This window comes from Lepidochelys kempii, chromosome 1, assembly GCF_965140285.1.
Source record: "Lepidochelys kempii isolate rLepKem1 chromosome 1, rLepKem1.hap1, whole genome shotgun sequence".
Lineage (NCBI taxonomy): Eukaryota > Metazoa > Chordata > Testudines > Cheloniidae > Lepidochelys > Lepidochelys kempii.
Window position 1 is genome coordinate 57,909,453 of NC_136380.1, and position 144,179 is coordinate 58,053,631.

A 144,179-nucleotide genomic window follows, 5' to 3' on the forward strand; every position below is an offset into this window, starting at 1 on the left:
GGGTGGGTTTGGAGGGTACTGGCTCCAGGTCCAGGGTGAGAAACAGTTCCTGGCTGTCAGGAAAACCGGTTTCTCCGCTTGCTTGCTGTGAGCTATCTACAACTTCATCATCATCATCTTCCTCGTCCCCAAAACCTGCATCCGTGTTGCCTCCATCTCCATTGAAGGAATCAAACAACATGGCTGGGGTAGTGGTTGCTGAACCCCCTAAAATGTCATGCAGCTCATCATAGAAGCAGTGTGTTTTGGTCTCGGACCCGGAGCAGCCGTTTGCCTCTCTGGTTTTCTGCCTCAGCTCCTTAAATTTCAGGTGGCACTGCTTCGGGTCCCTGTTATGGCCTCTGTCCTTCATGCCCTGGGAGATTTTGACAAAGGTTTTGGCATTTCGAAAACTGGAACAGTGTTCTGATAGCACAGAACCCTATGCAACAATCAGATCCTGTACCTCCTGTTCAGTCCATGCTGGAGCTCTTTTGCGATTCTGGGACTTCATCATGGTCACCTCTGCTGATGAGCTCTGCATGGTCACCTGCAGCTTGCCACGCTGGCCAAACAGGAAATTGAAATTCAAAAGTTCGCGGGTCTTTTCCTGTCTACCTGGCCAGTGCATCTGAGTTGAGAGTACTGTCCAGAGCGGTCACAATGGAGCACTCTGGAATAGCTCCCAGAGGCCGATACCATCTAATTGCATCCACAGTACCCCAAATTTGACCCGGCAAGGCTGATTTCAGCACTAATCCCCTTGTCGGGGGTGGAGTAAGGAAATCGATTTTAAGAGCCCTTTAAATCGAAAAAAAGCTTTGTCGTGTGGACGGGTGCAGGGTTAAATCGATTTAACGCTGCTAAATTCAACCTCAACTCCTAGTGTAGACCAGGGCTAAGGGATGTCTACACAGCAAAGAAAAACCCGCGGCTGGCCCGTGCCAGTCAACTGGGACTCAGGCTGCAGGGCTGTTTCATTGGTGAGTAGATTTGGGGCTCAGGCTGGAGCCTGGGCTCTGTGGGGTGGGAGGTTCCAAGAGCTTGGGCTCCAACCCAAGCCCAGAAATCTACAGAGCAATGAAACAGCCCCACAGCCTGAGCTTGAGTCAGCTGGCTTGGGCCAGCCGTGGGTTTTTCTTTGCTGTTCAGACAGACACCAAGTCATTTTTGAAAACGGAACTTTTAGTCCTTTTGTATCTCAGTTTCCCATTTTAGAGATGGGGATAAGAACACTTCCCTACCTCACAGAGGTGTTGAGGATAAATGTATTGAAGATTGTGAGGTGCTCAGATAACTACAGTGACGGGGGGCCATGCAAGTACCTTAGTCTGTTTTGTCTCTGACTTCTTTGGGAGGAGGATTGGGCCCCTGTTAAGCTGTTTCCCTATTTCAGATCTAGTTTAACTTAGACAAATTTTTCTGGCTACTTGTAAAGTTATACTTCACCATCATGTATTAAAGCAAGGAATGTGCCTATAATTTTGTGAGTGTGGATTGTTTACTCCAAATTTACTGGCTCACTTAGTCATTTGCAGTAGTGGTGCTGTCATTGGTTCTGGGATATGAGAGAGACAAGATAGGTGAGGTAATATCTTTTTTATTGGAGCAACTTCTATTGATGAGAAGACCAAGCTTTTGAACTCCACAGAGCTCTTCTTCAAGTCTGTAAAAGGTAATCAGTGTCACAGTAAATCCAGGGTGGAACAGATTGTTCAGCATAAGGAGTTAACACATGTTGCAAGAAACCATTCAAAATCTCTTGCAAGTGCATTTGGTATCTGCAGAGCAACATTCTATAGATGCAGTTGTAAGTCTAATAGCCCTTACAAGGCTTCCTCTGTGATATTATGGATATCCTCCAATTCACTTTTGAATCCATATTTGGGGCACTGCATTATGATGTGTTTTGATGGTTTGGATGTTCTCACCACAGTCGCATGAAGTGGAGTTTTTTGATTTTCCACTTGGGCATCATCAAGTAGCTGCATCTTCCATGGCTTGTTCTGATGTGGTTCAGAGTGGTCCGAAGTCTGCATGGCAGGTGGAAACCGAGAGGGCAGCTTGTTGAGTTAGTAATAATGTGCTTGTTTGGAATGGTAGACGAGATCCAGACACTTTGCCATTCCCTGACCAGATCCACAGACATGAGGTGGTCACGTGGTCCATAGTGATTTTTGCAATTTCAGACATTGTTGGGGTATATTATTCATAACCTGCCGGATGGGAAGTTCTGGGTAGTCTTCGGCATGTGTAAGTTCTCGTGCTATGTCTCAATGGATAGCTGGAGGTTTGACGTTTGCAGATGCAGAAAGCCACAGTAGAGTTGTTGATTTTAAAGTTCTCATAATGATTTGCATAGTCTGATTCAGCTGCCTATCCAGAAATGGGGCATGGCAGCTTCTAGTCCACATGGTGCACAGTACTCTGCAACTGAGTACACCAGGACCAACGCCAGTGTTTGTAGCACTGGGACACCTGGATCCCCAGTTTGTTCATGCTAACTTTTGAATAATGTTAACACGAGTCTTTGTTTTAGTTGCTACTTTCTTTACCATTTAACTTTACTGTACCATTCGTAATGAAACGGGTAATTAACATCTCTGCAGTCATAGGATAAAGGAGAGTTCGTGTAATGACAGTGTTGTAATGAGATATAAAACCTGTGTGTCTCACTGAATCTGTGATTTTTGGTGTTTAGCAGAGTTATGAATTTAAGCTCCCAGGCTTGTCTTGAAGGCATTGTGCAGGTTTCTTTTGAGGATGAGGACTGATAGGGCGGATATGGAGTGATTGTTTTGTGGAACATGTTTGACCATGGGTATTAGGGGTTGTCTTTATCATTTTTCTGTGAGAGATCATTTGAGAGCATAGTGATTGTCTCATTTCATGCATGTAGTTGTTATTGGGTCATTTGAAGCACTGGGTAAGGTACACCACATATTGTGATAGGCATGTGTAGGACCCATGGATCTTGAAAAGTGTGTTGTTTGGGGTTTTGGTCATTGTGGCAGTGGAGATATGGCTACAGGTTTTGCATCTGTTGTTCTGGCAGGGTCTGGTGCTGCTTTGATTTGCTACATCTTGGCCTGGGAGGAGCTTGCGTCTGATGGCAAGGTTGTGGTGTGTTTATTTGAAGGCCAGAAAAGGGGTTTCAGGAAATATTTCTTTCAGGATGTAGTCCCCATCAAGCATGGATAGTAATTGTTTGATGATACCCCATATGGGTTCCAGTATAGGGTGGTATGTGACAACAAGGGTGTTCAGTAGTGTTTTGTTTTTCTAACATATTTTGCAGCAGGTTCTCTCAGGGAATTAGGGTGGCCCGTTTCATGATGTGATCTGCTTCTCTGGTGAAGTGTCTTATAAAGTGTGTTAAGGTGTGTACCTCAGACTTTCTCCTTCGAGCATATTCTGTGGTATCCGAGTGCCTGGCTCTAAATAACAGATTTCTTGGTGTATCTGGGGTGGTTGCTGGATCTGTGAAAGTAGCTGTGGTGATCTGTGGGTTTCTTGTATATAATTGTCTGTAGGGTTCCATTGCTGATGCTGGCATGGGAGTATTCTGGAAAGAGTTTGGTGGGTGGGTGGGTGTATGGTAATGGTGGTGGTTGAAATTGTGGTGGAAATCCAAGGGTGTTTAAGTCATCTGATCAAGGGACGAAAATATCATTTCAGGTCTATCATCAGTTTTGTGTTGCATTTTTCCAGAAATTCTTCCTCAAGGTGGCCCAGCAAGAGGTTGGCATATTGGGGAGACACCTTAGTACCCACGGCTGTTCCCATTGTTTGGACAAAGTGGTTGATTGTTATAAACTGCTGCTGTAAGTATTATATGTAATCAGGAGAGTTGGTAAACCAATAGTCTGACGCAGATTTCCTGTGTGACATCTGGCAAGTCACTTAAGCTCTCTGTGCCTCTTTCTCTTGGGTACAAAATGGAGAGAGCTCTCCCATCGGCATAAAAAAACCACCTCTGCCAGCAGCATAAGCTATGTGGGTGGGAGAAGCTCTCCCACCCACATAGCACTGTGGCCACTAGCACTTTTGCCGGCCGAACATATGTCACTCTGAGGGATGGAATAGTCACACCATGAGCGACATAAATGGTAGTGTAGACATAGCTTAAGGCACCTAAATTTGGGGGTTTCTGAGCTTAAGCACCTTCGTGGACCTGGCTCTTTGTTCTGTACAAGGAAAGGTTTTGTTACTTCAAATCGTTGTGTGGCAAACTTTCAAAAGTGGTCTCTGTTGTTGGGTGCCAACTTTAGACAGCTAGAGACTGATTCTGAGAAGTGCTGAGTATGTGTAGCTCTGATTGACTTCAGCTGTACTTGTGAGTGTTCAACACCACCTCTGAAAATGAGGCTGAAGGCTGTCTCAAGGTAGGGTCTCAAGTTACCCAGAGTTAGAGGCCACTTTTTAAAATTGGTCCTGTATATCATTTGAAGATTTGAGTCATAGGATTGGGCCTACCATAATCAGGAATGGATCAGCATCCTATCCAAGGAGGGGCATTTGAATTACTTGACTGTCCTTTCCAAGGGAAGAAAGTGGCACACCAAAGAAGTTCCCACAATGTTTTATAGTTTCACTCTTCTTATTTGGTACCAAAGATGGTCATGAAGTAGTTTTGACCGTTTGGACTCACATGGCTAGTTTTGGCTGCATTACCTTTACCAAAATACTGTAGTATTACACAGTACCAACCCTAACCCTTCAGTAACACTGTAGGCAGAGGCCCTGTCTACACGGGAACTGTGTTAACATTTCTAGCAAACCATGCTTGAATACACTTAAATGCAGGCTCCGTGCTGGGCTTTAACTTGACCTTTTTAGCACATTAAAGGCAGCAGCCCAGAGCATCAAAGATATTTAGGTTCCTAAGTCCTATTGAAATCAACAGAAGTTTGGGGCCTGAATACTTTTGAGGAACTGGGCCTGCATGTCTTGTCTACACTAGACTTTTGAACATGTTTTAACACCTTAGGGCTTGTCTGTGCTAGAAAGGGTATAGCTATACCTGCCACTCCTCCTAGTGTGGACCGAGCTTATACTGGCAAGAGTTGTTTCGCTGGTATAATTTATACCAGCTCCCCAACCAAAATAAACTATAGAGGCAAAAAGACTTTTTTTTCCTAGTATAACTGTGTCTACACGAGGGCTTTTGCCAGCATGATTGTCAGTTAGGCTTGTGATTTTTCCCATACACACCCCTAACCAACACAGCTATGCCAGCAGAACTTTTAAGTGTAGACCAGGCCTCAGTCTCGATAAAACCATCTGGTCTACTCACAGTGTTTGTGCTAGTTTAACTATTGAGGTAGTGGGTGCAATTTTTTACCCAAATAGGACTATACCAAGTATATAAAGCCTACGATGTCTTGAATTGGTATAGCCTATTCCCCTTCCCTTATGGAAATAAGCTATAGTGGTAAAAGTACTCTTATACTGGTATACCTGTCCACTTGAGGGGTTTGTACCACTAAATACTGGTATAGTTAAAGTGGTACAACTTGTGTGTAGACAAGACCTAAGGGTGTTTATCAATAGGAACAGTACAATCCACTAGGGCCTGGTTTACACTTAAAACTTAGGTCAACATAGCTACAGTGCTCAGGGTTATGAAAAATCCACACCCCTAAGTGCCATCGCTACACTGACCTAACCCCCAGTGTAGACACAGTGAGGTTGATGGAAGGATGCATCTCTTAAACCCTTAAACTCAGGGTTTGAGTAATACATATTGCTTAGCACGGCCCTCTGTGCAAAGGTGAATTTCACCCTGAAATGGCTCTAGTAATATCACTGATAATGCATACAGATCCGGGATTCTATATGAGTATTTTTTATTTAAATATAGGGACGATTTTCATACAGTGGCCTACATGCAAAGAGGAAGCTACCTTTTTCCCTTCACAACTGCAGCATGTAAACAGCAGTCCTGTTGGCTTTCTGTGCTCGACTGTTTGCATCTGCATTTGCAAACAGCATTACTGTTCTCATCTACATCTACATTTTAACAAATATTTCTAATCACAATGACCAAACTAGGATAGTTATAGAAAAATATCCCTTCATAAACATTACATAATGCTAGAGGAGAATCTTCTTAATTGGCACTCTGATGGAAAGTGAAATATTCGAATTAAGAGACGAGCCTGATAATCAGGGGTTTGTGGGAATACATTGTCTTGGGAGAGATCACTTTTTTTATTTCCTGAGTCACTTTTAAAAAAAGCTTTGTAGAAAACATTTAAGAACTATATTAAGGTACAATCAACTCATTTAGTAGTCCATAATAGAGCACTGACACAGCCTGAAGTGAACAAGGGCCCCACTGTAGGAAATGAATCCCAGCAGATGCTAATTCACACCTGTAAAGTGCTGTGAATAGAGTAGTGATTGTAGAATTCTCCCTTCCTTCTCCCTCTGATTGACCATTAAGGGGTTGAACAAATTTGTAGTGATAGCAGCTTAATGACCTATTGAGGAAAACTTTAAGTGGGAATTGACGCAGGAATGGAGAATGAACAAGCGAAATATGATGCTTCAATTCCTGAAGCAGCAATCAAGAAGCAGTGTGGCTGCAGGGGCCAGGGAAAGTGCTAGTGGCTTTGATTTTTGGCCCTAGCTACGCTATTAATACATCTGTGTTATACAGCCCAGTTTTGCTTCTACAGCGTAATAGATGTAACCATACTTAAGGAATCTCACTAAGGCTTTGACATAAGAACTGTGTTTGTTCCAATTGTACTAACTCTCTCCTAGCTGTGTGTCCAGCCTATACATGCACACTGGGGGTGTGTAAAGGCCCTTCACTGGGCCTCAATCCTCAGAAAGCCTCAGGGGTGCTTAAATCAAAGAGAGGCTCAAGGCATCATTTTGATCTGAATACGAAATCTCCCAAAGCTCTGGGTGTCCAGATGCAGGGGCAGAGTTGGGCAAACATTTTCAGACAAAACCTCTTTTTGCTGAAAAATGCAGATTTGAGTTGACAAACACATTTTGTGAATTCATGTTCAATTTGCCAAATTGCTTCTGTCAAAACACCCCTAGAATGTCAAAAAAGAATTAAAATGTTTTGTTTCACAATTTTCAAAAACAAAATATTTTGATTATTTGATTCAAAATTAGTTTGTTTCAAATTTTACTTCAATTTTATTTTAAACAGTTAAAAAATCAAAACCAAAATATTTTATTTGCTCCTCAATGAAATTTGTGACTTTTCAGTTTGCTGAAAAAATTTAAACATTTTCATTTTGAGTTGACCCAAAACAAATTCTCCAGCTCCTCCAGTTCAGCCAGCAACCCGAAAAATCAGTTATTCTCTCAGCTCTATTACAGGGGTTCTTATCTCCAGTTTTTAGATTGACTAATGAACACCCACTCTGTCAGATGTTATAGCTTATGCTTGTACATCAACCTAGACAATTCCACTATTTTAAAAAATCCCAAGTAACTAGCTAGCAATTTTCGTATAACACATACTCCAATTAGCAAACCATCTCTTTGATCTAAATGTAGTTAAAGTATAAAGTGGGTGGGTGTACAACTTGTTGAAAAAACATTACTCAGAGTAGTTATCAGTGGGTCACTGTCAGATTATGGGGCTGTATCTAGTGGGGTCTCACAAGGGTCTGTCCTGGGTTCAGTACTATTCAATATTTTCATTAATGACTTGGATAATCTAGTGGAGAATATGCTTATAAAACATACAGATAATACCAAGCTGGGGCGGGTTGCGAGCACTTTTGAATTCTAATCCCATTTCCAAAGGATTGTGACAAATTGGAGAATTGGTCTGAAATCTACAAGATTAAATTCAATAAAGGCAAGTGCCTGGTCCTGCATTTAGGAACAAAAAAATCAAATGCACAGCTACAAAATGGGGAATAACTGGCAAAGTTGTAGTACTACAGAAAAGAATCTGAGCATTATGGTGGATCTGGGGGTTATAAATTGAATCTGAGTCAACAATGTGGTGCAGTTGCAAAAAGAGTTGATATTCTGGGGTATATTAACATGAGTGTCATATATTAAGGGCTGTTATAAAGAAGACAGTGATCAGTTGTTCTCCAAGTCCATTGAAGGGAGGACAAGAAGTAATGGGTTTAATCTGCAGCAGGGGAGATTTAGGTTAGATATTAGGAAAAACTTTCTAACTATAAGAGTTTCTAAGATCTGGAATAGGTTACTAAGTGAGGTTGTGGAATCCCCATCACTGGATGTTTTTAAGAATAGGTTAGACAAACACCTGTCATGGATGGTCTAAGAATACTTAGTCCTACCTCAGTGTGGGGAAGGAGGGCTGGGGCAGGACTAGATAACCTCTCATGAACCTTTCCAGCTCCTCATTTCTATGATTCTACACCTTCAGGAACAAGGACAGAGTAAGTAAATGCAAAAATACTGCTAAACAAATAGGAACTGTCTCTTTACATTGTGGCAGTTTACAAGCCCAAAAGGAATGAATCAATACCTGTTGACAATATAAAGCTTACTATTTATAAATGGACTGTGCCATGCAGCCACTGATTATCATTAGACTAATTGAAATAGGACTAAATAAAGCTTCTACTCTGTGTCTGCCTATGTGCTGTTTATCAATAAAGAACTAGCGTTCGGTAATTTCTTTAGTACTATATGCTTCTTTATCACGAAGTCTGCCTTATTTATTGGTCTCTCTCTAGTGACTAAACCAAACTGCATCAACAATGCATGAATTTACTTTCCTGTTTTTCTTAAATTTGTTAAAAGAGCAAACTCTTTTCCATTAATTGCAGCATATTCCTTCAGCTTTGGAATTTCAAAATGGAAAGGTTGCTTAGGGGACGGCATAGGGATATGTATAAATCTGAAAACACATTGAACTCAGAGAGTGAAATAAATAAATGCTCTCTCTGCAAGAGAGCAGTTAGTTTCCAGTAGGAGAACCTGAATCTCACACAAGCTGCATCAGTGTTCGCCCTGTACCACAGATCCTAACATATGCAAAGTAACAAAAACATACCAGCAAACTGCAATGTCTCTGGTACTTCTAATTGCCATCTTCTCCTGTTGCCCTCTCTAGTGTTCTCAAATATGTATAACACCTACTTCTGCTCAGTAGCAGAGATGGTCAAGAATTCTTTGATTAAACATTTTTCTGTCAGGAAATGCCAGTTTGTGACAACTGAAACATTTTGCGTCAAAGGGTCTGTTTCAACAAAACTTTCATCCGGAAAGATTTCTCAGGTCCAGGATAGAAGTTCTACTCAAATCCAGAGCGAGCGGGTGAAAGCACCTGCCAGCAGTTAAGGCGCACAACTGGGATGTGGAAGACCCAGGTTCAGGTCCCTGCTCCAAACCAGGTAGAGCAGAGACTTGGAGCTCTGTCTCCCACATCCCAGATGAGTGCCCTAACCACTGGGCTATTTGTTCTTCTCCGGTCTCTCTCTCATATTTTTCATTAAAAAAAATCTCTTTCATTCCAGTGTGAAAAAGGAAAAAATTCAAAAATTTTCCAGGGACAGGAAAACAGTTTTCCACCCAGCTCTGCTCATCATTTGGCATTAGGAATGATAGCTGCTGATCCACCTCCCTGGTACCATCAGCTCCCCACCCCCGCTGCACACATAGGCTTAGCAAAGCCTCATGTGTGAGGTCCATGCTAGAGGGAGCAGTGGCCAAGCCAAGGCCCTGTGGAATTTAGCTTGTTTTGTCAGCAGCCCCCCTAGAGTCTCAGGGATCTGCACAGTCTGGTGGGAGTCCCTAGTAGTTCAGCTCCAAAGTAGAAGCACTGACAGGGCACCTTGGGGGTGCTCCTGGTGGCCAGAACCAGTGCGGGGCACAGGGCCTTGGTGCAGCAGGCCCTGAACCCTTTTCCATGGGAGAGAATTGGGCAGGACAACAGGAGGGAAATATTGCAGCGGTTTCTTTCCAAAAAGCTCTGTCCTGTGGTTTTTTTATGTGGTGGGGGGAGATCTGGCCCCTTGTCTTATTAGAACAGCTGGTACACCGTGGCATTCCTACTCCTCTCTTCTGTAAGTTATCATTACTTCTGGAGCACCACCGGCGTTCATGGCATCCTCTAAGCCAGGGGTTCTCAAACTTCATTGTACCGCAACTCCCTTCTGACAACAAAAATTACTACATGACCCCAGGAGGGGGGACCAAAGCCAAAGCCCAAGGGCTTCGTCCCCAGGTTGGAAGCCTGTAACCTGAGCCCCACCACCCAGGGCTGAAGCCATCAGGCTTTGACTTCAGTTCTGGGCCGGGGGGCTTTGAGCCTGGGTGGTGCAGCTCAGTCTTCAGCTTCAGCTTCATCCCCAGCAAGTCTAATGCCAGCCCTGGTGACCCCATTAAAATGGGGTCCTGACCCAGAGTTTGAGAACAGCTGCTCTAATCGGTGAGGGGTGGCAAATACAAAGCAGGTCCCTGCCCCAGGAGCTGACGTACTAAAGACACCAATAATATCTCTCCCTCACTTTTATTTTTTAAGTGAACCACTTTGTGCCTCAGAGTAAAAGAACGTACATTGCATGGAGCCATCCAACCAGTCACGCATACCCAAACCTGTCAAGTCTCAGGTTCATTTCGTGACTTGTTTCATTGTACTGTTAGAAAATGTGGCTATACCTTCTACTTCTCCTGCTGTGTTAGTCCCATCCTCACCCCTATATTCCTCTGCATCTTTTGCTGCTGAAACTTCCACATAGGGAAAGCCAACATAGGGAAAAAAACAGGTTAAAGAATATTTAGATAAGTTAGATGTATTCAAGTTGGCAGGGCCTGATGAAATTCATTCTAGGGTACTTAAGGAACTAGCTGAAGCAGTCTCATAATTGTTAGCAATTATCTTTGAGGACTCATGGAAGATGGGTAAGATCCCAGAGGACTGGAGAAGGGAAAACATAGTACCTATCTTTAAAAAGGAGAACAAAGAGGACCTGGGGAATTATAGATTAATCAGCCTAACTTCAATACCGGGAAAGATACTGGAACAAATTTTGAGAGATCAGTTTGTAAGCACCTAGAGAATAATAGGGTTATAAGGAATAGCTGGCATGTCTCAAGAACAAATCCATGCCAAACCAACCTAATTTCCATCTTTGATAAGGTTACTGGCCTCGTGGATGGAGGAGGGGAGCTGTACAAGTGAAATATCTTGATTTTAGGAAGGCTTCGGGGACAGACCCAGATGACATTCTCATAAGCAAACGAGGAAAATGAAATTACTATACGGTGAATGCAAGACTGGTTGAAAGACTACTCAAAGAATAGTTATCGATGGTTCACTGTCAAACAGAGGATGTATCTAGTGGGGTTTCACAGGGGTCTGTCCTAGGCCCAGTACTATGCAATATTTTCATTTATGACTTGGATAATGGAATGGAGAGTATTTATATAAAGCTGGGAGGGGTTGCAAGTACTTTGGGGGAAAAGATTCATATTCAAAAAGACCTTTATAAACTGGAAGATTGGGCTAAATTCAACAAGATGAAATTCGGTAAAGACAAGTGCAAAGTACCACACTTAGGAAAGAAAAACAATCATATACTCAAATACAAAATGAAGAATAACTGGCTAGGCAGTAATACTACTGAAAAGGATCTGGGATTATAGAGGACCACAGATTGAATATGAGTCAACAACGCGGTGCAGTTGCAAAAGAGACTAATATCATTTGGGGAATATTAATAGTGTCTTATGTATGACATGGCAGGTAATTGTTCTGCTCTACTCAATACTGGTGAGGCCTCAGCTGGAGTAATATCCAATTCTGGGTGTCACTCTTTAAGAAAGATATAGACACACTGAGGAGAGTCCACAGGAGAGCAACAAAAGTGGTATGTTTTAGAAAACCTGACCTATTAAGAAACGTTAAAAAACTGGGCATGTTTAATCTTGAGAAAAGAAGACTGAAAGGTGGACCTGATAACCGTCTTCAAATATGTTAAGGGCTGTTTTAAAGAGGACAGTGATCAATTGTTCTTCATGTCCACTGAAAGTAGGACAAGAAGTAATGGGTTTAATCTGCAGCAAGGGAGATTTAGGTTAGATATTAGGAAAAACTTTCTCACTGTTAAGGTCTGGAATAGGCTTTCAAGGGAGGTTGTGGAATCCCTCTCTCCGGAGGTTTTTAAGAACATGTTGGACAAATGCCTGTCAGGGATGGTCTAGGTATACTTGCTCCTGTCTCAGTGCAAGGGACTGGACAAGGTAACATCTGCCGGCTGGAGCTGAGCCCTTGCCAGCTTCGGGACACAGGGGGAGTGAGGGCAGGGTTTTGGGGGCGGAGTGTGGGCCGGGCCATGGCCTGGGATAGGGGATGCATAGCCTCCCCTGGCTTTCGATACCCTCTGCCCATGTTAATAACATAGTAAAAGTGCCCTGATTGGTTAATAACTTAGATTTGTTATTAAATCGCATGTTTTAATATGCCTGCAAAGAGCCACAGGACACACATTAAAGAGCCACATGCATCTCAGGAGTCTCAGTCTGAGTATCACTGATCTAGTCCAATAGCCTGCCTCTGACATTAGTCAGCATCAGATGAAAGTGCAAGACACCCTGCAATAGGCAGATGTGGGATAACTTACCTCCAGGGAATTTTCCTCCTAGCCCCCAATAATTAGTGCTTATGCCCTAAGGCAGGAGAATTTATATCCTTTTCAAAACTCTTCTTCTTCTTGTTGTTGTTTTTAAACATATTACTGTTCTATCTGGGTATTCTTGTTATCCATAGAAATGTTTGATCCTTTTCTAAAGTCTGCTAAGCTCTTGGTTTTAATGGCACATCTATTTGCATGGGTCAAGGTGGGCTTTTCAGGGGGCATCAGATTCTGGTTAGAGCTGAAGTTTTATGTTGTGCTGGCAGTTTAATTTAATGTAATTTATGGCAGGGGCACTTAGATGTCCACTTACACACACACACTTTTTTTTAGGAATGGTGTCCCTAGCCTCTGTTTGCCAGAAGCTGGGATTGGGTGACAGGGCATGAATCATTTGATTATAACCTGTCTGTTCATTCCCTTTGGGGCACCTGCCACTGTCCACTGTCAGAGGACAGGATACTGGGCTTGGTTGCCCTTTAGTCTGACCCAGTGTGGCCGTTCTTATGTTCTTAAACCTAAATAAATCAATTTCCAGTGGCAATTAGTGTCACAGACTCCTTGTGTGTTGTGTGAAAGTGAATTTCTTTTAATCAGTTTTGAACTTGCCAGTTTCACTGAGTGTCCCCTTGTTATCAGTTGATGTGACAGGATGAATAGAAGATCTGTCTACCTTCTCCAAAATGCAAGTAGCCACCTGGGTCCTCCTCCATACTGGGCTCCAAGAGTTGCTACCACTTCTGCAGCTGGACCATAATTTTATGAGCAAAAAGGCTAATGTAGATATCCTCTAAGCATCAGAGCCAGGACATGGAGCCATGAACTGCTGCTTCACAACACACTCATTCCATACCTCTCTGATACCCCAGTGAGATAGACAAGCTCCAAAGGCTCACTGAGGGAAAACTGCTCACGCCAGAAGCACCTGCTTCAGTTTCTATACCAGAACAAGCCCATATTGTCCATGTAAATAATGGAGGTATATTTACAAGCCACTGGCAGTTGCACAGGATGCCAGCTGTTTCTCCCAGGGAGTTTGACAGGATCCCTGGTGAATTCTAATTCTGATCAAGGTCCTAAATCTAGTATCATGAATCCCAGGGACAGGAATACCTGAATGTGATTGGGCAGAAATTCCTTTCTCTCAGCTTCTTTGGACTGAGGGAAAGCAGCTGAACCATAATGGTGGCTCAGCAACCAAAGCCAGGTGGTTTCTTTAACCTTAAAATAAAACCAATGATGGGAATGCATAAGAGGCCTAGCGGGGTCAGAGAGGGAGTTGGTATGTCATGTTACAAACAGTAACTGCTAATGAGAAGCAAAGACTGAGTGCTAGAAAAATTAGACTTTGCTATGGACCATGGGTTTGTTTGTTAACTGCATGAGAGCAAACAGAGCTGGGGATTGTGGACTATATTTTAATTTTAAAAATGCTGCATCATGAAAAACTAAAAATAAAACCAGGAACATGAAAGGCTTTTTTAGCCTGGAACTTCTGCCAAATGAGTCTGGCCTGCTGGGCTGACCCCTGCCTTTCCTCCCAGACCTGCTAGTGTTAAGACAAACATTGGAACACCAAATAGTCAGAGGGGGAGGAAAACATAAGGAACAAAATAGCTGTCTTTTGCAGTTTCTGTTTTCTGAAGCATAAAGATATATTAACTAGAATGTCCTAAGTCTATACTCCCTCCCAAAGAGAGAAGCAATAAAGAAATACTAACAAGCGTGTCGTATCTCCACTGAACATAGATTTGCACTTTCCCAGTTTTCCCCATCTTGAACACTCATTGCGTTCTAAGTAGCTTCATATTTTCTGAAATTTCTATGCACAGTCAGCAACTATGACTTGTGTAGCAATTAACTTCCCTTTACAGCTCATCATTCATGGTGGTGAAGATTTGAATTCTCATACTGTTTCATGTGGTATAAATGCAGATAAAAGAGTTTGGAATGATAAGCTTCCACTAATGGAAAGTGCTAATACTGGCCCCACATAGAGGTAGGAGGCAACAGTAATTAATTGTCCCCTCAGGCTTGCCCTACCTTGCACCCCATTTGCCAGGGGCCCTTGCAGCAGCTGGATCGTAGGAACTCCTTGGCCATACCTTCTCCCTCCTCAGCATACCCTGAACATGCCTCTTGCACCAGGGGCTCCTGTGAAGGGAGGGAAATTTATAGCATGCAGCTCTCACTCTGTACCTGATGGAAACGGTTCTCTGTCGGGAACTGTAGAAGGAGCACTGTTGCTGCCCAACCACCCTCTTGAGTGTGGTGCAGCTGTGGCTTGCCTCAGTTTCCCCTTCAGCAAGTTAACAGTGAGATCACTTATACAGCCGAGTCAGGGAGAAGCAAGACATTCGACAGCAGTATATCTCCCTTTAGTAAAGCCTTCTGAAAAGAGAACTTATGTGGTGGTTTAAAGGCTCTTATCTTAGAGCCCAGATAAAACAAATTCTCAACAAAAGAATAAATAGATAAAACAATTCAACAACAAAAGTCTCTGGGTTTCAACTGCAGCCAGGACCGGCTCTAGGCACCAGCAAAGCAAGCTCCCCTTTATTTTATTTATTTTTTTTTTTTTGCTTGGGCAGTTGCGCTCTCGGAGCTTGGGGTGGCAAATTTTTTGCTTGGGGCGGCAAAAAACCTAGAGCTGGCCCTGACTGCAGCTTCTGCTGCTGTTAAGGCCACAAGCTTCTCCACTGCCTGGAGAGCTCTGCAGTCTTCCCCCTGCTTGCTCAGGATCATTCTCAGGTCTCCCTGCCCACAAACCTTTGCAGTCCACTCACTATCCCTGCCCTAGAGCACAGCTCCTATCTACCTAGTTCAACCTCCCTGGAGCTTCCCTCCTCTAGAATTTCCTCTTTTCTCAGGAGCTTTTCCAACTGAGCTCTCCTAAGGGCAAGTTACATTTAAAATGCTGCATCATAGAATAATAGAATCATAGAAGATTAGGGTTGGAAGAGACCTCAGGACATAGGCGCCAACTTCCTCTCGGCCCTGTGGGTGCTCAACACCTCCCACCCCAGGCCCTACTCCTGCCCCACCCTTGTCCCGCCCCAGTTCCACTCCTTCCCCCAAGTTCCCATCACTGCCCCACCTCTTTACCGCCTCCTCTCCAGAGAACGCCGCATCCCCACTGCTCCCGGAAAGTCCTAAGTGCCGCCAAACAGCTGTTAATGCAGGGGCAGGAAGTGCTGGGAGGGGGAGCACCGGGGACATGGTGCACTCAGGGAAGGAGAGGGCGGGGGGAGCTTGGCTACCGGTGGGCGCGGAGCACCCGCTAATTTTTCCCCGTGGGTCCTCCAGCCCTGCAGCACCCACGGAGTCAGAGCCTATGCCTCAGGAGGTCATCTAGTCCAACCCCCTGCTCAAAGTAGGACCAACACCAACTAAATCATCCCAGCCAGGGCTTTCTCAAGCCAGTCCTTAAAAACTTCTAAGGATGGAGATTCCACCACTTCCCTAGGTAACCCTCCTAATGAAAAAGTGTTTCCTAATATCCAGCCTAGACCTTCCCCACTGCAACTTGAGACCATTGCTCCTTATTCTGTCATCTGCCACCACTGAGAACAGCCGAGCTCTATCCTCTTTGGAACCCCCCTTCAGGTAGTTGAAGGCTGCTATCAAATCCCCCCTCACTCTTTTCTTCTGCAGACTAAACGAGGCCAGTTCCCTCAGCCTCTCCTCGTAAGTCATGTGCCCCAACACCCTGATAATTTTCGTTGCCCTCCACTGGACTCTCTCCAATTTGTCCACATCCTTTCTGTAGTGGGGGGCCCAAAACTGGACGCAATACTCCAGATGTGGCCTCATCAGTGCCGAATAGAGAGGAATAATCACTTCCCTCAATCTGCTGGCAATGTTCCTATGAATGCAGCCCAATATGCCGTTAGCCTTCTTGGCAACAAGGGCACGCTGCTGACTCATATCCAGCTTCTCATCCACTGTAATCCCCAGGTCCTTTTCTGCAGAACTGCTGGTTAGCCAGTTGGTCCCCAGCCTGTAGCAGTGCATGGGATTCTTCCGTCCTAAGTGCAGGACTCTGCACTTATCCTTGTTGAACTTCATCATATTTCTTTTGGCCCAATCCTCCAATTTGTCTAGGTCACTCTGAACTCTATCCCTACCCTCCACCATATCTACCTCTCCCCCAGTTTAGTGTCATCTGCAAACTTGCTGAGGGTGCAAACTATCCTATCATCCAGATGGGGTACTCGGCTTGATACTGAGACATTGAGCCGTTGATCACTACCTGTTGAGCCCGACAGTCTAGCCAGCTTTCTATCCACCTTATAGTCCATTCATCAATCCATACTTTTTTAACTTGGTGGCAAGAATACTGTGGGAGACCATATCAAAAGCTTTGCTAAAGTTAAGATATATCATGTCCACTGCTTTCCCCATATCCACAGAGCCAGTTATCTCATCATAGAAGGCAATCAGGTTGGTCAGGCATGACTTGCCCCTGGTGAATTGATGTTGACTGTTGCTGATCACCTTCCTCTCCTCCAAGTGCTTTAAAATGGATTCCTTGAGGACCTGCTTCATGATTTGTCCAGGGACTGAGGTGAGGCTGACCAGTCTGTAGTTCCCCAGGTTCTCCTTCTTCCCTGCAGCTGTGCCGCAGTAAGCTTAAGGGAATATGCTCCTATGCCAATGGGAGAGCTCTCCCACCAATGTAGTTAATCCACCTCCATGAGCAGTAGTTATGTCAACAGGAGAAGCCCTCCTATCAACAAAGCACTGTCTACATGCAGAATTTTTCCCACCCCCAGCAACACAATTATACCAATATAGGCCTGTAGTGTAGACCTGGCCACAGCCTTTCATCAGGCCCAGCTGCTCCTTGCTTAATTAACTGCCTTCCAGCTACTTAGGGAGTTAACTAGTAGGTCAGTGTTGGTTCATTCTCTTCAATGGAGCCTGTCTCCAGTAGACTGGGCACCTGATTCCCTGTAAAAGGCCAGCCCTGTGACAGACACAAATGAACTGGGGCCCCATTATGGGTGGCCTTCTGAACTGAGTAGGTTGCAGAAGGCTCTGGATACTGGCTATGCAGCTGGGGAATCTGTTTATGAAACACACTGTCTTGCTGCAGAAAGGTATTCTAGCAAGTTGAAGAAATGCCAGGGTGGGAGAGGGTAAAGAGAACAGCTCATAGAACAGAGCTCCCTATACCACTCACACCCCGGAACCCGTATCTTGGACCTGTTTTACCCTCCCTCCCCAGCTACATTGCCTTTAAGACTCCCACAATCCAAGGGATAAAGCAATCCGCTTGCACAGCCTTCTCTATACATTTTAACACCCCATATTTATTTTTTTTTCTTATAGCCAGAAAAGTGAGTTGAATATATTTTGGGTATCCATTAAGGTAAACCCCACATGGTTAACAGTGTGTAACATAAAGATGTATAACACTGGATTGTTTTAATTTCAGAATTTTCCCTCATTCCACCTTATTTTTACTCCCCATATTTACTTTGTTCCTGAGGATGTCAATATTTAGAGAGCCAAATAAAAGATCAACATATGAATTCATAAATGCAAAAGGACTGTTATTGCCAATAAGATGAAAAAGGGTATAAATAGCGTTCTAGAAAATTATTTAAAATCAAATCTATTTTGTGGGAAATAGGCAATTGGATTGACCATTCTAATGGCAAAGAGATTATGCTGGTTGAAATTAGTATATCCAGATTTGAATTTTCTTATCAAGTGAAATAAACACACAATTTGCTGAGCAATTTGATGTTATCCAAACAAAGTTTGGCTGGAAAAATGGTTTGACAATAATTATTTTCACACAAACAGTGCTATAAGAGACTGAATTTGAACTTTTGGAATGAGTTATGTTATACCTATTTTTAGTGATCTCTGTATTTCAAGATTCCTCTCCCAAATTGAGAGGAGTTCTAGCAAGATTTGAATGTGACTTTATTTATTCTTATGTTTTCAGATCATACAGTGAGTCTTAGGCCAGATCTACACACCAAATTACTGATGTAACCAAAAGTGTGTTTTGAACTCAGTTATATTGGTACTAAGTCCAGTGTGGATGCTCATAATTTGATTTAATCATGGCTTATATCAGTTTAGTTGAGGGGAATTCCTTACGGACATAAACTAAATAGACATAACAGATATAAACTGAATTAAGGGGGTCCTCACAAGGCTTTGCACCCGTTTAACTAAACACTCCTTTAGTTAAGCCGCTGCAATGTCTATGTGAAGACCAGGCCTCCAGCCCCAGGCCTACAAACCGTTCATGCAGGCAGGCCTCTTTGCCTGCATAGAGCAAGTATAAGATCAAGGCCTTATTGAGGTACACAAGGCTATGCAGACACTCTAATTTCAATTTAAACCAGTTTTATTTCTGTTTTGCTATGCTTACGCTACTTAGCCTATGTTGTCATAGCCCCTTAGTGTGGATGCATGGTACGCTGAGAGAAGGAGTTTTTCTGCCGGCGTAAGAGGAACATTTCGCTGAATGATGTTAGCTATGTTGACAGAAGTGCTCTTCTGTTAACATAGCTGTGTCTACACTGGGGGTTTTGTCACCATAGCTGTGTTACTGGGGGGCGGGGTCCTTTTTCATACCCACCATCACCCTGGGCGGCAGGTGAAGCTTCCCCTTGGGGAGACTAGCCCCTGCCCCGTCTCTTCTGACTGAGGCCGCACCCCCCACTCACTGCTCTCAGCTGCCCTCCCCGTAGTCCTTGAGGGGGTGGACACTGAGAGCTCGGCTCCAGCCAGGGTCAAGCTCTCAGCCCTGGGCCAGGACACCATGGCAGAGCTCTCAGCCCTAGCCAGAGCTTCAAGCACGGATCCCCTCCCCAGTTCCACACACGGCCCCGCACCCATTCTGCCACCACTCTGCCTCTTTCCCCTGAGGCCCTGCCCTCCGCTCGCTCCTTTCTGCCCCCGAACCCTCCTGCGGCCCCAACACCAGAAAAGCTCTGGGTCACAGCGGAGAGTCACAGCTCCTTCAGCCCTGGGGCCATGGGGAGATTTTTCTGGGGTCCCCAAATTCTCCGGGGCCCATGCAGTAATCTGTGTCCCCCCCGGCCCCTCCCCGGTGGCGCAAGGTTTGAGGGGGCTCAGCCTCCCCCAGCCTCCGTTATGTGCCGCCCATGCCCATCACCAACATAGCTATGCTAATATAAGTTTGAAATATGGACCAAGCCATAAGAACTGGTTTAAGCTAAACTGCAATAAGCCACTCCTAAACCAAAACTAGTGTCCACATAGGGCTTTGCTCTTATTTAAAATCATAGTTTTGGTTAAAACAGTGCAATGTTTTCATATACGCAAGCTCTTAGTGTCTTATCCAGCCCTACTATCTCCTGTCTGCTCCCACCCAGGGAACTACCCCTCAATTAGTCATAAAATTATCATAAGACTTTAGTTTATTTAGATTTATCAAAAGATAATAAAGATGCCTGTCCTAAGCTCCAGCCACATTTGACAATTAAACATAAAAATCTGCCAAGCAAACAATGATGAAACCTGCAGCAACTGACCAACCGTCACAGCAAAGGGAAAAAATGTAGGGGGAAAATATCCCACCCTCCCAAAAAATCAACTCGCAAGCAACATCTTCCCAAATGACAACAGGTGTCAGATTGCCTTGGGATCCCTTGGCGATTTTACAAGATTACTGGTCAAGGATATATACACACCACAAAACTCTGAGCTAATAATATATATAGATGGGTGGCTGCCAGATATGCAGACTCAGAGTTACAGAAAAGACAAGAGCTTCCAGATAAAACTGGGGGTGTTTCAGAAGAATTTGGGACATACTCTAAGGTCCCAATCATGCATTGAGCTCCGTGTGGACACAGAGTTCTACCCATGCTGAGCTCATTGCGGGATTGGGCCTAAATGACGGACAGATGGCTTGAGATTGGTACCTTGCACCAAGTGTGGCTACCTCATTTAGGATTTGAGAAAAGAGATCATTCAGATTCAACAGAGACCAAAAGAACATACATTTCTCTTTATTATTGGTAAAGTCCAATTCTCAGTGTATACTAAAGATAAAAGATGACTTAAATAAGTTAAGTTTCAGAGTAGCAGCCATGTTAGTCTGTATTCTCAAAAAGAAAAGGAGTACTTGTGGCACCTTAGAGACTAACAACCTTAGAGATTAACAAATTTATTTGAGCGTTCCACTGAATGCATCCGATGAAGTGAGCTGTAGCTCACGAAAGCTTATGCTCAAATAAATTTGTTAGTCTCTAAGGTTCCACAAGTACTCCTTTTAAATAAGTTAAGTGGCTGGAATGTACTTATTGGACCTGGCTTTTTTGTCTGTGATGATACTCTCTATATGGAAAAATTGAGAAGTATAATTCTTGATGATTTTGTATAACTGTGTCATTAAACAACCTAAAATAAACAAAAAAATGCTTTTAGAAAGCTTGTACCATTTCTTGTTCTTGTTACAACCATTTGTCACTTTCTGTCCAAGACCCACTGATGTTTTCTATGCACCAGAAGGGGTCATCATACTGTAACTTATTCCTTGCTAAGTTCATCTAAACACAAACACTGTCAATAGTTCCCTACATCAGCCTCTAGGGGGAACTCAGTCTCCAAAGCCAGGCAAGATTGCGAAAGGGTTTTTGTCATGTAATTTAACAACTGCTATTGCATGCCTGTTCATTTAACCTTTATATCCGATACTGCAGGAAGAGGGATGAACAAATTTAAGACATTGACATTATGTATACTACAGCAATCTTCAAAGACACCCTCATCTCTTTACAAAACTTGAATACATGATTCATGTCCAATAACACTAAACCTTATATATGCGGCTTTGTTCACTGGATCTACAACATATAAAAATTCATGGGCACTGACGTGTGTGCATATATATTAAAACATTAAAGTTAACAGGAGTACAATGAACCTATGTTCATTGCTCAAGGAGGATGATTTACAATGGTTAGGGGAAGCATACCTTTGAATTTCCTGCCTTTTCTGAGACTAAAAATCTCAGTTGTAAAGTTGCATTGTAGTCACGTACCTTGGACACCAGTCCTGAGCTTGAAGTAAAAATCTATTCAATTTTGTAGCATATCAAGAGCCTGCTGATTCTCTTGATGGCTGAAAGAAGGAGACGCTGATGATGATATCTGGAATATCTTCACACCTGTAAATATGGCTTCTACTGTTTGGTAGCAAGGAAAGGCAACACTTGAGTCAAAAGGTGGAAGAAATCAACAATCAGAAGACTCCTACTATAGAGAGCAGAGACCCTGTTACCCAAGGCCCACAGACAGCCAGGAGGAGGAAGGGAGACAAAGGCCTTGTCTACATGGGAATATGCACCAGTTTAACTTAAATCAGTTTTTAAGCCAATATAGTTAAGCCAGTGCAAAAGGCTGAGTAGACACTCTTTGAATCCCTTCACTGGCTTCCCCTTTTCTATAGCATCAAACATTCACTTTCAAGGCCCTTCACAGTCAACCCCCACCATACCTATCATCTTTTATTCTCTCTAAAGCTGTCAATACCCGCCTCCAGCTGGCCTGTGATGCCAGTCTCAGCTGCTCGCTTGTTACATTTTCTAACATCTTCATGCTTTCTCCCAGGCTGCCCTTCACAGCTGGGTAGTGTTCCTTGTAAAAATCTGCAAAGCTACCTACCTTCAAATCCCTCCTCAAAACTCCTCTGCCAGGATGCCTACCCAACACTTGATAATAGGTAGGCTGCCAGTGTGCAAAGAGCACTGGCTGTCACACTAAGCAGTGCTGTCGTATTGTTTCTTTGTAGTCATCCGTCTGTCTGTACCCATCTGCTATCTCTTGTCTTGTACTTAGATTGTAAACTCCTTGGGGCAGAGACCTTCTTTGGGATGTGTTTGTACAGCCCTGAGCACTATGGGGTCCTGGTCCATGATTATACAAATTATAAATAATAGCCATAATTTTTCAGTTTAATTTAAACCTGTTCCTGGTCAATGTAAACCAAATCACTCTTACGCTGAAATAAGTTTCCACCTATTCTGCTTTATCAATTTAAATTCACATCTTAGGTTATACCAGTGCAAATTTCCTGCTTAGATAAGGCCACAGAAAAATCACTCTTCTGACTCCCAATAAGATCTGCAGGAATGATCTTAAAAAAATTCACAACTGATCTCACTGCGAAGAATCTAACTGCAATGAAATTGACAACCTGTGCACTCCTAATATCTGGGCCAGTTATGTCTTCTAAAATCCAGTAATCCAAATATGCCTTTTAAAAACTAACTACACAGACTTTAACTGGATTCTTTGTTTAGCTATCCTTCAATCTGTTAACTCCCTGCTGTCCAGAGAGTACTTGGCAGGATCAGGGCCTAAATTAGATTTAAAACAGCAGGGTTACAATATAAAAAGGACATGATAAGACAAGGTAAACATGGAAGATCATGACATACTATTGTGTTTGAACCTATTCTGTTACTAGCACTTAAGTTTTAATTAAAAAAATTAATGCCTGGGACAGTGTCCAGAAAGAGGGCTGAGGTGGATTTAGCAATTATTTTGAAGGACAGATAAAAGACAAATGACTCATAAATGAGAAGATAGCAAAGACAGTTCAGCAGCTGACCTAGGTCTGAGGAAATCCCATTGCTGGCTCTTGGTTTTTTTAGCTTTCAGTATTAATTATTGTATCACTTCACACCAGACAGTGCTTTTCATGAGGGAACTCAGTGCATTCTTTTGCCATGTGGCGCACTGGTGTCCTGAGCAGTTATTGGTGATGTGGACTAGTTCAAACCTACCATTCTGACAATTATTCCGATTGCTATGTTGTTACATACGCCTATCATCATGGTATCTGTCACAGCTGTGAATGTCCTTTTTGAAGCTTTCTTACCATTTAATCTTCTCTTTTACACATCTACGAGAAATACAACTGTATTTAGAATCCCCTTGGATTGCAATTCAGGAATTAAGGAGAGCCTGTGCAAGGCATCTGCCATATAATTAATTGTTCCACGGCCTTCTTTTTGGGCATAAACTGAAATCCGGATACTAAACAATGTTACTACTATAAATGATTCTTTACATATTTTTAAATAATAATTAACTAATGAAATTACAAGCCCAAAGAGTGGGGGTATAGGGAGGAAATAAATTAAATCTCAGATATTGACTTTTACTTATTAAATATATCAATTAGAGTTCTATCAAATTTACAAAGAAAAAGTTTGAATTTCACCAATTCCCTCTCTCTTGGGTATTTCTAAGGCACCTATCACTGTGATTTCTAATCACCTACATGGAGATCATTATTACTTTTGACATAGATGTCAAAGGTTAGATATAAGGGGGAAATATGTCTTGAATAACACATGTCCAGCCTTTAATTTCTAATAATCTAGGAGGAGTTCACTCTGACTTCAGTACCCCTAAATTATAGTTATGGTGATCTATACCAAAGTAGCAATATTGATACCTAAGGAAACCTACTAAAGTCTAAGACTAGAAATAAAAATCTTAGCTATCAAACAAGAAACCTTTGTTGAAATTAAGCCTCAATCTTTTGAATATTTATAGTAAACAGAAGTGTTTATAATATTATTTTTTTTCTAGCAACCCATCAGGTTTATAGCCATCAGTCAACTCAGATTGTGCATACTGAGAGTAGAAAGATCTCCTGCATGACTGTCACAAATATAACCTTGCTGTTATCTTTTGAAGCCTAGATCATTGTTATCTCTTCAAATACAAGGAAGTCTTTTTCTCTTTACACTGATTGAACTGTACCAAAGATTTACCAGGTATTCTCTATACAGCTTTTAGATAAACATTTTTTTTTATCTGTAGCATCCACACTATTTAACAAACTGTTACTTATTATCAGGGACAACAGAAAGGCTAATGGAATGTTGGCAAAGCCTGTGACAACTTTGTGCCAAATATGTGGAATTTCTGTAAGTGGGGAAGCTGGATTTTCATTTTCTATTCTATTTGGCCTTACTCTTATTTTAATATTGAATTTCTGAATGCTGAAAATGTACCTGGTGCTGGACAGACCAGAAGGGAGACAGGAAGTTTAATGTTTAAAAAGGACAAACAAAATAATACTCCAGAACAGTGGAGCAGGGTGAAAGTATAATGGTACCAGAATGTTTTTCTTAAAGGTGACCTGCAAAGGACTTTTTAAAGATGGCGCTTGTACCTCTGTTTGCTTCTTCATGATATATAAAAATGGTATGAAAAAATTTTTTTTTACTGTTTTCCCTCTTCTGCTTGTTTTGTACTTTGGAAATATCAGGAATATCAAATCTGGTCTTCTGTAGCTTTGCTGGACGACATCCCTGGGAAGTCTTGGGTGCGTATTGTGATCTCTAACACCTTAGTTTATTGGAGTGAAGGTACTGAATCTTTGTGCAAAATGTTAATCACTGAAGTTAAAAAGATGTTAACAAAAACAAACTTTAAAGAATCTAAGTGCTCTTCTACACATAGTTTTGTAATAGTTTAACTACATTTGTATTTAAAAAAAACAATTTGAGTTAAATCAGTGCAATCCCCTATTGGGGACACTTCACACTGGAGGCTGGGTCACACCCAATTTAAATGAGTTGTTAATGCCAATTTTTTTTAAATCAGTAGAAAACTATGTATAGATAAGTCCTGAGGGGGGAAAAAAAACCCTCCTACCCCCAACCCCTCTCAGTTTCTCCATTCACACACTTGATTCTTGTGATGTCATAATTTCATTAGTACTACGGACATAGCTTTCCAGCCTTGACACAGTGTTACCTATTCTCATTATATTTGATGTTTTACTTAAAGCCCCAGCAGCTAGTGACAAGTCATGAAGTGAGAATCACACCTTTAATTAAAAAAAAAAAAAGTTTCTAGCCTTCATGGTTGTGGAGAAAAGCTTAAAAATACAATCTGAATGCACTCCAGAGGCTAAAAACCAGAAGGCAAATAAAAAGAATCCCAAATGTATTGTTTTTAAATCTTATACTTTTGACTCAATCACATGATTCTGAGGGGCTTGAGTGAAAATTTTTGAACATCTGGGTTTGGCAACACTGTAGGGGCCTGAATAAGCATGTAAACAAATAAAACAAAAATACCTTCTTCCAGACCTCCTCTATGCATCATATACAAAAAAAGGATACCAGCCCTTTTCCCTCCTCACCTTTCCAGAGCACCTTAGGGTAAATCTTCACTGGAGACTTAACTCAGGGGATCAACACATGGGCTAGCTTAGCCTAGGTGTGAGCAATCACACTGCAAAGCCCTACTGGAGTTCCTGCATCCAGAACTGGTGCAAGCACATTGTGGAGGCCCAAAGCAGGAATATTGTTGGGGCCCCCGCCACAAAGTACTGAAACAGGCAAGCTCTTATAATAAACAGCAAATAGGGGACCCACTTGAGCTACGCAGGGCCCTATGCAATTGCTTAGTCTGCTTATGCTTAGACTGTCTCTGACTGCATCCTCACTGGTGCTGCACTTCCCAAGGGGTGTTGCTAATGCTACTGGGGGCATTACCCACAGTTCTTTGTCCTGCAGTGTGATAAGCCACTTTTGTGGGAAGGTGCTGGAGGATAACCAGCACTCAAATGGTTTAGCCTGCTTCCTCACTGCAAAGGTTTTAGCCTGCAGCCCCAGATGAGCCAGCCAGCCTGCGTTAAAAGCACGACTAAACTTGGGTCAGACGGTTGTGTGTGTGGATGGAAGGGGTTTGGAGCAACACCCAAGTAAGACCCTGAGTTAACTCCACAGTGAAAAATCTACTCTTAGATTATGCTTTGCTAAGAAAACTAACATTTGTAGATTTCAGGGGGAAAGCGTGTGAACCTAATACCAGCTATCATTAGAGAGTTGTTCAAAAGTATTAGTGCAAGCCTACTCTAAAAAGTGACTATGTACAATGGTATCACCTTGCTCAACAGATCGGACCATGTAGAACAGACCCCTGTGTGTGTTTAAAGAATAGCTGCATACCTTAGTGACTGAAATAAAACCCTGGTATTATAAGCACTTATGTATGTGCTTAACTCCATGCAAATGAATACAGCCATTGGATTCAGTCAGAATACCTGTGTAGATAGGCGTTTGCAGATAAGGGTTTAAGATTTGACTCCTTTTGGAACTGCAAAACCAATTCGGTTCATAAATTCAGATTACAATAGGTTCAAAAATGAAGTGTCTTTTCTGCCGCTGGACCACATTTTGTGTGAATCCCACAAAACCCTGTGATTTGTGACTTCAGTATCCAACCCTTTTGTCTGTCCAACTTTTTATAAACTGAAGTTGCTGAGACTAGGAAATGTTGTCCTCTATTAACAAACAAACAAACAAACAAACAAAATCAGATGGAATATTTTATCATTTGCAAGTTTTAAATAGGCAGCATTGTTACCATGGAATGTCTTTTCAAATGAGCTGAATTTTAGGATACGACAGCTATCTCAAGCTGTGCTTGACACATGCTAGATATTTGTTACTTTAGACATAAATGGACTTGAGTTTATATCCCAATGAGATGCAAAAGGGGATGTGTGCCTTGTAACAGATTCAAACAACACTGCACCAGTCATTCTCTCACAATTTTCTATGCCACCAGAAAGGCTAGTTTTATTCTTTTTAAAGCTTATTCTGGAGTAAACATTAAAACCTATTTGTAGAATGGAAGTTATAAGAATCTATCTTTATTTTTAACACACTTTTTGTGTAATCTTGTTAGGAGCTGTGCAGCTAAATGACCTCAGGCCATGTTATAGATCTCACAAGCCAAACCGGGTCAGGTGTTCAGGTCAATATTTGCATGGGAGACCACTAGGGAAAATCCAGGATTTTTAAGAAGCTGTATTGATTTTGACCTTGTCCTTTCTACAAAAAGGTATGTTTTTACTCAAGTTAAAATCCAAATGAAGGACAGGAACTTGATCTCCTAAGTGCTAACTCATGTGAAAACTACAAACTGCTCTGTCTTTCTTCACCAGGATTATACCTCAAGTTAGTTAACTCAAGGGAACTAACTCCAGTTAAGAATACACAGTTTTTCTATAGTGAAAATAAGGCCTTCATGGGTAGCCCTCTCAATAGCTACACTAGGAAAAGAAGAAAAGGAGTACTTGTGGCACCTTAGAGACTAACAAATTTATTTGAGCATAAGCTTTGTAAGCTACAGCTCACTTCATCAGATGCATTCAGTGGAAAATACAGTGTGGAGATTTATATACATAGAGAACATGAAACAATGGGTGTTACCATACACACTGTAACCAGAGTGATCACTTAAGGTGAGCTATTACCAGCAGGAGAGCTGGGGGAGGGGGAAAGGGGAACGTTTTGTAGTGATAATCAAGGTGGGCCATTTCCAGCAGTTGACAAGAACTTCTGAGGAACGGGGGTGGGAATAAACATGGGGAAATGGTTTTACTTTGTGTAATGACCCATCCACTCCCAGTCTCTATTCAAGCCTAAGTTAGTTGTATCTAGTTTGCAAATTAATTCCAATTCAGCAGTCTCTCGTTGGAGTCTGTTTTTGTATTTTTTTTTTTTTGAAGAATTGCCACTTTTAGGTCTGTAATGGAGTGACCAGAGAGATTAAAGTGTTCTCCAGCTGGTTTTTGAATGTTATAATGCTTGATGTCTGATTTGTGTCCATTTATTCTTTTACATAGAGACTGTCCAGTTTGACCAATGTAAATGGCCCCTCTGCCATGACAGGCTGAGGTAATCAAAGCTGACACACACGGGATTGCAACCTCAGGTCTGTGAGTAGCAGCAGTGTATGATTCTAATTTGAGGTGGTGATGGCCTGAGACCCTGATTGAGTGGGTCACTTGAAACCAGGAAGTTGCCAATTAGCCAGGTAACTGACACATAGACACATAGCCTGAGTCACAAGCAGTGTTGCCAACTCCCATGGTTTTATTAAGTCTTGAACTATTTGGCATTTGTCTTAAAGCCGCAATGCCTGGACTCAGGAATACAGGGCAAGCTCAGCTTTCATTTAAAAAATGTTTCCAGCTTCCACGATTGCAGAGAAAAGCCTGAAAAACGTGCCCCAAATGCCCCCCAGCAGGAGAGAAATGCAGAGTCTAGGTTGGGGGAGCTGGGAAGGAGACATCTAGACATCCTGCCTGGATACTGAAACTAGGGGTACAGGGTGCTGCAGCACCCACTGGCTTGAAGTGGTTTCCGTTATACACAGGATTTACAGTTTGGGTCAGTGGCTCTCAGCACCCGCACTATACAAATTGTTCCAGCACTTGCATGTGCTACAAAAGCCTGGCATTGCCACGGGCAGCTGCAACTCTTCCACCTCCCTAGGAGACCGCCATGCACAGCGCGCTGTGTGCACGCCACCGGCAGAGTGGGCTGGGCGACCCACAGCACAGCACAATGCGGCTCACAGAGACTACAAGACCCAGGGTGCAACGCGGCGTATAGTCTCGAGGCTCCAAGCCGCACTGCATGCCGGGGGCTGTAGTCTCCGCCGCTCGCTACTCCGAAGGATTACGCGTTATGCAAATTAGGCGCCCCTCAAATTAGCATAAAGCCACAGCCGCGGAGCCGGGCCTGAAGCAGAGGAGGCGTGTTCGACACTGTCACATGCCTCGCGAGCCGCGCTCTCCGTCACTCAGCAACGGCGCGTGCCCCTGCTTTCCATCCCCCCTCCTCGCGCTCGTCACGGAACGTCCCTTTCCCCCGCCCTCTCCCCCCTGCTCCCCGCGAGCCGCCGCCGGAGCCGCCTCGCAGTAGCTGGGAGCCGCCGCCGGAGCAGCCATGGCCGAGAACGCCGCCGCCGCCGCCGCCGCGGGCCTGGAGAACCACCGCATCAAGAGCTTCAAGAACAAGGGCCGCGACGTGGAGGTGAGTCTGGGCCGGGCCGGCGGGTCCCGCTCCCGCCGGAGCCGAGCTCGGCCGCGCCGCCTCCTCCTCCCCCTCCTCCGCCCCGGGCGGGCTCGAGGGGAGGGGCCCGCACCCCGCTCCGAGCCGGGCGGCCGGCGGGGGCGCAAGGAAAATGCCCTCCGGGTTTTTCTTCTCCGTCATGCGGGCGCGGCCTGGGGAGGGAGTAGGGAGCCCGGCAGGGGGTGCGCGGCCGGCCGGCCGCGCCTCCCATCGCCGCCCCGCCGCGGGCCTGCAGCCGCCCATGGCGGCCGCCGTCTCCTCGCCCCACGGCCGGGCGGAGATGGGGGGGCTGGGGGCGCGGTCGCGCCGCTCCCCGCCCCGGCTTGTTCCACATGGGGCTGTGTGAGGGGCTGGGCCTGCCTGGGCAGGCGGCGGGATGCGCCCGTGTCCGTGTGGCCCCCTCCTCTCCCGGCTAACCAGCTGCCGCCTCCCCTCCCTGCCCGAGGCTCAAAGGGATCGGCGGCGCTTGCAGGGGCTGGACAATGGGGCTGGCTGCCTTTTGTGTCACCCCTTCGGGTAGTAACAACACCCCTTCCCCCAAACACCCGGCCGCAGGTCCCTCGCACGTCGGGGCTGGTGCGAAAGGCTGCTCTCTCAAAGGTTGTAGGCCTGCCTAGGCCGGGCTATAGGGGCCAGTGGCGAAATTGCAAGGGCCGCTCCCACACTCAGCTGAGCTTTTTTATCACACACATGGTGATGGTCGCTTGCTTTCACTCCCAATTCTTGCTTAAATCCCCCAGTCTTTAAAATGACACCAGAAGGTTCTTGAAATGACGGCAGTAGCTTAGCAATGTAGATCTGCTGAGAGTCTCCAGCTGCTTACATCAAGCAGCACAGAGGGATATCCTTCCTTAATCCACCTTTCAAATCTGAAATGCTGTCTCTTTTACAAAGGTAACTGAATCCCCGAGGATATTGTTTAGGTCTTTTGACTCCACTACCCTTCAATACCATAAGCACCTTTTATTGTAGCCACTGTGAAAAAGAGGAGAAATTCTGAGGGGCTGACATCTGTCCTTTTCTAGCTAAAATAATGAGGAAAATATCTCTCTGAAGTGAAAGTTAATCTAGGATGAAAAAGGGAATGGTGAGCCTAAATATACTGTTAAAGTATTTTGACTCCATTTGAGTGTGTTCCTCAATTATGTTGCTGTATTTGATGATTATAGTATTTAAATAATCCAAAATAGACTTTGAATTTACACCCTTTTAAGGTAAATTTTGAGTTGGGGCAGAATTCACACCCTTACTACTATTGTTTGGGTGGAGGCAGTGCTTTGCAGACCTGGTTTAACAGGAGCCATGTCTTTGTAAAGATGACATTCAAATTGTAAGCTAGTCTTATCTTAATTTCTGTTCAAGTTGGTGGTGGTAAATCTCCCTTGCACACAATGCTCTTTCCATGGAGAATGCGATCTTTTTACAGAAAGGCTTTCTCTCTCCATTTTTGGGAGACAATTTAACAGTGATAATTAGATTAGCCAAAAATGTCCCACCCTTACACCTAGTAATTGGCCTCTGTCTTTTGTTTTTTTTCCCTCATTTTCAATCTTGGGCTGTATTTTTTTTGTTTGCCTCTCCCTCTGTCTTTTTCTTTTTCTTTCTCTCTCCCTGTTGAGAATACTGGCTTTGCTTCAGCAGTGCTGATCTTAAGCTTCTGCCTTCCCAATCACTGGCCTGACTGGTTGAAGAGCAAAGCAGGGGCAAACAGAGCAGTTTATGCTATGTGGGGACCCTCAGTCATTTAAAATTGCCTGATATGCAGATGTGTTTGAAACTGACCACTGCTGAGAGGGGATTTGAGGGCTTGTCTGTATGGGGAAATAGGCAGGCATAGGAATAGTTATACTGGAATAGCTACAGTGGAGTAACTCCCTTATGTGGACACACTATTCTGGAATAATTACTGTGCTTTGGAAGCCTAGTTATTTCAGAATACAGTCAGTGGAGTTATACCAGAACAGGCTGTAGAGACAAGCTCTGAAGTCTTACTTTTCAAGGTGATGGGTCACACTGCTTAGCGCTTGTCAAGTCGAAGGGTGCAGCCATGGTAAGAAAAAGGGTGCTTAGCTTAAACCTGGTAAGGAAACCTGTTTCAGTTCAGCATTGATGCACATACCTCAAAAATATCCTTCTTGAAAGGAAAAGTATAGAAGTATGTAAAAGTTGCTCATTGACACAATTAATTTAAGGTTAGAAGTGTGTTTTAAATGAAACTTAGAATCTGATGGGGGTGGGGGGGCAAAAAGAATCAAAATCCTAGAACATATGGCTTGTTTTTAATGTCCATGTTCCAGTAACTTTGTCATTCTTTTTCTCGCTGTCCAGCGTATCTATCTTGAAGTAAACAATAGAGGTATCCTTTTTAATAGCTCTACCTAGCTAGCTATTAGGCTACCAGAATATCCAGGAGATTATTTTAGAAGAATAGTCCTTGTTTTGCCCCAAGACATTATGTACTTACTATCTGGTGATGCTGATGGATTGAGCTGTTTCTGAATAAAAGGTACTGTTTTTTTTACAGGGATGTTCCATTGATTTGATAAACTCTATGCTATACTGGGCAAAGCAATAGAGCTCTGTGTGGGACTAGCGTAGAGAGCCCTGCAGCAGGACTGAGATCCCACAGGACCTGCTGTTATAGTGGGAATGGGATTAAAAATAGTACCACACAGGGCTCTACAAAGCAGTTGTCTCCGATAAGATTGTCAATCTGGTAACTGATATGGTTGAGAATTATTTGGGCTTTGGCAATTGTACTACAACAGAGATGTCCTCCTTTATAGGAGATATTAAAAAAAATTAATGCTCATTGCTGTAGATAACTTTAAGTAAAGAATATCTACTAAAAGCATGATCTAAACTGTTGACCAAGATACTCCATAGCAATTTGTCATCAGTTTGATGGTTACTGACTTCTTTCTGCTAACCAGGCTTGAATGAATGTAGAGTATATTGTTTAAGTAACCCTCTTCCTTTAGCTTCTATTCAACTAATATTATTGAATACTGTAAAATCACTTTTGGTCAGGTACAAAATGTTCTGGCAAACCAATATTCTTTTGTCAAATTATAATTAACATTGATATTTTCACTGTTGGATCTGCTATGCTGTAAAACCTCTTCTTGTTATAACCTGAGTAGTCCTTACACTTTTTTTTTTTAAGGGAAGAATCCTTCTATATGCAAAAGGACTGGTTCTGTTGTACAGCAGGGCCAGGTCTTTGAGAGAGAGCACAGTGGGACTATGCAGTATCCTGTGTACCACAGAGCCAAGTTTTGCAGTCCCACCTCTGTAGGAGAAAAGAAAGGGATATGTTGGTGAGCAGTTGTGTGGCCAGTGGATTCATGAACTGTACAGTCCGCTGACTGCAAAAGGACGGACCACTGGACTGCCCTGGTTCCAGACTTGGGGAAGAATTGTCTCCCTACCCCTGTGCTGGCTGCCCGTGAACACAGCCAATCTACTCAAGCTATGCCCATGGACTCAGAATTTCAACCTATGTGTAGTACTGTTAATATCTCAAAAAAAGTGGTCCTTCCACAAAATGGATTAGTAACAGTCTAACACCAAATTGTAACCATGAAATTAACGTATGTTCTTTGTTTTATAAACAACAAAAAACCTTAATTGTTGCAAATTGCGCTGTGAAGTACTTTTTAAACATTCTTTTCAGTTTTAAAATATATAGGAAAAGACTCAGATTTTCAATTTCTCAATATATGAGCAAATGCATGGCGTTTGCTTGTGAGAGCCTGCAGTGATGCAACACTTAAGTTGTGTAAGCCTTTTTTGGAGTTTGTAACTTTGCTATTTAAACTGGGCATGTCCTGTAAAGTCTCAAAACCACTTAAAAGGTATGTCTACACTAAAAGCATTACAGATGCAGTGCTGCAGCTACTCTGCTCTAGTGTAGACAAACTCCTCCTGTTGCTGTAACGTGTTTCTCTTGCTGTAGTATATCCACCCCCTTAAGAGGCAGTGGCTAGGTTGACAGAAGAATTCTTCCTTCGACCTAGCAGTTTTTATACTGGGGCTTACTTAAGTTGACCTAAGTTTTAGGTGTAGGCCAGGCCTTGTACTAACAAAGTAATATAAAGTACAAACTGTGATATATTTTAAGTACAATCAAACCTTTTAATTTAGAAAAGCAGTTATAAAACATCAAGTGGACACTGAAATTGCAACTAAACTGACTTTTTAAAAAAATGCAATTTTGATGTTGAGGTTTCTAGTTTGCTCTCTACCTGCAACCCCTGCACCTGTTCCCTCAACCCTATCCTGTCCCAGCTGCTAACTTCCCTGACTCCTGTCAATCCTTTCTTGCCCTGCCTTAACTTCTGGCCTGGTTCTGGTCTGTTACACTCATATTTTTGTTTAGAGCCATAAATAGCACCCATGCACAGTCTCATGGTGTCCTGCCAGTTATTTAAAATTACAGATCACACCATTTCAGTTAGCTCATCCCTTCTACCAACAAGCAGTCATAAATAAAAACATACAAAAAAGAAAACCGTTAAAAGAAAGTTACGTAGGTTGCAAAGTAAAATAACAAAACAACCCTTCCTACCCCAAAGTCAGGAAATGTGTGATCTGCAAGGTTGCCCATGCACCCTTCTGTGTCCATCCTGCACATTCTATGTGAGGTGGGGAAAAAGTATGTGATCATGTAATTAAAATTGTTACAAAGCATTACATAAGAGGCGAGAATTAAGGTTGCATAGGCAACTATTTAAGGCATTTCCTAACTTTTGAGAGCTTGACTTTGCAACCTAAATTTTTGTAACTTTGGAGATTTTAAAAATGTCTCTGCCTTTCTCATATACAACTGTAACAACCCAAGTCACGAATCAGAAGCATTTGAACCCTGAACTATCTGCCCTGCAGCACAGGTTTCTACCACTTGAGCTACATGATCCACTACATTAGGTGGTAGCAGGAGATGGCTACTTTCCTGGGGAGGGGAATGAGCTGCTGGTGTTACCCCCAGAGTCTGGGGGTAGGAGTGAGTAGGAAGAGATTGGTACGGCTGCATTTGGGACTTACAGAGGAGCTCAGCTCTCTCCCCCATACCTGGAGTTCAGGGATTTCCTTTTTCATACAGTGGCTCCAAGAAGGGGCTGGATTGCAGGGGCATGGGAGTGTAGCCTAGAGTAGTTAAGCACTGTAACAGGTTACCTAGGGAGGTTGTGGAATAGCTCTCAAACCTGTTCTTAAAAACTTCCAGTGACAAACACTTGTCAGGGATGGTCTAGATCAGGGCATCTCAATCTTTCTTTCTGAGCACCCCGCATACATGCTATTAAAAACTCCATTGCCCAGCTGGTTTTCTGCATATGAAAACCAGGGCCGGCGTTGGGGAGTAGCAAGCAGGGCAATTGCCTGGGGCCTCATGCATCAGCACCGGAATGGGAGGGACAGGGGGGCAGGGGACCATGGTCCTCCCAGTTTTTCAAAGTGGATGGACCTGTCCTGTCCACTTTTCACCCCCATCCTTCCTTCCCCCGGAGGCCAGGGGGAGGGGTGTGTGTGCTGTGCTGCAGACCATCTATCTGAGAGCAGCGCCTGGCCCATGCCCAGGGCAGGTGGAGGGTCTGCATCTCCTCTCAGCTGCCTGACTGCTCAGCTCTTACAGTGGCCAGGCTGTGGTTCCGATGCCTTGTCCTCTGGCTGTAACTGAGTTGCGGGGGGAGCTGTGAACCCTCCATCTGCCCTGGGCGGGGGCCCAGGGGCTGCTTTCAGTCCCGCCCCCCTTCCCCCCCCCCCGACCCTGGGCAGGTGGAGGGTCCATGGCTCCCAGCCCACTCTGGCTTCTGGCTTGGCTGAGGGTGGGGCTTCAGGCAGAAGGGGCAGGGGTCCTGGCCCATAGCTGGCATCATGCTGCAGGTGCCCCCCTGCAAAGCTACATTGCTCAGGCTTCAGCTTCAACTGCGAGTGGTGGGGCTTAAGGCAGGGGCATCATCCCCATATGGGAGGGCCTTTGCTTTCAGCCCTGGACCCCAGCGAGTCTAATGCTGGCCCTGTTTGGTGGCCACACTGAAACCTGCTTGTGGCCTTCCAGGGGGCCTCAGATCCCTAGTTGGGAACCACTGGTCTAGATAATACTTAGTCCTTCCTCAGTGCAAGGGTGTGGACCAGTTGACCTGTCATCCCTTCCAGCCCTATGTTTCTGTGATTCTCTCTCTGCCATTGTTCTTATGACTCTGCTGGTTTCTAGGTGTTCGCAGTGTAGTGTCTGCTTCAGCTGTTGCAACTTTGGCAGCTGTATGGGCCCAACTCTTCAGAATGTTTGCTCATGTTCAGTTATTTTGGCATGCTGTCAAAATTTTCCTGCTGATCGGGGCAGTGTCAATTTTTTACACCTTATTAGTCAGCCAAATCTGAACAGAATTTCATGCAGTAAATGAAAGGTATGTCTCTAGATCAGGGTCTCTTTTTCTGCCAAATTTCAAAAGCCTTCTGCAAGCAGTGGAGATGTTAGAGCTTCTAAAAAGGGTTGTAAGAGTATTTTATAATGGAAAGTGTTAAGCAAATAAGTATTGCTACTAGTTTCCCATATAATAACACTCCCACACATGGGAGAGTGAAAAGCACTAGCCACTGATTCTGGCCTCTATTATGTTAAGGGGAACATAGCATCATTACTTCAGCTGATCGCAACTGATACAGTACATCGTCTCAGAGAGAGCCTATCTCATGTTGTTCCCAGGGCAGTCGGCGTAGATCCCAGAGCACAGGTGTCGTGTGCTCTCTAGGACAAATTGTCAAATGAATGGCTGCCCTTCTATACCCATTCCCAAATAGATTTAAAATGTAGTCCTATGTAGAGTGCATCTCCAAACATACTGTGGTCTGCTCAATCTCCCTTGACTCAAGTCTTCAGGGTGGCTTTTTGAGGAATGGATAGACAAGAATATGCTTGTATTTTGAAAACATGGGGCTAGAAGAGAGCAAGAGGTTAGTGAAGGATAGCTCTTCAGGAGCTGCTTCTCTGGAATAATTCACCCAGTTCTAGTCTACCTCACAAAACAGCTAATAGAACACAGTGGAAAATGTTTAACTTTTCTGCTAAACTAAAATGTTAAACTTCATGGAAGTCAAATCTGCTATACAGTGGAGTCGCATCTTACATGGGGGTTAGGTTCTAAAGTCAGCGCGTAAGGCGAAAATTACGTATAGTCAAAATTACTCTTGAAAAATCCCTTAAATCGCCCATAAAGTACAGTATACACTCCATCACATTAAGATTGGGATCAGCATCCATAGTGCTATGTATCTGAGAACATAAGCCTTCTGTACATGGCCTTGAAACAGCGAATCACTCCTTGGTTGGGAGGATGGAGGGGGTATTGTGGGGGAGAAAGACTACTTCAACATTGTTATGCACAAACTGGAGTGACGCAGAGTGGCCAAGAGCATTGTCTACGATCAGCAACACTTAATGCTGCCATCACCCAAGCCGCCTTATTTGGTTGCCAGAACACAGGCAGGAGATTTTTGTTCTTGCCTTTTAGGGCACAGGGATTTGCAGCTCTGTAGAGCAAGCCCAGCTTTATTAAATGCCCAGTTGCATTGCCACAAAACAGTCACATGGTCTTTAGCTGCTTTGAAGCCAGGGGCTTGTCTTTCTGATTTCAGAGTGTAAGTGTGGTTTGGGCATTTTTTCCAGAAGAGTCCAGTCTCGTCAGCATTAAAAATTTGTTCCAGAAGATGGCTCTTTTCTTCTATGATTTTCTTTAATTGTTTGGGGTAGGCTTTTGCTGCCTCTTCATTGGCAGATGCAGTTTCACCAGTAGCCTGCACGTTTTTGAGGTTGAAGCAGTTCCTAAAACTGTTAAGCCAACCTTGGCTTGCTTTGAATTCCTTCTCATTAGAAGGCTGTCCCTCTTTGGCAGGAGGTTTGAACAGCACGTAGAGGCTAAGATCCTTTTCTCGCAACATGTTGCCATCGATAGGCACATGTTTATGGTTCATGTCTTCCAGCCATAAGTTTAATGTCTTTTCAGTCTTCACAAAAGTCTTATCACGCTCCTGGCTCGTCACCTTAGTAGTTATTGGAGCACTTGATGCCATGCCTTGATGAATTTCTCTCTTGAATCTTAATTGCATAGATGCTAGATTCGTTGCGGTCATATCTACGCCTGGTGTTGGAGACCAACATACCACATCAATAAGGCTGACACAGCCAGTTTTTCCTCCAGCTTTGGAACAGATTGCTGTTTCTTCAGTTGAGCACCAGATGAAGTAGTTGGCTTGTGTTTAGGGGCCATGTTGTACAAAAAAAATACGCACAGTATCTTTAAACACTAGAATCGCACTCAGTGTGGCGAGATGCTCACACTATGAGAGGCACATGGGAACTGAGATCGACTGAGGGAACAGCAGATTCACATCTCTCATCTTACGCTCACTCACGCATATGGTCATTGGGTGGAATGGTGGGCAGAATCGCCTGCACTATTTACAGGTATCTTTTTTCTTTTTGCAGAGCGCGTATAGTTGAATTCGCATAAATTAAATACATGTATGATGTGACTCACTTGTACTTTCTTTGATTAAAAACATTTCAAAAATCTTATGTAAACATTACTTTTTTCAGTATGTTTAAATACTACTTTTCTAGATTTGCTAGAGTAAGATCTTTGTCAGTTTTTTTCTGAAGCTACAAGTGAGCATCTTCAGGTAAAGGGAAACAGCCCCTCATAATGTGCAATGGTGTGAACTGCATGGAATTAGTTGAAATATGGGATTGACTAAATCAAATTCTTCACCAGTGATTGACTAACTCTTGGTAGAGTAGTGACAGAGTCTTAAAAAAAGCATACTATATAACTGTAAAGGGTGGAAACGTCAAGTTTCTAATGACATAGCATTTGCTTCTAAATACTGGCTGGTTGTACAATATCCATCTCTAAATCTCATTCCAGTTACTCTTGCTTTTCTCTTTATTACCCACTCAGTTCTAACAACTTTAGCAGCTACTACCTCTACCATCTGGAATGCCTCTTAAGTGTAAAAATTAATCTCTAACTCCATTAGCACCCTTTTTTGGCTGGGAGACAGAGTTGTCAAAATTAGTTTGGGGAAAATGAGGTAGTAATTTCTTTCAGGACCAAAAACTGTTTGGACCATTATTATTACAGTAGTCCTAAAAGGTCCTAATCATAATTCTACAGCAACTCTCTCAAATTCTTAGGAAGATAAAGTCCCTATCCCGGAACACATAGAATCTAAAAAGACACATGTACAAAGAGCATGAGAGAATATGCAGCAGACAGGTAAAATGGTCAGGCTGATGGACATGTCATCTTCAGTTTTTTTTTCTTGCTTAATTTTGTTTGTTGGTGTTGTGAGGCCAGGAGTGGGGTGAGTATGACAGGAAGGGAAGTTGTCTGGGGCAGGAGCTGTTTTCTAGGTCAGGGGTTCTCAACCTTTCTTTGAGGCCCTCTCAGCATGCTATTAAAAACTCCACAGCCCACCTGTGCCACAACTGTTCTGCATATAAAAGCCAGGCATTAGGGGGTAGTAAGCAAGTCAGTTGCCTGGGGCCCTGCATAGCTAAACTGCTCAGGCTTTGGCTTCAGGCCTAGGTGTGCTTGGGGAGGTGGGGCTTTGGCTTTCTGCCCTGGGCCCCAATGAGACTTATGCCAGCCTGGCTTGGCGGACCCCCCCCCCGAAACCTGTTCACAGCCCACCAGGGGGCCTTGGACCCCTGGTTGAGAACTGCTGTTCTAGGTTACATGTCTGAAGTGTCTCACACTGTGGAACTCTGATACTCGACTGGGGTACCTAGGATCTACTGTAATAGTATAAGTTACAGGCTGGGGGAGAGCAATGGTCTCTGGCTGGGCTTTTCCACACCTCACTGTTAGGGGAAGTCTCTGCACTTCTTGGGGCTGCTGGCTCTGCCTCTGCAGGTGTTGGTGTGCTTCCCCCAGCTAATGTGGCTAGGGTTCTGGGATCACATGCCTACTCTTTCAGGACAAGTAAACTTCTCCAACCATTTTGAAACTTTCGATGCAAGTACAGCGTGGCTACTAAAATACAGCAAGCACAAAATACCACCTACATGTTGCACAGACATTTGTATTACATGAGTCAAATTATTTGAGCATTTCTCATTGAATCAATCACCTTCCACTGAAAATTTATTTTCCCCATATTCCATCACTTCTGTGGCTGTTTTTGATAGTGACTTCAACTGCAATTCTGTGTCCATGCTTTTTTATACTGGTGATTGTCAAACTACAGAACAAATGGTCCTCTGAGATAATTGGTGGAAGTTAACACTACTCTTAGTTATGTTTCTTTCTGCTTGCAGACTTGGTTTCTATGTGATAGACTGTCTTTGCAACAAGATCTCAAAGGTTATGCTTTTCAAGAAAATATGGAAGCTTTGCAGTATCGATGTACTCGAAAATTAATAAAAAAATTTCATTGTTGGGTTCCATACTCAGTAACGGATATATCCTACTTGTTCAATTTGTTGGGATTTGACAGAAAAAATTAATTTGAAAATCTTGTGTATCTTCACCAGTAGTAAAGTTTTCATGGTCCTGATCATGCCTTCAACACCTATGTAATCCTTTAGTCTTCAATGGGCATAATCTGAAGACCAGTGGAGATCAGATATTACTGTGATACCTTGCCTTGTGGGTAAGGTTGCGGGGTGGGATTCTGGAGACCTAGGTTTGATTCCTGCTCTGCTATAAACATCCCTTGGACAATTCACAATCTTTCTGTGCCTCAGGTACCCATCTATAAAATGTTATAATAGTACTTCATAATGCCCCTCTGAGATGTAGAAGATAAACACAGTAATAGTGGAAAATACAGTAGGTGTGTGTGTGTGTGTGTATGTATTACACACACAACATGAAAAATGGGTGTTGCCATACCAACTGTAATGAGACCAATTAATTAAGATACGCTATTATCAGCAGGAGGGAAAAAAAACTTTTGTAGTGATAATCAGGGTGGCCCACTTCAAACAGTTCACAAGAAGGTGAGAGTAATAGTGGGGGGCGGGGGGAATTAGCATGGGGAAATAGTTCTTAATTTGTGTAATGACCCACCCACTCCCAGTCTTTATTCAAGCCTAATTTAATGGTGTTCAGTTTGCAAATTAATTCCAATTCTGCAGTTTCTCGTTGGAGTCTGTTTTTGAAGCTTTTTTTGTTGGAGAATTGCGACTTTTAGGTCTGAAATTGAGTGACCAGGGAGGTTCAAGTGTTTACCGACTGGTTTTTGAATGTTATGGTTTTTGAATGTTATAATTCTTGATGTCTGATTTGTGTCCATTTATTCTTTTGCATAGAGATTGTCCTGTTTGGCCAGTTTACATGGCAGAGGAGCATTGTTGTCACATGATGGCATATATCACATTGGTAGGCTCGTTCACCTGAACATCTCTGATAGTGTGGCTGATGTGATCAGGTCCTATTGTTGGGTCATATTAAAGAAGTTCTGTATTAAAATCACAAATGAGTTTGATTCCCCATAGTTTAGGTTCCAGGGTATTACTAATTAAGAGGTCTCTTGGTTTTTAGTACTGTTTCTCTCCCTCTGTGTGAAACTTGCAAGCTGCTAATTGTGTTAGTACATTCTAAGATTGAGTCTGTTCTCAAAGCAATTCTTTGTAACAACTACTCACACAGAGAGAGACTCAAAGCAATAGTCTGTAACAACAGAAACAGCACCCAGAGACTCCCCGCCCTTTTGTTGTATTCATCTCGCTTTGTTAACGGTTAAATAGAGGATGGATGCTTGGTGTGGATAATAACTGAATGAATGAGCAGGGAATTGCCAGCCTAAGAATCCAATGTCCATCAGCTGAAGAAGGCGTCAAGTGGAAATAACCAGAGGACCCCCTGAGGGCAGACTGGAATCCACCCAACAGCCTCAAGAATGGGAGAATCAAAGAACAAGATAACATCTGGCAGCACGGAGCAGTCAGGAATGTGCCATCTGTTGATTCAGCAACAGCATGATGAAGCAATTCCCATAGACTGGCATAGGAAGAAATTCCTATAAAAATGGACTCTAGAAAGTGAGAACTTTGGGGTCTGATTCTGCAAACCAACTTCCAGGAGCATCAAATGAGCATCTGACAAGGCCCTGCTCCCTCCTCATGTCCAGGCCACCTGGCTGGCCAATGGCTTGGCATGAGCAACTCTAAGGCTAGTAACTATGATAACAACCTTGCAGAACGTGTATGTGTGTATGAATGAGTGAATAAATATGAAATTGAATGGAAGTTATAGCTATAACATAACTGCTTACTATGATTCTTTCAGTATTCACAATAAATGTGGCATTTTGACTTTTCCCCTTTAAGATCCTGCTGGTTTTTATGTTATTGGTATAACACTATGATGTCCCTTGAATAGATATGTGGACAGAGTTGGCAATGGGCTTTGTTGCCAGGATAGGTTCCTGGGTTAGTGTTTAGGTTGTGGTGTGTGGTTGCTGGTGAGTAGTTGCTTCAGGTTGGGGGACTGTCTGTCTGTAAGGGAGACATGCCAGTCCTCTCAAGATCTGTGAGAGATGGGTTGTCCTTCAGGATAGGTTGTAGATCCTTGTTGATGCTTTAGTTGGGGGCTGAAGGTGACTGCTAGTGGCGTTCTGTTACTTTCTTTGTCGGGCCTGTCCTGGAGTGGCTTTCTCAATCTTTCTTTACTTCAGCAGGTGGGTATTGTAGTTTTTAAGAACACTTGATAGAGATCTTGTAGGTGTTCCTCTCTGTCTGAGGGATTGGAGCAAATGCAGTTGTCCCTTAGAGCTTGGCTGTAGACAATGGATTGTGTGATACAGTCTGGATGAAAGCTGGAAGCATGTCGATAAGTATAGCAGTCAGTAGGTTTCCAGTATAGGATGGTTGTGAGGTGCTCAGATACTACGGTTCCGAGTGTCATAAGAACCTAGATACCTAGTGTAGGATTGCTAGGTGGCCTCTGAAGGCCTAGTCTCAATACAGTTAGGGCTTGTCTACATTACCACATGGGGTCAGTCTGAGATGTGCAACTTCAGCTACTTGAATAGTATAGCTGAAGTTGATGTATGTAGTATCTTCACTACAGTAAGTCAACAGCTGACGCAGTCCCATCAGCTCTGCTTGTGCTCCTTGGTCCCGTGGAGTACCGGAGTCAATGGGAGAGCGCTCGGCAGTCGATTTAGTGTGTCTATACTAGACTAGCTGCTGGATTGATTGCTGCCCGCCGATCCTGCGGGTAGTGTAGACAAGCCCTTACATTAGATAAAAAAATCTGTGGCCAGAATTTGGTCTAATAATCTTTATTACTGGAGACCCATGAGATGGAAAGAATACACCTTGACTGATGGAGCCTAGGATGAGTCAGTGGGGCTGGCAGTTAAAAAAACAAACAAACAAACAAAAAAACACAAAAAAAAAACATCCGTTTAGTAGCAAATTGAAGGAATTGAATCTAGAAATCCAGTGAGACAATGAATATGGAATCCTGTAATAACTCTTCTAGTCACTCTTAGAATAGACCCACCCTTTAAATTCTGCAGAGAACACTGGCCAGAAACACTTTGGAGGGCACAGAAATTCCTTACCCATGCATTTCCCACATGAGTCTGTCAGGGTATGGTACTTTCTGTTTGACACATAATTTTTACTCATTTACTCTTAGTAATTATATGAAGTAGTATATTAACACTTTTAAGAGTGAATATTAAAATATAAATGTTTATACAATAAGCATTTAGATTTGTTACCTAAAGACAAACTTCAAGACATACACCACTGACAGAAGATGGGCAGTGTGGACGTGAACATCTGCAGTAAGTACTGCAGTGGCTGTAAGTTGACCTAACATAGGTTGACTTAATTTTATAGTGCAAATATGACTTTAGACTCCTAAGTCTCTTGTACTTTTGAACATATAATTGTAAGTATCCAACCCATCCCCCTTCTGCTTCAAAATCCACAATATAACCAACCAACCCATAGCACCATATTCACTTCCCATCCTAACTTTACCAACCAAGCACCTGAATCTGGCTCCTGCTCTGCTACTGTGGCATCAGAAAAGAGATTGAGTTTTAAGCATTGCTTATTCTCTAGGTGTTCCAGTTAGTTAGTGATGGGGCAGGCTGGGCTGGCACAATGGTTACCATAGTCTCCAATTCTGTTTATATTGCTGTGATTGGGAGTCTTTCATTACAGTACATTTAAAGTGTAGAATTCTAACCTAAGACTACACCTTGGCTCTGTATAATCTTGATCCTCATTGTAAATGATTGAAAAAAATTGTAGTTAAAATGGAAACAAATTTTAGTTACTGCCAAATTAAACTTGATTTTATGGACAGAATTTAAATTTGATATTGAGCCCCCTTTCTGTGCCCAAAAAATGCAATTTTAATTTATTAAAAAAAAATCTTGAATCATTACATCTCTTCTCTCTCAGGATGACAAATGAGGTAATATCTGAAGAAACAGTTGGTGACTACTTTAGATACACTTAAAAAGCAAAATTTGTACTGTAGCCAAAGTGGAGGCAAGTGTATGTTCCAGGGGCCTAGAATTCCTATTCTGTAGTCCCTTAAGAATAATCTTGTATGATTTAGTAAAGTCCATATGTAGGATAATCTAAAATGGATTTTTAATATGAATTTTAAATATTTTGTGTACAGCAGTGGCACAAAAAACTTTCTGAATTTGATTCTACACTTAACTATGGTACACAGCACCAGGAATAGTTATCCCACACCAGTTTTAAATGGTGTTTGTAACAGGTTCAAATAGCTGTCCAAACAGTTTGGCTGGTCAGTATGGATGGGGTCAAGCTTTTTGTATACAAAGTTGTTGGTTTTTGGGGGGGGGGGGGGGAAAGGGTTGTTGAGTTCTTTATTCTGTGCCAGGACATTGTTTCTAAACTTGATTCAGTCCTATCTTGAGTGACATACATATTCTATACTACAAACTAGCATCTTCATTTTTAGATTTTTCTTGTCATAATTTCTTCTCTAAAAATCTTAATACAGAATATACCTCTTTTGCATAATGCAAGTTTAAAAAATAAATCTTGGCGTATAGGCTACCATTTCACAAATTGTAAATGTGTGTTTTTGCTGCAGAATGTCTTAAATTTAATATTTAGGTAAAGGAATAAGCATAATCTCTTCAATCTATAGAATTCAAGTTTAAAGATTCAATAAATCTTAATTCCTATCCAAAACTTCAAAGCAATTTGTTTTCTATGTAGGCCAAGTTCATGACAAATTTGCTTCTGTGGATCTAATGTTGTGAAATAGGAAATGCTGGTGTTGGCGACATGGATTTAAAACTGGTTTGACCTGAACAGGTTATTTCAGAGTAGGATTATTAGAGCTGACATTTGGTCTCAGCATTCATTCTAGGGGCATCCTTTTCCCCACAAACCTCTGGCCAGGGTTTTGCTGATAGAAAACATTTATATAGGGTTGCTTGGGCTGTTAAATCAACCTATGTTAATTGCTGATATTTTTTTAATCTCGGGATTAATTGCAATTTTTTTAAACTGTCTGCCTTAACACAAATATATTTATAGTGCAATCAGGAAGGTATAAGGGGTTCACATGGAGATCTTCACATACAGTACTGATAAATCCAGTGCGACTTTTCAGTGAAGCTTTTGTTCTATATGATGGAACTTTGTCTAAACAAAATTAGAGTGGAAATGGTAAGGAAAGACTCTTGTCATGCATGCTTCATGTCAGATTTTAAAGAATATCTAGAGATTGATTCCTGTCCTCAAATAATAATAATAAAAAAAAAAAAACCCCTAACCCATTTTAAGTGTAGGCACACCAGATTTTTGTTTATCTCCGTGTCTTCTTTCATTAAAGTTTCTTATCTTGCTGAAGAAAATGCTAAAGAAATAACTTAAGCAATGTTTATTTCAAATTTCAACCTCTACTTTTAAAACTGCCTATTTCAGAGCTTGGCACCTCCCTGTTGAAAAGTTTTCATATTAAATCTTAACATTTTTATAGGTAATTTGTCCATTATAGATACTGAATCGGAAGAGGAAATCTTATTTCTTAGTAGTGATATAAAATGTCATATGGACTTAACTGCCAATTAAGTGCCAGATCATTTAGGATGTCCTCGATGTGTTGTAACATTACTGCTAACTTAAATGAGCACTGTTGTGCCATAATAACACTCGGTGAATAGTTTTTTGCCTCGCTGTACCTCAGGTGAGCAACTGTAGTATGATGCATAAGTACACGATACCTTGTGCAGTGTGGTCAATTTAGAGACTCTGGGGGATATAACTTTGTTTGGATCACTGTTGCTATGCTGAATTTCCATCTCAGAAGGCATAGGATCTAATTACTTTGCACTTTCATACATTTTTAACTTGTCTTGGCAGTGGCTCTGATATAAAATAGAACTATAACCTACTAATGAGTAGGAGAAAATTAGTTGTAAAATAGATTGTGGCTCATTTTTCAACTCAATCAGTAATTTTTGGGAAATTTGAAAATTTCAGTATCTGTTACAGGAGTACTTGGTCCCTAAGTTTCTAGTGTGACAGTGTATGCATCCTTGAACTCCTCTGATTGGGATGAGAAAAATGTTTTGAGAAAGTTTATGGCAGATATAGAACAAGTGTGTATCATACTGCTGCCAAACTGACAGTGCCTCTGCTTCTAATTTGTAGGTGTAGTGCCAGAAGTATGGTATTCAGACCATGGTACTATCATGATTCTAGCACTGAGCAGGAAGATCATATTAGTACTTTGAAAATAGTTACTTTCTTTATTTTTATGTGCCATTTCAAATTTATCCTGAATCTAGGACTTTTTAGAAAGCTCCTATTAACCCATTGAGTATTTTCAGGTTTCAGAGTAACAGCCGTGTTAGTCTGTATTCGCAAAAAGAAAAGGAGTACTTGTGGCACCTTAGAGACTAACCAATTTATTAGAGCATAAGCTTTCGTGAGCTACAGCTCACTTCATCAGATGCATATCGTGGAAACTGCAGCAGACTTTATATATACACAGAGAATATGAAACAATACCTCCTCCCACCCCACTGTCCTGCTGGTAATAGCTTATCTAAAGTGATCATCAGGTGGGCCATTTCCAGCACAAATCCAGGTTTTCTCACCCTCCACCCCCCCCACACAAATTCACTCTCCAGCAAGCATAGATAAAAGTTTTGTACAGATGTCCCCTTAAATAGTGTCCTGGGACAAAAATAGACAAAACAGGAATTAGCCATACTGCTTTTAAAATCTGTTCAGAGGAATAAACTGCGGACTTTTTCATTGACCTGTAGTCTAATATTTATATTTAAATTATACACGGAGAGATCCAGGTTAGTTCAGTTACAAATAAGTATGCCATTGATATGCATTTGTCACATTGTGTATTTTTTTAAACTGTCAATTATTAAATTAGCTTAAATTTTTGTGACGAGCACTACATATGTTTGTACAATCAGATCTCCTGGGTACTTACCAAAGATACAACTAGTAATTCATTAAGTAAGCATGCATATATATTTAAATATTAAATCACATTCTTCATTTAATACACTAAGGCACAGTAAAGGGAAGACTTATTGAAAAAATACATTGTATAACAAATTTATATTGTATATCCAGTTGTGCAATATGAGGAAAATATTTCAAATGCCATATTTTACATTTGTTTTTATAGTAAATACTGTATGTTTAAAAGAAGCAATATATCACTGTGGTGGTGAACGGAGGACTTCCAGCTCTTTGGAAAGGTTATCACAAATGATCTACCTTAAATGTGAAGTGTGTTTTGCATTTTAACTTTTTAAACAGTGCAAGCCTCTTTCAAGGCTTTGCATAGTTTATTTCAAGAACGGTTATAACTTCTTGGAGTAGACTTCAAAATTTTGATGTAACTAGACATTTTAGAGACTGTCCAATGGCTAGACTTCTGTTTTGGTTTCTTATGACATGCCTATCACAGTTAACTTCACAGACTCCTGGTTTAGACTTTTAAGGTTTTCCTTCTTCTGTGGTCAGTACTATGTTCGCTTTATAAAAATAAATAAATAAAATGTAGTGAGTAACTAATATTTAGGTGTAAATATCTATACAAGATTCTAGGTCTCAACACACAATTAGTAGTACAACAGAATTCCTGTATCATTAAAATAATTCAGATAGGAACTCAAACAAAAAAAATCCTTTCCACACAGTCTATTTAAAAAAAAAAAATCTTACAGCGTGCTTGGAAGGTCACTAAATTCAGGCTATTTTTAATAAAAACAGTGCGTTGGGGCAGGGTGAAGAGCAAGTTCGAGTCCTGGCATTCTCCTAGAGATTGCCTTGCCAGTAGCCACCTCTTTTCATTTTAAAAAAAAAAGGGGGGGTGGATTCCAACTCTGGCCACCTCAGCCATAGCAGTATAGCACAGGGAGAAGGGCAGTACCTCAGTTAGAGAACATGCATTGTTTGTGGGAAGCGAGGTCAAAGTGCACTTCATGCTGAATCAGAAAATGTTGAGGTTCATGGTTGTTTAGTTATGGTTGGGGTGATGTCATTAGTATTGGGCAAGTCTGTTTAAAAAAAAAAAAGCCTTGTCTTTCTGTGCACATGGCCTTCATTCACTGTAGATAATTGTTATATGGATCCCAGTGGCTGAGGCCTCCAAGGATGCGGTGGAGTTTTAGATGTGGTGGGCAGACCATTTTGATCCTTGAAGATAAAGATCAAGAATTTATAGGTGATGTGGTTGCCGATAGAAAATGGAATGAGCAAAATACAGGGACTTTGTGCTCTTGGTTACCATGTGGCTGAGGAGGTACTCTGCTGTGTTCTGCACCAGTTGCTGTTTTTCAGAGTTGATGTTTTCAGATCCAAGTACATAGTATTTCTGTAAATGAATTAGAGGGTGCAAGAGGCAATATGATAATCAATGATGGGATGCAATCTCTAAGCCAGCTGGAATAGTAGAGTGTTTCTCAGAGATGTTGCTATGAGAGCCCAGTGTCAGGGAGGAGTCTAAAAGGACCCACAGATTGCAGTCTGTCTGTACATTTATGTACGTACATCCTCCACGGGCACTGTGGTAAGCTCTTCAAAGTGCTTCCTTGTACCTACACACATAACCTCAGTCTTAAGTGGGTTAAGCATCAGCCAGCTTTTCTTGTCTATGTGCTGATCTCAGGCAGATATTGGGATAACTTGGTTACAGATGCTGTAAGTTGTGAAGGACAGATAACCATACACAGGTAAAACAGCTAACATTTGAACTCTAGTCAACTTTTTTCCTGGTGGTTACATCTAAATATTTATAAGACCAAAGAGAACTGAGCCTTGTGGCACTTCACAAGGGAGTACTATATTAAACTATTCAAAAAGCTTTCTATCCTTCAGTGTACTTGTTTTCTGCATTCATAATGAAGCTTTTTACCATATTTGTGGGGTATTTTATTTTTTTCTTTAACCCTGTGGTTCCCAAGATCTGTGCTGGGAAAGATTCCAAAATTGATTACATTTTGTTTATAATTGAAGTGCTTTACACTAAGCCCTCTTCTGTTGTAGCTTTCTGTGAGTAGCTTCATTTTAAGTAGCTTAGGAGAACACTGTTTACAAATCTGTGTACACTGTTTTTCTTCATATATAATCTTGATTTTTTTTTTGCTTTGCAGACAATGCGAAGACACAGAAATGAAGTAACAATTGAACTGCGGAAGGTAATTTGATCTGCTTTTGCTTATTAGCTGGAAATTGTCATAATTTTGACATTCATCTATTACTATTGTTTCTACTACAAGCCTCTGTTCAAGGCCCCATGTCCTACAGAGAATATTAGGCTTAAATTGTCTTATGGATTCTAGAAGTATGAAGTATTTCTTCACTTCCCCACTCCCTCCTAGTTGTCTTGCCCCCATTGCCTACTTTTAGCTCAGCTCAGCTTAGCTTAGTCAACTTATAGCCATTGCTGTGTGCATTTAATGTGGCATAAAATTCAGTTTAGTATTTCTGCCACCAAATTTTCAATGTACCTTTTGTATTGCAAAGCATTAGAGAAGCTGTCAAGAAGCTGTAAGCTTGAAACTTTGGAATGGAGCAGTTCTGGCACTTCAGAAGGTGTGGGAGGTCTTGTTTTTGGCTCTCAAGCCTGATCTGCAGTACTTAATTAGGTTGACATAAGTTGCCTTGCATCAACCTATTTGTGCATGTGCCTACACTCAAATTTATCTCCAGGTGATGTAAGCACCCTGTCACACCGATACAGTCTATATACCCACCTCCCCAAATGGTGTGGAGCCATGATTGGTCTATTGAGGTCAATGCAGTGCAAGCATAGACACTGACCTGTGTCAACCCTAACTGTCCTCCACCATCAGTCCCACAATGCCCCATTCCCTGCAACAAGTGACTACTCTGGCCACAACTGTAGACTTTCTCAGGAGTCAGAAAGCCACCGTACCCCCTCCCACCCATGCCATTTAAACTCCCCCATGTGTTTTTGTTTTTTAAATGCCATTTTCTGATTGCATACTTTGGCAAGCACACCTAGCAGCTCACCCTTGTGTGCAACTGCCCAACTGACTGTGGTGGGTCCATTCACTAGATGTGGTGCTGCCTGCAGTAGACAGGAGGTATTGGATCTTCTGCCTGTGGGAAGAAGAGGTTTCAAGCACAGCTATAGATCAGTTGTAGAAACATGGACATCTATGAACAGATTGTACATGGGATGCCACCCAACGGGTATAATGGGAATCTGCAACTATGCAGCATGAAAGCAAAGAAACTTCAGTAGGGAGATCACAAGGCCAACAATAAATGAGGTGGTGCCCTTTACAACAAGCTGCATACCATTCTTGTTGGAGACAAGTCAGCCCTGGGGCCAGTATTCTAGGCAGTAAAGCCAGCATAGAGGCCTGTACGTATCAGTGAGGCTCATTCAGAGCCCAAATATCTCTAAATGTGAAGAGAAGTCTGAGGAGGAAACTAAATGTCACTCCTCAAAAGACAGCATAAGGCCTTCTCTACACTACAGAGTTTTGTCAACACACGTTAAGCAGACAATAAAAAACTGGGATAATTAATCACTTGTACATGTTCACACTAAGCTCCTTTTGTCAGCAGAGTGCGTACACTCTTGGTGCTCTAGCATTGACAGTGAGAGCAGTGCACTGTAGGTAGCTATCCCACTATGCTACTCGCCACCTTCTAAAGCTAGGAGTTGTGGGAAGGCAGAATGGATCTCAGTGCATCATGGGTTTGGGTTCAATGTCCCATGCAGTTCTTTGTCCCAACATTCCAGGGACTTCCAACTGCATTTCATGGAATTTTTCAGTGGCCCCTCTTACGTGCCTGCCATCTCAGTCTGAAAGGATGGATCCTCCACTGCTCTCTACTGTTCTGAACACGTCGCAGACGGTCATGCAGTATATCATGAGCACCCAGTCTGAACAGGAATCAGAGTTGCCTGACCTGCTATGTGCCATGGAAAGAAACACCAGATTACTTTTGTCCTTCATGAAGCAGCTGAATACTGTGGACTCTCACGTTTGGGCTCAGGAAACAAGCATTGAGTGGTGGGATCGCATCATTATGCAGGTCTGGGGTAACAAGCAGTGGTTGCAGAACTTTCGGGTGTGGAAAGCCACCTTTCTAACTGGCAGAGCAATAGATGGCACACTTATTCCAGTTTGGCCCTGGACCATCCTGCAATGGAATACATCAATAAAGGGGGTACTCTGTTTTATTGCTGGTTCTTGAGGATCAGCATGGGCGTTTCACTGACAACATGGGGTGGTCCAGGAACATGCATGACACAAGTATCTTCAGGAACACTGGCCTGTATAGAAAGCTCCAAGCAGCAACTTTCTTTCCTGACCAGAAGATTCCAGTTGGAGATGTTGAAATGTCCATAGTGATCCTGAGAGACCCAGGGTACTCCTTACTCCCATGGCTCATGAAGCCTCACATGGGAAACCTGGACAGCAGCAAGGAGCACTTCAGCCACAGGCTGAGCAGGTGCAGAATGACCATGGCATGTGCCTTTGGCAGATTAAAGGCAGCGCCAGTGTGCTTTTATGGCAGATTAGTCCTAAGTGAGAGAACATTCCCATGGTCATAGGAGCCTGCTGCACACACCATAATATTTGTGAGGCTAGGGGTGAAAAGTTTTTCCCTCAGGGTGGAGTGCGAAGGTGGATTGCCTGGCTGCTGAATTTGAGCAGCCAGATACCAGGGCTATTAGAGGGTCACAAGCGGAAGCTATTCAAATTGGGGAGGCTTTGAGGCGACATCTTGATACTGAGCCCCAGTAATGTCATGTCATACAGCACTCTTGTCATGTTTTGTTAACTTGCTGTCTTGCATGAAAATTGTGGTGATTCATGACCAGGATTTTTAGTCAACAAATGATCAAACTGCCACTGTGTATTACTAATAGCAGCAACCACCATGTGTAGGAGATTCTGAAAGATAACCAATCTTTATTAGAGTTTGTTTTTATTAAATGCCAATTAACACACACACGAGACTTGGTGGGAAGGGTGATGGCAGTGTTGTATCTCATAACTGTGTAAGTCAAGCTGTCATTTTGGAAGCTGTCCAAAGGAGTGGAGTGAATGGAGTATAGAGACATTCCAGGAAGTTGCAAGGAATGTTTGGGAGGAGTTTGGGGCAGGCATGGAAAGCAGTTCTAGATCAGCTGCAGGAGGGGGACAAGCACATGTGTTCTATGTGGGACATGATTAAGGTTTTCAACATCTGTTTGCTCCTCATCACTTTTGTCATCCACTGCTGACCCTTAATGCACTCCTCATGCTCCTTTCTGTCCTTCAGGGTCTTTTTCCACGTAGTGTTCTTTTTTTTTTTTTGGCCTCCAGGTATTGTAGCATCTCTCTGAACATGTCCTCCTTGCTCCATCTTGGTCGCTTCCTTTTATCTGGTGGATGCGCTTGGCTGGAGTGTTGGGGGTTCCCCCTGAAGGTCATATCTGCAGTAGCACAAGAAACAATACGCAGAAGCATGATTGTTAGTTCACACACAGCATTGAATCGCTATAGTGAAATACACCTCTTAACATACCAATCACTTTCTCACTGTCCTTTGGCAAGCAAACATCTCAGCGAATGCTCTGAATATGGCGAGTTCGGCCTGGGCATTCAGGAAGGGCCAAAGGGTCTAGGTGGTTTTTAAGGGGATCTGTGCAGGTGACTAAGGACAATATTATAAATTCTGCCACTGTTTTCCACAGGCGGGGGTGATTGAAGCTGATATCTTACTCCTAAGAGTATGCAAGGGTACATCTCCTTACACATGCAGTTTCAGATCTGGTTCCTATGCTGTTCACCTGTGTGCTGCTTTGGTCCCTGCACAAGTGATTGCTGAGTGGCGTGGGCAAGTTTGCTACAATGGGAGAAGGAATAAAGCGGCTCTGCCAAGGAACTTTCAGCAGAGGATTGGCAAGTACCTGGAGGAACGTTTCCTGGAGATCTCTCTGGAGGTTTCCCATGAAATCTCAGTGTGTATCAACACACTGTTCTGCCACACTGCTTAACTGCACAGGGGAATATGGCGCATGCAGAAACACAGCTAGTCTTGCACATTTCTATCCCTTCACCCATTTCTAGAACATACAGAGCAAAGAACATAGTTACCTCTTATAACCGAGCAGCATCAACACAAAAAATCATTTGCCCAGGACTCTCCTTTCTTGCATCATGCGCACCAGAGATGGACTGCTGGGACTGGCCAGACCCCTCCAGAGTGGAAAAGAGGTCCTGACTCGCCACACCACCAGACTGTGATGTGTGCACCACCTATTCATCTACGACTTCATCCTTGAAGCTGAGTCCAGTGTCCGCTGCCTGCTGCCCCATCAAAGTATCCACTGGGCTTTTGGTGGTGGAGGTGGGGTTGCTGCGAAGGATGGCATCTAGCTCCTTATAGAAGTGGCAAGTCTTTGGCGCAACACCAGAGCGACAGTTTGCCTCCCTTGCCTTCTGGTAAGCCTGCCTCAGCTCTTTTATCTTCATACCACACTGCACAGTGTCCTGTTTGTGGCCCTTATCCAAGAAGCCATGAAAAATCTGCCTGTAGGTATTGAAGTTCCTACAACTGGAGTGAAGCTGGGACTGCACAGCCTCCTCTTCCCATAGTGCCAGCAGATCCAACAACTCAGCTGTGCTCCAAGTGGGCGATTGTTTGCTGCATGGAGTCGTCATAGTCAGCTGGAAGATGTGATGTGAGCTCTCCATGCCGAGCGAACAGGAAGTGGAATTTCAAAAATTCCTGAGCCTTTAAAGGAGCAGGGGCAAATGCCTGTGTACCTGGGTGCAGGGCAGTGGAGTTCAAACTGCTGACCAGAGCAGTCAGGATGGGCATTGTGGGATACCTCCTAGAAGCCATTTATAGCGGCATAACCAACCGCAGTGTCTACGCTGACATTTTGTTAATCTGACTTTGCCACAAAAAGCTCTTGACCTCTTGTAGAGGTGGTTTTATTTTGTCACGAAAGCAGGAGAGTTGTTGGCAGAAGTAGCATTGTAGTGTATACTTCGCCACTGTTTTGTTGACAAACCATGACTTTTTGTCAACAAAACTATGTAGTGTAGGCAAGGTCTAAGTCCTTGACCAGACAGGGAATGAGAGATCCAGTGCCAGCCTTGGTACTGGTATCTGCAGCTGAAGTCAGCAAGGGCCCAAGGTACAATCTGGAGGAATTTCAATCACCTCTAGACATTCACCATGCCAAATAAATGACTGGTACCAATGCCATATTACTCCATAGCACTGCCATTCAAAGAGGAGATACACTCTGCCATCCTTTTTGCCTGCGTTGGACAGAGATCCTCTTTCTGCTTCCATAGTGACCCGAAGGATGTCACTGGGGAGCCCTTATTCAGTCATGTCCCAGAATGGGGCAGGAGTGGCACTGAGGCAGACACCCTGAACCAAGCCAGTATCTATGAGCATGTCACCTTGCTCATGTTGGCCTTACTGGAACTGTCGTCATGCATCCAGGAGCAGATCCCTTTCCTGTGTTTCCAGAAAGGGTAGGAGATCATGTTCCCAATGGCTTTATTGATTAGGCTGCCCACATCAGAACCACGTATCTGCTCCGAAGAGCAAGAAGCAATGAAGGAATTACAGCAACCCTTGTCTTATCTGTGGATGAGACAGTGACACCAGCCCTAGCAATTGTTTACTTTTAAAGCTTTTTAGGACCTCCTGTCTTGCATTGCAGATACCCTGCATATTGCAGCTGTATTTATATACATGAGAAGTCTCTCTCAATTTCTTTGGTATTTTGACAACCATAATGCGAGCCAGAGTTGCCCTCCTTGTTAATGAATGGATCCTGCAACCAGCCTAAGGACTGTAGCAAATATTCCACACACACTTCCGCCCACTTGGAAAAGAGGTAGAGAAGAGATGTCAGGTGCCCCCAAAGGGCTTTGAACACCTTTATGCCTGTCCAAAACCATGGTCCATGGTTGTTTTGGCAAGACAGGAAAAATGTGTGTCCACAAAAGGAACACTGAAGGACAAAGACCCCAGTGAGTTGTAACTTTTAGAGTGCAAGGCATATTCATCAGCCTCTCTCCAGCTTCTGTTGGCAAATTACCAGGGCTTATTTGCCAAGTACAACTTTCTCACCTGGAAGAATGCAAAATCAAACACCAGAACAGGGATGAGATAATGGAATATTAAGGAGGGCGAGATGGTTGTGGGAATGTCACTACTGGCAGCCACTGATACATCTGGTACAGCTGCATAGTCCATGGCTGTCACTATGACACAGACCTCATGGCTCTAGGAACCTGGCACGCTGCACAAGGTACAGGCCACTGTAGAAGACCTGCCTTTCAGGGGAATGGAGCTCTTCAGACAGAAAACAGACTAATTATTCTGCTCCCTTAAGGACTCAAGGTCAACAGTATGGTTCTCGGGGATTTATATTTCAGCCCCCCTATACTAAACATTGCAAGTACCATTCCCAGCAGAGGACACTGTCCTACTCTTGGGGACACTAAACAGAGTATCCTCAAAGGCAGCCCAGGTATTCCAGGGGATGGCCATCTTCCACCTCCTCTGCTAACCTGGCTCCTTCTGAGGCAGCAAATTTGACAGGAGAATTGAGTCTCCCTGGAGCCTGGACCCACCTTCAGGAACCATCTTGCACTCTCGGGGATTGGTGGCCATCATAGCTGACACAACTCCCTACCTGCCCCCTTCCCTGTTCTTTTTCAGGTACCCTTTTCACAAGAGCCTAGCACAAGCAGAAGCGACCTTATTGCTTCATCTAGGAGCCAGAGAAGAGGTACCTACTGAATACAAAGAGGCTTCTGCTCCCATTTCTTATCCTGAAGAAAAAATAAGGGACTTTCTTCTCTTCTAGAGCTGAGAAGACTGAACAAATACATATGCTGCTTCAAGCCAGATTAGGTCATCCTAGCTATGTTGCTTAGGGCATGAAAAGTCCTCACCTCTGAACCATGCAGTTAAGCTGACAACTCCCAGTGTAGACAGTCCTAGGTCAGTGGAAGAAAGCTTTCGTCAACCTAGCTACCCCCTCTTGGGCAGGTGGATTAACTACAGCAATAGGAGAATCTCTCATCACTGTGGTGAGTGTCTGCTTAAACCGCTACAACAGCACAGCTGCAACACTGAAATTGTACCACTATAGCAGTTTAAGTATATACACAGCTTCAGATTCAGGATGGCAACGCTTACCTCATTCATCACATCTCTTCAGGCTCAAGACTGGTTCATGGCTCTCAGCTTACAAGAGATGGCTTCCACATAGCAGTCTATCTAGGTTACAGGCAATACCAAAGATTCACAATGGAGCCTAAATTGTACCGGTATTAGGTACTACCATTGGGGCTTTTCACAGCACTCAGTTATCAAGTGCCTAGTGGTAGCAGGGGTCCATCCTCAGAAGGAAGGCTATTCATATTTATCCTCACCTTGATTGGTTGAGGGCACATCCCAGGAGGAGACAGCTGCAAGCCTGTAATATGCCATTTTTGTTCTTACGTGGGTCTCCTGGTCTAATATGAAAATCCTTCTCTTATCCCATCACAGACAGTAATTCAGAGGAGCCTTGACCATGTCGACAAGCACATACTTGCCTGAACATAGATTCCTGTCAATGCAGTCACTGTTAGAATAGAAACATACATGACTATGACAATGCTGATGCGTATGGAGTTCAGCTGTACGTTAGTATTGCTCGTGGGGGAATTCTGTGCCACTTTGCATGCACAGAATTTGTCCCCCGCAGAAAAATCTCTTTCTGACAGGGAAGCAAAGGGAAGCCAAAAGAGCGGTCATGCAATCCTCCCAAGCAGTATGTTTTGGGTGCCCAGGACAGCTGGCAGAGAGGTAAATCACTGTGGGGCAGGGGATGGGACTGGGGAAGACCCAGCTGGTGGCTTCTACCCTGCACCTGGCTCAGGTGCTAGTCCCACCTGGGCTGGGGAAGATGGGACTACTTCCCCCATGGCATCAGCAGCCATGTCAGACCCACTCCCAGATTTCTCCTTTGGCTCTGCAAACTCCCTTACCCCCCACGCTTCATGCACCTCTCTGCTCAGTTGCAGGGGGAGGGATCATTGTACAGGGAGCTGCTCCCCCATCCGCCCAACCCCTATGCAACCCTCATACCTAGGGCCTCGTGCCTAGCTTCACCACCCCCTGCACCCAGAACCTCTCCCCCAATGAGCTACAATCCCCCTGAACCAGGACTACCCTGATGAGGCACCTGGATCCCCACACCCTCCCCCCGAGCCCCACTACTCCAGTGTCTGAACCCCCTCACTGTTTCCCCCACAGCCAGACGCCCTGCTGAGCCCAACCATCTTCACCTTGCCCCTGCTGCAGCATCCCATTACCGCTGCACCCAGAATCCCCCACTGAGCTGCCCATAACCAGGTTGTCCCACGCACAACCCTCTCAACCCACACCTGGATCCTCCTACACTAAGTCTCTCCACACTTGGATTCTTCCTTGTTGCACCTGCCAGCCAACACCTGATGCACTTGGCATGGAGGGGCAAGGCCCTGGGGTGTGTCTGGGGCAGGCCAGTTCCTTGTGCTGTGTCAGGGTTGGGTGCAGCCTCACCGCTGAATCTGTGCCCGGGGGGCGGGGGCGGCTGCACAGAGGTGGGAAATCAGTGGCCTGTACTCCCCAATGCCATGCTGGAGCTTCCGCATTTATTTGACAAATAAAATGTGCAGAATTTTAAAATATTGTACACAGTTTTTTTGGGGGTGCAGAATGCCCTCAGGAATGTAGTACATACATGATGCTGCCTGCCAGATTTAACCTACAGTTACACCCACTCTGGCTCAGATTGATCTATTCCCCAGCAAAACACCAGACAAGTAAAAATGCCATGGTTCTGCCTCATGTCATCGCAGAGCTGAGATCACAATCCTAGCAATGTAGGTCTGAAAAGGGACCTCAAGGTCATTTAGTTCATCCACCTTCCCCTCTCCCCATCAAAGCAGAACCAAATATATAGTCTTGCAGCATAATGTAGTAAAATCTTATTCTGTGGGCAAGTTAGTGATAGAAAGGTAGGAGAGGTGTCATTTGATTTGTAAAAATCTGCAGAATCATAATTTCACTGCTGTTATCCTCTGTGGCATGGTATGGGGGCTTGCTGCCCCTCTGGCTCTCAACTCCAAGTCCTCCAATTGATGAAAATTTTGATAATTGTCATTAGAAATGGGACAAGTTGGGTATCATTCAAAAGCCCTTCCTCCCACAAATACAATGGTACCAAACATAACATCTAGAATAGTTGTATAGATATACATTTGAGAAAAAGTTTAAAAAACAACATTTTAAATGATACTTTAACACAGAGATCTATTGCTTACATAAAGAAAATATTTACCTTCAATAAGCCTAGGGAAGCTAGTCTTGACAGGTACGACTAAAAACATTTGTTAATGTAATCAGTGTCATCGCTGTCTAAGGCAGCACTGCCAAACATGTTATCACGTGGATCCTTGTCCACACATCTCCAGATGAGGCTAGCTGCTAGCCAAACACTGCAGGGAGGTGAGCATCTAGTCTTTGCACCTGAACATTTGATTAGCTGAAAGATTGATTTGGGAGCACATGATCTTTCACACACAACTGGTGTGATCAGTCTATTCTTCATGATCCATCCATGCTTGATAGGGGAGGATGGTTTTGATCTTTCCATTGCCTGAGGATTTGCCCTTTTTTATAGCAGGTATAAATGCAGCCCTTATCAGTGGGAATTTTCCTCCATTTGTCTGCTTTGTGGAAAACATCCACCAGTGTAGCTCTGCATAATGTCATAATTTTGGTCTTTAAATGGTAAACTTTGCATACAAACAGCTAATCAATTATGACCTTGTCAATAACTGTCTGTCATTCTGATCACCTTCGGCGTGTGGAGGGTGACTTTGGAGGCTAAATCAAATGTCTTCCAGTAAAATAATTTGGTCTTTCCAACAGTTATTTGTAGTGATATATTACACATATGTAGCACAGTTGTATGTGTTGGAAACCTGCCTTTCACTCAAGCCACTTGCACATGAGGCTTTGCAATAAAATGACAGCCTTGTTCTCTGTTTGAATACTGTCATATTTGCTGGTGAGTAAGTCACCATGACCACTGAAGCACTATTTAAAGTAGTAGTACAGGTCATGTGGGATTATTTTTTCGAGTTTGGCATCAGCTATGGATCCCTGCAACTCCCATGTACTGCAGGACAAAATGCTTTTTCATAAAAATTCAGCAGCTGCAAAGATCCTTCATATTACTGTTGATGTCAGCACTTTCTTTTGATAGCCCCATGTCTTTTGCAGCTTTTAAGGACATGCGTTGTGATTCATTTATGCAGCTAGGATTGCTAAAAAGTACATCTGTATCCTACAGTTCATCTTCAGTAAGTGCTTTAAGAGCCTTTCTACTAAGCATTTGTTCCTCTTCAATCCTGTTCAAAGCACATATTTCTCTTAACTTCTGCCTCAGCCATCACCACTACTTTCCCATCCATTAGAGCCTCTGTAAGGCAATTTATGAACTCCACAGTTTGCAGCAGTAAAATCCGTATTTATTTCTGTTGCTTTTACCTGTTGACATAACACATTAGATATTCTTAGTGTAGCACTCAATATATGTCATATGCTTCGAAATCTTTTGGGTCAATACATCTACCTAATTTTAATTCCATGAAACGTTCTCACTAAGAATGACTGTTTCATACAGTTTCTCATCTGTCTCTTGTTGAAATTGTGCTTAATGGATGCCTTTGGGATTCTGGCTTGCTGCAGAAGAAGCAGCTGTTCGTCTTAAAATGCACGCCATGGGACCTAGTATAAGGCAAGTCTTGCCCATGGCTGGCACTTATGCCAGCATCTTAATTTTTGTTTGTTTGTTTGTTTTTTCCTGATGCTTACTAACCTTGCCAAATTCTGTTTCTGGGACCAATTGTAGCATGTATGGTGCCACAGAGCATTGTGTTTAACCAGTCCCTCCATGGTGATATTCACCAAAGATTCAGCTACTGTTGGTACTAATCTCCCCATTGATGTGTAAAAATGATAAAGACTAAAGTAAAAACCAGGATTTTGTAATAAATTACTTTTGGAGTGTAATTATGGTACATGAAGTATGTTATGTAACTGCATAGCATTTGTAGTGGGATTCCAGTAATTTATGGCTGGATGCTGATGTCTGTCATCTTTATTATGCAAAAAAAGAGTTACAAATCAGTACTGTTGAACCCCTTCTTCTTTGTTTTGCTAATGATGGCAAATCAATTTGAAGTACTCCTTTGATTTGTAGTATACTGTAGCATTAAAAAACTTAATGAAGTATCCTTTTCTGAGCATTAACTGATAACACAGTATTCTCAGTTGAGGGCCAAAATTTAACTTCGTAAGGGCGGCATGTTTGATATGCCCGTGTTAAAGTATAATTAAAACACAACATAATTGTTCTAGATTTGTCATGTTTGCTATCATTGTATTTGTGAGATAAAGGGCTTTTGAATGATACCCAAGTCAAGCCATTTCTGACTGCATTGTATTGTCAAAATTTCCACCAACGGAAGGATCTGGAGCTGTGAGCCAGAAGGGCAGCAAGTCCCTTGAGCCACACCCTGGAGAGTAACACCATTGAAATTTTGATTCTGTGTGTGTTTTTTTTTTTTTTTACAAATCAAATGACAACTCTTTCCTTTCTGTCACTAGCTTGCTCACTGAATTACACGTGCTCCCAGACTACTCGCGATGGGTTTGTCTAACCCAGTGGTTCTCAACCTGCGGGCTGCTTGCAGACCAATCAGCACACAGCTGTGGCTCATGTGACATCCTCAGGGCCGTACAGGTAGTTTATATATTGTGTGGATACGGCCCATATAACACAGAGAAAGCTGCATATGCAGCCCACAATGGTAAAAAGGTTGAGAATCACTGGTCTAACCTGTTCTTAACTTCCAATGGCAGGGATTCCAAAATCTCTCTTGGTTAAACTATCCTAGAATTTAATGTCCTAACTATAAGGGTAGTTTTTCCTAATATTTAACCTAAATCTCCCTTGCTGAAGACTAAGCTGATTGCTGCTTGTTCTGTCTTCTTTGGATGTAGAGAACAATTGGTCACTATCCCCTTTGTAATAGACCTTAACATACTTGAAAGCTGTTATCAGGTCCCCTCTGTCTTCTCTTCTCAAGACTAAACATGCCCAGTTTTTTAATCTTTCCTCATAGGTCATGTTTTCTAAAGCTGTTATAATTTTTTGTTCTCATCTGGACTCTACCCACTTTGTCCACATCTTAAATTGTGGTGTCAAGAACTGGACACAGAATTCCACCTGAGGCCTCATCAGTCCCAAGTAGAGTGGAACATTTACTACTTCTTGGGAGTTGGTCCCTAAATGTATTCCAGTTTAATGGGACTAAAATGGGAGGCCCAGATAATCTCCACCAAAGAATATTAAAGGAACTGGCACGTGAAATTGCAAGCCTAGCAGCAGGGATTTTTAATGAATCTGTAAACTCGGGGGGTTCTACCCTGTGACTGAAGAATTGCTAATATAGTTCCTATTTTTAAGAAAGGAGAAAAAAGTATTCTGGGAAAGTACCAGCCTGATAGTTTGACCTCCATGTAGAACTTGCAAGAGTTGAGAAGGAAAAACTATAAGGGGCACCAATAGTCGAATCTTTAATTAGTTTTGCTGCCACTTATCACAGTTTGTAATACAGACCTTCCTCCTGCTGCATCCACAGCTGATGCTTGAATCAGGGTGCAGTGTGCCATAAATGTGTGGCTAGATCACCAAGTTGCAGCTTTGCAAATGTCCTGAAATGGGACACCCAATAAAGATGCTGTAGAGGCTGCTTGCATTCGCATGGAGCACACTGTAACAGCCCTGGGAGGGGTAAGTTTTGCTATTTTACTGCATTCCAATATGCATCCCAAGACCCACTTAGTAATTCCCTGTGAGGGTATAGCTTAGCCCTTTGCTCTTTCTGCTATGGATGCAAAGAGCATCAGAGACTTCCTTATGGTCTTGGTTCTTCGCAGGTAGAACTCCAGGTCACATCTGAGGTCAAGGAAGTGTAGTTTCTTGTTCTCAGGGCAGGCATGGGGTTTCAGAAAAGACACAGGTAAATGAATTGACTGGTTGATACGGAATTCAGACAACCTTTAGGAGAAATTTGGGATGTAGCAAGCACTGTTCTTCTCCTTGTAGAATACTGTCCGAGGAGAGTATGCCATCATGGCCGGTAGCTCACTGACCCTTCTGGCCAAAGCAATGGTTACTACGAATGCCACTGTCATGGCGTACATTACCAGAGGTTCAAAGGGCAGGCCTCTGAGAGTTCACAGGATGAGGTTAAGGTCCCAGCAGAGTGTGGGTTTGATAACCAAGGGGAAGGTTCTGATCAAGCCTTTCATAAGCCATACTGTGTTAGGGTACATGAAGATACAGTATCCCTCCACCGGGGAAGGACTTGCAGGCTAGCTAGACTGCTCTGAGCTCCAGCAAATGTATGTGCAGTCTGGCTTCTCATTGTGTCCATGTACCCTGGGCTGTGTGGTGGTCCAGGTGGGCACCCTATCATGTAAGGGAGGCATAAGTCACAATGGTGGCCCTCAGTAGGGGAGGAGTGAAGGGGGTTATTACCAAGACCTTTGATGCATTGGACCACCAGGCAAGAACTTTGGAAGGAAGATAACTCTGGAGTCAATGTGGTCCTGGTCGGCCTGTGGATTGAGTGGAGCCAGGCCTGGAGGCAGAGCCATGCGGCAGTAAGAGGGAACTGGAGTAGTGTTGATCCGCAGCACCCCTTATATCCTCATTCAGGAGCATGAGGGAAAACACTGCATGTGTGAGTCAACAGACACTGCTTGGAGAAAACTTCTGGACTCGAGCACATGGCACGTATAGATTCTCTCAGACTTTAAGGTCAGAATGGGGCCATTGTGATCTAGTGTGACCTCCTGTACGTTGCAGGCCACAGAACCTTACCCACCCACTACTGTAATAGACCCCTAACCTCTGAGTCACTTAGTAAAGTCCTCAAATAATGATTTAAAGACTAAGTTACAGAGAATCCACCATTTATACTAGTTGAAACCTTCAAGTGACCCAGGCCCCATGCTGCAGAGGAAAGCAAACCGAACCCAACCCTCCCTTCCCCTAGGGTCTTTGCTAATCTGACTTGGGGGAAAATTCCTTCCTCACTCCAAATATAGCCACCAGTTAGACCCTGAGCACGTGGGCAAGACCCACCCACCAGCCACCTGGAAAATAATTCTCTGTAGTAACTCAGAGCTCTACCCATCTAGTGTCCCATGCATTATATGCATTTCCTTTGTCTACAAAAAAAAAATCAGTTATCTTTTCAAAGGAGATCAGGCTGGTCTGGCATGATCTATCTTTTGTAAAACCATGTTGTATTTTATCTCAATTACAGTTTACCTCTTTGTCCTTAACTACTTTCTCTTTCAAAATTTCATACACTGACTTCCACAAGATGAGCTACCTGTCAACCAAGTCAACCATGTGTAGAATATACACTTGAAGGAGAAGAGGAGGTTATTTACTCTAACTGGAGGTTCTTAGTCATGCATGGTCCCTATATGTATTCTATTACTCACCCTCTTTTTCCGTCTGCTTTCGGCTTGATTACATTGCAGTAAGAGGAGGAACTGGAGTGGCTGCAACTCACACTACCCCTTTTACTCTTGTTTGCTAGCATGAGGGGAGACAGTGTGTGTGGGTGTGTCAAAGGACACTGCTTGGAGAAAACTTCCAGACTCAGGCACATGGTATCCATGTACACCCACAAGTGCAGATAGGGACCACATCTCTCCAAGAACCTCCTAGTTACAGTAAGTAATCTCCTCTTCCATGTCTTACATACTATGCCCCAAAATAGTAACCTGTTTTTGCAAAGGCATCACATTGTCTCATATTCAATTTGTGGTTCACTATAGCCCCCAGATCCTTTTTCTGCACTAGTACTGCCTAATCATGATAGTGACAGGATCCCAAGAATGTGTGGGGAGGGGTGCAGTTCTCACCCTCCACTGTGAAGACTTCAGTGGTTGGAGAGCCCACATGGACAATGGTCATATGCACATGACTTGGTCCTGAGAAGACTTGGGGCTCCAAGTCATGGTCCTGGAGTGCAGGACCATCAGGCTAGTCTGCATGACTTCCTTCCTGTTCAAAATTCTACAGAGTAGATCATGATGGAAAACCTCTCTGTGATGCACTACATCACCAAGCAGGGGGAGACACGCCTGTCTAACTGTCAGGAGGCCATCAACTCTGGACATGGTGCTAGTGACCTGGGATAACCAGGTAGTTCATCTTGTGGAAGTCAGCAACAAACAAATATGAAGAGATCCTCAGCACACAGTCCGTAGCCAATCACGAGTGGTCCCTATGAAATTCTATGATACAGCCTAGATTTCATCGTAGAGAGGTTCCCATGATAGACCTGTTTGCCACCCAGGACAATGCCAAGTGTCAGTTTGTTACATAGAGGGCATGAGCCTGGGATCATTGCCAGATGCCTTTTTTCTGCAGCAGAGTCCTGAATGCCTTTATGCCTTTCCATCTATATCCCCCGATACTCATGGTAACTTCCAAAATCAAGAAACAAAGCCACTAGTCTTCTCATGGCTCTGTCCTAGTTGAGGCAGTTTTGGCTGACAGACCTGCTGCAGATGTCCATTCAACTGCCGATCCTGCTCCCCGACTGTCATACACTCCTGGCACTTGACAGCCTGGATGTTTGTTGGTTGAGTGCCAGACATAGACTGCTCCAGACATGTCAAGAGATCCTGATACAGAGCAGGAAGACTACCACCAGATAACTCGTTAATCAGAACGGAAGGGCAGCTGATTGGTGCCGGTCAGCAGCACCTGAACCCTGTGCAGGCTTCAGTACTGCAGTCCTCTGACTGCTTGCTGCCTTTGTAATGTTCCAGCCTCTTCAGTCTACTGATTCATCTTGCAGTGAGCTTGGCTTGCCGTCTGCCTGTACAGTTGTTCTGGATTCTCATCTAATGGCATCAAACTTCCTCAAGGCCCTGTTAAATGCTTAGTCACCGGAGAACCTGCAGCTGCCTGGGACATCAGCATCATCCTCTTGACTTATGGGCTGCCCTTCGAGCCCACTTATTAAAGTGTTCCTAACTTATTTTTCCTCTGAAGACCCTTCCTAGCTGTGGTTGTTTTAGCCAGGAGGAAGGGCAACTGCTGAACACTTATGGCTGTGACCCTCCCTTCACGACACTTCATAGGGATAAGGTGGTGCTTAAACCTCACACCAAGTTTATCACAAGGTGGTCTCTGAATCTGATGGAATTCCATCAACTTGCCTGTTTTCTTCCTGAAATCCAGCTCTTGGTCGGGGAGAAGTAGTTACATACACACACTGGGTGTTTCAGTAGTGTGTTACATTACTACATTGACAGAACAAAGCATTCTGTCTCCCATTTTATTTCTGGCTGCTTAGAGGGCCAGGCCATCTGATCACAAATAATATTTAAGTGGATAACACAGTGTATCTTGCTGGGTTACTAGTTGACTGGTGTACCTCTTTCACTGAATATCAAAGCTCACTCCACCAGAGTTCAGGTGATATTCTTGTTCTGCTTTAGGAATATACCAATTAAGATCTGCAGAGTGGCAATGTGGAGTAACCAACTGACTTTTATCAAGCTTTAGGCCTTGGACTTAGCTACCAAAGCAGATGTCAAGTTTGGAGTGATATGACACTCTTCTAATGGAGCTGATACTCCCCATGCCACCATCCAGGAAGAGTGCTGTCCCCAACAGTGGAATCTAAACTGACAGATACTCAAAGGAAGAACAATGGTTGGTTACCCTACAGTAACTGAGGCTATTCAAACAGTTGTAATCCACTGTGGATCTCACAATCCATCTTCACTTTAGGAGTTCTCCACTCCCATGGGACTGAATTGCAAGGAAACTGAGGGATTATCCTGGGTGCTTCTCCTTTATGCCCTTGCACAGGACCATGAGGTGTCACAGGGCACTTTCATGGTCTCAATGTACACTGCTGTTCAAAATAATCTGATCTCATGTGCATGAGATTCACACTAACAACATCTAGAAGAGCCACAGTTAGTGCATGGTATGTAACCGTTGTTTTTCACATCTAAAAAACTACTTTGCTCACTACAAATAAGTGATTACCATCACCAGTCCTGTTTTTGCAGGCTAGAAAATAGATGCCTCTGCTTCCGTTAAATTTAGATAGTCCATTTTCACTAAATTCTTTAGCTGTTTCTAGTCTGATCTTCCTAGCTTATGTTTCTCTGGCAACACTTGGAGAAAATTAGATCTAATTTTCTCCAAATATATAGTTTTCTTTAAACACTTTAATGCAATCCTCATTCCCAAATTAATAAAACTAATTAGTGTAAACACCGGGGAGACTTTCAGCCCAGTTTTGAGTTGGGTCCTGAGACATGGAGAGCGATAGAAATATGGCCTTAGCCACTTTTGTATCCTCCTTTACGGCCCAGAATTTGGAGACCAGCCCAGAGTATTCAAAGCACACTCCACTGCAGCCATGTTCCGTTCTTTCCCAGGGAGCACCGCTACACTGGGGGCTGAGTGGGAGGGTGGCATAGGGCTCTGTGCCAGCCCTAAGCTGGTGGGGTAAGTCCCAAACATCATGAGATTCCCTGATGAGGAAACCTGTCACTGGAGTGGCATAAAGGAGACCGATGCAAGCCTAGCAATCCACAGCTTGAATTTTGAAGGATCTGACAGATCAAATTTGCAATAAAACAATCTGTTTACTGAAAGGGAAAATCCAGGTAACTTAATACAAATATGTTCTTAATATTGTTTTCTGAATTCTCAGATTTTAGTTTATAATTTCTTGAATCAAAGAACCTGAAAGAAATCACCATCTAAAGAAAATTCTGAAGTTGTCTCCCAATTCTTCCTTCCTTTACATTTTCCTGCATATAGGTTCTGAAACAAAATACATACTTAAGTGCCATTGAAATCAACTCAGGGCTGGTTTTGAGAACAGATGCCTACTTTTCATCCCCATCATGTGCCTTTTGCTTAAGGTCCTCCAATTCAGCAAAGCATTGTGGCTATATTGGGGGCTTAAACTGGAGGCACACAATGGGGATGAAAAGTAGGCATATGCTGCATTTAGTGCTATTTTCTTTACCATATTGCTGTATGTAAACCTTTTCCTTTTTCTTTTTCTTTTTTTAAAGTTTCAGTTGCAGAGTCTATGATAAGTGGCAGCAGAACTAATTAAAGATTCGACTATTGGTGTCCCTTATAGTTTGTCCTTCTCAACTCTTTGCATCTTCTAACAAGGACAATCACAGCAGAAGTTGGCCAGAAAATGTATGGAGTGTTGAGTCCTAGTGTAGCCTACTTCTCTGCCTTGAGGTTAAGCCTGTTACAGCTTCACTGCTTATGTTTCTTGTAGTCTAAATGCACGTGGGGACCTTCCTGCGATGGAGTTATGGTTGAGTGAACAGAAATAGGAATTCTCGTCTGTGTTCTGCCTTTTAATAAAATATAAATTAAAATTCCAATAAAAGGTATTACCTCATCTACCTTGTCTCTGTTAATATCCTAGGACCAACATGGCTACAACAACACTGCATTCTGCATTTCAGTCACGGTGGCCTTGTTTACACTGCTGGTGGTTGCTCTCTTGTAGGCTTCCATAGGTGAAGCTGTATCAGTGTTGACAATAGTAGGGAATTTTTGCAAACTTTCTCTACTGTAGATAGGGCCAGTAAAGGCTTTCCCCATGAGTCTTTATGGGTGAGGTATAGAGTAATCCATTTTATATTGCATTGGTCAGAGATTGGGGGTGGGCCTAAAATTAAATTAATGTGTTTATAATACAGCAGGATGTCACCTATGGAAGTTTTAGTTTAGTTACAGGAAATATTATGAAAGAGCTACAATTAGCACCAAAATTTAAGCTTTGCTTGGAAGGCCTTGCTTCGTGTCAGTTTTCACAGACAAGGATCACTGTCACTGGAATTGTAGTCACTGAAACAGAAAAGAATTACTGGCATGAATTGATTCTCTTTCTCTTCTCCCCCTGCCTCCCCAAATACCTGCCTCTACTTCTACTTTTTCCTATCTTTGCTTGCTGTTTTTGATTTTTGTTAAAGTCCAGCTTCCTCAGTGAGTGTATTTTGCTTTCTTGGAACGCAGAGAAGTTTTGTGTAAGAGTAGCTCATGGTGTTACCAACCAAAAGTTCAAAAATCACAAGCCAGGCCCCCTACCCCCCCATCATGGATTCTTTTTCAAAGATTATTTTGTGGGTCATTTTTTAATTCCCCTTGCTCAGCCGCAGTGTGAATGTTGCACCCCTCCCAAATTTGTAAAATAATATTATTCTGGCCCCCCTGGAAGGAACTCTTCCAGCTTCTTCCCTAAACTCAAAATTAATTCTGTGATTTGCCACACAACTGGCTCTTGCCCTTCAGTGCACATCTTGCATTGCCAGGGGATCTTGATCCCCTTCTCCCATGCCTGGGAGGGTAGTTGCAATTAGGTTCTCTTCTCTCTCTTCCTAGGTCTCGTGGGGCAACATCAGGTTATTCATCCCCTTTTCTCTCTCTTTCCAGGCCTGAGGGAGGACAGCTCCATGGGTTCTTCATCCTCTTTCGCTTTCCAATCCTGCTGTTGCACAGAGGGGGAGGGGAGGAACAGAGGGAATATTGACCCATTTTTCACAGGCAAGGGGAGGAGCAGTGCTGCACTGAGTTTTCTGTGGCTTCTTCCTTCTGCCCCTCTTGTGAGAATGGTGTTAGCTGCTCCCTCTTCCTTTAGGAGTTGAGGACTTTGGAGGTAGCATAATGGCTTGTCTGCCTCAGGCTACAGCCCTGATTGGATTGCTCTTTCCCAGGAAGTGGGGAAAGCAGCCAGTCAGAAGGTTGTTTTTTCTCTTTCACTCTCTATCGTACTCTCTCTCCCCTCCCTGCCTCCCCTCCCCCCTCCCCCCCCCCAATGCACAGGGCTGGAAACCACATGAAGATCTGAGCTGCTTGTGTCCTCATGGGACTGGCTCCAGTAGGAGCCAAAATCTCATTATTAGTTATGAAATTGTGAGAGTTAGCAACACAGCTCAAATGCAGTTCTCTAATGCTGAGGATGCAAAAGGGAGATGGCCTGGTGATCTCATGGTAGCACATCAGAGTTCAACAGCAAGCTTGAATTTTTTGGTCCCTGTGAAGACAGAAACTGAGAACACTGTGGCTCCAACTCCTAGCCATTCTAGTGCCTGTCTGAAGCAAGTTGAAGGAGCAACAAAGGACTATGGAGAGAATTCTAGAACTGTCCAACTCCATAGAGCCTGCATAAGAATAAGCTCTTTAGGATAGAGAGAAAGGGCATCTGAGAAACCTACCACATCCCCTAAACGATCTTTCCTTGCCACTGAGCAGGGGAAACAGCCTTCCCAAATCAGGTCTTTCATGCTGTTCATGATTCACACAAGCAGTAGGAAAGACAGTTACATTTACTCAACTCAAGAATTGCCAAGGCTGAAACCAAGTCCGTGTGGTATTAGTATCTGTTTAAAAGGATATAAGCAAATACTTCGTCAAAAACTAACTCAGCCAAAGAGCAGCACCATAGGCATTTGTTGCTTGCCTAGAGTAGAAACGTTTGACACAAGTCTGTATGTGGACTCAGTCCTTTAATCTGTGCTTAAAATGGCTTGTGTGCACAATGCCCATTTTTAACATTTTCACAATTAAACCTGACAAAAAATTTTAAACACTCAGAGCCTGTCTGCACTACAAGAACCGCCATGCTTTTGATTTTCTGTCATTATAGAGCCTGTTGCTGTGGCAGACAATTTTGCTAGGTGGATGGTTCTTATAATGCAGATAAAACCTGACTGGGGGTTTTAACCCTGAATTATAGCCTGGGCAGAAACTAAACCATGTTAGTATGTTTGTGAAAACTGTCCTGGGCCTCCTGATTTGTGTTTGGCATGTATACAGGTTATGCTTTCTAAAGCACAACTAGCCTGGTTCTTGAAATAGAATTGGGTTTTCTAACGGTAGTGTCACATGAACTGCAGAGGAAAATAAACTTACGCCTTTTCCAAAACACTGTGATGCATAAAGGAGGGTTTTTTCATTTTGGGGGCTTGTGTTTCGTTCCCTGGTTGGAAAAGCCTTAACATACTGTTATTCCCCCATCCCAGTTGGAGAGTGGGAAAGCTATTCTGTTCATGTACAACTTACGATGATGTTCAACTTGAGTTGTCTAAAGAGTCCTCCAACCAAAGAAAGGGAAATAATGTCATGATTTTTCTAATGTAAAAATCAAATACAGAAAACATCTAAATAAAATCAAGCCTGAACTATCTTCATGCATCATAAATAAGGGAACAGTCACCATATCCAGTAAGGTGTGTATAGCTGTGATGGGATCCCCAGGGTACAACCTCGAACTGTGGGACTACTGTTTCCCCCTTAATCTCCTAACCTAGGCTGGCTCTCACAATGCTTTGCTCTAGTGACAAGCAGCAAACACCTCCAGGCGCAGTTATCACTCAGCCACCGGCATGCAGTAGCTGACCCAGCTACATTGCATGAACGCTCTTCAAGCCTCTAATGAACTATATGCAAGGAAACACTAGCAAGTCTCCCAAGCCCCCAGCCTTGCACTCCAGAAATATACCATCATGCGCTGCTTAAGACCGTCTTTTGAACAGTGCAAACTTATTAATTAGGTCACTACTTTGTCAAAGGAAAGTGGACATGAATCAGCCTTTGTAAACAGAACAGATTTCTGAAGTACTTTTGATAAACTCACTGGTAAGGATAAAACATTAAAATAAGTTTGACTACAGAAAGATAGATTATAAGTGGTAAGCATGAAAGGTCAGAGTTAGTTACCAAAGAAAATAAAAAGTAAACATGCAATCTAAATCCTAAACCTTATTAGACTAAGCAGTATTTGCATCAAGAAGTTTTTCTCACCCCACTGGATGTTGCAGGTAGGTTACAGCCCTTAATACACAGGCTTTCCCTTTAAGCCTGGGACCAGTCTCCTCAGTTCTAGTGTCTGTCTTTCTTGTTTCCTTCAGCGTAAATGGGGGAGGAGAAGGGTAATCTCATGATGCCACTGTCTCATTTTATACCCTCAATCCATATGCCTGGAAAATACTAGCCCAGGCATGTCCTGGTGGGCCTTGCTAAATCAGGGGATGTCTACACTGGCAAGTTTCTGCACCACAAGTTGTACCACTTTTATTAAACCGCTGTTGCATCACCACACTGCTACTTGTGATAGTGGAGTGCATCCACATTAGAAGCTCTTGCAAGGGCAAAGAGAGCAGTGTATAGCTATCCCACTGTGCAACTGGCCACAGGGTGCTTTGGGAAGGATTTGCAGTACCTCATGGGGCAGGCATAGTGTCACATGACACAGGTTTCCCAATCCCATTGTTTCATGGGCATCCTACTACATTGTTAGCTGCTTTTCAACTGAAGTGTATGGGGGGCAGAGTGTGTAACAGGGAGTGTGTGTGTATGGAGGGGAGAGACTATGTTTTGGGGGACAGAGAGTGTGTCAGCATACTGTCTTCAGAGTAACAGCCGTGTTAGTCTGTATTCGCAAAAAGAAAAGGAGGACTTGTGGCACCTTAGAGACTAACCAATTTATTAGAGCATAAGCTTTCGTGAGCTACAGCTGTAGCTCACGAAAGCTTATGCTCTAATAAATTGGTTAGTCTCTAAGGTGCCACAAGTCCTCCTTTTCTTTTAGCATACTGTCTTGTAAGTTCAGACAGCTGCAGGAAGCAACTAGTTCTGAGGCAGGAGGAGGGGGGAAACCACAGCCCCCGCCTCCGTCCCCAGCTCTCTGCACAGCAATCTCTCTTTCTCTCTCACATACACATACATAGACACGCGTTCCTGCACCTGCCTCTGTGTTCAGCAGTAGGAGCATTCCACATTAACGGTTTGCTTTCTGTCCCAGAGCAGATCAGCACCCCATGCAATGGCTGTCAGAAATGGAGCTTTGAAAGGGGAGGGGCGCATGCCTCCAGGGCAGCCAAGTTCAAAATAACAAGCAGAGTGGCCACTTGAGGGATTATGGGATATTTCCAGAGGCCAGTTGATTGCTTTCTGCACTGTAATATGTTTACACTGCCAGTATAGCGCTGGAGCCTCTGTGCTTTAAGGTTTATGACTCGTCAAGGTGGTTTTTTTGCTGCAGCTGAGGAGTTTCTGCACACTAAATGGCTTGGCAGTGTGTACACCTCGGGAGTTACACCACAGAAAGCTGTTTTACTGTGCAGTAACTTGCCAGTGTAGACAAGGCCTCACAGAGTTGAGCAATCCCCATTGTGTGATGCTTGTGCAACTCTCCTACAGAATTGTATATCTCTTGTTTACAACTCCCTTGCTGATTAATGGTCATTTAACGCCCACCTGGGTGTGGGTCACCTCCTTTGTTGTCACTGGAGAACTAGCTGGGGATGACTCCCAAAGTCACAACATATTTCAGTAACCATACAGCAGAATCTCATAATTGCATACACACTAATGATATGCATATTTTGACAGAACAGTGGGTTTCAGCACATCATGACCTTTCATATGGTATTTTACAAGGCATGCTTTGTATGAAATATCACAATGACATATGAATGATGAATATGGGGGTTACAGGGTGCTCTTTTGAGGTATAGTGTGACACCATAGCATGATCGTTTGGAGGGGAGAAAGTGTCTTTCTTTAATTGCTTGCATAATGGGGAATCAAAGTTTTTGGAATTAAGACAGTGCAGTTTGCTTGTTAAATATTTAACCCAAAATGAAGATGGAAGTATAGTACAGTTGCAGGAAACTATGCACAGAACAAAAGATAGACCATGTCTAAAATGTGGAAGAGATAGTTTTTTCTGTGGAAGAGAGTTTTTTTCTGGTGAATAAACAAACTTGGAATAAAAATCTCAACTACAGATAAAACATGTTCCTTTGGCATAGTCAAAACCTTTATTTGAGTTTTTTCCTCGTCATATAAAGATAGAAAACGTAGATGATAAAATGTAGTAAGCAAGCTGATTAATCAGACTGAACATTTTGTGGATGCTTTAACATTGAAAATGCTGCTTAGTCAGAGAAGCTCTCTGAGTAGTTACTAAATAAATCACTATGTTGCAGGGTACTGTTTTGTGAGTAGAAACTGTTGTTAATGCTGCAGTGACCAGGGTCTGTCAGTGCCAGTGTGTTGGAGCATGTTTGCTTACACCTAGGATTAAAATAGATGTAATCAGGATATCTGAGCAGCTTGTAATAGTCTTATTTACAAACTAATTTTAGTCTCATTTGACTAGGACATCATTATTCATTTCCAATTTAAGTGACTGTTGAGGCAGAGCCATGTGTGCTATAAACTCCATGTAAAATACTGACATTTCAACTGAAAGGTGTTAACTATTTTATGCAATGGATTGTGGTATTTTGTCATGGTTCACAAGATACATGCTTATATAGAGATTTAAATCTATTTTAGCTTGAGACAAAATGAGTGACTTACAGCTGCCCTAATGTAAAACCAGTCTGGAGTTCCAAATCTCTTTATGTAAACAATCTTATGTAAATATTTTTAAAGTACCTCTGTTTGACTAGTCTGTATTGATAAGCATTAAAGTGTCTTTAATATCTTTAGAACAAAAGAGATGAACATCTTTTGAAAAAAAGAAATGTCCCTCAAGAAGAAAGTTTAGAAGACTCAGATGTTGATGCTGACTTCAAAGCAGTAAGTTGCTTGATTCTGAATCTGCTTCTAAAACTTAGTTTCTTTGGTAGTGGCTAGAAGACGTTTGTTCTGTTATTCCCTTGAGTTTGAGTCTTATGTTCATTTTGAAATTGCCTGAAGATGGACAGAAAAGGGAAATCCAAGCAGGTACAACTCCAGTGAAGTAGTGGAGTGGCACTGTTCACCATCATTCAGATGTTTAGTCGACAATGTTTCAGCATTAAATGTCATTTTAGTAATTTGTTGCTAAATGATCTCTCTTTCTTTTCAAGCAAAATGTAACACTAGAAGCTATATTGCAGGTATGTTAAACTTAATATCTACAGTTTCTTGAATTCAGAATTTAAGTCTCATTTGATGGATTTCTGAATTTTTTATTTGTGTATTGCAGAATGCCACAAGTGATAATCCTGTGATCCAGTTGAGTGCTGTCCAAGCTGCAAGGTAAAAAAAAAAAAAAAGCAACATGTACACAGTTGCGACAAAAATTTTCCTTAATGAAGTTATGTACTCATCTGTCTTATTTAATTTTACAGAAAACTGTTATCGAGTGACAGAAATCCACCTATTGATGACTTAATAAAATCTGGAATTTTACCAATTCTGGTCAACTGTCTAGAAAGGGATGATAAGTAAGTATACATTTTTTTCTTTTCCACCTTTCCTCAAGTTTTATGATTAAAAGGCAGCAGTATTTCAGATGCAAACTTATGACCATGTCCCACGTATGCTGTGGCAGAAATTCCACAGCAACATTGATCTTGGTTGCTGCACTCTTCGCCTGGCTGCCTGTTTCACCAGCCTACACTTTTGGCTCCCTTCACTCTTTCTGCAATATGGACTTCAGCTCTGGCTCCACTGAACACTACAGGGAGCATGTGCTGCTATCTAACTTCTCTTTATAGGGAAAGCTGGAGAACAAAAGGTAGCTGCAGGCAAGTCACAGCAGGGCAGAGTTCAGAGGGATATGGTGAATTCCTTTGCACCTTAGAAAAATGCCAGATTCCACAATCACAGAATCATGGAGTCCATGGCTCTGATTGGGGAGTTGAGGCAGTCCATAAACCCTCAGCTATTTTTTCAGACTCTCTTCACTCTCAGGCAGGCATCACTGCATTTGTTTACACTCACTTTGAGTTTTCAAGGTTACTTCTGCAACCATAAATTAGAAACATTTTTAAACGCAAACAGATTTTGGAGTTCAGTTCTGCAGCTGCAGAATCATAGAATACACAAGGCCCTGCTTGTGACTTGCTCAGCAAACCATCTATTATAGAAATGCCTGGTAACAATTTCATAATTAGTGTTGCATTATAAAATAGGCTATCAGTGCCCGTTTTTCTGCAAAAGTAGATGTCCAACCGGTGTGACATTTCACACAGTTCATTTTTGTCCTTTGAATTTTCAGTGTAGTTTTTATATGGCTTAGAATCATAGAATCATAGAATATCAGGGTTGGAAGGGACCCCAGAAGGTCATCTAGTCCAACCCCCTGCTCGAAGCAGGACCAATTCCCAGTTAAATCATCCCAGCCAGGGCTTTGTCAAGCCTGACCTTAAAAACCTCTAAGGAAGGAGATTCTACCACCTCCCTAGGTAATGCATTCCAGTGTTTCACCACCCTCTTAGTGAAAAAGTTTTTCCTAATATCCAATCTAAACCTCCCCCACTGCAACTTGAGACCATTACTCCTCGTTCTGTCATCTGCTACCATTGAGAACAGTCTAGAGCCATCCTCTTTGGAACCCCCTTTCAGGTAGTTGAAAGCAGCTATCAGATCCCCCCTCATTCTTCTCTTCTGCAGGCTTCTTCGTAAATTTGTAGTAGGGAGTCTTTGAAATTGGACTCTGGATGAAATTTTTCTTGGGCAGTTCTCTTATTGTGATCCATATCTTTTTAAATATTGTCTACAAAATTTGAGTAGGGATATAGATCTGATGCAGTAGGTAGTTAAAAAATTAAGTTGGAGTTAGGATCATTTTTAGCTGCTCTTCGTGTTATAATTGAAAGTTTATGCACTGTACATACAGACCTGACTGATGGGGAGAATAGGGAACTGAGTGCACAGAAGCCTGATTGATGGAGGTTGGGTGCACGTAAAACCTCCACCAGAAGCCATGATTTACTGTCACTTTCTCTTACAACAGAAGCGATTATGCACAGCTATTATCTGTTAGCAGATGCTCTTTTTGTGTCCACAATACCCATTCTTTTCCTACACCACCTCCAATTAAGAATGAACGTTATCTAGGAAGCTATTTCACAAAAAACTCCAAGAAGCAGTTAGGGTTACTACCTGTGCAACATACCTGAAACAAATCAGTGAAAGCAAGGAAATGAAAAGTTAAGTCATCTAATAATACATACTCTGTACTCCTGCACCCACAGGCACACATCTTACTATTATCAGAACTACCATACCATGCTCTGGAACCTTAATTCTGCCCCCTTGTATAAATGCTAGCCCTCCATCACTCCCTTTAACCACAGTCTACACACAACTCTTTGCCAAACTATTACTGTGTATTTGGCTAGACACATGTCAGATGCAACATGTGTGGTCTCAGGGAAAATAAATACATACACTCTATATACACTCATATTCCTAATTGATCCACAGAGCTTCTTTAACAGGCTTTATTTATATTCCCCTGATCTCGTTGGTGGAAGTGTGATGGCATTTTACTGGCAATCAGTGATACGGGATAGACCAGTTCTGTGATGCTTTTACACTGCAGTGCTCCTGTGACAAATTTATTCTGCAACTTTCGTCCTTTCATTAATCCCAACAAATGGGGTCCGTTGTAGGTGTGCGCGCTCGCTTGCTCTCTCTCTCTCTCTCTCTCTCTCTCTCTCTCACTCACATAGTTGCCAGGACTGTGCTTTATATGACCAGACCATCTGTTTGGTCCAGTTATTCTGTAATTTAGTGATCATAAATGAGCTGTTTATGTTAGGCCATCCAAAGTAGTCCATCTAGAGATGATTATTTCTAAAAATAAGTCAAAGCTGAAACTGTGCTATGTTTATTTTTCTTCCTTTCAGATTTCTTCTTTTTGAAAATAAGAAATATGCAAATGTAAAAAATGAATATAATATATATCTAATACCTTCTTGATCAGCAGCTCTCAAACTTTAGCAACCCGAGGACCCCCATTTTGATCTAAAATTTTTCATGGATCCCCAAGTCGGGTTCTAATTTTCCCCAGGGGTGCTCAACCCTTGCTCAGTCCCAGGCCCTGGCCCCACTCCATGCCTTTCCCCAAGGCCTCACCCCCACCCCACCTCTTCCTGCCCTTACCCCTCCTCCTCCCCACCTCTTTCTGCCCTTCCCTGAGCGCGCCCCATCTCAGCTCCTCCCATCCCCCTCCCAGCGCCTTTTGCACACCGCTGAACAACTGTTCCTTGGCGTGCGGGAGGCACTGGGAGGGAGGGTGAGGAGTTGATCAGTGGGGACAGTGGCCGTGGACGTGACTCACGGACCCCCTTGGAGCTGGACAGGACTCACAAACCCCCTGGAGTACCCTTGTGGACCCCCAGGGATCTGCGGACCCCAGTTTGAGAACTGCTGTTCTAGATAACTTACAGTATTTTACAGTGAAATTACCAACACCGTGTTAGCCAATGCAACCAATGTTTTTTCTACCACTTATAGAAAAAAGCAAACTAAACCCCACAATCCCCACTGAAAATGTGGCAAAACCAAGGACCCTTGCATCTTGCTTTCAAACATTCACTCTGTTGCACAGAGAGATTATGGGCATTCCATAATGGGTGTTCTGAGAGCAGCCTGCTTCTGTTTCCTCACGCTACTCTACAGGACAAACACATTGAGCTGACCAGCCCTAAAAGACTTCAGTTGCAAGTTAAAACCTGAAATGGTCTGTATGATCATTTAAGATGTTACATGACAGTTAATTTTCTCCCCTGTATTGTCAGTATCTACTTTAACTGTGTACAAACTCTTGTTTTTGAGCCTAACTCTCCCCCCAACCTAACAACTTCGGACTGAATTTATGTAGTGATTTCAACAAGGGCAGGAGGGATTTGAAGAAGTTTGGTTATTTTTCTGGTATTTGCTCCCTGGGCCCTGTCATGGGCTACAAGAATTGCAGAGGCAGCACACTCATCCCTTGGGGAAAGATAATGGACTTCTCCAACTAATTAAGGAGTGACATGGCAGGGATGGAATCCCTGGCTAGAAACATGGTGATCAGTACAATAAGTATAGCATGTGTGGTGGGGAGGAGTGTTGCAGATCTTAAAGATATGTAAGACAAATGCCTGCAGGTTTTGGAAACGGCAAATACAGTCCCATACTTCTGCATGCTTGTCACCCTCTTGTCCGACCTCCGTCAGCTCCACAGGCCAATCATAGCTGCTTCATGTGATTAACAGCTGGTCCCATAACATGTGGAACAACTAGTGCTCCCTTCCACTTCACTGGAATGTATGGGGTTAGAGCATGCAAAGTCGGAGCAGGCTGAGGAATAGCAGCTCCTGCCCTTCCACTCCCCACCCAGTGAAGATCCCCCAGTGATGTTATCTTCCCCCCAGGCCTCAGATGGGGACAGAGATCACCTAGTGCTGGTCTCTCCTCCCTCCCAAAGCTTAGGGGAAGGGGTATTTGTATCAGCTGTGTGTGTGGTGGGCTCTGCAGTGTGTGTGGATCTGTCAGATATGGGGAGGTGCCTCAGTTGTGGGGGGTGGGGAGGACAGACTCAATTGGCTTGTTTTCAGCAGTGGTAGGTAGTAGATGAGGCTTTGGGAAGTATACTTTCCCCCCCCCCCCCATTCTGGCCTCTGGATGCTTACTAGATCCACCCAAAAAAACCCAACTACTAGTATTTAAAAAAGTCTTGTGTAGATTTTTTGTTGTTCCTTTAAACTTCTCAAGACTTCTGAAATGACTAGTCATATGGTTTTTTTTAACTACAAAGCACAGTGTTAAATTCTGCACTTTCTCTCTCTCTCTATATATATACACACACAGCTAATAGCAGTAGAGGGCAACCATATAATAGCCTAACAAGCACATTTCAAATTACTGCGAGACTTAATTTTGTTTGTTTGTTTTGTTTTTTTACAGTCCTTCATTACAATTTGAAGCTGCGTGGGCACTGACTAACATAGCATCGGGCACTTCTGCACAGACCCAAGCTGTGGTACAGTCAAGTAAGTGCTAAAAGTTGCTCATTTTTGGGATATGTGGATGTTGCTGGGTAAAGGTGAAAAGTGTCTTCCATTTGGAATTTTATATTAAAACCATGAAAAAGAAATTAGTAGAAAGGTGCTAGAAATAATAGTCATGCTTTTGCTTGTAACCCTTAAGGTATTTCCCAACAAGGATTAGTATTATTGGGGGGGGGGGGGGGAGGGATAGCTCAGTGGTTTGAGCATTGGCCTGCTAAACCCAGGGTTGTGAGTTCAATCCTTGAGGGGGCCATTTAGGGATCTGGGGCAAAAATTGGGTATTGGTCCTGCTTTGAGCAGGGAGTTAGACTAGATGACCTCCTGAGGTCCCTTCCAACTCAGATATTCTGTGATTAGGAAATTGAGGCCTGAGTATGGAAGGTTGAAGAGTCATCTTATGAGCATCACAGAAACTGTTAATTCTTTGTCACTCTTAAAAGATATTTCCTGAAATTGAGTGCTATTACTCTCCGCAGGACTAGAACCAGAAGGCTTAATGAATAATTATTCCTACTTTAAAAGATGCTATAAATTTTATAGTTTTAAAAATGCTTTTAAATACAGATAGCTGCGTCATGGTTGCACAGTTGAAGTTAGTCAGGAAATGTAATTGTTGAAGATTTCAAACTGAACCTGTGCTCATGTTAAAGCTGCTATTATCTAGAATTCTTGTGCTCATCATGACATCCTTATGTGTTATGTCATAAGCAGTGATATATGAAGTTGTGTATTTAAGCAGAGTAATAAGAATAGGAAATCCGTACATATGACACAGCCTAATAAATGGTTTCATGTACCTGACCACTGAGAGGCATGAGGGGAACATGTCCTCTCCCAAAATCTGGTTGGATGTCCTGCTCAGCTAATACCTGGCAGGGAAAATGCAAGGGTAGCATCAGTCCTGGTGTCTACTGTACTTTTAATGCGAGGGGAAGGGAAAGTGACTCAGGTGTCAATAGCTATATTTAGTTTCAGGAGAGAAAATGAGAATGAAAAGTGCAATGTCTGGAGCTTCTGCTGTTTCCACAGGAAGAGAGGGGGAATAAGAAGCAAAACTGCCTCTGAGCTGCTGCTCTTTTAAGGGGGATGGGGAGTGAGGGAACAAAGGGTGCCTTGCTGCTGTTGTAGAAGGAAAGAGGCTGTGCTTTTATTTTGCTCTAGCCTAGGTACAGAAGGAGCTAGGAGGCTGCTGGCAATCAGAAGAGAACACCAGAAAAGGGGCAAAAAAAAGAGATGGGGACGTGTAATAATTGATTATTTTAAAGAGGTGAAAACAGGGATGATTTTATTGATTTTTAGAGGGGCAGATAATGCATGCAATGTAATTTGGAAGACAGCATTAATTTTGTTTAGGAGAAGAGATGCATTAATTGGCTTGGTGGGAGAATACATTTTGTGGGGGGAATTTGGTGTGGAGAGATTAATTGAGCTAGAATTTATTTATTTATGGGGCAAAGATATGGAGGGAATAGCTGACTAGATGTGACTGAATGTGAGGTTGAGGGGGATGGGAACTGAAGGATTTGAATTACTTTCCTGCAGTTTGGCCTGTACCTTCCAGAGGAAAAGGGGAATGAAGGGGTAAAAATGGTAACTGTAAGCTTCCCCTCCCTGCCTATTTCCCATGAGCCCAGCTACCCTTTCAGCTGCAGCTTGTGTCTCAGCAGCCATGTTCATTTCTTTCTTTGCATTTTGGTGGGGGGCGAGGGTAAGAGGGTGGTAGCTATATTAGTCTCATAATTAGATATTTTCAGCAGACGGTGGTGGTTTAGCCACAAGCTGCAGCTGAAAGGCCAGCCAGGCTTGTGGCAGACAAGATGTAGAAAGGAATTAAGTCCAAGGAGTCTTTTTTTTTTTTTTTTAAGTTAACAAATATATTCAGAATATCAAAGAAAAGGTGTTTTTAACTTTCCCTTGTCCTTCCACTAGGAACTGCTTTTCATAGTCAAAAGGTACATTGCATAAATCCCTCGATCAATTTTTAATATTAAATTAATGAGAGAAAAAAGGAAAGGAACATAAACTCTGGCAAGTCAAGTGTAAAAGTACATTTAGGTAGGCAAAAAAAGAATTTGAAGAGCAACTAGCAAAAGACAAACTAATTTAAGTACATCAGAAGCAGGAAGCCTGCCAATCAGTGGAGGCAGTGGATGATCAAGGTGCTAAAGGATCACTCAAGGAAGACAAGGTTGTTGCAGAGAAGCTAAATGAATTCTTTGCATTGGTCTTCATTGCAGAGGGTGTGAGGGAGATTACCACACCTGAGTCATTCTTTTTGGATGATAAATCTGAGGTACTCTCCCAGATTGAGGTATCAATAAAGGAAGTTTTGGAACAAATAGATAAATTAAACAGTAATAAGTCACCGGGACCAGATGGTATTTCACCCCAGAATTCTGAAGGAACTCAAATATGAAATTGCAGAACTACTAACTGGGTATGTAACCTATCATTTAAATCAACCTCTGTTACCAGATGACTGGAGAATAGCTGATGTGACACCAATATTTTAAAAAGGCTCCAGAGGCAATCCTGGCGATTACAGGCTGGTAAGCCTAACTTCAGAACCAGGCAAATTGGTTGAAACTGTAGTAAAGAACAGAATTATCAGACATACAGATTAACACAATTTGGGGAAGAGTCAGCACTGCTTTTGTAAAAGGAAGGCATGCCTCACCAATCTATTAGACTTCTTTGATAGGGTCAACAAACATGTGACATGGGTGAGCCAGCGGATATAGTGTACTTAAACTTTTAAAAAGCCTTTGACCAGCTCCCTCATGAACTTCTCTTAAGCAAAGTAAGCAGTTATGGGATAAGAGGAATCAGTAACTGGTTAACGGATAAGAAACAAGGGGTAGGGATAAATGGTCAGTTTTCACAATGGAGAGAGTGGTGCCCTGTAAGGAATCTGTACTGGGACCAGTGCTGTTCAACATATTCAAAAATGATCTGGAAAAGGGGTAAACAGTGATGTGGCAGATGATACAAAGTTTGCAGACGATACAAATATAGTCAAGATAGTGAAGTATAAAGCTGACTTTGAAGAGCTACAAATGGATCTCACAAAACTGGGTGACTGGGCAACAAAATGGCAGATAAATTCAGTTCTGATAAATTCAAAGTAGTACACATTGAAAAACATAATCTCAACTATGCATACAAAATAATGGGGTCTAAATTAGCTGTTACAACTCAAGAAAAAGATTTTAGAGTCATTGGGTTAGTTCTCTGGAACATCTGCTCCATGTACAGCAGCAGTCAAAAAAAGCTAACAATGTTAAGAACCATTAGGAAAGGAATAGATAAAATGGAATATATAATGCCAGTATATAAATCTATGGTACACCCACACCTTGAATACTGCTTGAGTGCTGGTCTCTCCATCTCAAAAAAGATATATATTAGAACTGGAACAGGCACAGAGATGGGCAACAAAAATGATTAAGGGGTATGGAATAGCTTCCATGTAAGGAGAGATTAAAAAAAACAGGGACTCTTCAGTTTGGAAAAGAGAAATGCAAGTTTAGAATTTGCAGTGTTGTCAAAATTGCAGAGAAACCATAAAATCCCAGGATTGCACCTGCAGTTTTTCCTCATGTCTCAATGCTAAAACAGCTTTTTCAAGGATTTTGATACTATTCAGTGAGAGAGTTCTCATGCAAATTATCCCAACAGGCTGTTTGCTGTCAGGCTAGACAGAGTATATACAGTGATTTTACAAAAAGGGCAAGACTTAGATGCCAACTGTGTGTGCTCAGTGATTTTTCAGTTACTACTTCTTCAATTGTCTTTTTCCAAGTCTAGTAATGTCTGTAGTCCTTGGAGTTATTTCCATTCCGGGTGTCAAACTTCAGCTATTTTTGCTCCAGCTCTATTGAAAATAAAGTATAGTTAAACTTTACACTTTTTTGTGGAAAAAACAACAAAAAACCCTCTAATTTTGTTCTTTAATTACTTAAACAGATTTTTGCAAAAATTCACCTTCTGTTGGAGGGCAGATGTGAAACATTTCATCCCACTTCTAAAAACACAAAAGTTGTGCTATCAAAAGAAAAAACACTTACTTGATCCTCCCCAATCCAGACATGCTGGCTCCGTGTTCCAGCAGAGTTCTTTCATTGAGCCATTGATTGTAAAGAAAGGCAGGCAAGAATATTCCATTAAAGTAGGACCCGGTGATCCAGGTAGGACTGAATGTCACAGCACCCTAGGGAAGTGAAGTTTTTAGGTGTCAGTGTGTTAGATGTCCCTCATATCTGTTGAGCACTATTACTAATCTTGAGGCAACTTTAACAAATTCATTTGCAGTTCGTCTTAACTACGTGGAATTTTTCCATAGATTTTGTTCATTAAGCTGTTCAAATTTTTTGGTTTACTACTACCTCATGTTAAATTATCAATAATAAAATAATTGTTGTGTCCACTAATAATAAAAATTTTAAAAAAATATATATTGCAAATTTTCTATTTAAAAACTCACTTTAATTTTCTTAGCTTTTAGTATTTTAATGTTTATAGCACTCACAAGAGAAAATACTAACTCATTCACCAGCTTATTAATCAGTTTTAGTTTGCCTGATGGGACTACATGATAAAGTATGATAGTGTGCAAATTAAAAGTTTTCCATTGAGACTCCTCATGCTTTCAAGGAACGGGTTGTGTGAGGCGAAGTGGATGCCTCAGGGGGAATAGTACCAATATGAATTCTTAAAGAGGTGGTTTTTCCAGGTCATGGTTTTTGAAGCACATTGTCAAGGCAGCATGGGAAGCTTATGTTTGTGCTCTGGTTATGCACCTGGTTTGTGGGTAAATAGAAGATCTCAATTTCCAGGATGCTGGACTTTGTACCTTTAACTTAAAATTTTGTTTAAATGTATTGACTCCCACCTTTTGGGAGGGGAGGGGAGTGGAGTTTAGGTGCAGGGATCATTGTGTAACATTTGGTTATTTTCTGAAAAGAAACATTTTTGAGAATTTATGTATAGTGCTAACTTAAATTGTGAGGTCTTAATGTCAGGCAAAGTTATGGAATTATATAAATGTTTAATAGTAATAGACTAAAATAATGTGTACAGTTTCTTTTGTGTTCCACTAACAGAGCCAAATCTTTTCATTCTATAGATGCAGTACCCCTCTTTTTGAGACTGCTTCACTCACCACATCAGAATGTTTGTGAGCAAGCTGTTTGGGCTCTTGGAAATATTATAGGTAAGTGTTAACTGTATTTTCAGAGGTACTTGAAATTAAATCAGGGGACACATAAGAATTTTAGATTCTGACTTTTGAACATTGGCATTACCATATGAGACTATGTTTCCTCTGTATTCTCTGGTTTCATATAATTTTCCACATGGCAAGAATCCATATGTATATACTAATTATTAAGTTTGGAGAGTTAGTGACTTCATTTGCCCTAAGAAATTTTAATATAAATTTTATGCCTCCTAAAATATTTGTATTAAACAACAGCTTTTGGTACTAAACTTCTGGTGAGGAAACATAGAATATCAGTATCCCAACATAAATCATTGCATACATTTCAAGGTTTTCCATCTTTAATGTAATTTTTTTTAAAACAATTTTCATTTCTGTAGGTGATGGTCCTCAGTGTAGAGATTATGTCATATCACTGGGAGTTGTCAAACCTCTTCTGTCCTTCATCAATCCCTCCATTCCCATCACCTTCCTTCGGAACGTCACATGGGTCATTGTAAATCTCTGCAGGAATAAGGACCCCCCACCGCCTATGGAGACAGTTCAGGAGGTAAATAATTACGATAGGACTGATTTTTAAACCTTATCTTTGGGCTATAGGACAATTTTTTTTTTTATGCTGCTGTATGTGCTACAAAGTAATGCATGTTTTATGATACTGCCTGGTATTAATTACCAATTAATAGAAGTATCAAAGTGGTCTATTTATGTAATCTAATTGGAGGTTATAACTAAGCTAATTTATACCATTTGAGAGGGTGAATACTCACTAATTAGTCTTTGGAAAATATGTTGAAATAGACTGTTAAAAAGTGAAGACTGTAGAAAGTGTTAACTTGCAGAGTTAGTTTAATTTGCAGTTTCATACTTCCACCAAACGAGACTACTACAGACATGGTTCTGTACATACAAATAGCTATTCAAATGAAATTACTTCTAATTATGTGAAATGTAAGTAAATTAGTAAGTGGATGTGTCATTTTAATATATATTTTAAGTTTTGAGTACTTATCAAAAATATATAGTGTCAGTGATATGTCCCCATTTTAAAACGGAAGCACCTGAAAATACTTGACTGCCCAGATATATGTGGGGAGGGGGATGCAGACTTGAAGACAGTTTCTGCCAATTGTAAAAAGAGGGATGCTGTTTTACTGTGGGTCATACTACCAACCTATTTAAAGCTCTACTTTGTTTACAAATATATTTTGATGTCTATAGTCTTTGAAGCAGTTTGAAGTATCATTTTAGTGCAAAATGAAATACGATGGAACTTCAGAATTGAGAGACAGTACAAGCAGAATACTTTGGTTTAAAAGTGAGAATTTACCAAACAAGAGTTTATGTATTGTAGTAAGAGTGACTTCGCTCTGGCTCTGCACAAATGCATGGAAAAAAAAACAACATTTTATCTTGATCCTAGTAACTTCCCATTAAGTTTGCTTGTTTTCCCTGAAAATGTTCTCTTCTCTCTCACTCTCCTTTAAAGTATAGCACTGCTGCAACTTTATTTTGCATTTGTACAAAATTCCTCCAAAATATTTAATTTTTTTATGACGTTTGACTGAATGCCATTTGTTAGGAAACATAGGTGTATAATACATGAATAAATCCTCAAACCATACTGTTCTACATGTCCTACTGTAACTTGCTTTTACACAGCTGGTGTTACTTTGTGATGGACAGGTGCCACTTTAATTATTGATAGTTTATTTTTTTCAGATTTTGCCAGCATTGTGTGTTCTTATATACCATACAGATATAAACGTAAGTAAAAACAAGACAAATACCTTAAAATTTTGAGTATTTGGATATTTTTTCTTTGTTTCTCCAGAGACAAAAATGTTTATGGATTGTATTTAAATGGTAAACTTGTTTTGTATGTTAACCTGAGTATAATTAAGTAAACACACTACTGTCAGTATTTTCATAATGATAGATTCCGGTCAACAGGAGAGTAAAAGGGGAAGCACAAACATTATTTCTGAAATTTAGAACCTTTTTACCCTTTACATAGTAACTGTGTACACAGAAGTTAACTGTGTAGGTTGCAAAGTCAAACACTTGAAATTTGTGAGATGCCAGATTTACGTTTGCCTGTGCTCCCTTAATTCTGCCTCTTGAGTGTCCAGTTTATGAAATGTACGGAGCACAAGTCCGATGTGAAATATGTTAGTTATGGTCATGTAATTAGACTGTATCATAAGATATGCAGAAAGAGGCAGAATTAAATTTGCAAGGGCGGCATAAATCTGGCCTAAATTTCCTAACTTTTGAGTGCTTGACTTTGCAATCTAAATAACTTAACCTAGGAAATTGTCTACAAAAACCTACTTTTTAAAAAGCAAAGAGGTAAATTCTGTTGTGCAACTGAAACAATCCATCATTCATACTCTTTAGGATTTGAATACCAAACCTTCAGCACTGCAACACACACTTGAGCTCCAGAAATAACTACATTACCTAGCCACAGGACACAACTGCTATGCCAAAGGGAGGAATGGGCTGCTGGGGCAATGTGCTGGGTCTTAGGAGGAAGTGTGGCTCTCTTCCCGCCCCGGGCTTGGGATAGCTCCAGTTTCTTACCCCTTTTCGTGCCCCTGGTGGAGGGTAGGAGAAAGGGGACATTAGGGCTATGTGTTGAGTCTGGGAGGTGGTTCAGCAGTCCCTAGCACAGTGTGATGTGTAGGTGCTGCTGCTGTTTTGACAATGGGCCTGGCTCTTTTGAATGTTCGTGTTCAGTTAATGTTTTAGCATGTTGTCAACATTTGCATGGAACACAAGTGAGAGATGGGAAATTGCGACTTCACAGTTTATAACTCAACCAAACCTAAACAGAAATTCAGGGGTCAAAGAAAAAACTTCTCTAGTTCTGTAAGATTTCTCAGCCAAATTTCAAAGGTCTTCGGCAAGCACTGGAGAGGTGAGAGCTTCTCAAAAACAAAAGGTTGCAAGAATCTCTTTAATGGAAAGTATTAGGCACCCTAAATAATAGGGGTCACTACCAGCTCCATCTATAATATAAATCTTTTATCCAGAATAAACCCAGTGTATTAATATGTGTACCTATATTCGTGCATCCTTCACAATTAGGATTAAATTCACTTATTACTAAATGTTTACCAAATTCACTTATTACTGCAGTGTAGCAGTCTCAAATAGACTGCTGCAGCTGTTTAAAAGCACCAAGTAACATTGCACAACAGTTTAGAACAGGAGGTGAATAAGACCTCTTCTAACTAAAATTGCAGTGAGAATTTTAGATCAGAATTAGACTAGTCCTCTGGACTCAGTGCTCAACTCTTAAAACCAACACATGGTCTCTCTTAATATGACCATAAGGCAACTTCTGTCTTAATCAACAGATAGTAACTCCAGCAGTCATCCTCAGAAAGTGCTGGGATTGGTTCAGTACTGTCTCAAGGGAAGAGAGATCCACCTGCAGAATCACTACGGCTACTTCATCACCTAGTTTTTCCTTGATTGTCTTCCATTGAAATACTGACCAGGCCTAACTGTACCCCAAAAAGTGTTTTGGTTTTTTTTAAATTAACCTCCCCCCCTCAAAGTTTGTGAAGAGAACATGTGACACATTTGAACTGTTGATGGAACAAATGAGCATCTATTTCACCATTGTAGTTGCCATCATAACATTCTAGCTAACTGTTTGTTTCTCCTGGTAGCATTTCTGAGCTCTCCCTATTGCTAAATTGCATGCTTTTTTTTTAAAAAAAGACTTGTGGAGTGTTGATCACACAATTCAGGTGCAGTCTTACACTCAGTGTGTTAGCTGTCTGTTCTTTTCTGCTTCCTGCAGATTCTTGTGGACACTGTTTGGGCTTTGTCCTACCTAACAGATGGTGGTAATGAACAGATACAGATGGTCATTGATTCAGGCGTTGTACCTTTTCTAGTTCCCCTTCTGAGCCATCAGGAGGTTAAAGTTCAAGTAAGTCTGTTTTTTGTTTTCTTGATGGCACTGAATAATAGTTTTAGTAAGTTATGTGCCATGTGTCCTGGGGAAAAAAAAGTTTGAGTGGTAAGACTAGCATTTACAATCATGTTAGTTAATTAGATTTAAAAAAGGATCCCAAAGGCAGTGTCCCTACTAGGAAAAAAGGTATGTTTTTGAAATGTGTTACTATCCTTGTGTAGATGGGGAAACTTGTATTTTAATGTGTTTATTGGTGGGGGTCAGTCCAAGGCTTCCTCTCCTAAGGTCAACCCCTGCTAGCTAATGCAAATTGCCATGTCTACACTACACAAACCTAAAGTGGGAGGAGGTGATGGTAAGTAGTGAACTGGGGATGTAGTGAGGGTGAGAAGTGATGTTGGGGGATTGGGCCCTGATACATTAATCCAAGGTTTTTGGTATAGATATTGGTCTGTGCAGGTCACTATGGTCTTGTTGAAAGGTCTGTCAAGCCCTAGTTTAGTTGTAGGAAACTCTTCAGATTAAATTCTTTTCTAATATGTAGATATTTTTAATTTCCATAGCCTTCTGTTGAAGGTATATGTACAGTCTCTTGGTGTGACCCTTGTGTGTAAAAATGAGTACAAGTTGTGCAAGAATGATACCCATTAAAGTGTCTTCCATTGAGTGGTTGTCAACTTCACATTCCTTTTTAAAAGTATAGTGAGACTTGTGGTACCAAAATATTTTTTACTCAATCAGTGTTTTTATGTTTTGTCTTCTATAATCTGTAATGCATTTTTCTCCAGTCTAATCTTTTTTTACTCTTGCCTTATCCCTAAATTTTCAGTCTGTTTTGTTCAATGATGTCCTGAGACTCTTGGCTCCTTATCAGTTCTCCTGCTCTCGTACTTTTGTTGATTCTTCTTTTGAGCTTTCAAATCCCAGACATCTTTTTAAAATTATTAAAAATATTAAATTATAACAAAGCAGATCTTCAGATAGCCACATCATTAAGTCTTATAAATGTTCTATGGTAGAAAAAACTTCAAGTTGATGAGAACTTAGGAAAATAAAAGTAAAACTTGAACATGTTAGGTATATATGATATGACACATAGTTTTCATACATTAACTTACCATAAAGAATATATAATGAACAATCCCTACACTTCACTCTAATCTACAAAGGTTTGATAGATCATTTAGTAGGGCATCAGAAATAGATTACCTAAAGGGTCATCTTTTTCCAATCTATTTAACGTTGAGACTGTTTGTAGCCATTGTTCTAGCAAGGGCGAAAACCTTCAAGTTTTCCTGAATTTTAATCCTCTGTTATTTGGTGCATGTAATACTTTGGGTATAGGAAGAAGAGTGGGTGCTGTATATGCTGATACCTAATCCTGGAGATAAGTATGGTTATTTTGGGACCTCTGAGTGCCAAAATAAACTCAGATGCTATAATCCTCTTTAGTAAGGAGAATTGGTATTTCCATGTAGAAGGTAGGGAAACCAATCTAGTTTAGCCAGCTCAAAAAAAAAAAAATATATTTTTAATATATTGTCAGTTGTAAAACATTAATTACTTGACTAATGAATAAAGAGCTAGACCCTACTGAGAGCAATTTGAGAGTCAGTACTTAGTAGGAAGGGGAAAAATGGGGAGTTCTGAGTTGAATAGCTGTCTGGGGAGATACAGAAAAAGCATGGGAACATTGAATGTAACTCAGATCAGACCTCTGAATTAATTGGTCTTCTCAATCACCTTCTTCTCTTTCAGTTTTAAGTTCCTTAATCTTTCAATAACTTTGTAATCTTGCACTCTCCTTGACTTTTTCACTCAAGAAAATATTTGTATTCTGCTTTTTCACTTTGCGGAGAAGTGGTGCAAGAACTCCACCATGCACACACTCAGCATATTGCTGAACATGGTTTTGAAGATACAATGCTAAATTATATTTCGGGAAATGACTGGCTTAAAAGGACACTGTCATAGTTTTTTTAGTGATCCTTGTTTTACCGCAGGTAATTATAAGACATTACTGCATGCCTTATATACTTTTTTTCTTCAAATGTAGACAGCAGCGCTGAGAGCAGTTGGCAACATAGTAACTGGTACTGATGAACAAACACAAGTTGTTCTCAACTGTGACGTTCTCTCTCACTTCCCAAATCTTCTGACGCATCCAAAAGAGAAGATAAACAAGGTATATTTTGGTTTTATTTTCATTTTTGTTTGTTTCTAGGTTCACCTTTTAGGTTAACAAAACAAAATCTCTCTCCTTTTGTAGCACGTGGCAAGCAGAATTCCCAACTACTTTTTATTTATTTTATTCTTTTTAACTTTAGGGAATAGTTTAAAACAGTTTAAAGCCTTCCATTAATAACCACGTCTGCATAGTGGCCACAAACTATTCTCTTGGAGATATGATTGGCAATCCCACTTAAAGGGACTACTTTAATAAGAGTGTAAAATACTGTCTTTTCACATAAAAATGTTACTTCTGTAAAATTTTACAGCATATAAATACCAAAGGTGAGTACCTGTAGGAGAGAGATGGTTGGAACTCCTCTGCTTCAGACCAACAACGAAAGCAATATTGAAACCTACACACTTTTTTTTCCTTCAGTTTTCACTCCTGGCAGACTTATTTATATAGTGCCAGAGGTGTGCACAGATTTTATAAGACTGTGTGATCTGGTGGTCTGATCCACAACTGAGGAAAATTAAAACCCACTCAAACCAGTTGCACAGATCTAGTTCCTTTTTCAGGGCTTTCTTTAGAAGCAAATGTAAAGCAACCCAAAACAGATTTACTTCCCAACAGGGCTGAAGATAAAAAGCTATCTCCAGAGCTTCATAGCCCTCCTCAATAGAGGCTTCCCATTGTGTGCTCTTACTCACTGTTCGTGGCCCCCTCCCAGGCCTTCTGCCTGGCAAATGGAAAGGCATCTCCTAGCTCCTTGGGAGATGCTGGGTCTCTCCTATTTGCTCTTCTGCTTAAAAGGCAGGAAGCCTTATATCCAATTTCCTCTATGGCACATGACTAGGAACAAGCATGTGACCTGAAACTACTGCTCCCAGGTGTAAGGGCCCAAGGGCTGTAACAGGCGTACAGGGACACGCACTGTGGCTCCAGTACCCTATTGTACATCCTATCTGTTTCAAGGAGCTTGTGATATAAAGATACCTATCCTAAGTGTAATCTTAGCATTGAAATACAGTACTTTGTTTCACTATATGAGAATTGTGAGCCATCTGCATTGCAGTTAATATTCACAAATAAGTATTATCACTTTCAGTTGAGCCCGCAGGAAAAACAAATGTGCCCTTCAAAATATTATAATTACTAGCGTATCACTCATCCAGCACTATAATATTTGCTCCGCCACCTTCCCAGTTATGGCCCTCTCTAAAGTTTTTACCTATGCTTAATTTTGGCAATTTCAAGACAATTACCGTTTATAAGTAGCATATCTGTTAGTTCTGCTAAGATGGTTTCCTGAGCCTCATTTGAAGAAAGGGAAGGCCATTCTTAGTAATTGCCCAACATAAGTGTCATTTTAAAGGGAAGATGGGGTTTTCCTTTTTAGTGGGGGAGGAGACGGAGGTAGAGGGATTTTTTTTTTTTTAAAGGGAGAAGAGAGCTAAATGCCTTCTAGAAGCCCCATTTTTATACCAGGAATAAATCATACCCTCTACTGTGGCATCTGAGGGGCATCCTGAGGCTTCTGACAGCAACTAGCATCCTACCAGCTTCCACTGCAGGATGTGTATAGCAGAGGGAACCCTAAATGTTGACCACTAATGCTGACCAAACCATTGAAACTTCTCCATATTGCTTAAATCAGGAGCGGGCAAACTTTTTGGCCTGACCACATCAGGTTTCGGAAATTGTATGGAGGGCCAGTTAGGGGAGGCTGTGCCCCCGCCCCCTATCTGCCCCGCCCTTGCTTCTCATCTCCTCCCCCACTTGCCCCAGGACTCCTGCCCCATCCAACCCCCCCCCCCCCCCCCGTTCCCTGACAGCCCCCCAGGATCCCTGCCCCATCCACACACACCCCCGCTCCCTGTCTCCTGACCGCCCCCAGAACCCCTGCCCCCCACCGCCCCATCCAACCCCCCCCTCCTTCCTGACTCCCCCCCCCCCGTTCCCTGCCCTCTGACTGTCCCGACCCCATTCACACCCCCGCTCCCTGACCACCACCCCAAACTCCCCTGCCCTCTATCTAACCCCCCCTTCCCCCTTACTGCGCAGCACAGAGCACCGGTGGCTGGCAGCGCTACAGCCGTGCTGCCCAGAGCATTGTGCCTGTGTAGTGTAGTAAATTGCTCTCTGTAACTGCTACCAGTAGCACATTCCTATGCAGAGCAGTTTAATACACTACACTGGCAGCATGCTGAGGCGGGGGGGGGAGGCGGAACAGTGGGGGAGGGGCCGGGGGCTAGGCTCCCAGGCCAGGAGCTCAGGAGCCAGGCAGGAGGGTCCCGCGGGCCGGATGTGGCCCACGGACTGTAGTTTGCCCACCTTTGGCTTAAATAGTCCTCATGGGGAATGGAGAAAGTGCCTCTGCTAGGATGGGAGCAGTTAGTTCCCTGCCGATCAAACTGCTTGTTTGAGGTTACTCAGTATGCAAACTACCTTCTTTATGGGAACGATCACTGGGGTTCTGAAATCCCATTCCCTCCCGCTGAGACAGGCAAGCTCACTCCAGCTAGTGTGAAGCACCACCCCCACTGTTCCTCAGACGTTCTTGTCAACTGCTGGAAATGGCCCACCTTGATTATCACTACAAAAGGTTCCTCCCCCCTCCCCCCCCCCGCGCTATTAGCTCATCTTAAGTATCACTCTCCTTACAGCGTGTATGATAACACCCATTTTTTTATGTTCTCTGTGTATATAAATCTCCCCACTGTATTTTCCACTGAATGCATCAGATGAAGTGAGCTGTAGCTGACGAAAGCTTATGCTCAAATAAATTTGTTAGTGTCTAAGGTGCCACAAGTACTCCTGTTCTTTTCACCCGGAGGAGAGCAGACCTGTGGCCTTCTGCCCAGCTTCCCTTTTTCTGTCACTGCCTTTGGTGTTTTCAGGCAGACATGGATTCCTCTGCTTTGAAGAGAAGGGGAAAGACAGCTTATGCTTCCTTTCCTCTCTCGTTCCAGCTTTATGTCAGTGAGCTTCCCTGTTGTGTGTGCAGGAAGTGGAGAAGTTTGGGAGTTAATGGGAGGAAGTAATCAGAGCCTTTCCTCTGCTATGGTTACTTATGTTTGTTTAGGTGTGGGTGGGGCGGTTTGTGCTCAGTAAGCCCTGTCTAACCCCGCTCTGATTCCCCCTCCACCAAAAAGACAGGTGAATGGAGAAAAAGCTTCTTATCTTTCATGATACATACACTTACTCCCTCCCCTGTGTTATCTGCAGGGGAGGTCCCCTGGTGACTGCCCTTCTGCTCCCTCTAGCCCCTGCCAATTGCTAGGAGCCCTGAAGGAGTTCTCTCTGACATATAGCTGCAGTTACTGGGCTGTATCCTACCTACTTCTTGCTGCTCCCAGGAAGGAACCCCAGGAGCTTCTTAGATGTCATGACAGGGAGTGGGGTTTATTTCTGGTTTTATTTAAAGGTGGCCTTAACCCCCTGCTTAAAAAAAAACCCCAACAGTCTACATTTGGCAGCTAGTAACCCGGAAGAGAGTGAGGCTCAGGATACAGCTGCTCCCAGGAAAGAACCACATGAGCTCATTATTTTGAGCTTTGAGTTATTTTTCCTTTTACAAAAGGCCCGTCTAGTAGTGTTCTCTGAATCTGCTATTGGAGTTCTTGGGAACTCTTCCCATATAGCCCTTTTCTTTTAACCAAGAACTGTGTGATTTCCTTGAGACTTGGTTCTGCTGCTGAATCACCTGGAAGAGATAACTGAGCAACATGAGGATTACCTGTCTGCCCAGCGAGGGGGGCTGTCAATGAATTGCACCAACACCACTCCATGGTCCAAGAGGACAATGGAAATAGGAACTGAACCCAGGTTTTTTTGTGCCAGTGCAGAAGACTGCCACTGACTAAATATTGGTTATTTCATTTTCAACCCTCTGCGTGCGACCCTCCCCCCTTATAAATTAAAAACATTTTTTTGTATGTTTAACACCATTATAAATGCTGGAGGCAAAGCGGGGTTTGGCGTGGAGGCTGACAGCTCGTGACCCACTGCATAATAACCTTGCGACCCCCTGAGGGGTCCCCACCCCCAGTTTGAGAACCCCTGGCCTGTATAGTTTGCCAGATTGAAAATGCAGTCACAGAAGCCAAATTTACTCTAGAGCTCACTGAATGCCTCTGAGGGCTTGTCTTCACTACTGGGACCTAAGTCATAACATAGCTGGAGTCAGCGTAGCGTAGGTCGATTTATCCGGTGTCTTCACTGCACTGCATTGATGGGAGACGCGCTCCGGTCGACTTCCCTTACTCTTCTCAGAGCGGTGGAGTAATGGGGTTGACCAGAGAGCGCTCTGCTGTCAATTTAGTGGGTCTTCACTAGACCTGTTAAATCTACCCCAGCTGCATCGATTGCAGCGTCATCGATGTCCCTGTAGTGAAGACCAGCCCTGATTTTTTTCAGGGAATAAGTGTTTGTCAGACAAGGAACACATAGTGGAACAGATGGATGAAGAATTGCTCGACTTATTTAATGCTTTATTTTTGTGTCATTGCAATTCATATGTAATGCTTTTTAGCCATGTATAAAGACTTAAATTATTTCTAAAGAAAGGTGGTTTCTCATTTTGTCTGATTGTAGGAAGCAGTTTGGTTCCTTTCCAATATCACAGCAGGAAACCAGCAACAAGTTCAAGCTGTAATAGATGCTGGACTAATCCCTATGATCATACACCAGCTGGCTAAGGTCAGTCAAGCTGTCAGTTACGCAAGTTTGTCATCATCTTTTTATAAATCTGACACAGGGAATATCTGAGTTAATAAGCTTTACAGATAGATGCTTGCTAATTTTAATGAATTATCAATTTTACCCTTCAGGGGGACTTTGGAACACAAAAGGAAGCTGCGTGGGCAATTAGCAACTTGACGATAAGTGGAAGAAAGGATCAGGTGCGTGTGGCTGACTTTTCAAGTTGTTTTTAAAATGTAGTGTATTGTAAGATTAATCGTATATAATTCTGAAGGCATTTTCCCCATATTTAGGTTGAATATCTTGTACAACAGAACGTAATCCCACCATTCTGTAATTTACTGTCAGTAAAAGACTCTCAGGTGGTCCAGGTGGTCCTGGATGGGCTGAAAAACATTCTGATAATGGCTGGTGATGAGGCTAGCACAATAGCTGAAATTATAGAAGAATGTGGAGGTAAGATTTTATTTGTTACACTTTTTAAAACTTTTATTTGCTATGGATCACTTTGTCTTCCTTCTTCAGAGCCAATGCAATACTTAAGGCAGTGTTTCTGAAATGTGGCCACCGTGACCACATGTGGCCCCCACTGGATTTTTTTGCTGCCACAACAACCTCCTAGGCAGTGATTTGGTGGGGGGAGGCAAAGCAGCGGCCCCTCCGTGCAGTGCCCAGCTGTTGCTGGCACTGCCAGCGGGATCAGCACACTCCACCGCAGTCTCCTCAGGGGATCTGGGCAGCGCTTCTGGAGACACATGGGGCTGGTGTACATGGCACCGGTGGAGCCCGGGACTTTGCAGGCAACCACTGAATTCTTGACCCACTTTTCTGGGGGTGGCGGGGCTCAGGCCTTTAGCCCCAGGGCAGTGGCAAGAGTTGGTGGCTGAACTGAGGCCACCAAAAAATGTGTTGTAAGAACCCCTGACTTACAGCCATTGACACATACCACATAACACCAGCAGTTGGGCTTTATGTGGTATTGAATATGTGGATGAAAGTGTCAGAAAGGGAAAAAATACATTACCTTGTAGACATTGTGGCTTTTTTCTATTTAGTGAAACTTATTTAGAGGGATTTTCATATTGGAGGACACTTGGTGGCAGAGTGGGGTGAGGACATACTTCCACAGACCAGTATATTTCGGTAGTAGCTTTCTGTATCTTTTTCAGATTTGTTTTAAAGAGAGCGCTATTTCCACCCAACTTCTGCCTGTGCTTTATCCTGCAATAAAACTCATGGTTTTGCATCACTCCATTGCAGTGGGAATGAATGTCAGTATTTTGACTTCCCTGCAGAATAAAGTAGGAAGAGAAGTTGGGCTTGAGGTAGCAAGTCCCTGTTAAATCACAGACCAGCAATTTAGATATGATGGCAAGTTAATTTTTCAGAAGTAAGTTAGAGATAAATGAATGTCTTTAAAAAGGTTTTTCCCATGTACATAAATTTCTTGCTCCAAACTGAAGTTATGATTTTAAACTACTCTAGCTATGTTATTCTGTGACCTTGTTTGCATTTCACTCTTGGTATGCTACTCTAATGTGGAACCACTTTTAGCATGCCAAGATGTACAGTGTCTGTATGGGACAAAGGATACAGAAATGCAAAAACTTTGCTTAACTGAGTGCTTCACCTAACTTACATAAAAGGGAATGGGACTGCAGCAGCCCTTGAGGCTTTTGAGAACAGGTTTGAGTCTGAGTCATCATTAAAGTGGGTGGCCCATGGAAACGAGCTGTGCTGAGACCTGTAGATTCCACAAGCCACACCTCTGTCTCAAAGATGAAGATGACAACTTTGAAAGAACATTCTGGGTCATGTTTGGAAACTAGGCTCCATCGTGACCATCCTTGTTGTCCAGTTTGTCTTGAGGTACTAATGTAGGTAAAAGCAGTATTTTCTTATGTCTAAAATGCTAACCCAAAGTAGCTACTAACAAACTTAATTTTAACCTGGTGAACACTTTTATTCCTGCTGTCATTTGGCCAGGTTTAGAGAAAATTGAAGCCTTGCAACAGCATGAGAATGAGGACATCTATAAACTAGCATTTGAAATCATAGACCAGTATTTCTCTGGTGATGATGTAAGTACATTAAAGAATGCTCTGTGTGAGATTATGGATGTATGAAATGTCTGGTGTGAATGCTTTTGTACTCCATACTTTAATTTAGTAACTACATTGTCAGCATTACTTCAGTCATCCCCCTTTATGGACATGGGTTGTTCAGAGGATATTTTCCTATCTTTTTCTGTACAGCTTGTCTTAATTAAAAGTTTAAGATACTTTCTCAACCCTCCCTTCTCCCTCTGTAGTTTCCTTCCCATCTGTGACTTCTTTGACCTGTCCCTGCTCCTGCTCCATCTTTTTTATTCCTTTCTTGCACCAAGAAACTGCCTCAAACAGACATTGACTAAGACGGGCAATTCATTTTTGCCTAATAAACCAGTCAAAGCTAGCCCACACTATAACACCTTCTTCTAAAGTTGAACAGTTTATCATTAGAAGAAAATATACCTGCAAATCAAGTTTTATATACTTTATAGAAAAATAGATTTATTTTAGATATTATGATTAACACCACACTGTCCTTAAAAATTGTTAGATGCCAGCAGTTCTCCTTCAGATTACTATTCCAGGCCTCACATGTCCTGTGTAGAAGCCATGGAACCATTCAGAATAGTAAAACTGTTAAGGGGTGCATGTATAATCCTAGAATTCAGTGCCAAGAAAAAGAGGTCCCTACCCCATTACTCCCTCAGTTCCACACTTCCTACTGGCTTTAGTTCTGTGACCACAAATCTGTTTTCACTGTGCAGGATTAGTTGGCACAGATTGAATCAATAGTTTTTATGGTGATCAACATTTTCTTGGACATTTTTGTCCTGAGTGGGATTTTGTTATAATTGCAGGTATAGCAACAGTTGACTGCTTGGTGATCTTGTTCCTCCAAAATATCAGTTTCCAACAATCAGATCACCATGAAATGTTAGCTCAAGATATGTTTACTCAAATGACTTTGAGGCTTCTTTAGAAGATCCACTGTGGGATGAAGTCCTTCCTGTTGGAGTGCTTGGTGGAGAGAGGAGCTTTCTCCTGGAGATTTGAGTGGATTGCTTCTACAGTCTAAAGTATCTGAGTTGGAGGCCCTACGACCAGACAGAGGATCCAAGACTTTTGGGTCTGTCCTCTGGACGTAAAGCAACTGAACTGTTACAAGGAGGAGGGTGAAAAATTGTTCTCAATCTGAGGATAGGACAAGAAGCAATGGGCTTAAATTGCAGCAAGGGTGGTTTAGTCTGGACACTAGGAAGAACTGCCTAGCTGTCAGGGTAGTTAAACACCAGAACAAATTGCCTATGGAGGTCATAGAATCTCCATCACTGGAAGTTTTTAAGAGCAGGTTAGACAAAACACCTGTCAGGAAAGGTCTAGTAGTTACTACTTAGTCCTGCCTTGAGTGCAGGGGACTGGACTAGATGACCTGTTGAGGTCCCTTTCAGTCCTACACTTCTGATTCTGTGATTCTATGCACCTCGGATTATAGGGAATCCTGAGTCACTGTCCAGAGTTTCTAAAAAGTGTGTAAAAGTTCAAGGGATTTATTTGCATGAGAAGCACCAAGATGTAAGTTAGTCGTATCCAAAGGTTTGTTCAGGTCCAACCCTGCCTAGTGCATGCATTTCTTGAAATCCTGGGATGTCCGAAGCATTTACATTTACGGAAGATACTGCTACCTGCTTCTTATTTACAGTGTCACCTGAAAGTGAGAACAGGTGTTCACATGGCACTTTTTGTAGCCGGCGTTGCAAGGTATTTACATGCCAGATATACTAAACATTCGTATGCCCCTTCGTGCTTCGGCCACCATTCCAGAGGACATGCTTCCATGCTGATGATGCTTGTTAAAAACATAATGCGTTAATTAAATTTGTGACTGAAATCCGTCTGGGAGAATTGTACGTACCCTGCTCTGTTTTACCCGCATTCTGCCATATATTTCATATTATAGCAGTCTGGGATGATGACCCAGCACATGTTCATTTTAAGAATATTTTCACAGCAGATTTGACAAAATGCAAAGAAGGTACCAATGTGAGATTTCTAAAAATAGCTACAGTACTCAACCCAGGGTTTAAGAATCTGAAGTGCTGTCCAAAATCTGAGAGGGACGAGGTGTGGAGCATGCTTTCAGAAGTCTTAAAAGAGCAACACTGAGATGTGGAAACTGCAGAACCTGAACCACCAAAAAAGAAAATCAATCTTCTGCTGGTGGCATCTGACTCAGATGATAAAAATGAACATGTGTCAGTCCTCACTGCTTTGGATTGTTATCAAGCAGAACCTGTCATCAGCATGGACACATGTCCTCTGGAATGGTGGTTGAAGCATGAAGGGACATATGAATCTTTAGTGCATTTGGCACATAAATGTCTTGTGATGCCGGCTGCAACAGTGCCATGCGAACGCCTGTTCTCACTTTCAGGTGACATTGTAAACAAAAAGCGGGCAGCATTATCTCCTGAAAATGTAAACAAACTTGTTTGTCTGAGCGATTGGCTGAAGTAGGACTGAATGAACTTGTAGGCTCTAAAGTTTTATATTTTTATTTTTGAATGCAGTTTTTTTTTACATAATTCTACATTTGTAAGTTCAACTTTCATGACAGAGATTGCAGTACAGTACTTGTATTAGGTGAACTGAAAAATACTATTTTTTTACAGTACAAATATTTATCAAAAATAAATATAAAGTGAGCACTGAACACTTCGTATTCTGTATTGTAATTGAAATCAATATATTTGAAAATGTAGAAAAAAATCCAAAAATATTTAAATAAATGATAATCTGTTATTTAACAGCACAATTAATAGCATGATTAATCGTGATTAATTTTTTTAATCACGCCATTAATCGTGATTAACTTTTTAATCGCTCAACAGCCTTAGTTTAAACTCCTTATTCAACATCCTTTCTCAGGTATTCTCCTACAATCTGCAGCCTCTGAGAGATTTGTCTGGTCGAGCTTTCTCTTTATATCTTTTGGATAAGGGGTCGATAAAGTTAAGCCATTTTGGTAGCAGCCCTAACTTTGGGAGTGCCAGTTACCAGGCATGCGCCTATTGTCTCTGCAGGGAAAGAGTCTGAAGTTTCTGTCCACTAAAAGTCAGGTGAAAAGATGTTTGTATTTCAGATTCTGCAGGTAGTCTTTAGCAATGACTAATGGTTTTGAGGTAGTTTTGGTTGATATCAGGTAGGTTGTGTTCCAAAGTTAATGTCAAAATGGTTTAACTTCTGTGGGTACTGATGCATTTAATTCAAAACTAGATGAGATGGGGAGAAGTTAGACCAACAGGTCTGTGATTAAAGTTGCTGGGGTTGCCTTGAGCATCTTTCAGAAGGAAGCACTCCTCCTTAGAGTCCTGAGGTATACCACCACCATTATTTTCTGGGGTTTCTCAGACTCAGTTAAAGTCCTAGTGTTGGAGACCCCAGGGTATAGCCACTAATTAAGTCGAGGGGATGGAAGGCCATAAGGGTCAAAGAAGTCTCCCTGCTGTAGGCTTAAGGGCTTCTTTTCAACCCCCCTTAATAGAACTCAGGCCTGGCTGGTTTAAGTAAGCTCTTTTGCTCTTAAAATAATGTTGCAGCTGTAAATAATGCCTCATAGTATAAGGTTTGCTGATGCCAAGTTAAAAATAACAAAAAAGACAGCTACAAGGCCAGACAAAATGTGCTAGTTGTTTAAGTTGCTAAAAATGCTTGTTAAAGGTTGCAAAAAATAAACATTGTTATAACCCATATTAAAAAAAGCAAAGCATTTATGCAAAGCTTTAATTAACTAATGTATAGTACAGTAACATTAAAAAATATAGAAGTGTATATATAATAACCTGCTCTAATGTGCAAAATTTAAAATTTCTCTCCCTGTACCTTTCTTTAAAATTCCAAATAAACTTTTCTGCTTCTCCACCCCATTGTGTTTATTAAGTAACACAAACCAGGCAACAAACCCCTGCTGTTGTTTGCCTCTGGGCACTGGGTGCCGGCAACACTAGGGTTAGACATTCTGGAAAATCCTTTTTTAGCCATCTGACAAATATCGTTAGCTTCAAATTTTTCAGCTTCTATTTCAGCTCTTTCAGAGCAGCAGTTTTGAAAGTGCAGGAGGACCTCAAGACAGTCCTGACTTCTGCACAGTTTAGGACCATTTGTGCTGATATTTTTAGGCATAGAAGTTAGCCTCCAAGTGGTTGGATCCTCGCAATCATAGACTAGGTGATCCTGTGGGAATTCTGCACCAAAAAAATAAAAATTCTATTCACAGTATTTTGAAATTCTGCAAATTTTATTTGTCAGTAAATAAATGTGGAGGCTCCAGCATGGCAGTGGGGGAGCGCAGGCCACTGGCTACATGGAGATGGAAGATCACCTTGTAGTGCACTCTTCCTCTTCCCCAGACACGGACTCAGTGGTGAGGCTGAACTCGCCTGCCCCAGAAACATGTCGGGGGCCCTTCCCTTCTGTGCCTGGCGCAGTAAGTATAGGCAGGCAGGCTCAGCCCGGCAGGATCCAAGTACAGTAACTCCTCACTTAACGTCGTCCCGCCTAACATTGCTTTGTTGTTACATTACTGATCAATTAGAGAACATGCTTGTTTAAAGTTGCGCAGTGCTCCCTTATAACGTCGTTTGGCAGCCGCCTGCTTTATCCACTGCTTGTAGAAAAAGCAGCCAGTTGGAGCTAGCTGGTGGGGGCTTGGAACCAAGGGTGAACCGGCAGCCCCCCTGTCACTCCCCTAAGTTCCCTGTGCAGCAGCCTGCCCGGCAGGCTATAAATTTGTGGGCAGTTCAGCTGTCCCTCCCCCCACTGCTGTGTGCTGCTCTTGCCCTCTGCCTTGGAGCTGCTCCTGGGAGCCTCCTGCTTGCTGTGCGGGGGTGAGAGGGGTGCTAATGTCGGGGTGTTCTCCGCTCCTGTACCTCATCTCCACAGAGCAGAGGCGGGACACGACAGGGCTGAGGACGGAGCTTACTGGCAGCACCTGCTGTCTCAACTTGCTGATCTACTTAAAAAGGCAATGTACTTAGAGTGGGGTCAACGTACTTAAAAGGGGAATGTGCATCTCTCTCACACACACACTGCCATGCTGTGTCTCCTCCCTCCATTCCTGCTGCCTTGTAGAGTGTGAGGCTACATTAACAACAATGTGTTAGCCCTTGAGGGTTCAGCCGAGTGCTAGTTCACCATTTAACATTCAGGCATTCCCTGGGAAATACCTCACCCTCTGACTCCACAACCTCAACCAAGCTTCACAATCATCATTATTGTGTACAGTATTAAATTATTTGTTTAAAATTTATACTGTATGTGTATCAGAGGTGCAAGTAAGCCAGTACGGTCCAGTACGTCAAGAGCCGGTACACCGTGCCAGACCGGACCAGCTTCCCCAGGCTGGCGATTTAAAGGGCCCAGGGCTCCCTGCAGTGGCCGAAGCCCCGGGCCCTTTAAAGCGCTGACAGAGCCCCGGGGTAGTGGCAGCAGGGCACCGGCGGTGATTTAAAGGGCTCGGGGCTCCCAGCTGTGGAGCCCCAGGGCCTTTAATACCTGGGCCCTTTAAATCATGATTTAAAGGCCCCACCTCTTCTGGTTGAGGCCACACCCCCTGCTCAGACCGTTAAGTCCTTTAAAGTTACTTTCACCCCTGGTGTGTGTGTGTGTGTATATATATATACATATATATATACATATATATATATATATATATATATATATATATATATATACACATATATATATATATATGTATATATACACACACACACACATTAATTCGTATGGGGAAATTGGATTCACTTCACATCGTTTCATTTAAAGTAGCATTTTTCAGGAACATAACTACAACATTAAGTGAGGAGTTACTGTATGGAGGGTCTTGGTGTGGGGGATCCATGTGCGGCAATCTGGGTGCAGGTGGCCCAGTAGAGGGTCCAAGTGCGAGAGGGATCTGGATGCACAGGGGCTCGTTGCGGGGAGATCCAGGTGCGGAGGCAATGGGATTCTGCAGGGGGGTCCAGGTGAAGGTAGTTGGGGCTTAGCGGGGTGCGGGGGTGTCCAGATGCTGGGGGGAATGGGGCTCGGTGCAGTGGGGGTCCAGGTGTGGGGGGCTCATCAGGGTGGTCAAGGTGCCTATGGGTTGGGTCTCGGTGGGGTGTGGTTTGAGTGCAGGAGGCTCAGTGGGGGGTGGTCTGGGTGCAGGGGCGGGGTCTGGATCGGGGGGGCGCTCAGGTGGGTCTGGGTGCAGGGGTTGAGGCTCAGCAGAGTCTGAATACACAGGGGTTGGGTGGACGGAGGGTGATCTCTCCTCCCACAGCTGAGGAGTGATGGGGGCAGGAAGCGGGGATGGGGTGCAGAGCCAGGGGAGGTTTCTGGAGGTGGATCTGCCCCACCTGCTCTGTGCAGGGGAAATGTGCTCCTCCCCCAGCCCAGTCGGGACTAGTACCTGAGCCCAGCGTAGGGTAGGAGCCACTGGGTGGGGCTGGGGAGGGCTAGATACAGGGGGGCTCTGGATGCAGGGGGTAAGGCTTGGCAGGGTGGGGGTTCTGCATTGCCCGAAATGACATACCTACACTGCTGGGGAGGGGCAAGTGACTGCTCTTGCAGCTTCCCTTTTGCTTCCCTGTCAGTCATTTTTCTGAGAGGAAGCAAAGAAATTTGCGAGGGACACGAATTCTGCAGAATTCCCCCAGGAGTAAATAGGACAATGATTCAGTGGATTGTGTTTTGGTTTTTGGGCAGCTCTGTTATAACTTTACTGGATTTTCAGTGTCAGTATGTCTTAGGGTCCTATGAGGAGCCACAAAATAAAGCTAGACAACACTCTTCAGGTGATTATTTATAACAAGTAACTATCAAACCCAAAACAGTATTCTGTCCCTTTTAAGGACTAAGGCAAACAACCCCAGCCCTCTAACAGGATTACACAAATGAGGGGAAAAGAAGCTATGCTTAGCTCACCTGCCTGACAGCACTAGAGCTCCCAGCCCAGAAGCATCTTTTTATTTCTTTCCCCACCCCGTGGAATGTCTTCTACTCCCTTTTTGGAGGAGACTGGAGGCCACTGATTCTCTCTGTGCTGCTAACCCTACATTATTCCCTTGTAGTTCCCTGCAGTAGAGCATGCAGCTGTGGTCCTTTTCTTCAGAAACCAGACTAACCCTCCCCTGACTTCCTAAGGGATGACAGACCCCTTGTACTAAAGAAGTATCAACTGTGGCGTGCTTCTTCATAGAAGATGACAGTGCTGCTAGTCGTAGTTCAGTCACACTTTACAAAGCATTGTATCAACTCTGAATCCAGATTGGATCCTCAGTTTGGGAAAGTGCTCCAGGTCTTCTTAATTAGCACTCAGCTTTTCTGCTGAGGATTGTTGCTGCTTCTGCAGAGCTTCATTGGGATCCATTAAGAGTAATAAGTATTGTCATGAAGGAGAAAAGTTATTTGTCAGTAACTTGTTCTCCAAATGTATTGCTCTGCAGATCAACAGACTTTCCTCCTCTCCTCTCTTTAGGAGTTAGTGCGTTTCCTGAAGTAAAGAGGAACCAAAGGATTTTAGGAGTCAGCACTCCAAAATCCTAAGGCCTTGTCTACACTACACAGTTTTGTCAACAAAAGTCAGCTTTTGTCAATAAAAGAGTGGAGGTATACATGCTGAAACACTCCTGCCGATGTAACTCCCCTGCTATGCCGACATAATAAAACCACCTCAACGAGGGGTGTTGGGCTTACATCAGTATTGATAGGGCGGCACAGTGTCTGCGTAGATGCTGGGAGCCGGGGCAAGAATGGACCCCGTACTCAGCTGGGAGCCCCGGGCGACTTCTCCCCCTCCCAGCAGGGCAGCCAGGCTCCCGGCAGGGAGCTGTCAGCAGAACCGAGACCAGGCTTTCCGCTCCCCACACTCCCCCTCTTAGGTCGGTGAAAATACTCCTGGTGAGGACACACACCACTGACCCAAGGAGGGTAGTGTGAACGTCAGTCACCACAGTAATTAATGCAGTGGCTCTAAGTCAACCTAGTATAGGTCGACTGTATGCTGCACTGTATGCTGGAAATCAGATGTACATAGTGTAATGCTGTTGACGGTTTTAGCCTTCACTAGAAACAAAATGTTACCTGTGTGCCTAACTTTAAAACTCAGAGAGGGGAAACTGAATCATGGTTCTTCTACACTGATGGTTTGCATGTGACACCAGTAAGACAGCTTAAGTTTGTTTCTTGTGTAAAATAATATAGTATATTCAGCTGGGAGTTTGAGAAGTTTAAAAAAATAAATCACTCTGAAATAACTTAACTTAGATTCTTCAGAATCCAAGAGAAAATACTGATTACCAAAAAAAAAAAAATAAGAGAGAGACAAGAATTCCTATCAGCTATAGATAAAAATCAGTTTAATACAATTGGTAACCCTGAAAAAAGCACAAAACTAGTTTTTATATTTCACTAGTAGTGATTAGCTGATATGACTAGAAAGCTGAAATTTCAGTCTTAATTTTGTAGTTGAGTCTTTGCTGTAATTGAGTGGTAATGCAATCAATAAGGATTTGATGCATCTGTTTCCTTAATGGCATTAGAGCAAAGCATGATTTTTCTTTTTTAAAAAAGTTATATTGAATTGGCTAAAATTATTAGCATTTCACTTTTTAGTAACAAAAATTTCAGTTGGCCAATATTTATGAAATATTTATGCATCCCTGTATGTGAAATGACTTGTATAAGGTGTTGGGTTTGTATGGATTACTTTTTATTATATCTTTATAGATTGATGAAGATCCCAGCCTCATTCCTGAAGCCACTCAAGGAGGTACTTACAACTTTGACCCAACCGCCAATCTTCAAACAAAAGAATTTAATTTTTAAGTTCAATACAGTGCAGCTTCTCTGTCCCACACCAATACGAAGCACCACCAAATGGCTACCAAGTGAAAAAAAAAGGCTCCAAGACACACATGCCTCCTCGTTTTGATGCTTCTAAAGCAAGCCGTGTATCGGTCACTTTGCAGTTGCCAAAAGTCACTATCACGTGGACTGTAAATGCATATGCATGATCTCTTAAACTGTTTTAAAATTCTTTTTAACAGTCCCAATTACCTTCTTTTTTTGCCTTTTTCCCTGGTGCCACATGCTGACAACCGCAATCTGCAGTTTTGTTAAGAAAATTTCATAGTGGTGGCACATCTGCTTTCCACGGAAAAGTAACTTCTTTGGGAAATGGTGCGCTGTGGATCAAGACACTTTGGTATGATGCATACATTTTGGAAGACTTTTCAGGGGCACAGTTTGGTCTGAGCCTCCATCGTCCTCCACAAACATATTTTCATATACTTTATGTGGAAGAATAGATTCAAAAATGAAAGCCAAATGAATTTCATTGGTGAAACTGAAATAAAAGTAACTTACACTTGGCAATTGATTAAACAGTTAAGTTTAAAAAACAAAGTACTTCATCTATCAGTAATTGATGTGTGTTCATTAACTGCCTCAGAAACCAGGGTTGGAGAATGAACTGTAGATTTGGACTGGTAAAGCTTTTGCCGTTATACCTAATTTTTGAGAACAGCAAGCCCTATTTGACCACTCACTTCAGCCTGTGTGTTCCTGCTGTTTTGAAGTAATCAGATGCTGTGCATGGTATTTTACCTGAGCTACAACCTGTTATGGACTTAAACTTCTGTTTAAGCTGAAAGCAAGAGTCCTTGACTAGAAAAAAAAAAAAAAATCTGTCCAAAACCGCGCATTGGTTAAAAGGAAACTTGCTTTCAACTTCCAGTAGTCAGTATATTTCATTTTAAATTGATCATTGGATAAGGTTGATTTATATTGGGTTTAAACTGTGGAGCTTTCATGTTTACTGTAATTTAGTCTTAAACTATTTTTTACTTAGTAACCAGTGCTTATGATGATGTGGTTGGCAACAAACCAGCAGCTATTTAGAAGCATCATAAAAGTTTCATTCTTGGAGTATTGGAAGAGTAATTCAGAAATGAGTCTAAAACCATATAGTACATGATTTAAAAAAATTACAAGCTAGTTGATGTGTGAGGCTGTTTAGAAGCTGCAGTTTTTCAGAATAAGCCTGATATGCAGCACACATTAAATAACTTTATATAAGCTGGTAATATGAGAGGTCGTTGCTTTTGGAAAGTCGTCTGGCCCAGTTATTTTCAAAGGGATTTGCTTTTGGTGGGGTGAAGATGAATAATTTGAAACTCTGTAAGCTATCACACAAGCTGGTTTTGTTGCCATTGTTTACTGGGTGTAATTTCCCAATGCATTGATGTGAAGGGATAGGAAAATCTAAACTAATTTAGTTATTGGATGTGGGTTGTATTTACTGTGATGAAGATAAGGACAGATGCCATCAGAGCTTTGTGGATCAGCTGTTTTTTTTCCACGGATGAACAACACATAGCAGGTGTGCATTCATTAAATATATATCTGCCAAGGTGGAGCCACTTTAAAGAGCGAGCTGTCTTGTATCTTAAATAGATACAAGTGTATGTTTAAAATGCAAGATTTTTACTTGCTAGATAATCTGTTTTAATATAGTGGTTTGGCCTCTGATTATTTATAGGTTTTATAAATTTTAGAATCAATTTCTCTTTAAGGTGGCTCAGATTTTTCAACTCTTGTGCACATAAAATTGAGTTGAAGTTCATTGTGCCTTTTTTCTTTTCCCAAAAGTTGAGTTGAAGCTTCATATGGTAACTGCATCCTAGTCACATACTATAGTCTAAAATCTTTAAACTGTGTGGTGTTCGCTAAAACTAAACAATATAAAGTCAAAGTTAGTAAGGTCACAAAGTTTTGTGAAATTAGAGTTCCAGCTGATGATGATGTGAACAAATCTTCCCCCTCTTAATTCTCAGTTTAGTTCTCTATATGCCATATAGACTGACAGTTACCCTTTTCAGCCTGCACTCGCTATTTTCCTAGAGATTACATAAAAATTGAGATTACATTCATGATTTTCCATAACTGTGAAGATCTAATTTTTTTTCTTGCACTCAGTGCATCACATTAAAAGTGAACATCGAAGAAGTGAGTAAAGCACTACAAAGCATTTGCTCATTTCTTTCTGTTGTGACCTTATCAGCTTTTGATTGGGATTGCACCATTTCATAGTTAATAAAGGAAACCAAGTATATTGCTGCACTTTTAAGTTTTCAGAAGTGTTTAAAAATTGCATTGTTTTTATTATTTTTTTAAACTATCAGTTAAAATAGACTAAAACGTTCTTTCAAAAGAGGCATCTAAATGTGTTCCTAATTTTGTATATGGGCTTAGGTTTTGTAACCAATAAAAAGCTGCTATCAAATACTATAAAACATGCAAAAACTTATTTTGGAAACTATCAAACTGTCTTTTCAAATTGATTTAAGGGTTTTTCTGTCTTTGACCAAATTTTAGCTAGTAGAACTCCACATCAAAGTTTGAAGTATGTTACTTAAACAAAATAAGCGAATACAGTAATCTTTGAAACTTTGAATAATGGTCTAGTGTGGAGTTTCATATTTGCTAAAGAGTTGACCATCTAGTGGAGGAAGGTTGTGTGACACTCATAGTAAGTGGTGTGAAGGCAAAAGTGGTGCTTTTCAGACTGCCAATTTCCAGCAGTTTTGTAGTTACAGAGGAAGAAAATTGCAGTAAAGCTAAAGGCCAATTTATTCTGTCACTTGTCTGAGTCAAATGGCATGTGTATGTGGTATACATATATGCTAAATTAGGGAATAAATTACAAATAATTCAAATGGGGAAGCAAGCAGACTTTTTCATAGCACTTTTTTTTTTTAACACTGTAGCCTGCTAGAACTTCCAGAAGACCTTCCTTTCCAGGTTGCAGGTATTTATGTTCTACCCACTTATTCATCATTGTCTTTTAAAGATTTATAGGCACAAAATGTATAGGCCCTGTCTTATCTTATTCTCTGCATGGTAGGCTCTTCTGTAAATTTTTCCCTTCGGCTTTAATACTTACTAAATTCAGGCAAAAGCTAAGTCCCATTTTCAAAAGTGATATAGGTGCTGGGGACCCATCCTTTTCACTTTGATTTTTGACAATGTGACCTGGGCTATTTAAGTCATTTAGGTGCTTTTGAAAATTTTACCCTATAAACTGTTAACCATACAGCTGGTCCTGCTTACGAAAATTTGAGAGCTACTAGGTTAGGATTTGTTTTGCAATTTTTTTTAACCAAAATGTCTTGTATCTTTTACAAAGCATCTTACAAGAATGTCTTCCTTTTCTTTTTCAAGGTGACGTAGCTCTTCAGTTTTGCTTTATGGATCTGTTAAGCAATGGATGTGTGAGGAGATGCATTGACAGACGTGTTTTTTTCTAAATCTCAGAGGAGTTTGTCAAGTGGTTCAGGCCCCAAATTTGACCTACTTATTCTAATCTAATGCAGAATATTTAAAATTGATATTAATTCCATTAAAAAGCTTTCTACCTAAATAGCCAAGTTCAGTTGAGTTCCTCTGTTAGTGTTGCAGTAGAAATGAACCCTTTTTCTGAGATACTGATTATACTTATGCTCACAAACATAAATAGGAAAAAAACGATGTATTAAACTGGAAACAGAAATATTTGCAAGATGAACATTTAAAATTATTAGGCTGGGAGTATATTACCCAAGTTTCTAAAAACAGTATGAAATCACTAGAGGTTGTATTTTAACGTTCTTTGCTTTTGAGAGACAGCTGGCAAATAGAGATCATCAGATATACAAAATATTTTGGATTGTCTTGTCTTTGTAAAACTAGAACATTTAGAGTTGCTTTGGTTTTGCTTTTGATGAAGCTTTACCATAAACTGTTTGGTGATATACTTAAATGCAGTAGTTGAAGTAAATATATGCAACATCTCAGAAACTTTATTAGAAGAATGTTAAGGTTGCAGTGTCAAGTAATGAGAATTTAGGTTGGGTGTCCAAACTTTAGTTCTTCTCCCTTGTCCATATGCATTAGGATACAGTCTTTAACTACACGGTCACATACTGTATTTTTCCACAGTGCCTCAGTTAGTGAATTGCTAAACGATTCAGTGTTTCTCTTTATCTTCCACATTCAGAGTGTGGCCCTGTGTTTTATTTATTGCATGCCATACAAACCTTGCACTGATTACATTAATTTCCTTATGGTGTTTCTGTGGTACTCTCAGCCATAGTATCTGCATGCTTCACAAACATTAACTTAATCTTCACAACACCCCAGTGAGATTAGGTGGTGGTGTTATCTCCATTTTACAGCTGGGGAACTAAGGCACAGAAATAGGCTAAACTTCTTTAGCCTATAGACTTTTTTCTAAATCACTAATTTTGGATGCCCAGCTTGAAACACCTAGGGCCTGATTTTTCAGAGTGCTTAGCATTTATATAGCACTTTATATATTCAAAGCACTGCTCCAGTCAACTTCAGTTGCATCTGTGAGCACTCAATACTTTAACAAATCTGGCCCCAGGTGTGTCATGTTGGGCACCCAGAAAATGGGGAATACACAGTGAACACCTGTGAAAAGTCCAGTTTAAGTGACTTGACTAGCATCACAGAGAAACTCTGGCAAAGGCAGGGATAGAATGCAGCATCCAGGGCAACATTCGGTTGCCTTAACCATGAGACTATCCTTTCTCTTCCAGCAATCCCTTGCTTCAGTAACTACACATCTTCTGACTTCTGCACCAAATGAAGCAGGGATCCTACAGACGAGCTTCTTACAGCACCCTGATTCATTCTCAGAGCACCTCTGGTCTGCTTCTGTTCCTATCCATCCCTGACTCCTGCAATTCTCTATTCTCAGTTTTCCCCTAATACATGTCATTCCTCTACATTCCAGTATAGCAGCCTTCTCGCTGCCTTGATGTCAGCAAAAACAAAGCAAAGGAAAAAGTGTCTCTGCTATTGGTTCCAGTGCCACCGTGGCTGCCGGGCCACTGTGAGAAGTAATTGCAGGGAAAGTCCTCTTCAGTCTCTGCAGTCTTGGGATAGAGCATGCTCAATTGCTCTGTGGGAAAGTCAGGCGTCAGTCTGGCCTGAAGGAACTTTGGGGATGGAGCATTCTTAGTGTATCTGGAATCTTGGAGAATTTATCTACCAGTCTTTCAGAAGACTCATCTCTACTGAACACAGGCAAACAGATTTTTCAGAGGCTTATAGCTTGACCAAATGTTGGCAGTTTTTTGTGGGCACAGAAAAAGGCACATCCCTGTCTCCAGAATCACCTCCTGCCAAACTTTGTGCTTTGGAACAGGGACTTGGAGGCCTGCTAGAGCTTCCGAATATAACAGCTGTAAGAATTTGTTTTTACACGGGCAAAACAATGTTTTCCCCATAACCTTTTTTAGCCAAAACATTTTAATTTTTCCTACAGTTGCATGAGAATCTCAGTTTTCATTGTTTTTTGGTTCTTATGATTGCAGAGAGAAACTTGAAAACATTAACCCTAAAAGCTCAAACTGCAAGACAGACAAATCCCCCAAATGTAGTATTTTTTAAAATCTCATTACTTTTCATTAAATCTCGGGGGGAGGGGTTGGGACCTGATTCATGATTTTTTGTAGGTTTGAGGTTGATGATACTGTTTAATCCTCTCCAAGCCAAAAAAGTGATCTTTCCATTTCTACAGTCTGATACACTTTACCTGGAATTCTGGATCACTTGCTCATACATCAGCGGAAGGCTGTAGGCACTGAAGGTTTTGGCACTAAGGATTCCTGATATCTTCTGCTTTTCCTTGTTCTCATTCAGAGCTGGTCAAAAGAACAAGCTGCTGGAATGTGACCTAAACAGTTTCAAAACTCAGTCTGAACTTAGAAACCAAAGTGGTGATGGAAGGGGCAAAAAGTCTCAACATTTCTGAGTGCTGCTGGTCTCTGTCCTGAGGGCTGGTCTACACGTGGAGTTGTTCCTGATAAACTCCGTGTGTGGATACTTACTGTGGAATAAGTGTGTCCATACATGGAGTTAATCAAGAAAAACCTCCATGTGTAGACAAGCCCACAGCTGTCCCCAGGACATCCAACTTTTAAATGAGGAAGTCTGTTACATTTGTTAGCAAAGGACTTTCAATGCCAAGTAACACCTTGGACAAGCCAGTACAGTAACCTACAAAAGATGTAACTTCTGTTTAATGTTTCAGCAAATGGGTAACTTCTGCTGGCCACCCAGTGGTCCTCTGCTGTCAGTCAGCCCAAACCTAGTAAAGGCTTTTGAGATTAGAGGGTAGGCTGCTGCCCTCAACCAAACCACCTCCACCTAAGCAGTGCTAATCTCACACTACAATCACTGCTGCTCTGCCTCCCAAGAGTATTCCTTCTACATTTTACAGATCCTTTTAGAAATGACTGGGAAAAGTTTCATCAGCTATTCACCAAGGACAAGATCTCTGGAGACAAGATGGGTGAAGTGTAATATCTTTTATTGGACCAACTTCTAATACAAAGATACTCTAATTTTCATCTTCTAATAAAAGAACCTTGTCTTTAATATCCTGGGACCAACATGGCTACAACACAGCAACCAAGATCTCTGGTCTGACAATCTATTCCTCTCCCACTCTGCTAGCTGGAATCCCTCAAACCACGGTGAGTATGAGTCTGTTTGGGTTTTTTTTTTGTTTTTCCAGAAAATGAGGACCCAGACTCACCTGTTCAAGGAGTTCTTAACTCTTTTGGCTTGAAACCTACAGAGTGGCAGTCGTCTCATGATCCACCATATTCTAGGATTTGGGTCCCTGGAATGACTAGGAAGTTTTCTGGGTGCTGTAGGATGTAGGGGCTGGGTGTAGGGCTGCTGGGTATTGCTAGGATAGGTGTGGGGGTTGAAATTAGGATTATGGTTGGAGATAATTTCCTCCTTCTCCCTCCACAGTTCTTTGGCTGCACCATTTACAGAGGTGGTGAAGTACTCTGCAATCTCAAGCAGCACTGGCTTGCTTGCCTCACAATTGAGTGTTCTGTGGGAGGTTGGAGGAAAGATGGGGGAAGAGCTCCACAGTGATTGGATTTGGGGGGGAGGGCAGGGAGTGGGATGGCAACAAGAGTTAGTTTTTACCTCAGGAGATGAGGGGTATTACACCCCCGCCTCTCTATCGTCTGGCTTTCTGCTCTAGCTCCCTGCTTTGCTCTCTGGATTTTGGCCTGCTGCCATTGTTGGCATTGGTGTTCAAGGCTCTACCCTTCTGTGCCAGCCAATCAAAGACCTCTTCGCCATCAACTCATTTCACTTCCTCTGAATGAGCTTGGGGAGGAGGGAATGCTAAGTAGCCAACAGGGGTAGGAAAATGCTGTAACTGCTGAGGAGCAACTAGCTTATGTCTGAGATACTAGGGATAGGAAAACTGAAGCCTGGGGAGGGTGGACTAATAGTGTGCCCACGGCACGGCTGGGAGGTGTAATTCCTAGTTCGGGTAGCTATACACACGCTAATTTGGCTCAAGCTACTGCCTGAAACTAGTAGTGTGGCTGTTGTACAGTCAGTGGCTGGGGTAGTTGCCTGAGTACATACCATGGGGTTGGACAGGATTGTATGTGGGTGGCTTGCCTGTGCTGCCGCCCATGTAGCTGTTGCTACAGTATATTATCCTCCCATTTATCCTACACTAAGCTCCCCATATTTCCACAAAACTAATGATCATAGTAGAATATTTATGAAAACGAAATATTAGTAATACTTTGGGTGATGACCTACAGAGGATCCTCTCTTCTGAGAGTACTGATGGTAATTGTGTATGCTAGCAGCCTTTCACCATAGTTGGCTTTTGTTGACCACCCTCCACAGAACTTAGCTAAGTTGGGAATCTGCTTCTTGACAATGAGAGCAGTCTGACTCCAACTGAGAGTAGCAAAGATCAAACCTGTATGACTCTAGTGCCAGCCTTGCCCAATCAGGGCTTGAGCTATTGGAGTGCCTGGCCTTGAGGTAGTGTTCTAGGTTTGTCACCCTACACCCCTTTCTAAAGAACTCGAGAGTCGAGGTATCTTTAGCCCTAAGTAAATTTTTCTGGTTCTCTCTATGGGAAAGACACCTTTTTTTGGGCTGGGGAGGTGGGCCACGGCATGCGATTGGTTGGTCTCTTAAAACCTGCCTGGCACATGGTGACCACACAACCGGTCTGCTGGGATGAAGGTATGAGATACATTGCAACAAGCTGGAACTCAGGTATTGAGATTATTGTTCAGGGATTTCCTGATCTGCAAAGCAGTTTTAGTCTGGCCAATACCCCAATTGGTGGTTTAGCTGAAGAAATATGGATGTGAGCTGAATCCTAATCCGTAGGAGGAATAATTTCGTTTTTACCTGGGAAGAATTTGGAGCCATGGCGCAGCCTCCTTTGGTTAAAGATGCATACCCCCAAATTGGGAAATTCAATCCATAGTTTAGGGCTTCCTGGATTCCTTGCTGATACTAGCCTCTCACTAAGAGTTTAGTGCTTCTCATCTCTGGCAGGCTAAGAGACTCCATCCAATCATGGACAGTTATTCAGGCTCTTGTCGCCTCCCAGTTGGACTACAGCAGTCATGAAGTACCATGACTACCTGGTCATGAAGTCATCAGCCTTAGAAAACTCCCAAGTGGCACAAAAAAACGATGAAGTGAGCTGTCGCTCACGAAAGCTTATGCTCAAATAAATTTTGTTAGTCTCTAAGGTGCCACAAGTCCTCCTTTTCTTTTTGCGGATACAGACTAACACGGCTGCTACTCTGAAACAAAAAAACCTACTACATCTTTCATCATCAACCCAGGTTTATCACAAGCCCATCAAACATTTCTGTCACTCTCTACCTTGGCTTCCCATGAAATAGCAGGTCAAGTTCAAGGTCTTGTTTCTTACCTTTAAGCTGCTGCGTGGTGCGGAGCCAAGTGCCTACAAGATTGCTTAGCTCTGGGATGAAGAATCATGGTTGTCAAGTCTGCTTCTCAGGCACAAGGGAACTTTTACCACATGGGTAAAGCTCATCTAGGTCAGACACTTTTTTCTCACGGGTTGGTTTGAGACACTGGAATGAACTCCCACAGGAACTAAGAATTGTCACAAATTTCACCACCTCCCACTCCAAGTACAAGGTATGTTTCTTTAGCCTGCCTTCTCTAACCCCCACAAAACTGTGTGTATATTTTAAAAAACTACCAAAGCAAAACCACACTATGATGCACTTACAGCCCTCCCCCTGCAGAAAGGATGAGAATGACTTTTGTGTGACAGATGTTAATTGTGGTCCTAGTTATACTACTGTAATATGCGCAATAGTAATGAAAGTGGTATATGAATTGATATAGAACAGGGTACAGCAAATCACCCTGCATGTAGTCTGGGCTGCTACACAGTTCTCCCAAGGGAGTTCCCCTTTACTTGTTGATCCTGGCCCTGACATCCAGCTGGAGCCATCCCTCTTCAGGCCTAGTTGGTATCTATGTTGAATGCCAGATGCTTCAGCTTTTTGCAATAGCTATGGTAGTACATAGGGGACTAAAGTCTGGAACCATGGTCAACTTGTACATATTTTCCCACTGGGCCATTCCTTTACACTAGGATTTACAAGACTTGAGCAGATAAGGCCAACACCACAGTACACTACTGTTTGGCCCTTTGTGCCTTGTGTTTCCACATCCAAGTTAGTAGACAAATATGGTTCCTTCTAATTTAATTGCATTGCCAGGTCCTCTATCTTGATGAAGGCATGGTGTGAGAAATTAACTAATGGGATTTTAATTCCAGGATTAATGACACCTCATAAAACTTCTATACTGTATTCTTGCATTTGGAAAACTGCTTTTGATGGCAGTGTAACTCCTTTAGGACCACCCTCTGCTCTAAATTTGTCTCCTACTAAAATAGCTTGAAAGGGCTCTGGTACCCTGATAGGCAAGGCCTCTGCCCTCAGTGACACTAGGGGAAAGTCTCTCAAATCACCTTATTTACTTAATGCTGGCTATTTGAAAGGAGCTTTCTAAACTCTCATGGACCCTGCTCTGAGGAGCTCACAATCTAAGGACAGACACACAGAGAGGGAGGTTGGGAAAGGGGGAACAAAACCAGGCAAATTATATACAACTAGATTCACTTTAAGCAGTATGGCAGGAGTGGGTCTTTAATGAGGACTTAAAAGTGGATGTTGCAGATGAACTCAGGAGCATCAATAGCCAAGTGAAAAAAATAACTAACAATTAAATGGCAATGTATCAAATATAAAAATTAGAATATTTTCCTGCACTAAAATAAATGTTGGGCCCTAAGTCTAAAGCATTTATATTACTCTTTTGGTCTACCACAAGCTGAACTGGAATACCTAGTTAACATGCAATCACATTGTCTTTCTATTTGGTTAATGGAAAATAGAAGCATAAGTTGATGGCAAACGTCTGAACAATTCATTAGATACAGATGAAGAGCTAGTAGGATTATGACACAGAAGGTACCTATAAAATGAAACTTGCCCTGAGGTGAAGTGAGTTTTGTTCACTTGAAAACATCTGGTACTACTGGAGACAGGATACTGGACAAAATAGACTTTGGGTGTGATCCAGTGTGGAAGTTCCTGTGTTTAGTTAGAGTGGCTATCCTAAAAGAAACATACTAGCTCAATCACAAGGTACTGGGCTCAAGACAGGAATGGCTGGAGAAAATTCTATGGCCTGTGTAGTGCAATTTCTGGTCAGAGACAAGCTCCGTCTAAAGCTTGTATTCCAGACAGTGGGAGAAGAGTCCTTTTAGCCTCTGATTGTCAGGGCCCCGTTTGCTCTGCCACCGCATAGCAGCCTCAGTTAGGCATGGCCACCGTGCCAGTCTGACAGTCTCTATCACCACACGTTGTCCTTTTTCAACTCCCCGAATAGAACGCTGCGTTCTAGGGCCCCTGTGATTTCTTTTTTCTTTATGGTTGAGTTTGACATTACCAAAGGCAAACTGTATGAGCCTTCCTGCAGACAGGTAGTGACACCCCAGAGCCACCTTCCTGCCCAAGGCAGCTGGTGGGTGCCCATAACCCTAACACCTTCCCCACCATCTGTCTCTCTCTGCCCAAGGCTGACACAAGGTCACAGTGATTTCCCCCTGCTTCTCCGTGCCTCGGGCTGCTGCAGGCTGGCCGTGCCTGACTCTCTGTGCCAGGGGCTGCCGCAGGCTGGCAGAGCCTCTCTGTGCCCAGGGCTTCTGCAGGCTGGCAGCAATATTCCCGCCAATTTTTGACAGGCCCTGTGCGCGAAAAAATTCTTCTGTGCAAATTTTTGTGCATGCGGTGTTTCATCATGTGCGGGGGGTTTAGGATCTGCGTGCAGGCCACAGCTGAGAGGGAACAGTGGCTGGCGGTGCCTCCCCGCCTCTCTGTGCCCGGGCCTCCTACAGGCTGGCAGTGCCCCCTCCCCGCGTGCCCGGGGCTGCCGCAGGGTGGCCCGGCCCCGCCCCCGGCCCTGGCGGTGGCCGCTCTGTGGGCTGGGCCGCCGGCCGCGTGGGGTGGAGGCGGGGGTGGCAGCCGCTGCCGTGGTGAGCGCGGCATGGCCGGGCGCGGGGCCGCAGCTCCCCCGCTGCTCAGCGCGGCGGCGGCGGGCTCGTTGGCGGTGTGCGCGCTGCAGCTGGGCCTGGCCTGGGCGCTGGGCCGGAGGCTGGGCGGGCGCTGCCCGCCGGCGGATCGCTGGGTGCTGGGCTGGCTCTGCTACGACGTGCTGGTGCATTGCACGCTGGTGAGTGCGGCCCGGGCCGGGGGCAGCCCGCTCGGGGAATGGCCGGGCCCACAGTGGGGTAGCGGGAGCCGGTGCTGCGGGAGAGGAAGGGGGGCTGTTCTGGGGCATGGGGCTGGTCAGAAAAGGGGGCGGCGCGGTGAGGAATGGGGGGGACGCGGCTTCCCTAGCTCAGCCCAACACAGGCGGGTATGAACCAGACCCAGCCTGAGGCAGTTGCCAGAAGCCCTCTCCCCCTTCCCCCCCCCGAAACAAAACACAGCTGCCCCCCGCGTGGTAAATGCACCCCCATGTCTCCGCGTCATGGGCAAACTACTCTCCTGGCGCAGACGCTGCCTCGCACTATTACGGCTCAGTACTGGGCGTTCAATATTTCAGCGGCCGCAGACACAGGCAGTAACTCCAGCTGTCAGAGAGCCGGTTCCTACTTTATCAGTGGCCATGGCCCTATAAATCTGACTACCCTGGGCAAGAGTTTGGAGGCATCCTGGTTTGCTGCTGGTCTTACAAGTCCTCAGCCTCTTGAGTCACTGAGGCTTCTGGTAGGATTTGATCAGTTTTACATTTTTAAATACTTCAGAAGCCAAGTCAATGTGCCCACTCGGCAAGCTGTACCGGACAGGCGTGTGGGGGGAAAACCTGCTGCAATCTTTTTTTCACAAGAAAATTAAGACCACCGAGTGGTGGTGGAACTTGTAGGCTGTGTCATCTTCTTAGGGCTTTGTAGCTGCTCTGTCAGTTTCAAGTCAAAGTCAGAATGATTTGTTTAATTGATTAGAAGAACTTAGTGAAAACTCAGTTTTTCTCCCAGTTCATCCACAGAAAGATTACTGCTTCACTTGATGTTACAGAGAAATCTTAACTCTTGCTGAAATTTAGAGGGTAGCTGAAAACATTTAAGTGAAACTAGTTCTTGTATCCAGCCAAGCACTGGAAAAATCACTGTGTGTTTGAGATTTGGACCACGTATGTCCTTTGTAATCAAACAGCCTTTCACATGTCTCAGGAAATCAAAATGTTATATTCAGCTCTTTTATCACGTCTGGGACATCAACCACAACACATGCAATCAGTTTCTTTGCGCTTCTGCAGCACATCATGACTTGCATCACTAAGTCCTGAGACAGACCCATGAATCCAAGCACTGGGCAATATCTTACGGGTGATGGGCTCACTTCAACAAATGCATCTTGCCCATAGCACATAATTACGTCCTGATTTTCAAAAGTCTCACTGACTTCAGTGGGAGCTGAAGTTGCTCATCACCTTTGAAAATCAAGCTGTGAATGTGCAGGGCAGCGCTCCATTTAATACTGTGGTCAGATTTTATACAGAGTTCAGACTTGGTTGATATCAATATTTTACACATCTTTAACAAAGCATCCTGAAAACTTTTCAGCTGACAGTCAGTTGCTTTCACAGAACTCCACCTGCCATCCTACTAGTTCCAGAAAGTGGCTTTGATCTCATGACAACACACTCCTTTCAGATTTGCTAGTGACATGGTGAGGAAATGCACAGATTGTAATGATGGAGCAATTTCTGAGGAATGTTATCCATCACTGTCAACTAGGTTCAAATTATGAGCAAGCATATGGGACATAAACATCAGAAGAATGTTTGTTTATGTAAGCCTGCACTGCGTCTTTCAGTGATCCCCTACAACCTGTACTGCGGACCATGAGATTGGGCACTGCTCTGCCCCTCTCCTTTCTTCCCCACAACCTGATGATGTTGGCTCCCATCCCTTCCTTCCTTTTGCTCAGGGCTGAACTACTGCGTGGAAGAGGTAGTAAGTGGAAGCTGGCAGTCTTCTCTGAGTTCCACCTAGCCTGATCTAGGCTATGTTTTCTAGGTATCTAACTGCTTTCCACATTAATTAGATTGGCAATAACATAGTCCCTAGTGGCCTTCATAGAATCTCTATCTCTCTCTCTCTCTCGCTCCTTTTTTGGGGTTATAGAAATTTCTGCTTGGGGAGGCAGTTGTTGTGAATATAGATTCAGAAATTCCAAGGCCAGAAGGGACCATGGTGATCATCTAGTCTGACCTCCTGTATAACACAGGCCATAAAATTTTCCCAAAATAAACCCTAGAGCATATCTTTTAGAAGATACATACATTTAAAAATGGTCAGTGATGGAGAATCCACCATGACCTTTGGTAAATGGTTCCTATGGTTAATTACTCTCACTATTACAAATGTATGCCTTATTTCTAGTTCGAATTTGTCTATCTTAAACTTCCAGCCATTGGATCATGTTATACCTTTCCCTAATCGATTGAAGAGCCTATTATTATATATTTGTTCCCCATGAAGATGCTTACAGACTGTAATCAAGTCACCCTTTAACCATCTCTTTGTTAACCTAAACAGATTGAGTTCTTTGAGTCTATTGCTATAAGGCATGTTTTGTAATCCTTCTTGTGGCTCTTCTCTGAACGCTCTCCAGTTTATCAGCTTCCTTCTTGAATTGTGGGCACCAGAACTGGACACGCTATTCCGGCAGTGATCACACCCATGCTAAATACAGAGGTAAAATAACCTCTCTACCCCTACTTGAGATTTCCCTGTTTATGCATCCCAGGATCACATTATGTCACCGACAGAAACTCTTTTCTATCCCTTCATTGTCTAGGAACCATATCTTCAGCCCTCTCAAAAACCCCAAACAGATGTCTCTTGCTATATGACCAAAAAGTCATCAAATTTGGGCTTGTTGGGACCAAGGTGAGGAGCAAGTTCCAGAGTCCTGGAGCCCTCACAGACAATACCCTTCCAGCCTCCTCAACTGTTATAACAAAGGAGATCTCAGCTTGAGTGCCTCTCCTGACAGCAGCTGTGATGGCACAGCAGAGGGAGAGAGGCGATCCCTTGGATAGGCCAGTCCCACCACTTAGAGCTTTGTGAGTCATAACCAACATCTTAAACTTCACAAAGAGGCCAATTGGCAGCCAACACAGATCCTGGAACACTGGTGTCATGCTCCCAGTCTGATATCCCATTCAGTACGTGAGCTGCTGCGTTTTGAACCTGTTTCAGTCTCCAAATGGTTTCCAAGTGTAGCTCCACACAAAGCACAATGCAATAGTCTAGTCTGGAGGTAGCAAAAGCCTAGATAACCGTTACAAAGTCTGCATCCAAAAGGACAGGTCAGAACCTCCTAGCAAGACACAGACGGCAAAAAGCTGCCCAGGTTACTGCTGTAATGCTGTTGACACACTGCAGCGTGGGATGTGTCTAAAAGCATTCCTTCCCTGCGAACCCTATTCCCTAAAAGGACTGCTTTTATGTGTGCAAAAGTTTTCATGCTCATTCAGTGCTTGGCACCTCTGCTGCAGGTGTAATTTTTGATGGTTTTTGGGGTAGGTAACAGATTAAGGTTCCTTGCTCATTCCCTGTAGACCTCCAAACAGCAAACTGATTTGTAATAACTTCCTTGCTGACCAGGTTAGAGTCAAACCAAGGGCTTACAGATGAAAGGTTCCCTATTTCATTTGTAATCCCTTGAATCATCTCATTCCTTTCCCCTCATTCCTCTTTCTTGTGCCCCCTCAGAGCCTCTCCACCTTCTTGGACTGTTTCATCAACTGCCAATAGGGGTTGAGCTTATCAACATTCAAATAAAAACCTAAAGATAAATACGATCGATTGGGTCTTCATAGTGATCGCTGCTTCTCAGTTCAGTCCTGTCACATAGTGACAGTCCTTAACAGCTGCAGCAAATTAAATCTTTGGATGGCACACAATCAGCATCCTTGCCCATTTTGTCCGAATGGAGACAGTACTGTGTGAGATGCATTGGCAGGAATGGTAAGTAAAATATTTGATATATATGGCCTGGATCCTGGCTGATGTGATGCTTAAGCAAACTGCTGCTATGAGAAGCCACCTGTCTTCTTGTATAGTGTCATAAATATAAAGGGAAGGGTAAACCCCTTTGAAATCCCTCCTGGCCAGGGGAAAGCTCCTCTCACTGTAAAGGGTTAAGAAGCTAAAGGTAACCTCGCTGGCACCTGACCAAAATGACCAATGAGGAGACAAGATACTTTCAAAAGCTGGGAGGAGGGAGAGAAACAAAGTCTCCAGACTAGACTATTGTCTGTCTATATGCTGGTTTCTGCCGGGGATGGACCAGGAATGGAGTCTTAGAACTTTTAGTAAGTAATCTAGCTAGGTATGTGTTAGATTATGATTTCTTTAAATGGCTGAGAAAAGAATTGTGCTGAATAGAATAACTATTTCTGTCTATGTATCTTTTTTGTAACTTAAGGTTTTGCCTAGAGGGGTTCTCTATGTTTTTGAATCTAATTACCCTGTAAGATATCTACCATCCTGATTTTACAGGGGGGATTTCTTCATTTCTATTTACTTCTATTTTTATTAAAAGTCTTCTTGTAAGAAAACTGAATGCTTTTTCATTGTTCTCAGATCCAAGGGTTTGGGTCTGTGGTCACTTATGCAAATTGGTGAGGCTTTTTATCCAACATTTCCCAGGAAATGGGGGGTGCAAGTGTTGGGAGGATTGTTCATTGTTCTTAAGATCCAAGGGTCTGGGTCTGTAGTCACCTAGGCAAATTGGTGAGGCTTTTTACCAAACCTTGTCCAGGAAGTGGGGTGCAAGGTTTTGGGAAGTATTTTGGGGGGAAAGACGCGTCCAAACAGCTCTTCCCCAGTAACCAGTATTAGTTTGGTGGTGGTAGCAGCCAATCCAAGGACAACGGGTGGAATATTTTGTACCTTGGGGAAGTTTTGACCTAAGCTGGTAAAGATAAGCTTAGGAGGTTTTTCATGCAGGTCCCCACATCTGTACCCTAGAGTTCAGAGTGGGGGAGGAACCTTGACATATGGTATGTCTGTCTGTCATGTCCAACGAGGACATCATGGCAGCTTGTGTCTTCTTGTATCGTAGCACAGGCCCTGAATTCCTTCCCTCATCTCTCCCAGCAGAAAATCAGTCTGTTCACTAGGGTCATGTGTTTAAAATGCAGGTCATTTTTCAATGTTACGAGAAGTTTAATATTGAGATCAGGTATTTTTTAATTGATTTTGTTTCACCAAGAGTGCCAGTTGCAGCATATAAATAAAATATACCACAAGTGAAACGGCTAGATTTGTTTTAATGAGGTCTGAGGACAAAGTGGGCAATGGGTTGACATTGTTGTGTTGGGATATATACACCATCCTGCCTCTGAAGGGATTAATGTGGGCCTCAAAGGCCAGTTAACCCACCTTGTTGCACCTAGAGGATTAATTAAAGCCCAGCTGAAGAAGGAGTTGGGTGATGACTATAAAGAAAGGGAGCCTGGAGCAGAAGGGGGCTGTAGGGAGAAACTCTCTGGAACTAGAGAGTGGAGAAGTTAGGAGGGTAAAGGATGAAGCCCAGGGAGAAAGTTGGCCCTGGGCGCCTTCCCTAAGTAGAGAAGTCTGGTAGGAGAGACACAGAGCAATATGGGAGGTAGAGCAGGCTGCAGTGGTGTGCAACCCTGATAAAAGGGTAAGGTGTGGCAGGTGAGAGAGACCTGGCAGATGTTCGATGGAGGAACAGAGCAAGGGAAATTTGAGACATGAAAGGCCAAGCCTGAGGAGGGCAGAAGTTGGTTTGTTTGTACTTTTGGAGTGGGATTTATTAGGGGATTCTATGGGAGAATCTTGCGAGTCCTGGCTCTGAAAAAAGGGTGAACTTAGAGAGGCTGTGGAAGAGACCTGCTGACAGACTACGGTAGGAAGAAGTCCAGGGAGGCAGCAGAAGGGAGTCGCTCGACGGAACAGACAGTGGCTGGAACCCACTGTAGCGGGGTGACCAGGGTTTCCCTACCAGCTACTGGTGAGGTGACAGCCCCTGAGATGGGGATAAGCTCAATTGCGAACCCTGAGAGGAGGGTGTGAGGACAATGGGGCTGAAGACCTTTTGTAAGGATTATTGTAGGATTCTCTATAACCCCAGAAGGGGTAGAACTAAAATGCAAACTGGCCAGAGGCCCAAGTTGCGAGAAGAGGCAGATCACCACAGGACTGGAGCAACCATCAACAAGGGGATGTACCAGCAGTGAGCCAACCATTCTACTATTGTCCTTTTCCGGTCTCATAATTTTATTACTGCTTGAGTTTTGTGTGGCTTATGTGACTTAGCAATACTAATATGTCACTAACATATCATTAGAAAAAAATATTTAGCCAAGGGGGTTTTAAAAATATTAGGGGGGCAGGGATATAGGTTACTAATATATGCACAAGGGACTAATAATGCTTCATTTTAAGTAGAACAGTTTGCTTGATCAGTTTTTGCAATTGGCCCAATATCTGCTTTAAAACGCTTACAACCCTATCCCTCTGTTTTTCTGGATTCCTTTTTTAAAATACAGTTTATTCTGTGTTCTTGTTCAGTTTTGCTAATGAAGATGCAGCTGCTGCACAGAATTGTATTTAAAAAACAGGGGTCCCTGAGAATAGGAACCTCAGGTCGAGGGGCGCTTTACCATGTCATCAGAAATTAAAGACCAGGTCTGTGAACTTTACTGACAGGATTTCTCATCATAAAGACTAAACTAAACAATCTAATCTAGGAATTTATATGGCCTCCATCACTGTAGTACCTGAGCACCTTATCTGAGAGTCCATCAAAAACATACTTAATGATAGATTTGAAATATCATCAAATTATGCAAAAAAAACCAAACCCCTCAAACCCTCCTGTGTTAAAGCTGAGAGTGGAATGATGAGAGTTTTGTGCTTTTTCAATAGTAATTCAGCCATATTGTACATGTTGTGTGTTTTGTCTTTGCTGTTGGGTACACGGGTTTCTCTTTGCTGCTTTCCTACTTATTATGTTCAATATGGATGGACTGAAGATTGGGCATGGAGAGTCCGAGAGTGCTGCTTTGCCTTAGATATGGTGATGTCCTGTTCTTTTGCCAGCCCCTGTGACTTTCTCTTCCTGCCTTTCTGTCTTTGCAGCAGGTGGATGAAGAACAGTTGCTGATGCAGTTGTGCCTCTCTCTACTGTGTGTCATAGAATATCAGGGTTGGAAGGGACCTCAGGAGGTCATCTAGTCCAACCCCCTGCTCCTCATTCCTTGCAAGAGGATGGAAGAATACTGAGCAAAGTGGTTGGGAGGTCAGGGTGGGGCCAGGGCCCAGAATGGAAAATTGTGCATCGTTGTCATGGCTGAGTTAAAAATCCAGTACGTTTTTCCAAATCTGCCAGGATGCAACCATGTGTGTTTATGTTTTTTTGTTTGTTTTTTTCAAACAGTCCTAATGAGGAACTCTTTCACCTCTAGAAAACCTTCTTTAATCCAGCCCAGGTTGTAATTCCCTAAAGGTGTTCTCACGTGAAGGTTGTTCAGTGCCTTCCGACTGTAGAATGAACTGTTGGTCTCACTACAGTTCCTAGTGGACAGATATCACAAAGATGAACACCTCATCAGATAATTGAAGATAAATGAACTATCCTATGCTATCTAGAGGTGATCCTTCCAGAACAGGGTTGCAGCATGCTGGTACAGCTCTGCAATGAAGCCTGCTCTTCTGGTGCCTGGACTGTACTGCTCTGAGCAGAAATAAACACCTTCATCCCGCAGGGCTGCCAACCTGGAACTTTGCCCAGTGCCACATTTGACAGAACTGTTCCCTCTTGTCTCTTATTGGTGTTCTCTCCAGAGGGGCTGACATGGCGTTCCCTGTTCTTGTAGTCATCGGTATGATCCCCCGCAACTCCAGAGCTTTTTATATAAATACATTGGTACTACTCCTAACCACTGGACTTAGCTCTCACCAGAATTGATTATTCTTAGAATTTATTCATAGGGTAACCTTTTTTTAAATTGTAACTAGAGTGAGGTCAGGTAGTAGTTCGTACCCTTCATGCTGTTAATACAAGGATAAAATTGAAAACAACTTTATATTATCAGGGAGATTTCAGAGGCTGCTTGTCTTTCTTTGCTGTCACAGTCTTTGATTCTCTTACGTTCTTATGCTCTGTAACTTTCCTTTCTCCAACTCCCTTTCACTTCCCTATCACTGGTCTTCTTACAAGCTTTTCCTGGCTTACTATGAAACATTCCTGGCTAACAGTTAACCATCTCTCCTCCTTTTGGTGCCACTGCACTCCTGTCAGAGCTCTCTTCCTTCACTCACCAACTGAATACTGGAATACTTTTATGTTTTCTGACTGAAGGTGTGATATAAGTGCACGATTATATTATAGTTGACTCTGGATCTTGGGAAAGTGGGTTTTGTAGCCAGTTGAAATTTGCAAGTTTAAATGTCTTGGTTCTGATGTCAAATTTGTTGGACACCCACAATGTGTTTGCCTAGGGGGCTTATGCATATGAGGGAAATGGAAAAGAAGTGTGGAGAGTAGACCTAAAATACTACAGTTGATGCTTTACAGCTCGAAATGGTCCTATTTCTTTAAACAGAGGGGTCTCAGGCACTACAGGATTACTTGAATGCATGCTGGTTGATTATTGTATAAAATGCATTGAAAGGCATGTCCAGTATGTGGCACTGCTGAGGTGTTTACACACCGGATTTCTATATTTATTAATAGTTTCCTTATCTAATCTATGACATTCCTAGAATGTCCTACACCATATTCTGAGTGCTAATATGAATGTTGTCTTGCTTCAGTGAAATTAGAACATATTTCTGCCTTGTTTTCCCCCCTTAGGAGGGCCCCTTTGTGTACCTGTCTTTAATAGGAACAGTGGCAGAGTCAGACAACATATTTGCCTCTCTGTGTAAGTATCATTTTCATTTAATGATGGCAGGAGTACTTGTCAGGTGTAGGGGTATTGGGTGTGGTGGCACAAGGAACCGTAGGGTGCATATGTGGCCCCAACAGATATTGGTAGCCAAAGAATCCAATTTCATATACACAGTAAGAGTGGATTTCATATGGACAGTCACTCAAAGAAGAACAATTGTTTATTTTTATGTGTAGGGAAAGCTTTGAGGAACCAGAATCTCATGGTAGTTTATATCCCACATTTGGTTTACTTTATGCCCCGATGGGGTAATGTCCCCTTTAGTCCAAATCATCTGTTCCAAAAACAAAACCCAGCAACCACTCTGCCTTTGAGAAAGTAAGGAGGAAAAACCAGCATTATTAAGGTCTAATGTGATTATACCATAGCCTCTGAGTTTCCTCTGCAGTAAGTTTATGCTGCTTGTGATGACATATGAGTGGCTAAAAACACACTGCTGGAACAGCATCTTGAAGAGACTAATGTTTAGGCTGATTCATTGCTTGTTAATTTAATGAAGAGAGCAACATCATTCTGATTTCACATCCGCTCCCTCTGTGATGAAGTCTAAAGCTGAGATTTTGGGAACTTAATGTATCTAATTTTCTTGATATTTGTTCTTACTGTAAAGAAGTCTTGTTAGTTAAAATGCAGCATCTGTGACCCTTATATCATAATAGGGCTACAGAACAAAATGACAACTTCTGTTTTTAATGTTTTGTTTTGATAAGCGGCCTGATCCTGTCATCTTTGTGCACCCAAAATGCATGGCTTAGAATGGGAGTTCAGGGTGAGACAGACAGGATTATGCCAATTTTCTTTTCAAAACCCTTTATACTTGGGGCATCTGTACTATACTTCAAAACAATCCCAATTATGGTTGTGTCTTCGCAATGCTATTTTTGCAGACACCGGTCCACATTGTTAATAAACATACTATAGCATGAACTGATAAAACTGAATAATTGTCTTTGCACTGCAGAAACTAACACAAACTTGTATATCAAACAGCATTAGTGAACTGTTCTGTCATTCTAACTCAATACAGACTGTCACTCAAGGACAGCTTGACTTACTTGACTTTTGTTTCTTTAAAGATTGTTCTGTTCCCTCCATGATGCCAGTGTGTTATATCATTAAATATTGAATCCTATTTATTGAATATCTTTTCCATTAGGACAGTTTTTTAATTAGAAACTTCTGCATCTATCCACCTAGGTATTTCTGTGGCCTTCATCACCATAGTATAAGAGAATCTGCCCCTTCAACTCTAGGGGAAATTATTTCTCTGTCAATTATGGTAACTGGCTCTGTAGACAAATGTGTGCAGTCCATTTGCAGTTACTGTCTTATTTAAATGTTGATTCCTTATGGATGTAAACTAGAAAAGGAGTCCAATTCTTCCCTCATTTAATATAGCTAGTACGGCTGCAGGTGTAACTGAAATCAGAATTTGGCTGGAGCGCTGTAAAATATAAAACTAATTTTAAGGTGTTGGGGGAAATAGCTGAGTTCTAGAAACAAATCTTCAGGATTTGTCTAACCACAATTATCCCCAGTGGTTAACAAGCTTTTTCATTTTCCTCATGTGTACTTTAGGAATAAAGACAGCACAAGTAAAGTCTTTTTCTAGATTTTGGTGGGGTTTTTTTCCTCTATAGAAGTTACCTGATGAACATGGATGCCTACATTCAGGGAAAAATTTCCTTTGAAAGAAATCTATATAATCCATCACTTGAGCAAACAAACAGTGGTAATCTCATTTCTGAAACACTTGGATGCTCACCTCAAACATCATTTCATAAAGTAAAATTTTTAGTCACCTAAGTCCATTGGGTGCTTAGGTGCTTTTGAAAATGTTACGCATAATCTTCCATCAGTGCAGGGGAGCAATATTGTCTGTTCTCCCAGACTAAGGAGTTATCTTCTTGAATTGATTATACCGGTAATAGAATTAACTGTTATGTTAAATTTTTTAGGGAAAGAATATGGAAGAGCAGATGCAAGGTGGCTTTATTCTGATCCAACCATTGTGTCTCTGGAAATACTAACTGTTGTTTTGGATGGCCTTCTAGCTCTGATCCTCATTTATGCTATTATCAAAGATAAGTACTACAGGTAAGTCCTGTTAGAAATCCAACAATTACTTGGTGCAAAGTACATGAATAGAATAGATTCTTGCATTAGAGTATGTTGGCTGGGAAAAATTGTGTATTGTAGAAAACTAGGATCTGAAGTAACACTTGGGCTATTGGGCTGCCTTCAAGCTGCAGAAGTCTGGGACACAGGAGAATATTATGAGAGATGACATTTGACTATGCAGCTTTGTGTGCTGTGCAAGAAGTTGCTTAATCTGTTTCTAGCGAGTATTTCAAGGACAATTGTAACAGTAGGCAACCATGTTCTACTAACTTTATATAACCTGAGCCTCCACTCCAATGCTTTAGCACCTGCAAGGGTAGAGCCTGCAGCCCCTAGATGAGTCCCTTTTGCTGATTTGGGATGGTTGCAGGACAGCTATCTCCACCTGATACCTCCTTGAGAGCAGAGGATCTTTCACCCCTAGGAACATGCAGGCAGCAATTGTGACTCCCGGATCAATCAAGAGATCCTAATTATAGTGTCATTTAAACAATGTACTGTCTTAAAAGAGATTACTTTTAGTCCCACCTGGGCACAGCTAGAGGAAGGTGCCAAAACTTAAGCTACAAAGATGAAGGGTGGGTAGTTATGTTCTTACTTGATATTATCGGTGTCTCCATTCATAGCTGTTCCTTGGAGCTACCTGCTAATAGTAGTCTGAAAGTCAGTGATCCCTGTTCTAAGATGAGACTATCTGCTTTTTGAAGGGAAACCCAGTATTTCCAAATACTGTCCCCTCCTGCATGGGTACCTAGGTCAGTTAGTTTCACTATACTTTGGTTTGGAGTATGTGCAGTCTTGTTTTTCTTCGTTTCCCTCGTTGGAGTCTTCAAGCACAGAAACTGGTGCTGGTCCCTGTGTGTATTCCACATGTGGGTACACATGCACTTCATGCTCCTGAGACTGGAGAATTGGCAAGTAGTGTCCGTTGGTCCACTCCTGTACCCTGGCATTCCTCATGCTCAGTACCCAGGGTATGAGGTAAGGTGAGGTGTGGCCTGACGGCCTCCACAGTTCCTTCCCACCACCACATGGCCTGAGTTGGAATCCTCTGGGTCCAAAGCAGCTTTATCATCTTACCTGTAAACATATTGTAAATAGTTCTTAGAATTTTACTGTTTTTAGTGCTTTTCTAGTAGCTTTTTAGTTACTATAGAGTAGTTTTTCCCCATCTCAGGGACCCTTCCCGGTCCCCTCTCTACCCCCAGGAGAAGGTCTGTGCCCAGAGTTCTGGGGTTTAAGAACCGTATCTCTGGCCCACGTTCCTTCTCTGCCAGCAATAACTATCCACGCTGTCTTTATTGCTTGGGGAGGCTCGCATCTCTGCCAAGTTCAGCTTCTGCTGCTCCTTCCCTACCCAAACCCAAAAGGGAGGAGAGCTTCAGCTGAGGATGCAGCTCATGGAGAAAGCCAGGAGACCCCAGTGAGATCCAGGCTGGGAGGATCCTCCTGTACATCGGCCTCATTCTACAAGCAGCTTCCCTCTGAGCACTATCTCTGGAGCAGAGGCCAGGTCTGTAAAGTCTAAGGACTCATTGTTTCCGGCCTCTCATTAGGCTAAGGGGCACAGTGATGTACTTCCCCAGTGCACAAAATTCTCTGGCAGACAATCTCAGCAGACACTGCTCCACAGACCACGAGTGGGAAATTCACAATTCAGTCCTAAATGAAACCTTCACTCAATGAGGAATGCCATCCTGGGACCTGTTCACTTCCCAGAAGAACAACCTATTCCTCTCCAGAGCAGTACCAGCTCAGGACTTCTATCATGAACAGAACATCTGAGGTATGCCTTTTCTCCCATTCCACTGCTCCTCAGGTTCTGGGGAAAATTTGCCATGAGAAAACATAACTCTTTTTTATTGCACCCAAGTGGCCCAGACAAATTTGGTTTGGTTCTGAACCTCCTCAGAGTGTCAACCCACTCTCCCATCAGCATTCAATCCTTCCCACTTCTGCTAACTCAGGAGAACAGTGGGATAAGACATTCCAATCCAGACTCTATGGACCTCATAGCCTGGTATTTGGATGGGCGTCAAATCTAAAGTGTTCATGTTCAGAGGTCATTCAAGCTCTTTTCAACCATGCCAGAAAAGACACTACCAGAAGATATATCTAGCTGCATGGAGGCATTTCTCTATCTGGATGCAACCGAACCAGTTCTTTCCAGACACAGCAGGTGTTCCTGCTATTCCAGACTACCTCATCACTCTCAAGACATCGAGCCTTTCTATCAGCTTGCTTCAGGTCCACCTAGCAGCTATCAGTGCCATCCACCCTCTGGTAAAGGACTAGTTTAGTTTTACTCACCTGATAAGAACCAGATTCCTGAAGGGTCTCTCTAGAACCTTCCCGCCAGTAATGCAACGCCACAATGGGACCTCAATCTCGTTCTCTTACTAATTACAGAACACCCTTTGAACCCTTGGCTATGTGCTCAATGTTCCATCTGTCTGTGAAGGTCGCCTTCCCTGTCGCTGTCACGTCAGACAGGAAGGTGAATGAACTGGCAGCGCTCGTGGCCAACCCGCTACACACCATATTCCATAAGGAAAAGGTTTCCTTTTGCATTCGCCCAGAATTCACCCCAGAGGTGTAGTCTCCGACTTTCACATCAATCGATTAATTCACTTACCGGTATTCTTTCCAAAACCCGATGCTTCCAATGAGGAGAGGAGGCTTTTTTTTTTTTTTACCCCTCCATGTCAGACGAGCTTTAGGTTTTACCTACAAAGAACAGAACCAATTAGAAGAACACTTGGACTTATTCATCCCTGTAGCAGAGTGATGATGGGAACAAACGTTATCTGCTCAAAAGCTGTCTAAGTGGATCTTTGGCTGCATCATCTTCGCTATCAGTTAGTCCAGCTTCCTCCCCCAGATGGGATGAGGGCCCTTTCCACTAGACCACAGGCAACCTCAATGGCATCCCTTTGAGAAGTACCTATACTGGACATTTGTAGGGCGCCTACCGGGTGTTCCATCCACACCTTCACAAAGGATTACACTTTAATCCAAGCCTCTTCCACAGATGCAACCACTGGGACCGTGATATTACAGAGCTCTGTACTGCCCACATTCCTGCACCTCCCTCCTGTTTAAATACTGCTTACCAGTCATAGTCAGCCACATGTGGAATACGCATAGGGACCAGCACTTGAAGAAGAAGAAATGGAGGTTACTTATTTCGAACCTCCAGTTACAGGTGTTTGGTCCTGATCTGTTTGTATTCCACTACCTGCCCTCCATCCCATCTGCTTCACATCACATCTGGATTTGTGGTAAAGAAAGAACTAGAGCAGAGGGGGACAAACTACAGCCCGCGGGCCACATCCGGCCCACAGGACCCTTCCCTCTGGCCCCCGAGCTCCTGCCAGGGAGCAGGGTCAGGACAGGCTTGCAGAGGAGCCAGCCCAACTTCCCAGCAGTGTGGTGAGCGGGGAGAAGGCTACCCCTGGCCCCTCCCCTTCTGCTCCCTCCCTCCCTCCCTCACAGTCACAGTCCCCCCTGCACCTGGACAGCGTGGCTGCAGCTCCAGCTGGGTGGCACGGCTATAGCGCGGCCAGACCTGGTGCTCCAGGGTGGCACGGTCAGGGGGAGTTCGGGGTTGGGGGAGGCGAGGAGCAGGAGGAGTTGGCCCTCCTCCACCTCCAGCATGTTTGGCCCCTGTCCACAGCAGCCAAGCCCAGACAGGGAGCAAGCCCTGCCCGACTGCCAGGGAGAGCAGACAAATGAGCAGGGGAAATGCACAGGGAAAGGACTGAGCCTCCCTTTCCCTCACCCCACGGGTAACGTGGGGCGGGGAGAGCAGGGAAGGTTGGATAGGGGCCTGGGGGGACCGAGGGGGGGGCGGTCTGGGGGTGGGGAGCAGGGGAGATTGGATAGGGGCAGGGGTCCTGGGGGTGGTCGGGCACTGGGGAGCAGGGGGGATTGGATAGGGAACAGACATCCCGGGGGGATGGTCAGGGGGCGGAGAGCAGGGGTGTTTGGATAGGATGCAGGAGTCCCAGGGGGCAGTCAGGGGTGGGGAGCAGGGGGGGTTAGATGGGGGTGGGAGTTCTGGGGGGCTGGAATGGGGGCAAGGGCCAGGCCACACCTCGCTGTTTTGGGAGGCATAGCCTCCCCCAGCCTTCCCTACCTGGCCCTCCATACAATTTCTGTACCCAATGTGGCCCTAGGGCGAAAAAGTTTGCCCACTCCTGAACTTGAGAAATGGTCAGTCTGCACCTCCCCTTATACTTTTGATACTGAGCACAAGGAAGACCAGGGCGCAGGTGTGGACCAATGAAAGCTATTTGCCAATTTTCCCATCTCAGGCACATGGAGTGCATGCTTACCCCCATGTGGAATACAGGTAAGGATCACACATCTTGAAGAACCTCCAGGTACAGGTAAGTAACCTCCGTTTTCTTCTTAGAGTCTTCTCAGTTTGAAGGCTATTTGGATAAGAAAATAAATAATGGGTTCATGTATATTTATATACACACAAGCACCTTGAATTAGGTATAGCACTATTGCAAAAATTCTGTTTGCCAGACAGTCAGTCCTGTCTACACGACAAATTCAACAGTGTTGAGAACCTTGTTACCAGGGCATGTTAAAAAGTTTTATTTTGTATGGAATCTAAATGTGGTTCTTTAGTATAGCTAGAAGCTGGGGCCTAAGCAGCACTGGTAGATTAAGCATATTTCATCCACTGATGGTGGCTTAGTAAACTCTGTGAGTTTAATGTAAACGTTGCTTGTAATGATTAGCAGACCAAAAAAATTATCTGGTTAAGTTGTACAGGTTAAAAAGTATATTGGTGCTTTGACTGACTCTGTCTGGCAAACAGAAGGATTGCAATAATCACTCACACATGGCATGGGCATAGCGACGAGCACTCGAAGAAGAAATGGAGGTTAGTTACCTGTAACTGGAGGTTCTTTGAGATATTTGGTCCCTATCTCTATAATGTGAAGCATTATATAAGTGCTAGCATAAAGTGGCCAAAAGTTTGTTGACAGTTTTTTTCAATGAAAAATGCTGTTTTGTTGACACCAAAATATTTCTTGGAAAAACATAGGGTTTGACAAAAATTTCAGAAAGAATGTTTCTCAGGTCTAGGATGGAATTTTTGGTCAAAACAGGGGAGAAAGACTCCAGAAAAAGATACTCACCTGAGATGAGATCCAGGTTCATGTCCCTGCTCTACCTAATTCGGAACAAGGACTTGAATTTGTGTCTCCCATGTTCCAGCTGAGTCCCCTAATCACCAGACTATTGGCTATTCTGGGGTGGGTTTCATGATTGTTTTGGGGAAAAAAACTTCAAAGGTCTCGTTTTTGTTCTGCATCAGAACTAAAATACATTTCAAAACATGGAAAATTATGTGTGAAACAATTGATTTTCTGGACAACACTAATTTTTATTGCAGTTGCCTAATTGTTTGTTCTTATTCCTCTTTACAGGCATTTCATACAGATTACATTGTGTGTTTGTGAATTATATGGTGGTTGGATGACGTTCTGCCCAGACTGGCTCATTGGAAGTCCTAACCTAAACACCAGTAACTGGCTTTATCTGTGGGTCTACCTGGTATTTTTTAATGGCATATGGGTAGTGATACCTGGACTTTTATTGTGGCAGTCTTGGTTAGGACTTAAGCAAATGCATCGTGAAAAATCAAATACTAGAAAGAAGATTAGATGAAGATAAGACCACTTCATTAACCCCATTAATTGAGAGATTTTAAATTGTGAGTGTAAGCAGCATTATTGTTTTTGCAGAGACGCAATCAACTGTTCATCTTTGTAGATCACATGTAAATTTTGTTGTAGGACATTGTATTTCAGGCTGATCCTTTCTTAAGAGGAGGAAAATAATTTACATAATGAAGTATATAAAAGTACTCAAACCATTTGCCATATTATTACACTGCATACAATAATAAACAATATATTTTATAACAAAGTGGCGTGCAGATCTTTTTCTTTTATTCCCTCCTCAAAATAAAAATGTTTTTATCCCGCTGGAATCCTTTAACTGCCTGAAGCAAGCAAGCAGTGAAATAATCAAGTTGGCTTTAAGACCTGATTCCACAGCCCTGTTCACCCTTCAATCTCCAAGTATCATCAAAGTTCAGAGTTTCATTTATATCTGTAGCAGATTGTTTCTCATATGTCAAGACTCTTAGCAACAAATTTTTACTTATATGGAAAAGTATTAGTAATGCAATCTGTCTACTTAAGGTATTAAATCTGAATGAGAACTTGCTGCTTTATCTGTGCCTCAGGAGAGGGTTATGATAAATGCCCTCTGCCTTTCCTTCCCTCCTCCCCACATCCCTCTAAAAATGTCCATTTCACAATTTAAACAGACCTGACTGGCTCCAGGGATGTATTTGCTTCTGGGTGTTGAGACTGCATATATGATTTTACCTTGGATTAAACATTTCAGGTGCTGGTGAAATTTTACCTATACTATATTCCGAAAATGTTTCCTCTATTTGATTTCATCAGTTTCATGTTCACAGATTAATTCACAAACTGTGGAGACTAGATAAGCAGCAGCATTCTTTGATGCAACAAACAGCTTATAACAAACAAATGAGTAATTTAGTTTGTTCAGAAAAATCCATATGCTTTAGAATCATAGAATCATAGAACATCAGGGTTGGAAGGGACCCCAGAAGGTCATCTAGTCCAACCCCCTGCTCAAAGCAGGACCAATTCCCAGTTAAATCATCACAGAGGGTATATGGAAGAGTTTTACCTTCTTTTCTTTTTCCTTATCAGGGAAGGAAATAAAGTGTGTGATATCTATACATTGGTGAATATGGCTCACTCTTTACAGGAGGATAATAGAGGACTTTGCCATGAGCCCCATAGAAAGGGAAGCGTATTATTCCAGTGTTCCATAATGTGCCGGGAAGCTGAGGCAGGACAGTGTATCACCCCAAGTGCAGCTGTTCTGCCTGGCTTATAGGGAGGCGGAGCCAAAGCTCAGTCCACTCCCCACCCTTGTGAGCCCACCTGAAGTTGCTGGTGCAGTGGCTCTGCTGAAGCTGCTTCCCCTGTCATGCAATGCAGGTATACAATGCAGTGGAGTAAAGGGGCACCGTACTTCCCCGTGCAGGCCTGCAGAATGGGTTAGGAACTAGCCCCAGATAAAGAAAAATCAATCCACTGGGCATTCTTAGTTACAATACTTTTTAAATTAGATGGTGGGGTTTTGTCAGTTACTTTTAGACCACATTGCTCTTTATTACTCGGTATGTTTGATATGTACACTTGAGCAGGGTAACTTGTGTCCAGAAAAGGATTATTTTTGGAAGTCCAGGCAATATTTTAAGTGCATGTAAGGACACTGCCACCACAAAACATTTGTTGCTAAATCCTTTAGTCAAGTACGACTGTCCCAATAACCAGGCTAACTGCATCTCTGACCTCTCCCTGCAGCGGGCCCCCATCAGGTCTCCAGCTGCTGGCCATCACCTCTCTTGGGGTAGACTCGTGATTCTCCCACTCTCAGACCAAGTCTTGAGCTGCTAGACCCTGGTACTAGCTGTGATTTCCTCAGCAGGTCTGACTTATCTTTAGTGCCTGCAGTTCTGCCCCTCGGGAGCTATGACCAGTAATACCCGTTGACCAAACAGCTTTCTCAAAGCACTGTATTGGTTATTTAGAATCAAAGCATTTCAGAGAAAAACATCTTAAAATGATAGCCAGTCTGTAGGCATGCCTGCCTGCCCCTAAGGCTTACCACCTCCTGGAAGCTGCAGAAGGGCCCAGCTCCTTCAGACATTGCCTCAGAACCTGTCTCTGTGTCCATGTCAGTCTGTTCCCCACACAAACAGCTCACTGGCAGCTCCCCCTCCCTCTCTCCAGAGAGTCTTTGTAGCCATGTAGTGGTCTTTTGATTTCTCGGTTCCCAGCTTTGGCAAAAAGGCTGTGTGTCTTTGGGCTGGAGCCTGGAAGTAGCATCTTCCCTGCTGGTAGCCTGTAATTGCCCCCTAAGTGTGTGTTTGGGAGGCTGCTTATCTAGACCCATTCTGTGGCTTTTCTGGGGGTGGGGTTTCCAACAGCCTGCTCTTAAGATAGATTGATACACTGATATAGGAAAGTCCTGTAACTCAATTTAGGTATACAGTGACTGTCTCATTAATACCATAGGTACCTGGTCAGTAAAATTATTATACATTAGTATTACTAAATTACATCCACCACTGCTACTACTGCCCCACTCAGAGAAGAGTAAAAATACTCTATGATGCTCTGTTAGAAATAATTCTCTTTCGTTGAAACTCATGGATTATTGCTGTGAGGTATGGACGTCACTGAGTAATAAAGTGAAGGATAGATTGTCTCTTAGTTTAGTGGGTTTAGTTTTGTTTGGTTTTAGCTTATCGTAGTCTCTGTTTGGGAGGTGGTGGGAAATTGCTTGTTTAAAAAATAATCTGATCTGTGTTGCATTCAAGAAAATAGTTTGTTAAAGTTTTGCTTTTAAAAAAAAAGGCAACTAAAATAGCTCAAACTATTCCAAAGGGGGGGGAGGGGGGAAATAACTATCAAATCCGTGTATACACTGGAAAATTTGCATAGTGTCCCTTATCAACAGCATTACAAAATCCTCTATGGTGTCTCAAAGGGAAAAAGAAGAAAGGGATTTTTAAAGTGAGACGTGTTTCCAAAGGAGGAAGAGTCCAAACAGATGGTGTTGCACATGGAAGAGCAACTCCACACACTGCAATGCCTTGGGGAGTTGAGAAGAGAAGGGGAAAGCACACAGACCAAGACTGGAGGAGAAGAGAGAATGAGTAAAAAGCAGGTAGCGATAGAGAGGCAGGTTGGAGAGCATTAATCTGAGAGTCAAGGAACTAGGAAGTGAGAGAGACTGATGTGGTCCTTCCAAAATACTGTATAGCTGACGCTTCACTTCTCTGTGCACTATGCCCCTGGGGGTCCCTGAGGGTATTCCAGGGAGTCCAAGGGCCCCGCTGATCAACTCCTCCCTCTCCCAGAGGCTACTGAAATCAAACCGGGAGATTTTAGGTGCTAAAAGTCCGGCAGTACAGTAGGGCTAAGGCAGGCTCCCTACCTGCCCTGGCTCCGTGCCACTCCTGGAAGTGGCCGGCACGTACCCTTGGGCGGGGCGGGGGGGATGGGACAGACAGTCTCCGTGCACTGCCCCCGCCCCACGCACTGACTCCACAGCTCCTATTGGCCAAGAACTGCAGCCAATAGGAGCTGGGGGGGGTGGTGTCTGTGGGTAAAGGCAATGTGTAGAGACTCCCTGGCCCCCCCCAGGGGCCGCTGCCAGAGGGATGTGCCAGTTGCTTTCAGGAGCCACCCCAGGTAAGCCTGCACCCCTCACTCCCGCCTGCACCCCCTCCTGCACCCAAACGCCCTGCCCCAGCCTGCTGAAAGTGAGTGAAGGTGGGGGCGAGTGAGCGACGTGGGGGGGAGGGGGAATGGAGTGAGCAGGGGGCAGGTAGGGGCGGGGCCTTGGGGGAACGGGTGGAGTGGGGGCAGGGCCTGGGGCTGAGCAGGGGGGCTTAGAGGTCCCTGAAAATTTTTAAATCAAAATGGAGGTCCTCAGGTTGCTAAGGTTTGAGAACCGCTGCACTATGCATATGCCCTAACATTCAAACACCCTGGCCACAAGAATAGCTTGGTAGGTGAGACTTCAGAGCTCCACACGTACCTCTTAATGCTAATATTTTAGATTCCCCAAAGATTCTGGTGTAAACAAAGACAGTAACACAGCCTGGCTATTTATGGCTGAGGATGGCTATCATTAAGAACAGCACTGTGGAAGGTATTTGAAATGCACAAGATGATTTACTGGTCCTACAAAACAATAGTGTTGGACACTGAGTGGATGGATTTATTGGAGATACCCAGGGGTCTTCATATTAATTATTTTTATAAGATGTTAATGGTAGTAATCAAGAATTGCAGTCACCTTTTCTGAGATGTCAGTTAATTTTTACTAAAATCTACTTAGAGGAAGATGATTTACTGACTGTAAAGCTTTAAAGTCCTGGAACTATTTTTAATATAATCCTTATGCACTAAATATATTAATCCTGTGAAAAACAGAGGGATAAATATTTTCAGTATATTTAATGGAATAAAAGCACTTCCAAATAATGGTTTTGTTTCGTATAATTGCACGTTTTATCTAGCAAATTGAAGATTGAGAGCCATAAGGAATAAGTCATAAGAACTGTTCATGGTAATAAGTACTATAAATTGTTATATTTCTGCTAAAGGAAAAATATCTTGTTTCCTAAAGTAAATAATTGCTCATAACTGCTGAAATGGTGTGTGATTTGATTCTAAGAGACATTTTTGTTTGTTTTTAATCTATCAAGAAGATAATCTACAGTTCAGAATAAAAGTCTGGGGTAAGGGTGACAAAATAACCTAGTCAGGTGGCTAGTTATATATCAAACTCCACAAGTCTCATGATAATGATACTTTTAAAACTTTGGTAAAGTGAGTGACTATTTGATAAAATGATCTAGCACTTAAAATGGCAACCAATTTTACCACTTTTGATGAAAATTACAATATTGTTTAGATAAAGGCTCAATCCTTTTTTGTGAAAGCCAAGATTATAACAGGGTTCAAAAAAGAACTAGAGAAGTTCATGGAGGATAGGTCCATCAATGGCTATTAGCCAGGATGAGCAAGGATGGTTTCCCCAGCCTCTGTTTGCCAGAAGCTGGGAATGGGCAACGGGATGGATCACTTGATGATTACCTGTTCTGTTCATTCTCTCTGGGGCATCTGGCATTGGCCACTGTTGGAAGACAGGTTACTGGGCTAGATGGTCCATTGGTATGACCTAGTACAGCCATTCTTATGTTCTTATCCTGCTCCATTTGAAGTCAGTAGATGTTTTGACAATGAGGCCCTGAGATGGCATGGGCATGGTAAAACAGTTAGCAGAAGCAGGATCTGACATTTAATACATTTTTCCATTGCAAGGGAAAATGCATCGGGGGAAAAAAAGCAAAGTATATGTTGCCACTTGGGCATGTTATGAACCAACACAATGCAGATAAATTCAAGAAGTGCTGTAAATCAGCTCAACAATATGAATAGTAAGTCTCAAGAAAAATCTCTAGACCAGAAAATGAAGCTGGTGATAAGTCCCATGACATCCTCTGAGACAGGAGACGCTGTCAAGTCACTGCCTAGAGGGAAGTGAGAGTTTTTTCTGTAAGCAGGATGTTGATAAGTCAGCTTAAGATGCTTAAGGTCCCCACTGCTGGGAAAATAAATCGGCCTCCTACATGTGGATTTACATATTTAATTAATGTGCCTTATTAAAAACCTGTTCCTGCTTCCATTGGCTTCAGCACAAGCAGATCTGGCGACCTTAGCTGGGTTTTTAAACATTCATCTAATGGGAACTTCTGTTTTTCCTTTAGTCACCAAAAAGAAAAAAAAAAAAAGTAATTCTGTAAAGTTGTATTTAACGTGCATAACAAAAGCCAGTGACTCTGTCCTTGAGCTGCTGTCAGTCAGTCTGTAATTCACAATGTTGAGTCTAAGGGCCTGGCTACACTTGCAGATGTAGAGCCCTTTGAGTTAAACCCACCTTCGGAGAGCACAGCAGGGAAAGCGCTGCAGTCTGTCCACACTGACAGCTGCAAGCGCACTGGCGTGGCCACATTTGCGGCACTTGCAGCGGCATTGGGAGCGGTGCATTATGGGCAGCTATCCCACAGAGCACCTCTTCCCATTCTGGCGCTGTGGCTTGTGTGAAGGGGGCGGGGGGGCGGGACATTCTGGGTCCTGTCCCAATGCCCCGTGATGCATCGGTTCGCATCCCAGCAATCTCTCTGCTTCCATCCACATTTGGCGCCATCTTTCAATGTTTTTTGTACTGCGCGCTCTATCTTCCCTTTTGGACTGCGGGAATGGAGCCCGAACTGCTGAGGAATATGTTGACGAATCTCGTCAGCACGTCATGTTTGGCAGTTGAGTTATTCCTTAAGATCCAAATTGACAGTGAGGGCTCCGACAATGATATCGACGCGAGTAACGCACACGACACGAGATTGCTTGTGGCATTCATGGACGTGCTCACCGCCATGGAACACTGCTTTTGGGCTCGGGAAACAAGCACCGAGTGGTGGGATCACATCATCATGCAAATCTGGGATGACGAGCAGTGGCTGCAGAACCTTCGGATGAGAAAAGCCACTTTCATGGGACTGTATGATGAGCTCGTCCCCACCCTGCGGCACAAGGACACGGGATTGAGAGCTGCCCTGCCGGTGGAGAAGCGGGTGGCTATTGCAGTCTGGAAGCTGGCAACTCCAGACAGCTACCGATCGGTCGCTAACCAGTTTGGAGTGGGGAAGTCAACCGTCAGAATCATGTTGATGCAAGTCTGCAGGGCCATTAATCGCATCCTGCTCAGAAGAACCGTGACTCTGGGTAACGTGCATGACATTGTGGCTGGCTTTGCACCAATGGATTTCCCTAACTGCGGAGGGGCGATAGACGGGACACATATTCCAATTCTTGCACCAGCCCACCTAGCCTCTGAGTACGTTAATAAGAAGGGGTATTTCTCTATGGTTCTCCAGGTGCTTGTGGATCCCCTTGGGCATTTCATTGACCTTAACGCAGGCTGTCCTGGAAAGGTGCATGACGTACGCATCTTTCGGAACACTGGCTTGTTCAGGAAGCTGCAAGCCGGGACTTTTTTCCCAGACCAGAAGATCACAGTAGGAGAAGTCGAAATGCCCATTGTGATCCTTGGAGACCCCGCTTACACTTTAATGCCGTGGCTCATGAAACCCGACACAGGGAGCCTTGACAACAGCAAGGAGAAGTTCAACAACAGGCTGAGCCAGTGCAGAATGACTGTGGAGTGTGCTTTTGGACGTTTAAAGGGCTGCTGGCACTCTCCGTATGGGAAGCTGGACCTGGCTGATGACAGCATCCCTGCCGTTATATCCACGTGCTGTACCCTCCGTAACATTTGTGAAGGGAAGGATGAAACATTCACTCAGGCATGGAACTCGGAGGTTCAACACCTGGAGGCTGAATTTGAACAGCCAGAGAGCAGGGCTATTAGAGGGGCCCAGTGCGGGACTGCAAGGATTAGGGATGCCTTGAGGGAGCAATTTGAGGCTGAAAGCCACCAGTAATGTTTGGTGCCCTGCACAGGAGTGAAGTGCAGCGATTCCAATGTTGTTAGGAATCTGTGTTTGCTAAGTATGATACACTGACTTGCAGTGTCTATTGATTTCCTGGGCTAAGGTATCTTTTACTTTATGCAATAAATAATAAAGAATGTTTTCAAAGCCAAAAAATCCACTTACTGAAAAGAAAATGCATTTATTGAAAAGAAACACAACTGCTTGGGAAACAGAAAGGGCAAGGGGGTGGGGTGGGGAACGGTTCAATCACAGATTTGCATATGTCCTGTTATCATACACAGCCTTCCTGTCTGAAGTGCTGTGCAATGAGTGCTGCACTTCAGGATGGTTATACTGCATGGTGATGGGGGTTGAGTGGAGCGGGTAAGGGTCGTAGTTTTCCGGGCTGAGTGGTGAAGCTACAGGTGTTGGAGGCAGCTGGTGGCGATAAGAACCCAGATGTTGGGGATAGTGGGTTGGAGGTGACATGGGGGCACAAGGGAAAGAGCTTTGGGATAAGGGCTGCAGGGTGGGGCGGGGGGCACAGTAGTGCTCCGCTTGCATGGCTACAAGCGCCTGGATCGAGTCCGCTTGGTGCTTCATGATGCTTATCAGCTGCTCCGTGCTTTGCTGCCGGAGCTCCTCACTTTTTACCGCACTCCTCATTCTGCAGGCGGATCCTCCTTTCACTCTGTCTCCACTCCTGCAATTTTTGATTCCCGTTAAAGGACTGCTGCATGACTTCAGGTAGCATGTTGTCTTTGCTTTTACGTGGCCTCTTCCTAATTCGTTGAAGTTTTTCGGCTGGTGCTAACACAGACAATCTCAAGGTTGTATCTGTAAAGGCAAAATGCAACAGTTAACAGAGGCAGCATTGTTCACACCAGACAAAGCAATAATTCCCCTGTACTTTCAGGGCAAGCACAGTCTACATAATAGTATAATTTGCCCGTCCCAAAGTGAGCGCACATAACCCCCGGGAGTCCCAAAATGGGAGTAAGCACAGGGTCAAGGGGGACTGATTGTTTCACGGCCATACTGTCCTCTAGGTTTCTGTGCCTTGGGGAGAGCCAACAGCTGCAGGGGCCCCCCTATACTGAACTGTCCCCACATTTTCCACAGGAGTTCGTCCTGGAAGATATCTCACTGCTGAGAGTGACGTGGGAAGCGAGGGAGGGTCTTCTACTACAATGCGGCTTTTGCCCTGGCCCATATGTAGCTTGCCTGTGTGCAGCAATGGTCCCCCTGCCCCTCACGGCACAGTGGCGCGGACAAGTTAGCCTTATTGGGACAAGGACCACAGTGGCTCTCTGTAGCCAGACAGCCAGCCCCCCCCCCCCCCCCTTCAGATCAGCATTGCTGGAAACACAGGAGGAAGCAGGAACAGGGCACTTAACATATATTCCAGCACAGCCTTTGAAGCTGTGAAAGCACAGGTGTGCTGCTACAATGTGCCTCTGGGAACAGATACAACGATTAAGCTCACAGCAGGCAGAGGCCCTGTGACAGACATGGCTCTTAGCCCCAACTAAATAGCGTGATGCACACACACCAACATCCTAGGTGGGAAAATATTTACCCTGATAAAAGAAATGTCCAGTAGTCAAAACTTATTGTTTCTCTCCTTTGCAAGTGTAAACTACTCTTGCGAAAGCTGGCGTCACCCCGACAGACCAGCCTCAATTTGGCATAAGAAAGGAGAAAGAGAATAAAGGAGTACAGAGGTATAAGTAGGGGACCTACAGCACCATGATTTTTGAGTGCTTTTCACTATCTATCTGCTGGTCAGATAAGTGACAGCCTCCCAAGGCTTCTGCAGCTAAGAGGGTCCCTACGCCTTGTCCCTTATTCGTATTTCCGCGGAATTGAGTGACCGATCCTGGCTTGGCACCGCTGGAATCGAGAGATGCAAGGAGGGTAAGAAGCACCCACACCTGATCTCCTATCTTTAGTGTACACATATTTTGACATAGAGCTCTATACTTTGTTTTCTTTCTTTGGGATTGTGGCTTCAGTTTTGTAACTTGTTTGTGTGTGTAACATCTCTACATTTAAATAAGTAGGCACTAGCAATTTTGTAACCACATGATTAGAATCTAGCTTAATAAATTTTGGTAACCATTTATGCATAAGCCTGACTTGTTTTCTCTGGTTTACTGTAAAGCAGCCAACACAATTAAAGAACCTCAGCCGTTTTGGCTCTAAAGCCTGGCCATTAGGTGAGAGTACTAAGAGCCTAGCGTTGAGTTGTGCCGCCTCCACGGGGCAAACTCTTGGGGCACCTGTCAGTCAATCCTGGCTGCCCGCTGCGAAGGAGCTCTGAGCTCTAGCAGTTAAAGTCACGGGTGTGGAGAGGCTCTTAGTGCTGCCATTGGGGCACCTGTCAGTCAGTATTGACTGCCCGCTGCGAAGGAGCTCTGAGCTCTAGCAGTTA

The 144,179-nt window shown here is 43.0% G+C and overlaps 2 protein-coding genes across 5 annotated transcripts; both read left to right on the plus strand.

Annotated features, from left to right (window-relative positions):
* Positions 1-29,132: 29,132 nt before the first annotated feature.
* Positions 29,133-108,785, plus strand: KPNA3 (karyopherin subunit alpha 3). 4 transcript variants are annotated; one of them, XM_073343558.2, is made up of 19 exons: positions 29,357-29,430; positions 30,210-30,363; positions 31,798-31,975; positions 49,120-49,164; positions 73,671-73,760; positions 74,033-74,062; positions 74,152-74,204; positions 74,297-74,392; positions 78,849-78,934; positions 84,078-84,164; positions 84,551-84,720; positions 85,893-85,937; positions 87,988-88,119; positions 90,161-90,289; positions 94,874-94,978; positions 95,110-95,181; positions 95,275-95,437; positions 96,968-97,062; positions 105,796-108,785. In XM_073343558.2, the coding sequence occupies exons 4-19, from the start codon at positions 49,123-49,125 to the stop codon at positions 105,892-105,894; spliced, it is 1,494 nt and encodes a 497-aa protein (XP_073199659.1). In that variant the 5' UTR covers positions 29,357-29,430; positions 30,210-30,363; positions 31,798-31,975; positions 49,120-49,122; the 3' UTR covers positions 105,895-108,785. The 4 variants fall into 4 exon arrangements, with proteins under 4 accessions (XP_073199667.1, XP_073199638.1, XP_073199649.1 ...); XM_073343548.1 differs by lacking the exon at positions 30,210-30,363 and having other exon boundaries at positions 29,343-29,430; XM_073343566.1 differs by lacking the exons at positions 30,210-30,363; positions 31,798-31,975; positions 105,796-108,785 and adding an exon at positions 97,890-98,694 and having other exon boundaries at positions 29,133-29,430.
* Positions 108,786-117,323: 8,538 nt separating this feature from the next.
* EBPL (EBP like) lies at positions 117,324-134,516 on the plus strand. The gene is made up of 4 exons (XM_073343580.2): positions 117,324-117,708; positions 126,381-126,450; positions 128,436-128,574; positions 134,049-134,516. Exons 1-4 carry the CDS (start codon positions 117,523-117,525, stop codon positions 134,287-134,289), a joined length of 636 nt encoding a protein of 211 aa, XP_073199681.1. The 5' UTR covers positions 117,324-117,522; the 3' UTR covers positions 134,290-134,516.
* Positions 134,517-144,179: the final 9,663 nt, after the last annotated feature.

Excerpts from the sequence above, each read along its gene's own strand:
- EBPL (XM_073343580.2), top strand. The coding sequence starts at position 117,523 with ATGGCCGGGCGCGGGGCCGCAGCTCCCCCGCTGCTCAGCGCGGCGGCG. Across the intron at positions 117,709-126,380 it reads TGCTGGTGCATTGCACGCTG|GAGGGCCCCTTTGTGTACCT; the intron begins GTGAGTGCGGCC and ends TTCCCCCCTTAG. Across the intron at positions 128,575-134,048 it reads ATCAAAGATAAGTACTACAG|GCATTTCATACAGATTACAT; the intron begins GTAAGTCCTGTT and ends TCCTCTTTACAG.
- KPNA3 (XM_073343537.1), top strand. The coding sequence starts at position 29,344 with ATGGCCGAGAACGCCGCCGCCGCCGCCGCCGCGGGCCTGGAGAACCAC. Across the intron at positions 78,935-84,077 it reads CCAAGCTGTGGTACAGTCAA|ATGCAGTACCCCTCTTTTTG; the intron begins GTAAGTGCTAAA and ends TTCATTCTATAG. Across the intron at positions 90,290-94,873 it reads CAAAAGAGAAGATAAACAAG|GAAGCAGTTTGGTTCCTTTC; the intron begins GTATATTTTGGT and ends GTCTGATTGTAG.